This window comes from Fringilla coelebs, assembly GCF_963513975.1.
Source record: "Fringilla coelebs genome assembly, chromosome: 1".
NCBI lineage: Eukaryota > Metazoa > Chordata > Aves > Passeriformes > Fringillidae > Fringilla > Fringilla coelebs.
The window spans coordinates 88,161,492-88,279,757 of NC_140028.1; the positions used below are offsets into that span (position 1 = coordinate 88,161,492).

The 118,266-nt window shown below is 45.0% G+C and overlaps 4 protein-coding genes across 6 annotated transcripts; 2 read left to right on the plus strand and 2 right to left on the minus strand.

The window, feature by feature from the left end:
• Nucleotides 1-17,836: 17,836 nt before the first annotated feature.
• Nucleotides 17,837-36,516, minus strand: TFAP2A (transcription factor AP-2 alpha; the record flags this gene model as incomplete). 3 transcript variants are annotated; one of them, XM_084224338.1, is made up of 8 exons in its annotated part: nucleotides 17,837-18,125; nucleotides 19,714-19,855; nucleotides 22,167-22,285; nucleotides 23,227-23,458; nucleotides 25,114-25,165; nucleotides 28,080-28,514; nucleotides 29,794-29,820; nucleotides 33,299-33,358. In XM_084224338.1, 8 exons carry the CDS (start codon nucleotides 33,347-33,349, stop codon nucleotides 17,837-17,839), a joined length of 1,347 nt encoding a protein of 448 aa, XP_084080464.1. The 3 variants fall into 3 exon arrangements, with proteins under 3 accessions (XP_084080464.1, XP_084080463.1, XP_084080462.1); XM_084224337.1 differs by lacking the exons at nucleotides 29,794-29,820; nucleotides 33,299-33,358 and adding an exon at nucleotides 36,484-36,516; XM_084224336.1 differs by lacking the exon at nucleotides 29,794-29,820 and having other exon boundaries at nucleotides 33,299-33,349.
• Nucleotides 36,517-48,057: 11,541 nt separating this feature from the next.
• Nucleotides 48,058-77,627, plus strand: GCNT2 (glucosaminyl (N-acetyl) transferase 2 (I blood group); the record flags this gene model as incomplete). Its single annotated transcript, XM_084206582.1, is given in 8 exon segments — nucleotides 48,058-48,152; nucleotides 59,046-59,205; nucleotides 59,209-59,403; nucleotides 59,405-59,485; nucleotides 59,489-59,536; nucleotides 59,538-59,558; nucleotides 59,562-59,716; nucleotides 77,327-77,627. Coding segments are annotated over 8 exon segments (1,056 nt in total).
• A 79-nt stretch (nucleotides 77,628-77,706) lies between these two features.
• LOC311158141 (transmembrane protein 14C-like) lies at nucleotides 77,707-81,335 on the plus strand. The gene is made up of 4 exons (XM_084213325.1): nucleotides 77,707-77,893; nucleotides 78,203-78,304; nucleotides 80,235-80,319; nucleotides 80,548-81,335. Exons 1-4 carry the CDS (start codon nucleotides 77,818-77,820, stop codon nucleotides 80,603-80,605), a joined length of 321 nt encoding a protein of 106 aa, XP_084069451.1. The 5' UTR covers nucleotides 77,707-77,817; the 3' UTR covers nucleotides 80,606-81,335.
• Nucleotides 81,336-85,087: 3,752 nt separating this feature from the next.
• On the minus strand, nucleotides 85,088-108,059 carry MAK (male germ cell associated kinase; the record flags this gene model as incomplete). Its single annotated transcript, XM_084213482.1, has 14 exons — nucleotides 85,088-85,242; nucleotides 87,934-88,062; nucleotides 89,629-89,703; nucleotides 91,545-91,676; nucleotides 93,572-93,702; nucleotides 94,221-94,411; nucleotides 95,389-95,709; nucleotides 97,466-97,633; nucleotides 101,885-102,056; nucleotides 102,145-102,277; nucleotides 104,050-104,129; nucleotides 105,163-105,284; nucleotides 106,218-106,272; nucleotides 107,959-108,059. 14 exons carry the CDS (start codon nucleotides 108,057-108,059, stop codon nucleotides 85,088-85,090), a joined length of 1,965 nt encoding a protein of 654 aa, XP_084069608.1.
• Nucleotides 108,060-118,266: the final 10,207 nt, after the last annotated feature.

A 118,266-nucleotide genomic window follows, 5' to 3' on the forward strand; every position in this document is an offset into this window, starting at 1 on the left:
CATGTAGATGTCCCATCTGAAGGATCCAGTTTTCCATATGGCTGTATTAAATGCTCCCCTGACAAATGTAAACTTGAAAGGCACAGACCTAGAGAACCCTTTCTGTCTTTATTTTCTAACTTATTCTTAGAAACAGGCCAGATAGTATTTTTAGTAAAATTTTCACCTGCTTCCAAGTCAGTTATGCTGATCTTAAGATAAGGACATAGATACAAAGCACACAGGGATCAGATTTTTAAAGCACTGAACCACCTGAAAGTGCAGAGAGACACCTAGCTGTTTCCCATTGCTCTCAGTGCAGAAGAACTGGGCACAGCCCAGAAAATGTAATCCTGGTATCTCTACACTGGGAAAAATGTGAAGAACAAACAGTAGATTGTAGAAGGGACACAGTGCCTTTCATTACTCTCAAGTTATCAGCATCTTGCAAGTCATATTTTGCAGCTTAACCCGCAGCAGACAGCCACGTCAACATTGGGGATAAACTAAGCACAGGAGCCTGTGCTAATCAGTTACAATCAATTATATTCCCTAGACAGACAACAAAAGCACAGTACTTGTGGACTGTGTTACAATCCCACCTCCTCCTACCTATTCCCTATGACAGAAGCAGTAGAAAAGAGTGTAATTTCCCCAGGTCCCAGTCTGGTTCCTAGTCTCCCCACCACCATTGCCTGCATCCTCATCAAGAGATGAACCTGCAGCCGAACTGAAAATACACCCATGCAGAACATGCCATGAGTGTTCCCACTAATAAAAGTGAAATGTTGACAAATTTGGGCCCTATATGTTGTCAGTGTTTATTCTCATGGCTTAGCTAATTACTCTGTATAACACTGGTTTAAAAATTTACGCTTTCCAGTGAGTAATGTACAAACCAAGACTCACATGAGGATAAATTTTTTTACCAAAAAAAAAAAAAAAGCAGCTTCAGAATTATGCTGGCAATGGAATTGCAACCAGCATGACAATTAGACACAATGTTAATCAGATATGAGCAATATGAACCAGATTATTTTATTAGCCTGAGAAAGATGGTCAAGCTTCTTCCAGCTTTCATTTACCATATCCTTTAAGGTGATTGATGATGATGATGATGATGATGATGATGATGATGATGATGATGATGATTTTATTGTTAGAATAAAATTTCTCCTTTTGTTTTCTTATTGAGAATCCAACTCACTATACAACAGGGTGGTTACTTAAGTCCATCTCTCAAGGAATTGCTGCTCTCTCTGCTGCTGCTGAAGCACTGAATTGCTTTGATTTTCAAATCCATCTGTCTCTTGCTACTTTTAATATACTCATCCTGATGAGAACTGCGCTCTACCACCACAGCGAGCCTCACGCAAAGGGGACTAAGGAAACACTCCTCAGCTCCTCCAAAATCAGTGCTTTAGGCTGTGAGCTTCACTGACGTCCAGTCTTCAGAAGACAGGCAGAGCACTGTGGACATGCTCATAGTTTTCTACTCAGCTCCTAAATCCCTTGGGCACCCTACCACAAAGAAACCTACCACAGTGTTAGGGCTGCCTCCAGCACAAGGATGTTGTCAGCCCTGTCTGAAGCAGGACTTCTTCCCTTGCCAGATAGCTTCCATCAGCTCTGTGCAGGAGCCTTCAGGTTCCAGAGGGATGCAGTGCAGTGCCCATTCCAGGGAGTGTGAGGGGAGCACCCCTGCAATGCCAAATGTGGTTCAGCTCACGTGGGTGCACAAGCCAAAGACCACTATGGGATTAAGTATCATAAACTAACACCTGCAGGTATGAAAATGAGCTACGGTATCCCTCCCTGTCGTGTCCTGTCAGTGTTCCCTGCAAGGGCAGTGGGATTGCTCTCCAGGTGTTCACTGAAAACAGCACATAAATGTTTCAAACACCACTTCATAGGTGTCACTCCAAAGCCATAAAGAAAACAGAAGGCAGAGAGCCTGAGCACAAACCCCTAAATAACAAACATTATTCTCCCCTCTGTAGGATTTTACAGGCTGAGGAGCAATGTTAGCTGAAACCTTCATTTTACAGCTTTTTCTCAAAAACTCAGCATCTCAAAAACCAGCCTCAGAAGTATTAGTGATGTTGCCTGAAGAAGACCTCTTGGATTTAGAGGCAATAATTAATCTTTAACTCCAGTAAGGCAGCTGTGCTGCAGGGTTAGTAGGAGTCACCGTGTTGGTAAATGATGATTGCACCACACACACAGCCCTGAGTGAGTACCCTGCAGTTATGGGGAAAGGTTTCCTGGGCCACTCACAAAGGCCCTCAGGTTAGGAAGGTCTTGCCAGGCAAGCTGGAAAGACCCTCCTACTCTGTGCAAGACAGAATTTAAGGCAGAGTCTCCTGTGCAGATGAAGCCTCTGAGGACAAGACATAGACAGGACCTAAGAAAGAAGGATCCATCAGGTCACCCCTGTCTTGCTGGCAGCAAGAGTCAGGGCTGCTCTCTGCTCTGTCTTTATACATCAAATTCAATACCTCAAGTAACTCTGAATTGGTCCATTTGACCAGCTGAGGAGGCATAAACATCTGAGTTAGGTGTATTTTGCTCCCTGTGGGTGCCATGGGATGAGAGCAGCACTGCTCCCGGCTCTGTTTCCATTTCCACTGCAATTATGTCCCTTCTCTGGAGTGGGAGTACCATCCACAGGTCTCAACAGTTTTGGCTGAAGGAATCACTTGCCTTGCTGGTGCAGCCCAAGATGCCTGTAGGCACCAAGAAAGTCTCAGACAAAAGGAGAGTGGCAACACTGTGACCCCTTCACTAGAGACCTATCTTCCTCACACCTGGCCAAGTCTGGCTCCTCTGGAAACAAAATAAGCAAGCATTGAAAGAGACTAGCTTTCACACGAGCCAAGGAAAAGACTGTTTGCCTACTGTTACATCTAAGTAACATCAGCCAAGCACCAATACCCGAAAACAGCTCTGTGGATATTTGTAAGGGGCCAGATCACAAAGTCTTGAAGTCATTTATTAGTCATAGCTTCAAGGGCTTCATCAGACCTCTGTCATACAGTAGGCTATGCTCTATATTGAGCCCAATCACTTGCATTAGACTCAGTCACCTCTCCTTTATGGACATCCACACTTCTGCCAAAACACAGGGGGGAGTAGGACCAGTTGTCTCTCAGTAACTTACTCACATGGTAAATCGCCTGCCTGTGCCTTATCTTGCATTTGAATTTGTCTGGCTCCGGTTTCTGGCCTGCTGTTTTGGAGAAGATCCCTTCTCTTCAAGGTATTTTCTCCCCAGGAAGGAATTGTCATGCAGGGCACTTGTTGCTCACCACAGGATTCCCCTCCCAGTTGGCAGGCACCATCCCCAAAGGCAGAAGCCAGAGTCATAGAATCTGACACTAAGTAAATACCCCGGCTCCATTTGAATGGAAGGACAGTCCAAGTGGCCTCAAAAAAAAAAAAAAAATCCACAAAACCCCCTTGTGGGGCTCTGCTGTATTTGTTTTAGTCCGCCTTTGCTGCCTAGGGGAAGGGGAAAGGAGAGGATAAATGTCCCTTAGCCCTTTTCTCCACGCCCTTTCAGCCCTGGTTGAGTGCATGTGTCCCACTCACCCCTCACTGGCTTTCAGCTCCCCTGGAGCTGAAGAGTGAATAAGACCTCTAGGACATTGTCTCTAAGCTGATAATTGCAGCCTCTTCACTGGCACAAGGCGTCTCTCATGCCATTTTGACCCAAACTATGTCTTTTTTCTGTATATTTTTAATTAGACTCAAGAATGCAGAAAACCCAGCGTGAGATCCTTTCATTCCCCTTTGTTTAATATCTGTTATTATGACATTAAGTGTAGGGTTTTGTTGTGGTGGGGAGTGAAAAATCCCCCTCGGTTCTGCTGCTGTAGCCATGGGTTCGTGTACATTAAAGTGGTCATTTTCGGATTAGTCCTTGCCTTCCCTTTGATGCATGTGGAACGCTGAGCCAGTTAGTTGGAGAAGGCATTTTGCCTCTTTTGTTGCCCTTCCTCACAACCAACGGCAGGGAGAGGACGAAAGCCCCCTGGCTCTCTTTAACCAGAAAGGAATTTCCAAAGGGTTTAAAGCTTTAGTTGCCACTTCTGTCTGGGGTTGCCTGACGAAAAAATAGAGCGGGTTTGCTTCTAAACAGAGCAGGCGACGAGGAGCCTCGTATTTGCTGCTGTTGTTGTCATCAGCGCTTGTGTGCCTGTTAACTGGGAATTTGGGAGTCCCGAGGGCAGAACCGACACTGAACAACGGCACAACTCAAACTTTTCTCTGGGATAAACCTTTTAAGTGGTGGGAACCAGAATTTTGCAGTAAAGTTGGGGTTTTTTCCTCTTCTCACTTCTTTTTTTCCTTTTTTTTTTTTTTAATTACTCTTCTTTTTGGTTTGGCAGTTAATGGGAAGCAGAACAAAGATTTGATTGAACAAATGCTAGATTTCAAGTACACTTTACATTACTCAGGCAGCCCTATGATTTCTATCCATTTACTTAAGACCTACGCTCTGCACGGCTATTTTTGTGGGATGTCTGATATTTTCTTCCTAGGAGGGAGCATTCTTGAGCCTTCAGCTCTTCCCACTTTAACCATTCATATCATTACAACTAATCCTAAGGGCTCTTGATTAAAATAAAACTGAGTCAATTGAAAAATGGTTAATTACCAAAAAAAAAAAAAAGGGAAATACACACTCAGAACTTTATTGCTGCCTTGGACCTCATCCCAAATATTCGTGTGAAAGTCGGGCAAACAGGGGGAGAGGGACTAGAAGGTCGGGGTGGGGGGAGGAAGTGTTTATGTCAACACGGCTCCCTGATGGAATAATGCACTGCAACGTGAAGTCAGAGCCGCGGGGCATGTGAAGTCACAGCTTCTCCAGGTGACAGGTGCTGCAGCAGTTCAGATGCGAGGCAGCCGCCCCTGCTCCCCTCCCGCCCTCGCCCCGGGCATCGGGAACCGGGGAGCAGGGGCTTCCCCTCCAAACGCAGCTCCTCCGCTTGCCATACGGATGGGGAAAAGGGGCTCATAAAATATTCCTGACCCACCAGAATAATTTTTGCCTTGAGAAACCTTCTTCCTTGTTTTGGGTGTTTTTTTTTTTTTAGACCCTAATACGTGCCTAATCAGCAAGATATGTTTTAATTTAAAAGCCAGTAGACTGCAGCTGAACTGCACTACCGAAATCCGATGTAAGGATAATTTGGAGTATTCGAAACCGCTGAGTCAGCGGCGGAGCCCATCTCCATGGCTAGAATATTGTTTTTAACTCCCGCTGCTGTGTTTCACTTACTGTTATACCGATTGTATCGTGTAATTATTGTTTGTTTTCCAAAAATGTAATTACTTTTTTTTTCTTTGTTTCCTTTGCGACGTTAAATCTGCCAAATGCCAGACTAAGGCAGCTCCAGAAAATAAAAAAAAAATTAAAGCTACTGAAAGAGGAGGGGGGAGTCTCTTTCTCTCTCTGTAGCCGAACATTTTACCTCTCGGGGACCTTCTTCCATCGACTATTTAGAAAAGATAGCGGCACGTGTAAAACCCCAGCCCGGTTTGAGGAAGACATCGGCTCCAGGGCAGTCCCACGCGTTCCTCGGGTGTTTTTCCCTCCCGGCCGCGGGCGCAGGATGCGGCCGCTTTGCGCAGCGCGATCTGCCTGGGGGTTAATAGCAATGATACCAATAATAACGATAATAACATAAAGCTGTGGAGGTGACTCCAGCCTGGCGCTGGGGCCAAGCTGCACAACGGGACCAGGAGGCCCAGAGCCAGGGGGTGGTCTGGGGTAGCCAGAGGAGTCCCCTGCGTGCCCGCCTACCCTCTCCGCAGACTCGGAGGTCTGGCCGCCGGCGGTCTCCGTCCCCAGGCGGGAGCTGCCGGGGATGCTGCCCCGCAGCCGGGGAAGCGGATCCCGGCACCGGCCGTTCGGTGGCAAGTTTGGCCCTGGGGCCGAAAAGAGGATGGAGGATGCTGACCTCCCGCTGAAACGTCGCGTTGCTCTTCCCGGGGCAACTTTAAAGGCTCAGCCCGGAGCGGGTGAAAGTGGGGGCAGCCCGGGCGGAGCGGGCTGGCGTGCCAAAATGCGGGCGCGCTTCAGCTCTCACCGTGCCGCATGTGTGCAGGCCAGAGCCGGAGGAGTCAAATGATCAGACCAGCGTTCAGCAACGCGCCAGGAAGGGTTACTCGACCTTCCCTCCTCTTTAATGTTGGTTTCGGCAAGAGTGACACCGTGTAATATCGACTCCCCCGATAAATTATACCTGCGTTAGTCAAAACGGTGCAGAAGGGTCAGATCCCCCACACGCCAGCAAACCTTCTCCTGGCTTTCCCGGCACGTCCCCCCGAGCAAGAGCTTGCGGGCAGCACCGAGGAGGGACCGGGCAGCTGAAGACACTTCGCACCAGCGTCAGACATTGCTGCCGGGCTGGTTCTGGAAAGAGGATGGATGGGAAGGGTGGGAAACCTCGCCCTTGCCTTGCCTGTGTAGGAGGATCAGCCGCCTAACTCCTGTCCTCAGGAGCGGGGCCCTGGGGTTTCTCAGCGCGGAGAAACACATAGTCCCTCAAACCGCAGATTTTATTTCTGGCAAACAATGCTCCCCCAGCCAGCGTTTGTGTGCGAGACAAGTAATTGTGCTCCCTTGCTTAAATAAATCATTGATGGGTGAAATTACACATGCTCACTTAAAATGTAATGTGATTAAGAGATTATGGGATCGCAGTTAATATGTTGCCTCACAGCTTCTGGACCCAATTCCTGACACCAGAAATCCATCAGCCACAACTGTCCCTCCTTGCGGGGAGGCAGCTCCTCCTGCCACCGGCAGCCGTGAGGTCTTGGCTGGGAGGGGGGACCGGGGGTCTCCCGCCTCTGCTCCCCGCAGGGGGCCGGAGAAGGTGAGAGGGAGCGTCAGGTTTGCGTTCAAATGAATAATAACTTCTTGCTGTTGTTGTCTGGGGGGAGGAGAGAAAAAAAAAAAAGTTAAATGGAAAGGCAGGAGACGGGGGGTGGGGGGGAAACGAAGGGCTGGGGCTTCGCCTGCAAGCTTATTACCTCTCATCTGAAAGCTGCTCCATTTCCTCACACATCGGGTAAGTCCTTTATCATGAGGTGGCACAAGCCCTGCCGGGGGCTATTGGTCGCCCCGAGGAAGGAGCCGGGATGGCAAGCGGGATCCTATCATCAGGCTGCATAATAACCCGGGGCTCGCCACAGCTGCGCTGTGACCCTTTGTGATGGAGCTGATAGCGCTCCCGTGAAATAATGTCCTCCTTTTGGGTGTGAAATCACCATGTTTATTAATTGAGCTAGACATGAGGGTTACCTTTTTCTTTCCAAGCCATGAAAATTTGTGATTCAGGGCAAATGGTTCCCCCTTCCCCCCCAAGTTGTGTTGCCAAGGGGTTGAGAGAGAAGGGCCAGCTGGGGAGAAGAGCTAGCTTGGAGGGTCGAGAGGGACTGAGCTTTACGGCAAGTTCAGAGTAGATTCGTGCACAGAAACCCCACACCTCGCTCAACCGCAAAAGCAGCCCCCCACTCCGGGCAAGCACCGCGGGCAAATACCGAACTCATTCCCAAAGGATGGAAGCCGGGGTGAGGAGGGATGCGCACGGCGCAGCCTACCCTGGCCGTCCCGCGTGGGGATGCGCGGCGCCCCACGCCGCGGTTACGGCGCATCCCCACGCACGCACTTTAGGAGGTGCGTCGTGCCGAAAGAGTACGGCGTCACTCTCCACACGCACTTTTCTTCTTTTTCTTTTTTTTTTTTTTTTTGCTTTGCAATTAGGCTTATAACGAGCTTATTGCAGTATGTGCTTCTGGGCCAATAATACTTGTATCTAAACGAATTAAAGCCGACCTTTTAAAATATCTGAAATATAAACACGCCTTTTTTTTTTTTTTTTTTTTTTTTCCCTCTCCCCCCCTCCTTTCCTACTCTGGTTTAACAATTTAACGTTTGACTTTCTGGGCTGGAACATGCAACCTTTCACCAGAGCACGGAGAGAGAGAGGGAGGGGGAAAGTAGCAAAAACCTGCGAATGAGGCGGAGGGACTGGCTTTGCCCGAGCATCCGCGACACGCTTCCAGGTAGGCAGCTACCCCCACCCTCCCCCGCCTCCCGGGGCCACTTTTATTCTCCCCTCACTCCCCCACTTCCTCATCCTCCTCCGGTGGGCAAGGGGCGGCAGGCAGGGAGCGAGCCGGTTGCCGCCCGGGAGCCGGGGTGACAACCTCTGCCCTGCTGGGTGGGGGTCGGGACCCACGCGGGGACAACCAGCTCCGGAGGAGGGCTGCGGAGGAATGGGAAGCGCTTCTCCCTGCGCGCCGGGCAGCCGCGCGATCTTCAGCCGAGCGCTGCCTGCCGGGGGGCGGGCGCAGCTGCGTGGGGCCGGACACGAGCCTCCCACTGGAGGCAGCGGCACTCCCGCCCGCCTGGCGCTTCCCGGCCGAGGTGGGGCTGCGCTGCGAGGCTGAGGCAGAGCCCCCAAAATAACTCGGTAACGAGTGTGTGCGGTAATGCCCTCTACGCCCATCGCACAGGAACTGAAGGAGCCTGTTTCCCGTGAAAGCCCACCCTCGCACAATCTCAGCGAGTTTTTTCCGATCAATAGGAAATGTAAACCTTTTTCTTTTGTTTTTTTTTTCCCAGGGCAAACCCGAATATGCTAATTTTAATATTTTTATTTTATTTTTTTTAACTGTGTAATCAGAATTATCCTGGGATTATTTTTTTTTCCGCTGAATGACATTACAAAGAATTTTGTTAAAGAAAGCCAGACTAATTGCTGCCAGAAGAGTCTTTTCATAGAAAAGTCTGGTTTTCATAAGGCAGTTTCTGTGGATATTGCGGTTAAATACAGACGTAGTGGAATAGTGGAAAGGGGATTTTAATTTTTTTTTAAATAGATAAAGGCGATTTTTCTCAGCAGCAGGAAAGATCCACGCTTTAGTAAAAAAACTATTCAGGGATTCGTGGGGCACACACTGAGAGGAGCAAACGCCGGCACACTCCCGAGCGACCGCGTGTTTGCCGGGCGGCTCTGCCCCCGCCGCAGCTCCGTGGGGCTCTCGGTCCCGGCCCGCCCCGGGTGTCGCGGCACAGCCCCCGCAGCTCTCGGGGCAGTTTCGGCCGGGCCGGGGCTCTGCGGGCTCCCTCGGAGCGCAGGGTGGGGAGGACGGACGGCAGGGTGTGAAATGCGGCCAGCCCGTCGGTGGCCCGACTCCCCGTTCTCTTGTGAAAGTCTCGGTCCTCACCTGCGGCGAACCCAACAGCGCACCCGAAACCCCCCTGTCCCCGCCCCCCAGGAGCAGCAAGGCAGCCTTAGGGAGCCCAGCGGCCTTCCCGGGAAAGGTGGGCCCGGGGTGATGGAGGGGGCTGCCCTCCATCAGCCATCCCAGACAGCTAAGAAAAAACAAGAAGGACCTGAAGAGTCCCACAAGGATGTAAAGATCGCGCACATTTTTCTCTCCTTTTTTTTTAAGCTTTTCTTTCCTCTTTAATTTTCAATTTCCCTCGGTTAAATATTCTGCCTTACTGTTCTTTTACTCCCTCAGCTAAGGGGTCCCAGGTAGAATTTTTAAGCCCCTTCGCAACATCAGAAATAGGACAGGACTCCCTGGTCTGAAGGAGAAGAGAGCCAAAACAAAAAAGTAAAAGACGGAGCCTTTCCCTGCAGCAGGGCAGAGCCTGCCGCACCGTGCCCCTCCTGGGTCCCGAGCCGGCGGGGACGGCAGGACCATCCCTGCTCCTTTTCCGTGCCCAGCCGCTCTTTCCCGCCGGTTTGGGGCTGGCTTCGCCGGGTGAAAGGGGAAAATCGGGATGGAGGCAGATTTCTACAAAAGTCTCCCATTCCGCTGATCACAGAGAGTCGCGGGAGTTTTCCAGCCGCTAATTCTCAGCCCTTCCCCTATCACCAGCAGCACAGCCATCGAGAGGTGGGGGTTCCACACACCTCTTCATAACCCAATGCTTCGCCGTAACAGGGAGCAGAGCAGAGCTCAACCGCCGCGCGGGATGGCTTCCCTTTTTTTTTTTTTTTTTTTAAATCTATTTTATCCTTTTTCTTTTTTTTTTCCCCCCCACAACAACAGCAACAACAGCATCATACTTTAACGCCTTTGCGGACAGAGCAACTTCAGCCCGGTACTGCTCGGCCGCCCTTTTGTTCCCGGCGGAGAGACTCGGTCTGGCTCGGCTCGGCCCGCCGGGGCTGCGGGGAGCACGGTCCTCCCCTCCCTCCTCTCGCCGGAGCGGGGACGTGATAAAAGGAGACAGGGCTCTGAAAGGATTTGATTGAAATGGCGTGTGCCAAGCTGATGGGAGCCAGCGAGGGACAAAGCGCCGAGGAGCCATGGACACTCGAGCAATTATTCCTCCACGCTGAAGGTGGATTAGTGCAATGGAAAGAAGCATATGTTCGGCCTGGGGCGACACTCCCCCTGGCTGGGTTTAGAGAATGAGAGCAGAGAAAGAGGCTGAACCTGGAATATCAACTATCCGGGAGACAGCCCACCCCACCCCCTCTTATCCCAGCCTCTCCAAAAGTCTCGGGGATGGAGACAGAAATATACACACCCATAAAGATAATAGATAGATACAAACGAACAGGCAAACACCCAAAAATACAGATGAACACACACCTCTAGGTACAGCCACATGTGCACACGGTGCTGGCACACTGGCTCTGCACTGATAGGCAGGAGCAAGCGGCGCCCTAGGTGAAAAACCTCCCCGGGTACGACAATGCGAACAAATTAACAGTTGGCCTCTAAGAAGGTCATAGCAGCAGCCAGTTCTGCTGGACGCTCCAGTTTCCCCAGACCTTTCCCAGGAAACTTTCCCAAAGCAGCTGCAGCAAGGAATGGGTGATCTTCATACCCCCTACCAAGGCCTTGTCCAGGCCCACCTGGAAACACAAAGCAGAACATCAATTGCACCTTTTCCATCTGATTTTCTTCTGAGCCACAGCCACCTCCTGTTTTCTTTCTCTTTCCCTAGGTCCCTGCGAAGCCCCATCCTTTCCAGCAGGATAGCTGCAAGCTCTCCCAGGGCACGAGGATGGGAAGAAGCCCCAGCAGCCAGCCTGTCAGCCCCTATCCCAATCATCAGCATGCCAGGATGCTCATCAAGGCTCCGTGGCAATGGGACACCCATCAGCTGCTATCCTAGATCTTCTACACCCATACACAGGCTCCAAAACTCAGGCAGGCATGGCAGGAGCACACTTTTAGCACTAATAAAGTGCAGCTCATTAGGACTGATGAGAAAAAAGAGCACTGAGGCCAGGCACAGCTCCTGCTTTCCTCCCAGTGCTGCCCCACTGGCCATCCCTGGCCTGGGCACACCAGCACATGCTGCAGTGTTGGGCATCTCCCCAACTGTTGTCCAAAGCCATCCCAGGGTTTGCAGGGCAGAGAGATAAACTCCACCACATGAGAGGAGGAGACAGGACAAGCACAGGGAACAGCATCCAGCAGCAAAATAGAGGGCAAGGAGAACAAGCTGGAAGGAAGGACGCCTGCCAGTAAACTTTAATGGGAAGAAGAAAGAGGGAAGAAAAGGGAATTGCAACTCTTCCCTTCTCCTGGAAGCCCCAAAAATGCTCTGCTCTGCAACAAGAAATGTGCCCCAAATATTTCACATCGCTGCTTCTTTACCCTTAGCTTTGGGAATCAGAATGGATCAGACACAGAGAGGAGGGGGCCAGCTCTGCCCAAAGAAGTGCTGAAGCAGGAAGTTCTACAGGAGGAACAAGCCAGTAGGAACATAACCAAAAACACTGTAGAGGAGCAACATACATCCCTCAACCTGGGAGTGTAACTGCACAGCTCACACCCCCACAAGGAAACAACTCTCCATTCAGAACTCCCGTATCTGCTTTTAGTCAAGTATTACAAATAGAATTAACCATACCACAGGCAACAACAGCAGTGGGGCTTGAGAGCATCTCTGGACAGAAAAGGTCTTCATGTAGATGCAGTAAATCTCCTATAGAAAATAGGGTATGTGTGCATGTGCACACAACATGCTCAAGGAACAACACGGTGAAATGGCTTGCACTTCACACCTGACAGTCCTCCACCTTCCTGCTGAACACAAGACAATTTTTTCCTCACCTAGGCTATGCTTCCCCAGTTTACCCTCCTTGCCCTGGTTTGCAGATCTGCTGTGCAAATAAGCTCTGTGACTACAAAATAGGACTATAACCATGGAGCTTGGAGTAACCTCAGGGCCCTGGTTTTGAGAGGGAGGAACTCATGGGGAAACCACAGGCTCTGGGTGCCAGGATGTGCCTTGCAAAATCAGAGCCTGAAAGAAAAGTGCCACAGGGAACCAGCAGGTCCCTCCTACACTACCAGAAAGCTCTCAATAGTCTTACCCTGATTTCCACACTACATTCACTCAGTGAAGATGCTGTAACTGCTCTGTTGGTATGATAAAAATTTTGGGCCACCAAAGTTAAACTCAGCATCAGAGAGACACGACTGCAGTTGTTGTAAGGGAATAAAATACCACAGATTTGTCACCTTCATATCTACAGCACCAGAAAAGAGTAACAGAAATATTTACTGCCGTCATCAGCTATATATCTGTTTACCCTGCCTGAAATATCAGCTGTTTCATTCACCCAAGAAAGCCTAGAAACTTTAACTAGAAGAAGAAAAACAAGGCTATTTTGCTATTCTGAAGCCAGTAAGGCTTTGCTAGTGATGGGTCATAAAATACTTTCACTTTTCCTCTGTTTCTAAAAGCTTGCTTTAAACTACTTCTTTTTGGGAGTCTGGAGTTACTAAACTAAATACTGCAAATAGAGAGGCTGCAGCCTATGCAGAATAAATGATTTAAGAACTGGGCTTGGCTGATTTATTTTTTTCCTCTGTACTGGAGATAAAAAGAAGGAACACATTCTAGTAAACCCTACTCATTTTCACAGCCATTCTTGCACCTGTAACTCAAATAATGAAGCCATTTGTTATTTATATTGCACTTTCCCCTCCATTCTAGATTTCTAACGATCTGACCCTGCTTTATGGCCCTGACAAAGCCTGAAACCGGTGTGGACTTCCAATAATTGAACGATATAAGGAAAAATCTTTAACTGGAATGAAGCAGATGTTAGCTTCATGCAGTTCCCTAACTTGATTATTCTTTGGCCACGTTAGACAAGCATTAGTGATTGATAATGATGCTAATTAACCCCTTTCCTTTCCAAAACAGTAAACCAACGCCAGCAGGATTCTGCAAACAACACACACAAAGTGTATACTAGTATCTGTTCAAAGTGGATCAGGGACACAACTTCATTGCCTGGCACTTGACAAAAATCTTTTCCTGCTGACACCAAGCTGGCTCCAAATTCTCTCTAGGAGTTAACAGCTCCAGCGGCTTGCAGGGCAGGGAGCAGACACATGGCTCTTTCATGCAGAAAAGGTGCACAGGACAAAAACGAAGGCGCCATTTATTTTTTTATACTCCCAACCTTTCACGTTTGATTATGGAGCCAGTTTAAATCACTGTGCCCTCACTAGCTGAGATGGACTTCATGCTGATCCCTGTCAGAAGGGCACAAGTTATTTTAGCTACACTTTCCTAACATGAGGGCTGAGGCTCTGGGAATCCGGTTTGGGCTGAGATACTCATGTACCAAGGAGGGAAAGGGAAGGGCACATTGTGGAATTTAAATGGGAGGTAGAAGACAAGCAAACAAACAAGGAGCTGATCTGATTATGCAGTCGAATTTATCATGGACAATAAAGAAATTGCCTTTAAATGTAAGGGTTTGGATAAATGAATACTCCTAGCCAGTGAATAAAATGTATTCAATTAACTAAAAACCTTGTGCACTTCTGAACTGAAGTGGAATCGACTGTAATTGATTTATTTGAAACCAGAGGTTAAGGACTGAATTAGCTAAGTACAACTGGGTATTTCAAGCCACTGACTTCTCAAATGTCAAATCTCTTCTATTTTAAATATTATTTCAGCTGCGGGGCATTGCTGTCCTGATGGCTGTTCCACCAGTTAAATCTCAAATTATATTAATATTTGATTTTTGGAGGGTGGGGTAAAATACGGTACAAAGAGGAGGGCTGTCCTTGTTCACGGTGAAAGAGCACCAAGCTGTATTTTGGTTCACATGTAGGAATTAGCTCAGCGTGGCAGCAACGCTCTAAACATTCAGCCACCACTCACCCCCTCTTCAACCAATCTGGGGCGGGGGGGGGAAAATAACAACAGATTTTTGTTTAGTGTATAAAAGCATGACCTAGAATTTCACTGCTGCACCTCGATCACAACGTTAAAAATGCATCCAAAGAACGCTGAAGTAATTAGCACGTTTTAGTAACTGCAAACTGGTCACAGCAGAAGAGGCTGAACCGAACCTAGTCTGATTTCCATTATCATCTGTAAAATCCTTCCTTAGAAATAATGGAAATAAAGAAATCTATGCAAGGTCATTTCATTTCTGGTTTTTGGTGGCTTGCTAATCCAGCAGCAGAATACCTAATATGCGCTCTCCTACCATGAAGTAGCTAATTATATGTTTAAAACATTATTTATTATGACCTTATAATGTTCTAGCATAAGACTGCTTTATACATTGACCAGTATAAAACGATTATATTGGGTACAGGTTTCAAAAAGTAACAAGCATCTGTAAATCCAGATATGAATGAATGGTATTTAATAAGATTGTTTTCGTTTAAAAATGAGTATTTATGTGTTGCTGTAGAAAGAGCAGCAATGTATTGCTGTTTATGAATGCTATTGTGCCTGAGGTTAGGATCCCACACACAATCTGAGATGCAGCCAAGAAAAACAGCCCTGATAGACAATGCTTCACTTCACCTGCTACAGTACTGTGCATTTCATTTATGTCAAGAATATGTACAGTTAGGGTTCATTCACCTCATTATTTTGTTACATCTACTTTACGGTTAACCAGTCTCTCTTGGAAATAATAAATAACTGTTTTTAAAACAATTGCAGCTTTGCATTCAAAAGATCCACTTTCAATTTATAGAAAAAAATATTCACCATTTTTATAAACTAGCTGGCTCACGAAAATAGAATTTAGACTCCACCAACTCTCTTTCTGCTTGGCAAGATTGATTTTACACTGCCTTCCATAAGTAGATTACCAAAGCAAAATGAAACATCTTGGGCTTTATCTAATGCTTTGCTTCACCAGCTCTACCAAACGTCAAAATATATGAGTAAATGTTAATTCTCTGTGCAGCTTTATTGTAAATACCTCCCTTCTAACCTCCTCAATTTCTGCCTGCGTGAAAAGGGGTAAAAAGAGAGAGAGGGAGTCAGGAAGGGAAGGAAAGAGAAAAAGCAGTCTCCACTACTAGAATACCATCAACACTTCAAGGAGATTCTCTCTTTAAAATGCCTTTACATTCTAAACTCCATTAAGTCTCCCTTCCTATGATATAACATAATCCAGCCTGATCCTGACTTCACCTACCCCCCGGGCCAAAGAAAATAGATTCAAAATCTGAATTTTCACATGTTTTTATAGACCATCTTCAAGACATACACTCCATTTTTTTAAAGCGAACTTCCCTGTTTCACAACTGGTTTCCACAAGAAGAAACTCAAGATAAAAATTTCAGTCCCTTACAAACTGACACAGCCATCTCAAAATGTCAGTCTGTGCGTTCCACTAAAACACGAACCATCAATCAGAAATAATCTGTCTCCTGCAAGATTTCACTAAAGTTCACAACCGTGAGATGATTTTGTTGGCATCAACTACGGAGCTTTTCTTTTTTTCTTGAGGGGGAGGGAGCACCCAGCTCTGATTTATCAGTATAAATTTTTTTTCATAGCAATATTTTTCAGTATTTTCTCAGTAATGATTCTTTTAAAAATGTCCTTCTTGAGATGTGTTTTTTAATCTCTGCTCTCCGTTAGGACAAGTACATGTACAAAATTTTATAGGCTTATAAATCTGTATGCTGTATGTAAACATAAATAAAAACCTAGAGGTCAACATAAATAAAATAAAACTTTTATTTTTTAAATAAAATTATGTTTTGGTTAAAGAAAAGATAGTGTGTCATTTTTGTTAGTAGTACAGACAATTTTTTATCCAAAAGAATACATTGTGCTTTATTGTGTCATTTGTCTGAATACAGACTCAGTGGAATATCTAAATGATACCCTGCTCTGAACTCCAAGTTGAAAGTAAGTTTTTATTATACTTGAGGGAAACAATGGGTTCAGCTGCTTATTGCAAGGAGCAATTGTCAAGGGAGAGTTAAACTCAATTACTGTAACCATACTGAATAAAAAATACTGCCAAGAACAAAAATACGCCTGGGTAAAGACAGCTACTGAATAAAAAAATCGACATAAAGCGTATCAAATATTTATTTATCTGGGCAACAAAGGACTATGATACATTGATAGGCATGGAAACTACTGCCGGCACAACTCAATACAACACAACTATAACTGCTTCCAATATGGCCAGTGGAAATACAGGATACCAGGTGGTCCCGAATGTTTGAAGTTCTTTGGGAAAAAAAAAAAAAGAAAAAAGAAAAAAAGATAAAAACAAAAAAAAGGGAGAAAAAAAAAGAGAGGGGAAAAAAAAAAAGGAAAGTAAAGCTAAATCTTGTTTTAAAAGACAGTATTAATTTATTGCTCTGTTGGTGCTTTCAGGAGAAGAACAGTGGATGAAAATAACTTTTGTCATTTTCCACAACACATAAGGGTTGTAAAACCACTAACATGTTTAAAAACCTTGCCAGGGTCCAACATCACTTTATTTTATCTTCAATGAGAAACTAAATGTCATACTAATTATATATAAAAATTAATGGTTTTTTATTTTTTCAGCTGCTTCATTGTCGCTTTTAACATGCTACAATAGGGCTAAAAATGATGAATCCCAGAGAAAAACCCCCAAAAAACCTCTGATATCTAAATAAGTACCATGAACCACATGATGAACTAAGAGGGGAAGATTTAAAACCCACTAAACAAGAGGTAAACGAGATCACCAGATAAATAAAAAAGGCTTAAAACAGACTCACCATATTTACAATTCCCATTAAATTACACATAAATAAATATATACATACATGAACACTGATTCCCTTATATAATAACCGTGAATCGTGTTGCAATAGAAAGTTCAAGTTGGTCGCTTTACCTTGGACAGGAAAAAGTTCTACAACTGAAGATATGACATGGAACCGCTTGTGTTTTGTGTTCAAGTTTATTCACAATACTGATAAAATGTCATCAGTCCTCTTTGCCTTTTGTCTGTCTGCTGTTGCTGTTGTACTTTTTCACTTTTTTTTTTCATTTTTAGTATGGCTACAATCTTAACTGAAGTTTATGTAAGGGAAGGTGGTGATTCAGTCCGGTGAAGCTCATAGAATTTTTAAGTATTATTTATTTCTTTTTGTTTGGTTTTTTTTTTTATTTTTTTAATATATTTTTAGAAAAAAAAGTCCTTTTCTTTTTTGTTTTATTTTTTGTTTTTGTTTTTTTCTCCTTTTGTTTTATTTAAAAAAAAGTTCACAAACTCAAGACAGAACTTTTTTTCTTTGCTGGCTCCGTCCCCCTGTTCTGTTCTCTTAGGCTCCAAACTGGGGTAAAACGATGGTGGCAGTGGGAAGAGGGAGGAATTTAAGCAGGAGCAAATGGAAATGTGGATGCTGGGAAGGGGTGTGGAGAGAGGGCAGAGCAGTCCTGCAGAGTCAGAGAACAGGACTGGCAGAAGGACGCTCATTCTGTTGCTGTAGCCTGGGGTGCTGGGTGCCGGGGAGAGGGAGGAGGGAGATGAATGGATCGATGGGCTATGAGGGGGAAGGGAGAGGAGCGTGTGTGTGGGGATCCTCACTTTCGGTGCTTCTCCTCTTTGTCGCCGCTTTTGGTGCTGTTGTCTGTGTGGCTGTTGGGGTTGTTGCTGAGGTACATTTTGTCCATGGCCTTGAGTGCCTCGGTGAGATAGTTCTGCAGGGCGGTGACGGCAGCACACACTGCCGGGCTCCCAAAGCCGTGCGAGATGAGGTTGAAGTGGGTCAGGCAGCTCTGGATGCCCGGCTCCAAAATGGGGTTGGGCCGTGAGTTCCCCAGGGGAGATCGGTCCTGAGCCAGCAGGTCGGTGAACTCTTTACAGATCTGTCTGTAGCACAAATGGAGCAGAGAGACAGAGGGAGGGAGGGAGGGAAGGGAGGGAGGGAAGGGAGGAAAGGGAAGAGAGAGGGAGAGAAATGAACCATCACTGGCAGCAGCAAAGCCCGTGCATTCTCCCTGCTAAATTGCACAAGCCCCTGGATCAAGGGGGCTCCTGCTCTCTCCTTTCCTTTCTCACTCTCCTTTCTCCCTCTCCTCTCTATGCATCCTTCCCCAGTTCTCACACTTCCCCATCATGCACAAGCCTCTTCCCTTCACCTTGCGTGCACACACGACAGCACACCACACATCACACCCCAGCCCCATCCACCACACCAGCAGGCAACAGGAACATGGAAACACATGCCTCTTGCCTGAACCACTCTCCGTACCTCAGCCCCCAACACTCTGCACAAACACACATCCCTGTCCAGATGGGATTTGGAGCACAGACACAGTTTAAAGTTCCTGAGCAGGCTTAATAGACAGGCTATGATATCCAAAGGTAAGCTAAGGGATTTATCCATATCTTAGAAGATTTCTTTTTTGGGGAGAACCAGAGAGGCCCATATGGGCCTCTTCCTTCACAAGGCTAAAACACACACCTGTGTGTCAGGAAGAATGAGTGAGAGCAAAGCTGGCAACTGAGGATTTAAATTAGGGTATTCTGAAACATTTATATTTGTAAATCTCTACCTCCAAATCCAAAGGGACCTTTCCACAGAGGGGAAGGCTGACGCTAAACAGTGCCTGGAAATTTCCTTCCAGGGAGGTGAGAAGGGAGGATACAAGGGCATGGTGCAGAAGATAGTTTATATCACCCACTCACTGCACAAATGGTTGGAGAAATAACACACCTTACAGCAAGAGAGCTCAGAGGTGTGTTGAAACAGTTTGTATTCTAAAACCTGCGTTAATGTCTTCCAGCCATAAAGCAGCTCCCATCTCCTGCTTGTATCCTCTGGCACTGTGCCCTTTGGTGACACCTCGGTTGGTAATTAAGGGCTACTGAACAACCCTTTTAATTTCCAGCAAACATACCAAAAATATAATTTTCTTTTCACACACCACCTGGAAGTCTAGGCAGCCCCACCAACGATAAACTCTGCTAGCATTTTAACTGTGTAAATATTGTCATTTAAAATATATTTTTAATATCCCTGTATTAGCTAAGTAACAGAGCTGCTTAGGCAGGAAGAACCATTCCCGATTTTAATGAACTGAAATCAGTTAAACATGCCAGTTTTATTTTACTGTCAATGGGAAGACTTCCCCTTCTACTTAAATTGATAAGCTAAGTGAATAGGCCCAGAAGATGTTTTGCTTTGAAGAATTACTGCTTTTTCTGTAACTAAACATCCACTCTCAATTTGCACAATTCACATTCAAGGTAATCAGCGCAAACAGATTTGGAGGAAACTAAGCTGGTCTGTAGAGCTCTCCTATACCAGGAGGGCCAAAACACACCCTCACAACCTACAAAGCCATCAACCACTGGTTATGCAGCAAACAAATATCTTCACAAATAAAAGGCCCGAACTAGAGTTTGTCCCCCTCCCTTATTTCTAAGCAGCATGCCAGAAAGTTAAATGTCTTACTTTGTAGCTAGAAGCATGTTTTTTCTTGTGACTTGCTCGTTTGGATCGGAATGTTGTCGGTTGAGAAATTCAGCTACTGCTTTGGCAGGAAATTCTGTCTCACAAACGTACCCAAAATCTCTAGCTAGATGTACTGCTTCTCCTGAATAGGGAGGCACGGGTGGGGATGGAAAGAAAGACAGCTCATCAGTACACATCGAACAGAGGCAAAAATCCATTTGAAAAAACTAAAAAAAAACCCCATTACATTCTATTTGGGCTTTTCTTCTCAAAAGCTTGGACATTTTTTCTTTGAAAAAGTTAGGGCCAGAAATGTTAATTGTATCTTATCTTGCAGTTTTCATTGCTTCAGTTGAAAGTAATGCAAATGAGTATTTTCATAACAATTGTTACAAGTGAAATCTCACATAAGAATTTTTAAAAGTTCACATTGACTAAGAGATACTTTTAGACAGACAGGCTCCATCCACCTAGAATGTGTGCTTCGATTTACATCTCCATACCTATAGAGAGCCATTTATGTACATTTTATTCACAGCTATTTACTCTGAAAATGTGTTTGCCTCAGCCACATTTCTATATTCTTTTGCAATGCATCAATGATTAATATTGATCATAATTACTCCTAGAGCTCTTCTAAATAAAATGCATTAAACAGCTAAGTGTTTAAAATTTAACTTGATCGCATATAATTATATGTTCACCCCCAAACGATTAACCATGAGAATTTTAGGGTCATTCCACCGAGTCTGTCTGTTTTGTTGATTTTCAAATCTTTGGTTTTAATTTCCTGAACCAGTTGGTTTTTACTGCAGGGCTTCCTGCCATTAGCTCTAGCTCCGGAAGAACGCATGCGCCAATTAGAGCTTCAAAGCCTCAGTCCAGTGAGCTTGTTTCCATAAAATGGAGCGGATCATAAACAATAACAGTACTCTAGAAACTGCCTCATCGCTATGGGACTCGAAGCCTCAGCAATGTTTATACCATCATCTCCCCAGAATTAGCCACCATCACTAAGTTATCTGAAGATCAGGCCTTTGGTTTTGTTTTTTTAAAAAATCATTCTTTTCAAACCCACGGTAGGTGAAAGCCAAACAGAACAATGGATTACCATAAAACCTTCTCCATATTCATTAACATCACAAATAATGTTAAGCATCTACCAAATGTAGACTTTTTACAAGTTTTCCCCTCGTGATTTTTTTACCACAGCGTATCAATGCAATTGCAAAGCCTTTTCAGAAACACGAAGACGCGGTAATTTTCACGCAGTATAAATATAGTTTGTTCACTAATCCTGATGTTTAAAAAAATGACACCTGGCATCATCGCACAGCGCGTCTTTCCCCGTCTCTTTGAACATTAAACATTTCTCACAGAATGCAAAGCGACAAAAAAACAAATTCCCGCCTACACAACCAAACTTAAGCTGAACCTAGACAGCTCAGGCTGAGTTTAAAAGCACTTTACAAACTGAACCAGTCTAAAATGCAGCCGAACTCGATAGTAAGGGGAAGGGAGAGGGGTCTATCTGCAGACCTCAGACACACTTTGTGTCAGCCAGTGTGACACAGGTACTGCTTCAAAACTAAATGACTGCAAATTCTTGAGCTTCCCACCTCCCCGTACAGACAGCATAGGACATCCCAAGGCATTAAAGCAAGTTGCACCTTTTCCAGCCAAAGCAGAGGACAATGATACAGCCAAGGGAACATGTGTTCTGAAAATGAGAACCAAAAGGGAGTGGGGGCTGGCAGTGGTGCAACTTAGAGGCTTTCGGGACACCATTAATTCATGGCTGAGGTCAAGGATTCCCAAATTAATTCAGGAAGTAATGGTCACGCATTTCTCAAATGCAGATGTCAGAAAAGTTAAATGATTTACTGTTATGTGGCTGCAGGCTGGGAGGGAAAACAAACTTAAAGTAGCTGCAGCTCCTGACATTTAAAATTGCTTGATTGTCCACCTGTGGCAGAAGAACAGCAGTGAAGTATTAGAGGTTCTGCTGCCTCTAACTTTCAACTCGATACTCATGGGTCTCTTATGGGGCTCATAAGCCCACAATCCCCCTTCACAGGGATCCTTCCTGTGCTGCTCCCAATGAGATCTGCTTACTCCACAGAGGGATTACTCATTTGAATGAGTGAGCAAGATGGGGCCCCGAAAATATCTAGCTTGGAAACTTATAAGCAAATAAATAATAGAACGCTTTGCTGAGTCTGCAGGACTCGCACAAACCCGTTTCAGGTTATGACAAAAAGCAGAGGCACACAATTAACCTGATCTTTTTTTAAGACACAGAAAATAACGCCCTTCCAAATGCCAGTGAGAAGCACCAACTCTGGGAAAGGAGAAAGAAAACCCGAATGACCCAACAGCAAATCTTCTCCCATCTGGCAAAAGCAACAGGCACATTTTCCAAACAAGCCCTCCCAGCTCTTTGAGTCACTTACCCTCCACGAGCGATGTGAGCAAGGTAACGTTAGCAGCTTTACGCCTCCCGGCTGGCAGGTTTAGTCCTATTTTGTCCAGTTTCTCCCTCAGCGATCTCCCTCCGTTTTTAGACTTCGCCCTGCTCCACACAGAAAGGCGTTGAGAAATGGGGCTTGTGGGAACACCTGCTCCTACTTTGGCTCCTGCCCACACACATGCCCCCAACACCTCCTTTTCCAGGGAAGGGAATTAAATGTTTAGGCCCAAGGGATGGGATACATGGCTGTGGGAGATTCAAGACCAGCTGTTGCTGAAAGCTCAATCCCGCATATAGGGATGATGCTTTGGATCCCACCTAGAGAACAGTGGCCCTCACTAAGGTCTAGATCAGCCCCAGAGCTGATGCGGAGCTCTGAGGTATCTCCCTGAGATCCCGAGGTGCCATGGACACGGGGGCAGCTTCTGCCCAGGTGTGAAGGGAGGGGGCCAATTTGCAGGCCAGCAGCCCCAGAGCATCACTGCCCTCAGGCCAAACTCTATGTGGCCCATCTGTGGCAGCAGAGCTGGGCTAAGCGAGGCTACAGAGATGGGAGCTGCCTTAATTAATCCTGGATGGTATTCCCTGCCCAGGCACTGCCTAATTGCCTGGGTTAGGCCACCACGGGGTGGGAGCCCATGGCAAGGTGCCCGCCACTAAGCCGGTCCTGGGTGTGTGTATGTGTATACGTGTGTGTGTGTGTGAGCCCGTGGGGGTGTTCATGGCCACGAGAGGGACAGGGACACGCAGGGGCCCCCCCGGCGGGGCTCCGGGGGCCGCGCAAGGCCGCGCGTTGCCATGGCGACAGCGCCCGGGCCCCCTCCCGCCGCCCGGCCGCGCTGCCCCGCCAGCCGCGCGCGCCACGCCCCCTAGCGGCGGCCGCCGCACTCCCCCCGCGCCGCCGCCCCGCGTGGGCGCTCGTCCTCCGCCTTCCCTGCCTCCATCCATCCATCCATCCATCCCTCCCTCCCTCCCTGCCTGGCTCCCGCCCGCCCGCACGGCACGGCCCGGCATCCCGCCTCCCGCGTCCCCCCGCCCCTCACCTCCGGAGCACTCCGCCCAGCAGGGAGGCGTTGAGGCACTCGGGCGGCGACAGGCGTCTCTGCACTTCCGCCACCGTGACCTTGTACTTGGAGGTGGAGCTGAGCAGCGAGAGGCGGCCCGGCACCGAGCAGAAGACCTCGTTGGGGTTCACCACCCCGCCGAAGAGCGCGTCCTTGTTGATGGGGATGGAGGAGACGGCGTTGTTGTTAGACTTGGAGAGGGACACGGGGCCTGCAGGGAGGGAGGAGCAGGGAGGTGAGGGTGAGGAGCGGGCGGGGAGCCGGGGAGGGAGGGGGAAGCAGCCGAGCCGCTCTCTGCGGCCAGCCCCGGCCCCGCACCGCCTGCGGGGCAGCGGGGACTCAGCGGGGGCACCCCTCCCCTTTCTGGTCGGGAGGCGCAGGGAGAGAGCCGGACATCCCTCGACCCGCAGCGGGGAAACTGAAAAGACCCCGCAGCGGGCTCCGCAGCTCCCGTCGGGCGCCGAGGCCGCCGGGTGCCGCACGCCGGTACCGCCGTGTCGGGCGGGCAGTGCCCGGGCAGCGGCGCAGGATGTGGGGCAAGCCCGAGGCCCCGCCAGCTCACAAATTAAGACGTGGAAAACCCATAACGCTGCCGAGGACCGGCACCCCAAAATACAGCTCGGTCCCTGCCCGGCGGCGGCCGGCGGGGAGCTGCCGGGCCGTGCCGCCGTTCGGTGCCTCGGGTCCCGGCCGCCTTCCCTTTCTCCTCTGCCTTAGCCCGCTCCGCTTGGCGGGCGCAATCCAACCAAGCGGGGGGCTCTCTCCGTTTTGGATAGATCACTTGTGACATTAATAGCTCTGGGAAGGCTAATAGATACAACAGGAGTTAAACGAACTCTTGAGATTACTAATAAAAGAGCCAATTATCATGTCGACTTGGAAAGAGCATCTCTTAAGATTTATCCCTTGCACATCTAATTTGACGTGACAAAGGCTTTACAGGCGGGGGGTGGGGGGGGTATGAAACTTCAGGTTCGCTGGCTGTACAGCAATTAGGGTTAGAGAGGAGAGTGCCTCTGCTCAGCACCTCTCTCCTGTGGTGGCCTGGGTACCCAAATTCCAGGTGGCCACGCAGCCATAGCACCCCTCAGAGCAGGCAGGAACTAGCTGCGCCTTCCACCCTGCCAGTTTTACTCCAACAGCGTTCTCACTACACAGCATCCAAACACAAAACCCATCACTTTCCACCGAGAACCTGCTTTGCAAAATGCCCTGTGCCACCTTTCTCAATCCTCCGATTGGCCAAGGAACGACGGGAAATGAAAATCGAGTGAAAATTTGCAATAAATATTTAGCACGATTTGGGTACCAGCTTCCAAGCAATTCAATTCCAAGTGAAGCAAGCGCACAAAGCCAACGAAAACCAAACCACCCTAACCACCGACCGACACCAGTTTCCAGAAACTCTCCCCTTGTTCTCCACCAGTCCACCTCATCACCGGCGTGATTTAAATAAGAAAACCCGAAGGAGGGGGAACAACGATTTCACATTCACAGCTCCAGTTTACCAACAACGATTCAAGCCCTGCGCTCAGCCAGATGCATGGGGCAAACCATGAAACCCAATTGTTCGCTAATGCACGAAAAGACCGGCTCGGATTTTCTAGATCATCTGCTAACATTTCTCCTCGTTAACAACAATAATAATTAAAATACCCGGCAAAAGTGGCCATTTAAGAGGGCGGATTTCAACCCACATCGCCCGTTTTTCTTTGCTTCCAACCTTTCTCGGCCAACAGTACATGCCAGAGGAAGGAGCCCGGGGCCGGGGGCTGGAGGGGAGAGGGGGGAGGCCGGGTAAGTCCTCCCAGCGAGCAGTCCCCAGCCTGTGACGACATGTTTGGTATGCGCAAGGAAACAGCTTACCTTTCTTAATTACAGTTTGATCTGGGATGTTAATACCGGGGTCTTCTACGTGCTGCAACAAAAGGAACAGGCAGGGATGTCAGTGCACAACCACAACAAAAGGCAGGGAGGGCCGAGGTGGGATGGGGTGAAGGAGAAGTTTTGTGCTCCCCCCCATTCCTGGGCACGGTGTGGGGAGGGAAACAACAGATCCTGCACGGAAAGGGGTGGGGGAGGAGAAGGGAGGAAGGAGATTTTGGGAGAGGTTTCCTTTATCGAGAGGAATCCTGCATCCCTCCCAGCTCTTCCCCCGATCCCCAAGAAAAAATATAATAAATCACTCACACCCCCGGGGCCCGAGTGGCCTTAAGCTTCTGAGGGCTCCCTCCTCCCGTCCCTTCTCTCCTCCCCGGGAAGCGGCCCCGGCCCGGCCCAACCCTTCCTCGGGGCCGCTGCGCCCGCGCCCGCTCCCTCTCCCGCGCCCGCGGGAGGGAAAGCACAAAGGAGCGCGGAGCGGCGCGGGGCCGGGGGCCCACGCACCCCGGGCTCCCCCACTATTGTCCCCTCGCAGGTTCCGCGGTCGCGGCTACAGCTGGGGTTCGCGCGGCGGAGTCACGACGTGATTAGAAAGTCAAATGAAATCATGTTTTCTAATTCCAAAAACTGACAGGCAATATAATGTCTGGCTGTGTTTACAAATTAACACCAGTGCTGCTGAGATAGAAGATTTCGCAATCGTTACAAAACCCAGGCATTACCATTTAAAAAACTATTACTTCCTTCTCTAGTCTTTGTCCAACAATAATACTGATTCTAACATTTTCCATTCTGTCTTGGATTTATGCTCCTGTTAATTGTGCCTGATCTCAATGATTCCGGGTGGATGGTACTAAGTTGCTTTATTACAGGTTTTATTATACTCAATGCTCTCATTTGTAACTTGCCTAAAGTGCTTCTGGATTTAAGTATAATTAAATTGAGAAATGTTCAGAAATGACTACTGCTGCAGTTCTTGTGTTTTAACTATATGGGGAAATATGATCCCTTTATGCATGCACCCTAAACCCATAAAGTAAATGTAGTGTGGCATAATACTTTTATTTGTGTTATTTCTACACATATTCCGTACAGGGAGGACTGTTAAGTTTAAAATCCCACAGAGATATTTACGATTAAATAATTTTCACCGTCTACTTGACTTTCTTAAATATTTAGCAGTCGTTTTTATTAAAGGTTAACTGTTGCAGCAACGGAAAAATTCCAAAATTATCCTCCCAACTCAGATTTCTGTAACGGATTTTTTTTTTTAAACCAGATAAAATACACCTAAAAGATGAACCCTCTTGTTTTATACTCTCCTTCATGAAGCCTGCTGATTCAGCCTCACAGAGAAAAAAAAAATGGCTAGACTGGCTCAAGGATTTAAACCAGATGGCATTTGGTTTTCACGAAGTATAGCAATGCTATTAATTCATAGATCTGAAGAGGAGGCTTCCTGAATCAGCCCACTGCCATGGAGCACAACTGAGGAGATGGAGAATTCAAGAGAACATTTTAGGTCATGTTTTCCTACAGCAATCAGGGGCTTGCAGTCAACAAATTAGTTTATTCATACGATTGCCTCCATGTTATTTTATATCAAGTTTAAAGAGTCGACCTGCATTTAACAGATCCAAATTGCTTACTAAATCCTCCACTTTGGAAAACGTATGCGTTTATTGCAAAACTGCTAAACACAACCAGCAATTTTCTGTGGCTAATTTAGCCAGATGAGGGCTGTAATAAATTCACTATTTTCTCTGAGTATAATTTACAAAAGATTTCAAAATGACCCCCAAAAATAGGTAAGTTCATCTGAATATTATCCTTGCAACACGAAACTGTACTCATTAAACTGTCAGCGAATATATTGTTGTAATATTTGATCCTGTAATTTGGGATGGCATTTCGGCAAAAATCACATCCAGATACCACAGTTCCCTCCTCCTCTTTCCTCCTGCAAGTCGAGCAGCTTCAGTCCCTCAGCATGAGCTCTGTGGGCTTTAATAAATTTATTGCCATGTTCTAATTCCATTTTCAGGGAGAAACCCAGAAAGATGAACTTTGATCACGACCTATCATGTTGCATAAGGCCACTTTCCTAACTGAACAATAGCCCTGGCTTGCTTTGTAAGTAGCCTGTGCACTAATGTCATGCTTAATTAGAAATCATTTTTAAAGTCTGTACTCATCGATAATAGAATTAGGTTCCCCCAAATAATGCGTCCTCCAGTAGGCTCCCAACATTTGATTTAATATAGGGTGTAGCAGGTCTGACTCAAATTCGATAACCTATAGGTAATGATTTATGAGGTCATCCCTTTGCACCGCTACTAAAAGAAGGCGGCAGCATTTTAGTATACCTCTTCCCTGATTTGTCAATTAATTCCTTTAGAGAAGAGGATCTGCCCATACCCTCGTATAACTTTGGATGTGGTTATTCCATATGCCAATCCTGTAATCATGGGAAACCAATTTTTCCTTCTTAGGCCACTTTCACCCACTTCCCCCCCACCCCCCCCTTTACATTCGTGAGATCTCGTTAAATGTCCTCACAGGCATTTCAGACTCGTGTCTTTCCCAAGGCAGTAAGAAATCCCCAAATGCACGGCCCTGTGGTGATATTATATATTCTTCCAATCGTAACAGCTTATTGTCATTGAGAAGGAAAGATATTGTTAACGATGACAGTAATTTGATTTATTTATATTTTAGTGGGCAAGTTAGCGGGGAGACGTCGCTCAGGGACGAGCTGCGAGAACCTTTTGTTCTAGGTGGGGGCTTCATTTTCCCCGGGGGACGGGGAGGGGGGGAGTTCTCTTCTTCCCTTCCTCTTTTTTTTTTATTTTGAGGGGATGGGGGGCGGGGGGTTCCCCTCGCTCCCTCCCTCTCCCCCCGACGTTGAGCTCCCGCGGTAAGAGGGACGAGTGGGCGACCCCTTGGCTTACCGGCACGTCCTCGATGGCGTGGGGGATGGAGTGGAGGGGCAGGTCGGCCAGCCCCGAGCCCAGCCCGTGCGGGGCGTGCAGCAGGTCGTCGTGCCGCCGGTAGTCCCTGCGCGGGTCGAGCCCCGAGAGCTGGTGGGGCAAACCCCGGTGCGTGTGCAGCAGCCCCGTCTCCTGGCTCTGCCTCTGTCCCGGCCATCCTGGGTGCTGGGGCTGTGGCTGGGCATGGAGGGGGTTGAGGCTGTACGGGTCGTTCACGTGGGAGTAGGGGTCCTGAGACTGGGGGTAGATGGGCTGGTAAGGGGGGGGGAAGTAAGGGGGCTGGAAGTCGGCGTTGGGGGTGTGGGAGAGCGGTGGGGCGCTGGTGTAGGGAGACTGACCCACGGTCCCCAACTGGGGTAACCGGGCTGTCCCGTTGCTGGTACTGTCGTGGCGCTCCTGAGATGGGGAGCGGGAGCGGGAGGGAGGGGGGTTGGGGGGGAGGGTTGGGGGGTGGAGGGTGCAGAGGAGGGGGAGGAGGGGGAGGGGAAAGGAGAAAAGAAAAACAAAGATAATATCAAACTGATTTTCCTCAAAATCGCCTTGAAAATTTCATCTATAGGGCAATGAGGGGCAAATCATCGTCTCCGAGGCGGAGAAAAGCAGATGTGGAGATCTCTCTGCCTCGGATTTCCCTTCCCAAATAATTAAGAGGCAGTCTCGATTTTTAGAAAACCAATAATAAAGGCAATAATGATAACAGCCATAATAGCAATAATTACAACACGACAGGTTATAATAATTAATAAAACATTGCGGCGATACAGCGTGGATTCACAACAGATCGTGCCCCGGCATTTCAAGAGCAGGTATTTCCCACAAATGAAAAGAACGGTTCACAAGCGAGCATTATTGAAATAATAATTCTGCCACAACCCAAAATCCTTCCTCTGGCCCTTAACAGAACCGAGATAAATACTGTCGCTGACATTACCGATCGCGTCCCAAAAAAACCCTGGAAAATCCAAGCCCACTGCCATTTTGTTACCAGAAAACGCCGAAATAGCCTTCAAACAAACCGCTAGTTCCCCCTTAGAGTTTAAGAAATGTTTCGGGGAGAACACACTGCCATGGTCCCCCACCTCCGGGGAGAGCCGAACCCCGGGCTCGCCAGCGTGCGATTAGGGAACGGAGCGGGCAGCGGCGGCCCGGCCGCCGAGAAAGCGGAGGAATGCGGCAGGCGGCCGGGGGAAGCGCCGCCGCCCCGACGGGCGAGCGGCACCGAAATGAGTCCGGGCGCTTCGGCACGGCTCTGCCGGCTCTGGAGACCGGGCAGAGGAGCTCACATGAACGTCTGGGGCAAAAGGAATGGCCTCCACGGAGGAGGATTCGAAGGAAAGAACCACGGTCCCGAAACAGAGAAACAAGAAAGCGAAAATACTACGTTTGCAGGTGGCAAGGTTAAGGAATCGAAGCGGTAAGGTCCAAGCAAAGCCTTTTGCCGTTCGCTCGAAGCAGACCAAAGGAAAAAAAAAAAAGGGGGGGGGGGGGGAGGGAAAAAAAGAAAAATAAAGAGAGAAAGGGCAAAACGTAAACCACCGAATTTATAAAAATGAAGGGAAGGAAAAAAAGCCCTCTCCGGAAAGCTGGGTGTGAAACCCCCACTGCCACCGCCGACAACAATAGCAACACCCAGCGCGCACCGAACCCCCTCCGAGAGAAACGTGAAGCAACTCACCATAGCCGAAAAACTGTGCACTAACATCTGCGAAGAGTCGGGGGTTACAAGTCAAGGCAGAAAAAAATAACAAAAAGGCAGAGGAAAGGGACCGGCGAAGCGCGCAGCCCCCGGCGGAGCCCCGCGGGTGCGGGCGCGGCGCGGGCGCGGAGGGAACGCGGCCGGAGCCCGGCGCTAGGCGCGAGCGGCAGGACCGGGGCGCCGGGGCTGCTCCTGCACCGCGGGCGCGCCACGATAATCCATCAGAACTTGCACCGATCTCTGCTGCCCTTCATCGGGTGTTCCCAAGGCGAGCTCTCTATCCTGGCGCGGTGTGAGGAGTCAAAGTTGGTTGCTTTTTCTTTTTTTTTTTTTTTTGTTTTGTTTTGGTTTGGTTTTTTTGTTGTTTGTTTGGCGCTTTTTTTCCCCTTTTTTTTTAGCGTGTGTGTGTTTGTTTCTTAATCCTTTTTTTTTGCTCTGACTCTTTCTTTTCTCCTTAGACTTAGCTGCTGCTTCACTTGAGCTCCTAATAACAGATCTGCTGCCTTCCTGGAGACTCCTAATAGCAGATATTCATGACTATTAATATTACACGAACACTTAATAAGGGAAGAATGGCTGGAAATCGAGCGTGAAGCGAGAAGGCAACTCAAGGCAGAGCCTGTTCTAAATGACGTCCATTGAATGAAGAATCAGTGTATCTAATCAGAGATGGGGGAGAGGGAGAGGGAGAGAGAGACAAAAAGGGAGAGAGAGGGAGCGGGAGAGAGAGAGGGGGCACATGCTGCTGCGTCTGACGAATCACAGGAAAGGGGCAACATTTTAAAAGGTTGCAGGGCATGCAAAAGTGAAAGAGAAAGAGATCCGGAGAGAGGGAGAGGGTGGGTGGGAGCTAGGAGGGGGGTGCAGAAAGAGGGGGGGCGGGGAGGGAGTGGGAGAGACGGGCAGAAGGAGAGAGGGGAGGGGGCGCGGGATCCCCCCCCTCATCCTTCCTCACCTTCGCTTCGCTTCCCTTCCCTTCCCCCCGGCTGCCGCCTCCCCATGTCCCCAGCCCCGCAGTCCTTCGCGGGCGCACCTCGGGCTGCGGCTGCTGCGCGTAGCCGGCCTCAAAGCCCAGGGAGAAGAGCGGCTGCTCGCTTCCCGCTTGGTTCTTGCTGCCCTCGGCCGCACCGCCGCCGCCTTTGCGCGGGGTGGGCTCCGCGGGACCGCCCGCCGCCGCCCCGTCCATGCCTCGACGGCGCCCCGCCGAGGGGCTCCCCTCGCCGCTGCCCCCGCGGCGGCCGCCCCGCGCCGCCGAGCAGGCTCGCCTCCGTGCCCCACGTCCCGGAAACCGGCTGGGAAAGTTTTTTTGGGTGTCTCCCCCTCTGGGTGTCAGCCCTCCTCCTCCTCCTCCTCTTCCTCCGGTTGGAGCCCAGCGCAGAGACCAGCGGGCGCCCGGGGCGGGGGGGGCTGGGGAGCCCAAGGAGCATCCGCCGGGCTCCCCGCGGCCCCCCTCTCGGAGGATCCGGGAAGAGACGGAGGAAAAAGGCAGGAGGCAGCAAGGCGGGGAGGGAAGGAGGGCGGGGGGGGGAGCGGGAGCCGGGAAAGAGGCAAGGCGAGCGCTTCTCCCGGCCCAGACAAGCCGGGGCTCCGGCGTAACCCGTCGGACTGGCTGTGCAACTCCCAAACAACTCCCTTAAAACAGGCACCGCTCCGCTCGCCGCCGCCGCTGCCCCGCCGCAGCCGCCGCGCCGCCGGCGCCCGGCCCCACGCTCCGCCCGCCCGCCCCGACCCCCCGGCGCTCTGGCCGCCCCGGGCTCTGAGCGCGGCTGCCCGGGCTTTTATGCTTTTTTTCTGGGTTTATCTTTGGTTTTGTTTCTTTCTTTTTTTTTTTTTTTTTTTTCCTTTAATTCCTTTTAGTTTCTTTTTTTTTTTTTCTTTTTAATTTTAAGGCAGGTTCTACCCCTGGCGGGGGACAGCCACCCTCTTTCCCATCCTATCTTAAAAGTGTTCTCGCACCCGCTCCCGAGGTAAACACGGAGAGCCAACCCCACAAGTACGCACACAATCCGGCCGGTTCGTGGAGCGGCTGCTGCTCCCTCCGTGTTTGGTAACACCTCGGTGCGAAGTCCCATTAACGCAAGGCAACAAAAGCCATTTGCGATGAAATCCACACGCTCGCACGTGTGCAAACTGGAAGACCGGTCCTGAGGGGAGGGAGGGGGAAGAGGCACGCTTTCCACCCGAAATGCAGCTGAGGAGTATGTGTCTTTTTTTCCGGGTTGAAAAAAAAATTCAAAATCCAAAACACCAAAAAACCCCAACTCAGCCAACTAAAAAAATTAATTAAAAAAACATTACACAACCCACAAACCCCAACACCTCATTCACAGAAATCAAGCACCGACCAACGAGTGGATCTAAAACTCAGCTCCCGCATCGGGAGACAGCTTCATCCCAAACTCCTGGATCAGGGATTAGATCACCAAATCACTTAGTCGGCGCTGAGCCTGCCGAGTCCTCGGTCCCTTTCCTAAACTACAGCATCGCCCAAAACAGCGTCAGGGTCGGATGGGAGAGTGCCCCCTTCGACCCAAAGATGCATGTCGGCAAGGCTCCGCCGAGGCTGAGGGGATCTTCCCGCGTGGGTCACGACCAAATAACAGCGTTCACTTGCAAAGTAGAGTCTTTTATTGCGCGGTTTGAACCCTCTGCACAGGCAACTTTTTCGAAACGGGTGACAATAGTATTCGTTGGTTTGAGACTAGGCATGGGTCCTGGGCATGGCTCTTCTTTTTCCTCTTCTTTTCCTTTTTGTCAGATTAAAAGACACTCGCCTCTTTGTAAAAATATGGATGCACATACAGGCACAGAGAGAAATGCACGCACAATCTGTGCTGAATGGCTCCAAAACCGAATGAGGTGGATTTTATTTATTTTTTCCCAAGCGGTTAAATTACTGTCTCAAACCCGTGAGAATGTGGCCCTGAAAATTAGGAGGCTGGGGGAACACCGCTCCCAAAACCCGTGATTTCATTTAGGCAGCTGACCCCTGTAAATTTGTGCAGCTCGGTATAATGAACCCGCAGATATATCGAAAAGGCTGCATTTAAGCGTCGGTCCTGAGCCAATTTATTTGGATGCCTCGGGTACCTAGAGTGCAAGAATAATTCTCTTCCCTTTGTCTCTTGGCCCTCTCATTCATTCATCTGTCCATTCATTCAGCCAGCCGCCTATCCATCCATCCATCCATATGGATGAGTGTAGCATCCTACAAGAGCCTTATCTACGGAAGATCTACCTATAGACCAGGCTGCTTCTGGATCCTGTTTGCCTTTCCTCATACACTTCCGACAAAGCCGTGTTTCCACAAGCCCCGAAGTTCCTGGGGAAGGACCCCAGCCCCTCTCCGGCTGCAGGACCGCAAGGAAGCCTGACGACGGAGCAGAAGTTTTCCTAAACGAAATTGAGAGACGGAGGGATGCTGAAGGCTCCCGCTTGTAGCTGCGGGGCCGGGGCTCTGCCCGGGCCCGGGGGAAGCGCTTACCTCACATTCCTCATACTTGATATTATCCGTCAGTTTCCAAAGCATTTTCATGGATTGGCGTGAGAGAGAGGATTTGGTTCTCCCTGCCTTGCCTCTCCCTACGGTGGCGGTGCCGGGCGGCGTGGGGAGCGCGGCTGGCGGAGGCACGGCAGCGCTCCCGTCCGCGCTCGGAGATCTCCCTCTAATGGTGGAAACTTTTCCCTTTTCCAGCTCTTTACCCACAGTCTAATCGCCTCATTAGCATATCAACAACAGCCCAATTGCTCGCCAGCACAACAACCTGCAGCGATGGACACAGGTAGAAGGGACCAACGAGCAAGAAAAAAAAAAATTAACCACAAAAAAATTATTTCTTCGACTTGCCGAGCCCCGGCGCGGGGGGGGACAGCGGGCCCTGCCTGTCTGCCCGCGGGCCGCTGCTAGCCCCCGTGGCTCTGCCTGCCAGCGGGGAGGAAAATGGCCAGTGAAATCAAAGAGGCTCCCGTCCGATCCGCAGAAAGTTTGGAGCTAGCCATGAAGCCACCCCATGGGATTTATCTCTCCCCTTACCCACTTTTTTTTCTTTTTTTTCTTTTTTTCTTTTTTTACACTGAGGTTAAAGGAAGCAAAGCGAGGAGAAACGAGACTCGTGTCCTGCTCGAATGAGGTTATTGTCTGCGGAGGCTTCTGTTGCCCTCTGGATTTGGTCTTTTTTTTTTTTTTTTTTTTTTTTTTTTGGTGGATATTTTAAAAGCTTCTTTGCTTCGCAAACTACTTTTTTTTTTTTTTGTTTGTTTGTTCTTCTCGGCTCTGTTGGCTATTGGTCTTCAAAAAAAAACACCACCCAAACAAATCCAACATTATCTCCCAAATAGAAGTGGGCGAGCGGTAAATTGACTGTAGCAGGAGCCAAAGTCTTTTGCAAGCACTTGAGCAAAAGGACAAAACAATGACCACAATAAAACTTTGGTACTTTCTTAGGTGGAGCGCTTCGTTTGCTTAACAATGTGTCGCTAAGGGATCGCTCAGGCTGCCCTCCCGGGGGGCTTGCTTCTCCACCCTTCTCCTCTTTTATTTCCCCGGGTGCCCAGCCTTGATACATCCACCGCAAGGCATCGTTTTTCCCGTTTTTCTTCTTTTTTTTTTTTTTTTCTCATCTCTGGGTGATCCCTCGCTTCACCGAAGGGCAAGGCATTCCCTCTCCGCGGGGCTGGCGTGTCGGGCCTGGCGCAGCTCGCCACTCCAGCCGTGTCCCCAGGCGTCCCCAGGAGCCGGGCATCCCCACGGCTGCCTGTGCACCTGGCTGCCCTGCTGCTCACCGAAACTTCCTTTTGCCGACGGCAAAACCTGCCTCGTCGGCCTGGAAGACCCTCCCGGGGCCACCCTCCCCCCCGCCCTCGACGTCGGAGGAAAATTTACTGCCTCTAGGAGCAAATGGCCCCTGCGCTCCGATGGGGAGCCGCAGTGGGCCCTCGGGGTTCCGGCCCACGTGTCGCCACGCCGGGAAGGGTGGCAAAGCCCCCGGGCTCCCGGGACTGCTCCTGCACACACACAAACATCCATGTCCCCTAAACGGATTTTTTTTTTTCTTTCCCCTTCCCCCCTCCTCCACCATACTCCCACCCCCGATGCTCTTTTTCACCAGCGCTTTTGTCTACCACTGGCAGGAGAGTAAATTGTTGTTTTTACTCCCATTGAGGTTCAAATGGAGCTGGCAGATTAAGCCTAGTTAATGCCCCGGGGGGGTGCTGGAGATGAGAAAAAGAGGAGGCAAGGGGGTTGACGAAGGGGCCCATGGCCCCTTAGCGCCGTCCTGTCTGAACCGGGGCGGTCGGGAAAGCCTCCCACCCGGGACAGCCTCCCAGCTGCGGCTGCTCGGGACTCCCGTGGGCCAAATGCCTGACCCTTTTGGCCTTCTCTCCCCGGGCCGCTGGAGCGCAGGGCTGCGAGGGGAGGGGGCTGTTTTCCCCGAGAGATCCGCACGGGGCAGCGGGAGGCGATTCCCGCGGCCCGGCCCCTCCGGCCGCAGAGCCGGGGAGAAGGGGCGAGGAAGGCCGGGGTGTAAGGAAAAGTCAGGAATAGATTTCAAGGCAGATAACCCGTAAATACGATTGCGCAAGAATTGATTTCAGTGAAAGAAAAGGAAAATCTTCTTTTGATCGCTTTTTTGCACCGGTCTGATAAAAAGATGTTAGCTGATGTAAAAATAATTTAAATAACTCGTTTACTTATTTTGCTCCCTCACCTTTATTTTTTTGTTTGTTTGGGTTTTTTTGGTTTTTTTTTTTTAAGATGACTTGCTGCTACCCTCAAGAAATAAAAAAAAAAAAAAAATAAATAAAATAAGAAAAGACTTAGTCGAGAGATTCTGAAAGTGGGGAGCAGAAAAAGAAACCAGGCTCCCATATGGAACCGATCTGTCCTGGGGAAGAAATAAATTCTTAAAACGTCCTTTTCTCTTAGAAAATCCCGTATACTTGAACAGGACGGTGCATCTTCCCTTTCATTAGTCGGCACACTGAGGTCATCCGGCCCGAGCGGACGGGCATCAGGGCGCCCCAGGGTTTTACAAGTCTCCCGGTTCGTGAGCCTCCGTAACTCCACACGTGTAGCCTCGCCCGTGGTGCGTGCGGGTCCCCTCGGGGCCGTGGGGCCGGCCGAGGCCCCGGCGGGCCGCGTGTTCCCCGCCTGGCCCCCGGCGCACCTACTACCGGGTGGGACCCGGCAGCGTTATTTTTCCATGGGACAGGCTGGGGTTGGAGCTCGTAGAGAGGTCTTAGCTCCCGCGGCACGTCCCCGGTGCGCTCCGGGTCACGCCGCGGCTGCGGGCCCTGCCCCGCGTGGGGTCCCGCCGCGTCCCGCGGGCAGCCCCAGGGCTCCGCGGCGGGCCGGCCGCCGCTGGCCCCGGGCACAGGGACGCCGAGCGGGCACACGCCGCCCTCGGCCGGCCCACGCTGCCGGGGTCGTGTCACCCGCGGCGGCGGCGGCGGAGCAGCCCTCGCCCCTGTCGACCCCAGTCCGCCGCTCTCTACCTGTTGCAGTCGGGCCTCACGAGTGGCCGCGGGTGGCTCCAGCACCGAGGGCCGCAAAACGCCCAACCCCAGCGTCAGGCTCGCCCCCAACTCCCTCCGGGCCCGTCACCTTTCTCGCCCTGCCTCCCGTCCCAAAGTAACAATAAACCCCCCCAGGGCAGAGGGTCACCTTACCTGCCAGTCCCCCATCTTGGCAAGGATAGACATCCTGGCTGCGGGCTCCGAGTCCCCAGGTCCCTGCTGGTCATGGACTGCGAGGGCAAGCCACTCGCCTGGGACGCCTGTGGGTAAATCCTCCCCTTACCTGAGCCGGGACTCTCTCACCTGGCCATAAAGAGCTGGGTGCTCCCTGCCCGCGCCTGCGCGCTGCCTCCGCGCTGCCTGCGCGCTGCCCCCCGCCACCGCGCTCCCACCGCGCCCGCCCGGCCCCGCCGCTCCCGGGGCACCGGCCGCGCTGCCCCCCGGGGGGCTCCCGAGCGTGCCCCGGGCGTCCTGCAGCCGCTGGACCCCTGCCCGCTTCGCCACCGTGTCGCGCCCCGGCGCTCCCCCAGCCGCGGGCAGAGGGCAGCTCTGTCCGCCCGGGTGTCCGCCCGCGGCCGGGGCGGGGGCGGGCGAGCCCCCCAGGCTTCACCTTCTCCCGGGGGGCCGGTGGAAGGTTATCTCCGGGGCAAGTTGTCAAGGACTACATGGACGTAGTAGTATTAGTAGTAGTAATAATAATAATAATAATAATAATAACAACAACAACAACAACATCAGTAGCCCAGAAAGGCAAAGCACCGAGATGGCTGACAAGCCCAGATGGGGGACGGAAGCACTGCAAATTGCCTGGGGAGTTTAGGGAGAAACAAAGACATCTCCCCAGTGCAGACAGCTTTTCCAGCCCCTGGTGCGGGGGCCAGGAGGGGGCGGGCGGCAGCAGCCGGCGCACTAGGCTGGCCGGGGTCTGTCCCGCCGGGCTGCGCGGGAGCGGCGTGTGCTGAGGGACGCTGCGTTTCCCCGGGGGAAGCTGGCCTGCGACAGCCTGTGGCCCTTGGGCCTCCCCGCGTTCGTACCCCTTGTCCCCGCCCACGTTTTGCTGCTTTTTTTTTCCCTCGGGGATTCAAGTGCCGAAGTGCCCTGGAAGCTGGCCAGTGTCGCGCAGCCCTGATTTCACACCCCTAAAAAGCGAGGGAACACGGACTCTGCCTCATTCCTAGGGGCAGGGCACTGGGGGCGTGGGGAGAAGCAGTACTCCAGCTACAGGATTTTGGGGAGGGATGCAAACAACTTCCACTTCGCAGTTGCACAGCAAGCCCTTTCACATTTCAGAGACAGGTGAATGGGGCATCGTGTCCCAGGTATGGGACAATTTGAGGCTTCCTGGATGTCGGGGCGCATTGTCACCCACCAGTGAGGCTGTGTTGGGTTGGGGCCTGGACTGACTCCAGTCTCCAGTAGCAGGAAGGCGATCACACCCCCTCACCCCACTATTAGGGCTATGTTATAAGGACCCTGCAGAGGGGAGCTTCTGCCCAGTCTCCAAGCAGGTGGTAAGAGGGAAGCGAGCGCTGGCACCCGCAGCCATTGGATCCCTGGGGAACGCCGGCGTCGCGGGCAGCCGAATCGTCGGCTCCTGCGGGGCTTCGCTTCTCATCCACGGCCCCAGCGAGCCGGGGTCGGCGGAGACCGGGCACCCTCGGCGGGGATCGGCGGGGACCGGCGGGGCGGCTCCTGCGCGTCGGCGGGGCGGGGCGCGGTCAATGGGCCGTGCGAGGCGCGCTTCGCACCGCCGCTCCCAGCGCCGGCCCGCGGTGTACAGTTAGCGTCAAATTACAGCAATTAACCGGGCACCGGAATTTAATTACACAGCCCTGCCCCTTTCCCACCCCCCTCGGTCCTGGGGAAGACTCCTGCTCGGGGACGACGCGGAGCAAAGACGGCCCCGTGCTAAACGGGAAAGGGATGAGAAAGATGCGCAGAGATTTCGAGGCTCCGGAACCCTGCCGCGTCTCCTTTCCCCGCTTGCTGCTAGCCCTGCCCCCTCGAGTCCTCTCCAGGAGGCGGCAATTTTGGCCCCGTAACGATTACTTAAAATGCCAGCTTTTATTACTATTTTGCCAAAAGGGGTGTGGAATGAATTCGATTTAAAAGTTGGCCTTCTGCGAAACGTTCCCAGTTAACTTGGGTGCCACACTTCTCCCGGTAGGATATTTCCTTTCTGCCCAACTCCAGCGTTCCCCACACGGGGTTAAATCTCCGGGCTCAGGACCCACAGCTCGAGTCTGCCCCGCGGGACTTGGCAGCGAGGCGGCCCGAGCACAGCCGGCCGGCGGGGCGTGAGCCAGGCTTTCGGGACTGTGGGCAGTCCTGATTCTCGCAGGGCTCATCCGTCCTCTTTTTTTTTAGCCTAGGGGAAGAGGGCATGGGCTGGGCGAGCAGCAGAGCCCGATCTTGTGGGGCGCTCCTTTTCCCCTCCCTGGGGCATTTGGTGACCGCACTTCGGGGGTGAATTCGACTTCCCTGGCCCGAGCGTTTAGAGGACACCTTTCCCTCGCAGCCTTGAGGGCACACCCGGTCCGCGTAGGGGACAGGAATCGCCGCACCCTGAGCTACTGTCATCCCTGAAGTGCCAGCTCTGTCTCGCCCTGCCTCCCTGTGCAAAAGGAAGCTGAAGCTGAGGCACCTCCTCTCCTCAGACAAAACTGTCTTCTAGCGCAAAGGCATGTCCTCGCTCCTCTGTGTCGCACCGTCTGGTTCACCGCTCGGTAGTGATTTTGGCAGGTGGCTCCGAGGGAGTCATCGCGGAGCTCTGTGCGCCCTGAATTATTTCCGATGGACGCGCCGGATCCCTCCCCGTGTGTCACAGCGCGGGCAGCGCACGGGGCAAAATCCTACCTGCTTCCCTTTCCCTCCACCGGCAGCTTTCTTATGGCTATAAACCCCGCCACGAATCTCTTCCCAACGAGAAATTAGGGAAGAGATGGTCCTGGGGGTCATTCACCTTCCCGGCGTCGAGGTTCCCCAGCCGGTCTGAGTTACCGAGCTCACCCCTGAGTGTCCCCACCAGCCCGGCTCCCAGATGCCGGACGGGTCTTTCCTACTCCCTCCTGCCCGGTCTGCCGGCCCGCAAGGCAAGCCGCAAGATCATTTAGATAAATCCGGCTACTGATTCTCTGCGGGGAGTTTAGGCTTGGTTATTCTTCTCACTGTTGCTTTCCACTGTTGCTTTTCCAGTTCTCCCTGCCCCAGTGCTGCCCGGCTGAGGAGAAGTTCAACGCGGCTGATTTCCCCCGGCTCACTGACACATAAATAGCTGTTGTTTTTTTTTCCTTTCTCTAAAGTAATTTTTGGCAGTGGCCGGCCTGCGCCCGTGGGGGCACTTGCAGCTCGGGCCGGCAGAGGCGGCGTTCCGCTCCGCTCCGTCCGGGACAGGGACACACGCCCCGCGGAGGACGCGCGGCTGCGGCCGGGAGCGGGGTGGGCTCGCTCCCCGGAGGGGTCGGGAAAAGGCACCCTCCGCCCCGTCCTCTGTCCAGGCTGAACTGCCGGAGCCGGTATTTTAGGAAGGAGAAAGGAGAGATTCAGGTTGGTATAGGTCCACCTCGGCTTTTACGAGCTGTGGGGAAGCGCGATGGCCGCTGTCCCCGGGATGAGGGCTGCCTTCACCGTGCGCACAGGGTGTCCTCCCGGGCTCTCCTTACAGCAAGAGGGGGGCACGAAGAAAGAGACAAAACACGGCAGGACATAGAAACACCCCAAACACCGCAAACCCTACAAAACAAAGCCAAAAACGAGAGGGGAAAAAAAAATACAGATACTCCCCGCCCTTTTTCACTCGCACTTTGCGGTCCAACACGATTCAATTACTTTTGGGAGGCCAGTGCTGGAGAAGGGGAGGTGCTGTGTCTCGGATGTTAGCGGAGAGGTTTTTCCTCTGTTGATTTGGGGGTTTGTGTCTTGTTTTTATGCCCTGCTGTGGGGGAGACGGGTCCCCGAGCACAGCAGTCTCAGCCCTGCGGCCAGCGGATCCGGGAGAGCCCTTCCGAAGAGCGGCTTGGGATGTTGCAAAGGAGAGTAAAGAAAGGATAAGAGAAGAAATCCGTATGTGACCGCGTTGTCCACTGTGCTGTCTCCCTGCTATTCAGCCTAGTAGAGTTTGGGTTTTTTCCAAGCCCGCTTCCCACAGGAGAGAAGCTCACCGAGTGCAACAGGTCGCTTCAGTTGCTCCGAGGACCTCACGAAACCAAGTGCCCCTTCCCTGTCCTTCCTCCTCCGGCTCCCCGCGTCGCAACTTTGCTCTGGGATACGCTTTGAAGGGGATGCGGGACGTCCCGCTTGGACAAGACGCGGAACCATCGCCCCTGCGCAGCCTCTGCAGAGGGGCAGGAGGAGAAGGATGAGGATGCTGTGTCCCTGAGATACGGCACTGTGGTACTTTTCCGCGCGTCTCTGCCATTCCCCCTCACACCCCACAGCCCCTTCTGTCCCCGGCCCAGCCTCTGTCCCCGGCCCGGTGTGTGAATCCCCAGAGCGTTATCAGGAGGCTGATCAGTTTGGAAATCAGCAAATAAATACTTCAAAATGCATACAAATAGCAACTTATTTCAATGCCAAATGACGGTGTGGGAGAGGTGTTTGAGTGCAATTTTTGGAAGCGAGTTGAAAACTTTTTTTGGAGGAGGGAGAAAAAGAGAAGTTTTTTCCGAGGAGCACGTGGGTCTCACCTGCTCCTTTAATATTTATTTGCTAAACTAACTACACTTACCCAACTAAACAAGCAAAACCGGCAAGTGATCAGGAGTTAATACTGAGCACACACTGCGGTGCCAGTGCAATTCAGCTACCGACGACTGGCCGGTGTTTGCATGAGCAACCACATGGTACAAATTCCCATCCTCTGGACCTCGTAGGGAAAAGTAACCGGTACATTCTGCTTCACCAGATACCTTTCTCAACCTAGGCCCTTAGGGGTTAGCTACTGTCATCACCATGTCCAGAAAACCAGGTCCTAAAAAGATTATCCCTATGAGTAAAGCGTCGGTGGGGTAAAAACTCCAGGCTTCGTCTTTTTTTGGATTCCCCAGGGAGTAATTGTATGGTCTCAAGTACAAATGTGGTGAGGTTTGGCTGTTCGTTTGTTTTTTTTTTTTTTTTAACCCTCTTGCAAAGCACAATAAATTCATGATAGAGATACCGAGCACTTTTATCTTTAGAAAAATTAATCTATCCACTAGATGCAGGTCATCATATTATTATTTGTTCACTCCAACTTGGATGCTTTCTTCTGTTGTACATTTCATTTTCTAAACAGAAAAACCCACCCAGTTTTAAGAAAAAAAATTACATTTGCAGCTTGGATATAAAATTGGAGTATTTTCTGGGCAATTCTGGCTGCTCACATGTCCTTCAAAAAGCTTTTGCATTTGAAACACAGGCAACTATTTTGCCAACAACCTCATAGCTGCAGTAGACTGCAGTTTTACTGATCATGCCACCCCTAAATAATTGCAAATAAGTTCTATTTTACATTTATTTTCAATTTTTCATCAATAACATTGTCAGATGAAATTCAGAAAAGGATAGGCTGCTTAAGGTCCTTCAACACATCATGTTTGATGAAAGGGTTCTTGCTAATTAAAAATTTTCTAGGAAGGGCTGCTTTTCTCTAGCCAAAGCTTTACTGCCTTTGCTACCCCCTTGCCCTAAAATCCACTGATGCAACTGCACATATCCTGAGTACAAAACACAGTTACACTCCAGCATTAAGTCTCCACATGGGGAGTTTTGCTTGGATTAAGATTTCGAAACTGAGCCCATAATAAGATATGCTATAAAACCTCAAACAACCCTCCTCCCCCAGGGATATTTATCTTACACATTTAATTGCCCAGTAAAATAAATTCTGTATGTGTACACTTATATGGGAAGGATTTTGATCTGGTAATTTCAGTGTATCTTCTGATCTGTAGCAGCTTAGAATGACATCCTTGAAAACTGTGGAGAAGCAGAAACTGTGCCCTGCTAAATAACGCCTATTCAGCTGCTAAATATTTACACATAGGCAGGAATGAGCTTTCCTTGTAATGCTATCTCTTAACTCTATATTAGCATTCAAGAAGAAAAACAAGTGCTAGTCATTTAAGCATAGGCCAAATCCCTGCTTCTGCTAAAGCAAATAACAGAGCTCCACTGACTTGCATGGAGCAGAATGGGGCTCCTTGGTGTTACCTCCGTGTCATATTAGCACAGTCGTTTTTGTAATGACTTCCCTCTTACAGCTGTGTAATAAGCTTCAACAAACCCTCGAGATGTGCAGTGTTATTAGTTTATCTGCTTTACAGATAAGTAAACTGATGCAAGGGGAAGATAAGGAATTTCCCCAAGGTCTTGCAGCTGGTTTGCTTGAGATCAAGGGAAGGAAAGGAAACCAAGGAGAGGGACGGAACTAACCACCAGAACATGTCCCATAGCCAGGAAAGCTATATGAAGAGGAGGAGCAGGCAACTGGAAACTCCACAAAACAGGCCATTTCCAGTCTGATAGCTGGAAATCAGCTACTCTACTACTCTTTGGTGGCTAAGCTTGGGCACTCACATTTGAAACTCTCAGCTTCTCCAATGACACTTTGGTGTTGCATCCATCCTGGCATGACATGATATAATGGAAGTGGAATTTCATTTTCAGTGCACTGAATAAAACACCCTAATAAGACGTGTTTAGAAAACAAAGCCTGGTATTTCCCACAGCAGAGTTTTAATAAAATCTGCTTTGATATTTCTATGCTAACATTGGAACTGCTGTCTGCAAGGCATATATTTTAAAGTGTCAAATAATTACAATAAGACATTACTGGAAAATGACTGTTGGAGGCTCTGACATCCAAAGCAAAATTATTCTGCACAAAAAAAAAAATCTCTTAAATGATTTTTTTTTTTAACAAGAAACTTCCAGAGCTCTAGTGTTTAATCTAGCCCAGCTTGTCTGCAGCTGCAATACATTTAGCCTTTAACATTAGCTCTAGCCATTGTCCTAGGACATGTCTACACCCCACGACACTTTATGGTATTAAAAGAATTGCTGTGTGGCTACAGCAACTTGTCACTAAGATATATCACTCAGTGGAGAGCAAGACAAAACCAAGCCACTGAACAACATGGCTTTTTTTCTTTTCCCATGGCAGCTTATGCTATGGTTATAGTTTGCTTGGCTCAGTTGGGTTTATGTGTTGCTTCATACCAAAATGTCCTGCCTGCCTGAGAACTGTGGAGTAAAACTTCTGGAGGTGAGTGAAAGAGCAGGCTGTGCACTGGATAATCTGGTGTAATCGTTCCACATAGCCATTGGAGGAATACCAACCCGCTACATGGACAATCTCATTGCAGTCAGGGCTGATGAAACAGCTCTTGCACCAGCCTCCTCCCTCTGTCAAAGGGAAAAGAGGGCGGGTTGGAGGTTATGGCTGACGAGCACCCACATTACAGCTGTCCCGGGATTTTCACCTTGGTGTCCATTCCAGCAGCTGCAGGCACCACCATGCCAGGTCCAAATGACCAGACAGAGGTTTAGGTCATCCACACCCAGGAACACAAGCATTTGGACCCTGGACAAACAAACTTTTTATTCTCTGAAACGCTGGTATTACTACACTGCTACAACGGCAGTTTTCCAAATTCATCTGGGAACTTTGTCCAGAACAAATTTGAGGCCGTGCTTGCAAGTGCCGTGCAAGAAGGACGAAGAGATGCGCCAGCCTCCCACGGGAATCAGACCCTCCCCGCCACACCGGGACACATCCCATCTCTCCGCAGGACAGCCCTGGGAGAGGCACAGAGTTCCTAGCAGCCAGCAGCCTGTTTACACCGCGCAAGTGGCAGCGATTGCGAAGCCCCAGCGCGTTTGCAAGTGAAATCAGCCTTGAGCTGATGAGCTGCTCCCTTAACGCTGCTCTCTCCGGAGCGGGAGTGAAGCCCTCCGACCGCACCGGCTGAGGAGCCTGCCAGAGAAGCGATAAAGGAAAAAGGCTAAAGCTTGGGTTTCTTTTCCTAAGACTCTGGCGCCCCTGTGTGTCTTCTTTTCGGGAAATTCAGCTGAAGAACAACCCCAAGGTTTTCTCCCTTTAACTCAGCACCAGAAACACTGCACTCGAAACTAGGAGAGCTCTGCCAATGTTACTCAGTGGTCTGACTCTAATTTGAGCTGTGTCATTTCCACTCCTTACCTCTCCTCCTTTAGGTACTGGAGGATTGTTGGAATTGTCTTCTTTGGCAACTTTATCCAAAAGGACTAATGTCCTTAGAGCACCACTTCCTGGAGTCAGGACATTTATCATTCACTTTTCTACATCCCTTTATCTCCCAGTATGTCCGAGATCCAGACTGGAAAGAGCCTTAAAGACACAGGATTAAAAAAAAAAAAAAAAAGTATATGATGTATCTGAAGCTATCGAACTGTCAGATTTACAAACTAGATGGGCAATACATGCAAAATGCTTGTCTATATCTCTGCATCAGGGTTGCACTACAATCAATTTTTGTTCTAAGGTGAAGGCAGAGGCAGAGGAAATTTGACACAGAAATTTAGGAAAATCCTAAGATGAACTGTAAATATTTTTTTTTTCTGTGAGGTAGCTGTCATTCAATATCTTCAAAATAACTGTGACACAGAGGAATGAAGTGAATGGCCTAAGGGTAAAGGGATGTGGCAGGCAGCTGGACATAGAGGAAGGAAATCCAGCCAGCCTGAGTTCTGGCAAGATTTACTCTGTTGGAGGTCCTGGTACAAATGGGCTCTGCAGAAATGAGTCTCATAAGTCTTTGTCCCCTTTCCTGCCTTCCAGCTGTCAGTCTTTATTTCAAAACAAGTAAGAGATGGGCACGTCTGAGGGGTGTGGTGTTTATTTGGGGCTATTTAGAAAACATAAAAACACACACTCTGCAAAGTGTCACTGGAAAAAATATGGCATGCAAACACAGGCAGGCTATCACTTGCCCCAGAGTCAGCATCACCTGCTTCACACTCAACCTGGCTAACCTGGAAAAGGCCCTCCTTTCCTGACACCCGTGCCTGCCTTTAGACAGATGGCCCCAGCTGTAGGCAATGTAGATGTAGGCCTACCCTGCCTATATTTATGGGTGGGTGGTTACCCTGCCTTCATTTCCCACCTGGAGAGCTTATTACTCCTTTCACCAGCTCTTCCACCGTAGCCTTCATTGTCAGAGGTAAATCTGCTCCCTAAGGCAACCACACCAGGGAAAATTATCCCAAAAGATTTCTCCCACCTGCTTCCCTCCCTCATTTCTTTTTTTTTGTTTCTACCCTTCCTTCATGCATTATCAAGTTGCCCCACCAAAGTTTTTGGTAAGGCACCCTGCTGAATTCAGGTAGCCAGCCTAAAAATAACCCTGAAGAAAAAATTAAGGCATTTCTTAATTCAGGGGACTTGTCCTGTGTTAGGACTTAGGTCATCTACCTTGATGCCCGTTCCCCTGCTAGATATTGGTATGCCTTAGCTGGTCTTGCATGCTGTGGGCTGCATTTCAAAACCTAAGAACAAGCTGCTATTTAATCTTCTTTTAGACCCGTTAAGGAACTCGAGCTTTGCTAACAGTCTAGTCCCTATGTGGAACCTTCCCAAGAGTAAAAGCCTTTCCCTGTGTTCCTGGGAATCCTGCTCCTGGCAACACAACCAGTGGGGTGATACTCCTTTGCTTACCTCAATTTTCTGCTCTCTCCTCACAGAGAAAAAGTGGTGCTCCTTTATTTTGCGAGGCCAGCGGCGTTGGTCACAAAAGCTGCTGGGTGAGTGTGAGGTCAAACTCACCCTGGGATCATAGGGAATTGATTTGCAGTGCAGGAAAAGAGTTTCTATGTTTTCCCCCATGACAGGGCCCATTGAGTAGGGGCGATATCCCACTTGTGAGGGAGCACAGCACAAACGCCGCTCCTAAGGGCTGTAAGCCCCAAATGCCTGCACTAATGGGCAGCACCCAATGTGTTCGTTTGACCAGGTTTACAGGCTGTTGATTGTGCATAAGAATTTAGAGCACGAACAAAAAATTGTCCCATAAATGGACTGGCTGCGTTTTAAACTAAATTAGTCCCACAGTGAATGGCCTCCTCAACTGTATTACAGCATGACCGAGCCTGCACTGGGGATTGAAAGGGATTCATGTGGCTGGCTAAGAGTAATGTTATTAAAATTATTATTGGGGGCTGGACCAGCCCCAATAGGAATGCATTTATTCAGGACCTTTGAGCTACAATTATGTGTGACAGAAGAAACCTAACTATGATGGTATTTGGGCCTTTATGGCTAAGTAACTCACAAGCAGACAGGGCTTAGGGCTCTGACAGACGGGTTGTGGTGAAGCTTGCTGTACTGGTTGAAGATGTTCCCATCTCCAGCCACTCACTCCAATAAAAAAGCTGGCACAAGGGAATTGGTTCCTCAGCCTCAGCTGCTCTTGGTAGGATCTCGGCACCTCAGGCTGTGGTTTCACACCACGGAGACTTTAATGACAATAGCAGCCTTAAGGGATTCACACCCTCTTCCTCAGACTCTTGACGACTTTTTGTCGACCTGCTGGACTGATTCAGTTTGTTACAGGAAAAGAAAAAGAAAAAAGAAGGAAGCATTACTGTTCCCTCCAAATTTAAGCAGACCAAGGCCTGAAAACACTTACAGTCTGCTCCAATCTCTCCAGTCAGCTGAAGGCATAGGATGGGAACAGTCACCAAGTTGGAAAACGGGGCCTTACCTTAAACTGCTGCTGAGGATGATTTTTTTTCCTGCCTCCCTTTCATTCCTCTGCCCGGAAAGTGATTTGCTTGCCGCCTCTTGGAGGACGAGAGTGCTAGTCCTGACAGGCAATCTCTCCTGGCCGGACTGTGCCCTGCAAGCAAGGAGACAGAAGGCATGTATGGTATTGGAATGGAAGCAGCGTGGACAGCAGTGTTTGGAACAGCACGAAATTTTGCTGATGTTTTCATCTCCGAGTTCGTCCCAGCCGGTTTACACGCGGCAGGAAAAAACTACCCCTTTGTAATGGGTGACTACCTGCAATTTATTGGAACAGAGCTGTTGCTAAACACATGGAGTAGCGATGTATTAACACATTGTAAAAGGCTGTTTGATCACCATGGGATTCCAGATGAGCTAACAACAGAAAATAAGCCATGATTCACAAATGACTCATTTCAGCATTTCTCTTTGATGCAGCAGTTCAAGCAAGCCCTGTCTATGCACATTCAAATGAGTTCACTGAATAGTCATTGAGCCCAGCCATGCCGTGCTGGCAAAGTCTTTTTTTTTTTTTTTTAAGTGTAAGTAGAGTTTTAAAGTATAAAAATTGGGCAATTTCTAGCAAGCCGCGCCAATGCATGACTCCCGTCCCTCCTGCCGACATCCCCTTCCGAAGCTTAAAAACTCGTCATCAAACATTGGTTTTCCGTGATTCGAGCCCTCCAAGTGCGGGGCGCCTCAGAAATCACACCCCGTGGTGCCGGCATCTCCTTTCAGGGTGAAAATTACACACAGGGTGTGCCGTCCCAGCGGGACGCTCTTCCCAGGGGCTCGCCACGGCAGTGCCCGCTCCTGCCTTGCCTCGTCCGTCCGCTGCGATCCTTTATCCAGCATTGCCATCCAGCGGCACCGGCGACAAACGACAGCGCAGCTTGCGGATGGGAGCGGGGACCTTCTGCGCTTCAAGCGCTCTATCCGGCGGGGATGAGGCTTGGCAGGCTGGCCCGCACTCGGGCAGCAACCGGATGGCTGGATGGAACAAGTCCGTCATTTATTGCCAGCCGGCTGTAACCGGGATGTCGCGGAGAAGGCGGCGAGCATCACCTAGGCAGGGAACGGAGTACTGACCGAAAGGTACCCGGCCCCTTTCAGGGAAAGCCTGCCAGTGGATCCTGCTTTTATTTGAAGTTTTCTGTTGTGCTCTGGTTTGGTTTTGGTTTTGGCTTTTTTCCACCCCTGGTGTAAATTCACAGAGCTTTAACAGTCAGCAGTCTGCTTTAGTGCTCCCCTATGGATTGCAGAACCGAGTAGATTTTAAACAGTCACTCTAATGCACATATCTAGTCATATTTCTTTTTCTTTTCTCTGAGATGTTGCTAGCCAGGTTGCTCCCCAAATCCTCAAGCATTACATAACAGACACGGAAGACTACTTGTAAAAATTATCTGCAAAAGTATGGGATCATTCTTTTCCCAAGAAGGCTTGTAGTATTCATATTGACCTAGGCTTTGGAACACACCTATCACCCAGCCACTCTTCGGGGCACAGCCAGGTGCCATTTCTTGCTGCCCAGAGAGAAATCCTCTGAATCAGAAGGATTGCAAAGGACCAAAGCTTAACCCAAAGGAGACATTGACACCCATTTTTCACTACTATTTGAAATGCAAAAAAAAATGAAAACCAACTGCTTGTGTGTAAATTATAACATTTATCATCAGTCCTGGCAAAATGGGGAGGTGCAAGATGACTGGAGGTTAGTCAATGAAAAGCTCATCCCCAAGAAGGGTTGGAAGGAGGATCAGAGGAAATACAGGCCTGTCAGCCTCCTGTCCTTGGTGCTGGGAAAGGTTATGGAACAGACCATCTTGGGTGCAATCACATGGCACACACAGGACAATCAGGGAATCAGGCCTAGCTAGCATGGGTTTATGAAAGGCAGGTCCAGCTCGACCAACCTGATCTCCTTTTATGACCAGGTGATCTGCCTGGTGGATGAGGGAAAGGTCGTGGGTGTTATCTACCTGGACTTCTATGGCACAATTCTGCACAAGCTGGCAGCCCACAGCTTGCTTAGGGGCACTCTCTGTCTGGATGGTCACCCACGGTAGCGGTGGATGGTGCCACATCCCCTTGATGGCCTGTCACTAGCAGGGTTTCCCCCAGCTCACTGCTGGGGACAGTTCTGGTTAATATCTTTATCCACGACCTGGAGGAGGGGGTTGAGTGTGCCCTCAGTAAATTCATGGATGACACTTAGTTTAGCAGCAGAGTTGATCTGCTGAAAGGCAGGGAGGCTTTGCAGAAGATCTGGACAGGCTGGACTGAAGGGTCAAGGCCAATGAAATGAAGTTCAACAGGACCCTCAGGTGCCAGGTCTTGCACTTTGGCCACAGCCCCACGCAGCTCTACAGGATGGGGAACAGAAGGGGCTGGAAAGCTGCTCACCAGAAAAGGACCTGGGGATGCAGATCAACAGTGCCTGAGCATGAGCCAGTGTGTGCCCAGGTGGCCAGGAGGGCCAGTGGCATCCTGGCCTGTATCAGGGACAGTGTGGCCAGCAGGATCAGGGCAGTGATTGTCCTGCAGGACTCGGCACTGGTGAGGCCACACCTGGAATCCTGTGTTCAGTTGTGGGCCCTTCACCACAAGGAAGACACTGAGGAGCTGGAGCTTGTCCAGACAAGGGCAGTGGAGATCAGGGAGTTGCATGAGGAGCAGCTGAGGGATCTGGGGATGCTTAACCTGGGGAAAAGGAGCGCCTGGCGTGACTCTATCACTCTTTACAACTACATGAAAGGAGGCTGCAGTCAAGTGGAGGTTGACCTCTTCTCCCAGTAAATAAGTGACAGCTCAAAAAGAAATGACCTTAACTTAGATAGGGTAGGTTCAGGCTAAACATCAGGAAGAATTTTTCTCCTAAAGAGATGGTAAAGCATTGGAATAGGCAGCCCAGGGAAGTGGTGGAATCACCATCCCTAAAGTGTTCAAGAACTGACTGGATGTGGCACTTAGGGCTATGGTTTAGTTGGCAGGGTAGTGTTTGGTCAAAGGTTGGACTCAATCATCTTGGAGGTCTTTTCCAACCTATCCTTTGAATATTTAATTCCATGGTAAGTAGTTGCACAAGAGGAGTCAAAAAGACTGTTTACTTTTTACAAAAGCTGGGTAAAAGGGACAGCACAGAGCAAGTTCAAATGCAACTGCCAGCCCAGCATCACAAGGCAGGTCCTGCTGCCACAGCAGAGCTTATCACCACGGATCAGAAGGTGCTGGTTGGTGAACACGAGGGGCAGACTGCTCGGGGACACTGAGGTGGCCTGCAACAGATTTGCCACAGGAGCTGATAAAACCCCCAGGTGTCTATGCAACTGAAACCAGGGTGGACTATGGGATACTCAAGACCAGGCAGCCAGCAGGCAGAGGACCACACTTCTGGTGTTCCTGTGAAAGCAGTCAGGTCCCAGAAGAAACTGAGAACAAGCAGAAGCTTCAGCTAGCTCCCCAGAAGGCTATGTATTTATCCATGTTGATGGGGTAAGAGCAGGACTGGCTGGAGGAAAAGAGAGTAAGAACCCACCTTTGCAAGAGAAAGGTAAGGCAGGGGGGCATCGACAGGCATGATGTGCTTTAAGACTCAATCAAATAGGATGTAAAACACCACAAATTTCATTCTGTACACACAGCAGCATCACCAGAGCTTAGTCCCTGAGCAGGTTGGATATTAAATTGATCAAACTGGTAATGAAAGTGGGAATTGTTCCATCTCAGCTGACACAAGGCAGGTGACCTTATTAAAAAATATGCCAGTGTATTTAATGGGGTAGGGCAGTTTCTTGGGGAATTCATGATTAATGTGGCTATAACTCTGGAGATCCCATAGCTAATGCCCCTGGAAAAAGTCTTACTTCCGCTATAAGATGGCCCAGCTGAAATTCTTAGTATGGTACTGTATGAATACGGGCACATAAATCCACCACTGTTTTCTGTCAGAGACACCAGGTTGCTCCAGAACTGCTGTATTGATAAGAGGACACAATGGCTCATGCTGGACACAGCAATCTGGGTGTGTAAGAAACCTCAGAGCCTGCTGAGGGTGCCATGTATCTCTGTGGTCTGTTCAGGCTGACCACCTGGAGCAACTCAGACTCCCACACTCTTTAGTCACAACAGAAGCCACCATCCAAGGCACTGGGCTGATGTAATGTCCTGAGCAAGACCTGACCTGGAGAAATCTCAGAAGCTGCTGACAACCAACAGCCTGGAGCAGGGCAGTTTGCAGCTGAGCTCTGTGCGTGCCTGAAAAGGGTCTGAGAGTGAGAAAAGCAATCGTTTGTGCATCCCTGAGATGGAGCAGGAACTCAGGAGAGTCATAACATGGCAGACCGGTATTGTGTCCCCAGCAGGTGCTGAGGCCTTTGGAAGAGCAAAGGAGATGTGCAAGCAAATGTGGCACTTTTCCTGATACCCTTCCCAGATACATCCATTTGTAGACCAGCATCTTCTGAGAAGGACATAACTGCCTTGTATCCAAAATTGGTTCTCGGTCATGACCTTGCCCAGATGTGTAACAGAGCCCACAGAGATGGAATAAGCAGGGGCTTAGGGATAAAGCTGCCTGTTTTCTTCTGATTGCTGTAGGTACAGGGAAAAGTGTACATTCTTTGCAAATAAAAAGTAGTATAGCAAAACTTAAACCTAAATAAAGGCTTGAGGTTCAGCCCAAGGAGCATTCTCAGTGTGAGCAACAGCCAAGAAGCTGTAAGTAGTTCCCAAACAGAAATTGAGCTGAACTGGAAGAAAAGAAACAAGCACTTGCAGAATTTTGACTGCAGAGTACAATTGTAATTCAAAGCAGGATCCAGACATGCTGCAAAAGAAAGGTTCCAGAAAGCACCGTGAAACAACCTGTCTCAGGACAGAAAACAGATGTGAGGAGGCCAGCTGCCAGGTGTGTATAGTAACTGGGCAATCCAGTAAGAAAACGTTGGCCTGGGAGAAGCTGTTTAGCAGGAAAGGACCAGACAAGACAAGGCTGCTGCAGGAGCTGAGGAATGCGATGTTGCGCAAGGCAGGAGATTTCCAGCAGTTTTCTGGCCTCTTTGCCCCTTTATAACTGTCTTGGCAACTTTCCAGTGACCCAGTACGGGAAGACAAGGTTGTCCCGGCTTCACTAATGCTATCAGGGTCTGTCTTCAGCCCCATGGGGAATGGTGATTGCAGCCACTCCCCTTCCCGTAAGACAGCCGTAAAAGCTTTTTGTGTATGCAGTTGAACAAGGGACCAAAATATAAACGTGAGCCCCCACCCTAAGCAAAAGCAAACACGAAGGTGCTTGGCAATTTGAAACACTCAGGAGTGCAGTTCCAGGCTTTTGCTGAGCAGTTTTGGGTGTGCGCTCATCAACAGCTCCAGAAGATAACCAGGAAAAAGATGTGGGGATGATGTGAAAACTTGATAGAGCCTAAAGCAGGGCTCCTTCTAAAAAGGGTGATACAGGCTTCCATACGTCTGTGGATAGCAAAGACGGGGGAAAAGATCCCCTGTCTTCACATGAGAACTGTGGTAACTTTTAGTGCAAGTGTGGGGCTCACGCAGCGTGAGGCGGAGGGCTCAGCAGCACAGGCTGCTTTGCCCAGACTCCTGGTTATACAGCGAGGAGACCCTGGCACACAGTAAAGCCTCCAAAGGGAAAACAAGGCAACAGAAGTGGAAAATCTTACGCTAAATCTTAAGAAAAAACTTTGGGCCACAAATGGTAATGTTTCCCCTGGTGGGAAGAAAACTGCGGCTGTGCAGCCCTGGTCAACTTCCTTCCCTGACAGCCAGGGTTTGCACTTCTGCCAGTGGGCTCTCATTGCCCACAGAGAACCTGGCAGGCTCCAACAGTGAAGGATGCCTAACATCATCTCCTCAGCAGACTTGCAATGAAGTGTGATGGGGGTGCTTTCAATCCTAAAGCCCTTTGGGAGATTCCAGAGCCCCAAAAGCCAGGTGGCACCGCACAGATGCTGATGGTGAGGAGAAAAATGCTTTTCCAAGGCAAGTCCTGGCTTGGTTCTACCTAAACTTACTGAAAAATCCCTCCTAAGTAGGAAGACATTAAGGACAGCAGACACCTACTACAGCCCTCTGAAAAAGAATCCTGATAATTCAGTGAGGGGAAAAGAATGGAACAGTTATCAAGCTAATTTGTGTTACCATGAGAAAATATATGAGATGTGAAAGAGCTGTCAATAGGTAAATTGTTAGACTTAGCATTTATGAAATGATTTTTCTTTATGCTTACGATAAATCACAAATATCACAAATGTTTTTTTCTCCATGAATGGTCCAGGGCTATCCCGATTTTAACCAAACTGCAATGTTAACAGCAATTAGCAGAGATCATGAGCGTATTTCTAAACGATGACAAACTCCTCTTGTTGTCTTTGCCGAGTGTAACAGGGTCCCCAGCCCAGCTACAACTAAGTTACAGTACTGTAATTTAGACCATCAGAGGAAAGAAAGCTGGAAAAGACCTAGAAAATTACCAGGTCTGAACCAGTATGACCTGTAAAACTGCTGAAAAAGCTACTACTAACCTGCCAATGAAAACCAGCATCAGGAAAATTCCAGCCTCTCCAGACAATCTAATCCACATTTAACTGTTTATCACTACAAAGCTTCCATCATGTCTGATCTTCACCTCTTCTGATGCTATCTAAGATGATTAGTTCTTGTCCTATGCACAGAGAACAGAGAGAATCAGCTACTCCCTTCCCGTTTGAACCAGAATTTGCTTCTGGTTTACCTTTTTTACATATTTGAAGACTTCCTGCCCCCCCCTTTTTTTTCCCTAATGCCATAATAAACATATATATATTTCAGTCATTCTTGACAGTAGGTGTTTTCTAGATCCCCATGAGTTCTCTGCTCATGTTTTACCTGACAACAAGTTATATTGTCAGAATAAAGAGCATGATAATGCTACATGTTTAGCAGAGGCATTAAAAATAATAACAGTGATCTGATCCATATATCTGTTCTCTCTGACACAGCCAGTCACCTGTACCAGCACCCAGGGCTGTGGTACAGGGCTGTCAGGCTTGCTTGGCAGAGCAGGTGACTCCCAACCTGCAAATTGAGTTGCTTTACTCCTCTGGCTGCTAACACACCTGCATCGGGGAGCAGCCCCTTGGCCATGCAGACACTGCCCTGCAGGGACACTGCAGGCTGCAGGGACACTGCCCTGCCCTGACACCTCTCTGAGGGTCTAACATCATCTGCCTCACTTCACACGCCGAGGGCAACACCTTGGGTTCATGCTCATAAAGCTAGCAAGTGCCCAAATGTTTGCAAAACCCATTGCAAGCTGCCTTTGGACACTCCTCCGGGGCCAATGGTAGCTGCACATGTACAATTGTACTTGACTGTACACAAATGTGGATTTTAATCTGCAGGGAGAAAACAGATCCCTATCCATGCCTTGGCTACACCAGTGCCAGCTGTAAAATCTAGTCATATTTACAGAAGAAAGCCAGCTTCACTGCCACAGCCTGCCTGTCCTCTATTAGGAGGTGTTTAATTATGTCTTGCTTTCCCTGTGCAGGAGGATAAATGAGCAGGGAAGAGGATGCCGTGCTGTTGCTCCTGAGCAGGTGATGAGGAGTAGTTTGCACAGAGGTGAGTACGTGTCCCTGTTGGAAATTAATTGGAGGAGGGAGCTGTCGAGTGCTCTGCTTTGGAGCACCAGTAAGTCTGATTTGCAAAATGTGCTCTGCTAAGAGGCTAGGAGCTTACCTATTCCCAAAACCTTCGTACTGAAAGTCTGCTGCAAATGCAGGCAAGCAGCAAAGCTCCTGCAGGGTAGGAGGCTCTGTGTCTGGAGCTCAAGAAGGCAGCAAGACAAAGGCGGATGAGATGGATGCATTGTCCGGCCCCTGCTGTTTGTGCAGACAGATGTGCTCACTGACTGTGTGCAATTAGATTACTGGATGGCTTTGCTGGACCATGTGAGCTGAGCCAGCACTTGCCTCAACGTGTCATTCCATCTCTCCTCCCGTTTGCTGCCTGTGCTGCTGCGTTGTGACTGTCCGGTGTTAGCGCGCCCGCCTGGGAACTCCTGCTTCAGGTAGGTTTGAATTTTCTTCTCTTTCGACAGTCAGATTGTCAGATTATGGCTGCTTGGGAAGTGCAGGAATGGCAGGGACTGCTATGAGCAAGGAAAAAGGGAAGGCAGGGGAGTGATAGGAATAAATTTTGACTGCTTTTGTGCTCAGAGTCTGATTTTGCCTCCCCTGTGCTGACGGCTTCCAGCCTTCCAGCTCAGAGAGGGCATGTGAGGAAGCCACGTGGTAGAGAAGACCCCTATCAGGCAGGACTGCTCCAAGGGGAGAGTTTTAGAGAGACCATACACACTGTAGGACATCCCAAACAGACACAAGACCAAAACAGTTTAATCTCATTCAGTTGAGAAGGTGTGAGGGATGAAGAGATCCTTTACTTGGGCACAGAACAGCAATCTGTGGCTACGTGCACTTCCAAACCAGAAAAACCACACAGAGCAAAAATTGTTTGCTCCCTACAGGCTCACTGTGAATTTAACAGTGGTGTCAGCTCAAACTGACAGCTTTGCATGAGAGGCCCAGGAAAAGGAACATCATCCTACAGATGGTTTTTTCTTCATAACAGAATAAAAAATGCCAAGTGACTCCAAATAAACATGAAATGCATCACATTTGTCTCTACTGACTGAGGCCAAACAGGAACTCAAAACCAATGTGCAAAACCTGGGCATCTTGCTTTTTAATTAGCTAACAAATTAGCTGAAACCAATTACCTATATTTGTAAAGGCCAGGAGCAGTTTGCTGAGTACTAACCCTATTTTTAAGATAATATCCTCATTGTCTGGAAAGGTCTATTCCCATTCATCCACATGGAAGACATTTCAATCCTCAATCCTACTGGGCAGAATGTTTCCATTACAGGAGCCACACCAAAAACTCCTCTCAGGCTAAAAGAAAATTGCTTCAATGCAGGTCCAGGGAACAACAGAAAGGAGTGGCACTGCAAATCTCAGTCAGCAGCAGTTTTAGTTTTGCCAGAGCAGAACCCTTTTACACAGCCTTTTTGTTAAATTACATGGTAAATTCGATCAGCTATTATTTTTTTTGTCCCATAACTCTGTTCTTGTACCCAGAATATGCAGAGGTCCAATACAATGTACAACAGAAGAAGCCAGGACCCTCATGATGTTTCCTCACGCCTTGCTGATGATAGGTGCCATAATATGGTTCAGATGTACATCTAGATTTGGCTGCTCCTGCATCTGAACATTGGATGAGTCTGTAGATCAACAACACCAACACCTGAAAAATACTTTTTCTATTGAGGTGGCTCATGTGACTTATACATTATTTTTTGGTATGTTTGACTGGCTTTCTTTGGTTTTTTTTTTTTTTTTTGTTTGGTTTTTTAGTTTGTGTGTTGGCTTTTTTTTTTCTGGGGTGGGGACGGTTGTTTGGTTTGGTGATTATTGCCTATAATTGAAGCATAGGTCTATTTCACACAGAGCAGCACAAGGCAGAACTAAAAAAGAAACCCAAAAAAGTCCCTCAAAACCCCAAAGGTTTTGACAGCTTGATTTCCCACAACTGTCATTTACATGTGTGTTTTCAGGTATCTAAATATTAACAGTGCCAGAGAATCAAGGCACTGGGATTAAGAAGTAGCACCAAGCATGCAGCCTTCTTTTCCCCAAGGCTGTTGGTACCAAAGGTTCACAATGACTCTGGATTTCTGCAAAGGTGTTGCAGCAATGTCTGTGCAAGAAAAAAAAAAACCCAAACCAACAACAAAACACACCAAGGAAAAATGAAATCTTGCATTGCCCTCCTGTGCAGAGCAGACTCATCTCATTTTCTGCATGTAGCTTTACTTGTTTCATAATGACCATGCTAGTAATGCAGGCTTCAACAACTGAGAATCTCCTTTCATATATAGATACATAAAATGTATATATTTTGAAATCCTAGAGGCTTTCCTAGCTGTGTAGCAGATTACATTGTTTTAGCAGATGACTGCCGTTTTCAAAGATCTGACAATTTCCAGGACATCCAAATGCCTTGAAAGATCTCAGCCTTTGTACTTCAGAAAAGCTACCTGTACTCTCTGCCCCTAGCTGAGACCCCTCTCAGTGAAACCTTGACTCCTGCAGGAATGCTGGCATCTTTCCCCCTGCTTTTCTCCTCCACACCCTTCTGACTCCAGCTGGATGGAGATCTTGTGTTCAGACTATGGCAGGAGGGGAGAAATGCTGTTGCAGGCGGCTGACCCAGTGAGGAGCTGGGAAGGCTATGAACTCCACATCAGTGGAATGCACAGAGGACAGCAAGAGGCTGCTGGCCTCATAGTCACCAGCTGTCATGGCAATTTGCCTTCCTGAGGTGTCAGACGGGGGAGTGATGTTTGTTCCTGGGTATAACTCAGTGCAACAATCAAATTAGGAAGGAGCTGGAAGCACTCTGGGCATGTCTGTGCTCCCTGGGACAGCATTCACCCATGGCTGAGCTGGGACATGTTTTCCCCTCACTGTGGTGTTTGCTGTGCTTTTCTTTGCTACACTTGGGTAGTGGTCTCAGCTCAGGATCTGTGCACCTTCAACAAGCTGTACTGTTGGCCTGCAGCAGCATTTCTCCCTCTGTAGCACATTGCACTGCCCACTCAGAACATTTACTGGCAAGATCTCAGATCAACTGGTTTTGCCTCAGCATTGCTTCACATTGGAGCAAGAGAATATGATGTTGAGAAAAGTTTGCATGCCCTAAACATGCTGTGTCATGGCAGGAGACCCACATGAACACACTCTCAGCTGGAACCAAGAGACTTATCAAGGATTTTACTTTAGTCACATCTGTGTCAAGCTCTCATTGCATAAACATGTTATACCAGATGCATTCACAGTTCTTAGAAATACAAATGTCTCATCAGAAAGCCTAGGGTTAATTTAAATTGTTTAAATAGCAGGTTTTGCTAGCCTAGTTCCTTGTGATAGATGTAAGCCTGGAACTCATCACAAGTCATCCATGACTCTTAGCAGAAACTGTTTGTCAGATTTCAAATGTGCAAATGAAAATATTGCTGAAAAAAATGGATGGCTGTGACATAATTTGACACAGGAGCAAAAATTCTCCTGCTTCTTATATGTGAGTGTTGGTGGCCTCACATGAGAAATGAAGAATAGTGAAGACAGAAATACAGAGATAGAGGATGGATGAGTGGTTCTTCTTCATCCTGTGCTGTTTGGCTGGGAAGTGGCATGTATTGAACTGGGTTTCTGATTGTTGCTTTCTAGAAATTGTATTTATCTGGGATATCAAGGAGCAGAACGGTCACAATAGCTTACATATATGCTTGATCTAGTACTGTAATTGTCACTGAGACATTAGTATTTATTTCACTGAGAATTACTATTTATTTCATGTTACAAGTCTTTCACAATTCAGAAGCACCCCAATGTGTCAGTAATGACTGACATTGTGATGACATTTGGGTGGTTAAAAAAAAATCCTTCAAGTAAAAAAAAAGAATAGCATGAGATAAACATGATGTTTCCCTGTCATAGGCTACATGCACAGAAATTTTAACAGCTATATGATACATGCAGGGAGAGTGGGGAGGGAGCAGTTAAGAACATACCCATACATTGAATTTGGGGACACTGAAATATGTGCCAGCTTGCTCACTGGCAAGACAGTAATTATGCAATATGTCTGTTTAGTCTTCAGGGTGCTGTGGAGCAGCTTCCATCTGCAAATTGTTCTTCACTTACGCTGCTCCTACATCAGTGATGACTGTGCAACTATTAATATTGAAAGTAAGGGCAGCAGCTGCATGCTCTGCATCAGATGGATCCACGAGTCCTCCAGCAGGAAGCAAGTGCAGCTATCAAAAGCTGTTGGTGGTGTCTGATGCTGTATTTCAAGAGAGACATTTTCTGAGGAGCAATGAATTGCTCCTCTGTGCAACACACAGATATTGCCTTTTTGCTGCTCTGAGTCACAGTGTCTCACTTCCATTTGCTTTCCATGCTGTTAATTTGCAAGCACAAAAGCCTCTTTGGAGGCTGAACTTCTCAGCAAGCTCGATTTTAGCAGAAGCCTGTAAAGCACTTGTTGAGGACAAGGCGTCCTTCTGAAGGACAATACCATTCAGAGAACCCAGCTGCACAGGGTATGTCACACAGAAGCACCACATCACCTGCGCCCTCGCAGCCGAGGAGGCCACCTGCGCCCTTGCCTATGTCATGACATTGCACAAAGAGTTTGAGATCTTCAAGCTTTTCTTCAGGGAGCTGTTCATGCTCCAGAATGTCTACTGTGTTCGTGTGGACACCATCCAAGGAGCCATTTCCCTTCCAGCAAGCAGTGCAGCTTTCTCAGCACCTCCCTCGTTTCCTGGGCAAGAGGGTGCTCTAGGGCAGCACCTCCCACCTGCGGGCTGACCTCCACTGCATGAGAGACCTGCTTGGCCTTGGCTGAGCCCTGGTGATACCTACCCAACACCTGTGGTCAGGACCTCTCCTTGAAGCACAGCAGGGAGATCATCCAGCTGCTGAAGGGTCTTGGGGGCAAGGACATGGCACCCAGGGTGCTGCCACCTCCCCACGTCACCACCTGCACCAAATATGTGCACAGGGAGCCATTGTACTCTTCCTTTTCTTTCGTGCTGTGGACATTTGTGTGCAAATGTCCATCGGGCCATCTGTTCTGGCTCTGTGTCCACGGCCATCACCTGGCTCTTTGAGGGGTTCCTGCTGCAGGACCAGTGTGTTCTCCATCTGCTGGCATGGCCTGAGGACACCAACAGCCCTGAGGGGCACTTCTGGGGGATGCTCTGCAGGATCCCAGGTGAGCATGGTTTCTTCTACTTGTTTCTTCAGTAGATACACACATTTGTGCTTGTTTCACATGTGGACAAAGCTGGAGGGGGACTTCTTACAAGAGTTTGCAGTGACAGGATGTGAGGAACGGCCTTAAATTTAAAAAGGGTGGGTTTGGATTACACGTAAGGAAGAAATTGTTTGCTGTGGTGGTGATGTGGCAAAGGAACAGGCTGCCCAGAGAAGTGTGAATGGCTCATCCCTGGCAGTGTTCAAGGCCAGGCTGGATGGGGCTTTGAGGAACCTAGTCTAGTGGAAAGTGTCCCTGCCTGTGGAAAGGGGTTTGGAACTACAAAATCTTTAAGATCTTTTTCCAGCCCAAACCATATTTCATAGGTGCACATGCACGTACAGAAAGCATTATCTGAAGTTGATATTGATGAAATCAAAAATCTAGATGAAAAATTGAATTGTTGTATAATGTTGATCTATCAAATAATCTTACTGATCCTTTTTGAGCATTGAGGGAAAGGTGACTGTGCTGTCCAGAATGTGCACTACTGTTCTATGTCTGAGCAGAAAGATGCCTGGGGATCTAAGTCCAAACAGAAATCCTTGGACATTTCAGTTGATTCACCTGTAAAATCTGAGATGATGAAAAGAGAAGATTAAAATATGCAATCTATGTAAGCACTGTAGTGAAGAAATTTTGTACAAGATGTTCATTTTGGTGTGGGAAATTCTATTTTTCAGCAAATTGAAGTCAGTTCCTCCCAGAAAATCTGAATTCTGGCTGGGGTCAACTTCTAGTCTTCACATGCTTTCCTATGGGACCACACACATCAGCTGTCCCAAATCAATTGCAAAAAACCCACGTAACTCATAACTACTGCCTAAACTTTATTGTACAGTCTCAAGAATTTACGCAGAGAAGCAGAATAAGAACCAGTATTTTCATCTTTACTGTGACTATTTCCTATTGCTTTCACTTTGTTTATATGACTGGGGAAAGGGTTGGAAGGTGAACAGGATTTCACCCTCGTGCATGCTGGTTTTAGAAGCGCCTGGTAGCGCCTCCCGACTGCCTAGAGCTTCCCAGCAGCCCAAAGCATGGATACGAGGAATGGAAGCCCAGGTAAATTTTTTCTCTTGTCTTTTTCTTTCTCTTCACCTCTTCCCTACTGTGAGTTGGGAAATAAACATAGGGAGCAGTAACAGAGGCAGAACATGTTTATTTTAACTTTCGAATTATCACTTAACTTTATGAGCATAGTGCATGCTCTTTTGGTAACTGTATTTTACAACTGGCCTGCACAAATAGCACAAGCGACTTCTGATTGAGATATTTATAGAATAATTATGAGCATCTATTATTTGTAGCTAGATCACTTTTCCAGGAAGCTGGTTGCTGTGATCTCATTACAGTCTATTGTCTCAGAAGCCATAAACCTGGGACCAGATATGTTCTCCACAGTCAGAAAGCTTTAGGTGGTTGGCATTTGTGGTACTGCACTGTGTAGCTCACACAGCCTGAATATTTCATTGTTATTTCCATTATAACCACTGTATGTTTTCCAGTATGGGCATAACATTTTTTTGTGATTGTTCTTTTTGTGCCTGAAAGATGTAACATTTCCACAGCACATATGTTTATTTTCCTCTTCCTTTTTTTCCTTGCCATCACATTAGATTGCCTGTCCAAAAGAGGCCATGTGGCTCTGACAGATATCCTCAGAGGTAGTGGTTGCACAGGATTTTGAACCCAAACTCACAAGGATAACACTCAGTCAGACACTCACCTGAATGTATCCAAGTCAGATCCAAGAGTGCTGGGCAATTCTGGAGTGATAAGTCGTCCCTCTCAGTGTGTGGGATGTTAGCCTGGGACTCAGTTCCAGGCTATAACGAAAAACTCCTGTCCAAGTTTGACCAAGCCACTTATTTTAAGTTTCCAGGTACATCACAGGGAGATAGTGATTTCAGGACGTGGCCCAGCTGTTAGAACAAAAAGTTGCATGCCTCCAGGCAAGCAAAGGAGCCCTTTAAGGACCAGTTTGGATGGATAGCATACCATGAAAGAGCTAAACCAAACAGTTATTTGCAGTATCAGTATCAGCCATGATAATCTCGGTTCAGATAAAAGATAAAACAAGACTTGCCCACAAATCTTAAAATAGCATGCTTGTTGCCCAGAGTCATGTAATGAAGACCAAGACTTTTTCTTACCCCCTTAAAGGCTAAAGACTTTCAATCCTATTCAGCTGGTTTTCAAATAACAGCCTTAACTTATCTTTGGTCTTTATCTCAGGCTGCTTATCTTGCACATGACTCCTGCATGACAGAAAATTCTTGAAAGTCACCTTTCAGATAAGAAAGAGAAGCATGGGGGAATTAAGAGAAAGTATTTCCAAGGTATGTAGGTCTGAAATGGCCCTTAATGACTTTCCCCAGGACTCTGGAGAAGCAGGCACCACCACAGTGCAGGTCAGTGGCGACATCCCAGGCCAGCAGTGTTACCGCTGGGACACCGTTCCTCTCTCTGCTCATATAAAACAGAAAGTGGGTTCTGGCCGCCGTGGGAGAGGTGTGCATCACCAGGCCATGCTATTGAGCCCCCTTACTTCTTCCAAGCCAAATTCCTGCCCTCACTTTCACGAAATATAGTCACAGCATATGAACTATTTGGGACACAGGCAGTCTCCGTGCAAACAGTCCCTCAGGGTATGCAGGGGTCTGTCCACTGACACACATTTCTGCCGGTCACCAGCAATTTACACCTTGCTCAAGTGGGAAAATAAAGGTCACAAGAAGTAATAGGAGCACTTCTCATTCGGAGACACCAGCATGCTTTTACAAGGGAGATCAGTGCTTTTATTTTCCATTCACAGAAGCAGGCAGAAAAGGGTGAAATGATATTCCAGTGTCTTAAAGCAGACCATGGGCAAAGCCAGCCCTGGTACAGTGACACCTAACTCCCGGTAAGGCACTGGACCAAACTGCTTTCCAGAACTGGTCCACCTCTGGAATGACAGAAGGCGGTTGTACTGTCACCTCTGCTCTCTTTGCTAAGGGTGAGTGTGCACAAGATGCCTGAGCACCAGGAGCTCTTTGTTACCCTTTCTGGAGTCCCTCTTAACAACTTCTTGGCAAGTTAGCCGCTGTCCTCTCTGCACTGCTGGAAAGACACCAGAACTGCTACTGCAGCCTGGGAAACATATCAGAGGAGCTGTCTGCTACCTGCTTTAATAGGATGTGTGCAACAGCTGCTGCTGCTGTGGGGACCAGTTTCCCAATGTTCTCCTTTCCTGTTGCTTTCCTTCCCTGATGACAATGTTATAAATAAGAAGCTTGACTAGGCCAATATGCAAGCTGCAATCAATTTATTAATTAATATGGTAAAGTAAGAGCAAAACAGCACTGGGTACAGGGGAGGCAGTTTTTCCTCCAACTGCACACCAATATTTGGGGCTTACAGGTATTTATAGGGGTACTCATAAGCTTTCTCAGCAGTTTCTATTCCAATTGTTTTACTCATCAGCAGTTTCTATTTCCAATTTTTACATCACAATTCTAGACACTATTGTGATTTAGTTCTTCTTCAGGATGCATCCCAAAATGGAGGATCCCCAGATGGTGGTGGTAGTTTCCGAGATGTTGGTCCAGTTTCCGCAAGAATAAAGACGAATCCCATCTGGTGAAGTCCAGCTCCCCAGATGTGGATCCACCTTTTTAATTACAATGACTATAAATCTCATAACAGTAATGTCCAGCTTCCCTTGGTTGAAATTATAAATCCTTGAGATGATGTTCATCTTCCTTTCTCAAGCTGTTTTTCTCTGTTTTGTTAAGGCGTGAGATAAGCATGTTTCCTTTATATATATTCCAAAGCTATAGTTTCAAGGATACAAGCGATATTCTAAAATTATACTTCAAAAGGTTGTTATTGCAGCACTCTTTAAGGCCTGACTACAAGCAAAAAGCAACATGCTTAACGCTTTAATTCAAATGCTCCTAAATCAATCAAGGTTAATTGCAAACAAAAGCTAGGTTCAAAGGCCTTCTTCCATGCTTTACTTTCCTAGTTATTATTACAATTCGCAGCTGCCCCATGGTTGGTGTCCACACATATCGCAATCACAAATACACACATTGCCTGTCTGTACCTGACACGAAACACAGCTTTGTATTTCACAACAAGTATAAGAGACAACAGGGTCTGGCACTCATCCATGATCTTTGTTCCCATTACCACAAAAAACCCCAAAAAAACCTGCATGAGAACATTCACACCCAGGCATTGATTTTCCCATCTTCCCCTAAGCCCAGCATCAATAACTTCATCCCGCTACTCGCATCTCCTCGGATGCACTTACTGCAGGAGGTGTGGGAACACACTAAGCTACCGTGGCATCACAGAGGTTCAGTGAGCATTGCCAATGGAAATATAAGAGCGGCTAAATGCTCAGCAATCCCCTCAGGCTGAGAGCTGCAAGAGAAAGTTTGCCTGTAACTACTGGCCAGCACAGCAATCGCCCATTCACTCCCTTCCCTGTGCGAGCGTCCAGCTCTGTCCTGGCTACTGAACAAGGCTGCTCGCCCATCCTGACATGCTGGAGCAGCCCTTCCCAGCTTACAGGCAAGAAAAGACACTAATGTGTGCTTCCTCTCTTTTCCCCAAAATGTGGGGTGTCTGTCCCAGGGAAAGGGAGTGGGAAAGGAGCACCGTGTCACAGCTGCCCTTGTGCCAGCTCAAAAGGGATATGGGGTACACAGGAGTGTTATAGATGGGTAATGAGATGATTTGCTCTCGCAATTAAGGGATAACTATTGTGTGAATATTAAGGAAACCTTTCGAGATGTACAGTTATGTTATTGTAGTTTAGATGCCCTCTGTTCTCCCCATGGTTCCCTTTGCCCCCACCCCGCCCCGTATTGTTGCCATCAGACAGCCGGGGTTGTCCAGGACAGGTAAAGAGAAGGGGGGCACATGTGTCCCTTGCATGGGGCAGCTGGGAATGGCAAAGCTTGGTGCTTAGGGGGGGCAGCATGGCAACACCTGATCTCCAATCCAGTCACAAGAAAGCAGTTTCCACGGATAAATGGCAAAGAACAGCTGACTGACAGACTTTGGGAGGGGCCAGGGCTGGCTGATGCAACCCCCAGGGCTATAAAAGACTGAGCATCCATCTTGAAGATGAGCTGGCCATGTGGTATCCATGAAGGCAGTTCCCAGCGCTGTGAATTTTTCCTTATGCAGTCCTTTTGTTGTATTTTTGTTAAGGTTTAATAAACCTTTTTAAATTTTCAAAGTGAGCAGTTGTTTCTCACAGCATGCTGTCACTGCCCGCTGCAAACGTGACCAACTTTTGCATCAGTGTGAATGGGAGGTAGTCGATTACTAGAGCAGGGAGCCCACAGTGTCCTGTGCAAGGCCACAAGCCCAGACCACTCATGATCTGAAGGGGTAGGTCACATTAACACAGGACTGCTTTCCATCAGATAGAGACATCTGAGTACATGAGCAGCCTAAACCTGCAATCTTTCAGTGTATTTTTTGTTGCTGCTAATCTGACATCAAAATTGGGAATCAATGAAACATGATGTTGCATTCTAGCTTGTGCTTACTTTTCCTAGGATTCACACAGCTGTGTGCCAGCAACAATTCCAAGTGGCTTTGACACAGTTGCTTGTTGTGTCTGTCTAAACTCCAAGAATCATACTCAAGTCAGCTCTCTCCAGGCAGGAAGAAGGTTGCTAATACAGCCATAAATTTGATCTATTGTTGCAAAGGAATGAAAATGGTGGATAATTCTGTTTGTGGGTGGAGTGTTAAACCACTCCTAGACTTTGAAAGTATATCTGCATCATCCAGTTCCTCACTTGGGACCTGAATGGTATACAGAAAAATAAGGAAAATGGCTACAGATATGTCTCCAGTAGCGGCAGTAGGATCACAGGGGAGATGGGCGTTGTCCTTCACTGCAGTTTTTCTGATGCAGTAGCCTTACTTCCCAAATAGAGCTGTTAGCTGTCAAAGAACAACTCATTCACACGCCTTGGGTGTGAGTATGAGATGAAAGAGAAATACCAGAAGATTCTGAGTAGCACTACTAGTATATTAATCTACCATGTTAGCCATTTCCTTATTTTTAAGTTTTTATGTGGCCTGTTGCTTGAACAGACAGACCTGCGGGTTTTTTCAGACGCTTTAGCTTGCACTGAACTTTTCACCACAGCAACTTAATAATTCAAGGTCATTTTGGTACCTCTCCATCCCACTGTCATTTGTAGATGGGCTCTTGGAAAACAACCTTCCCTGAAACACACACGTCATTCTAATATACACTAATGTGGCTCTGTTCTGCCTGGTATAATTGTTCATTTTCCTTAGCTTAGTCCCCACCCTTCAAAAGTCAGACAGACAGAGACACACAGGTTTTTTAAATATGATTCCAGACAGTGATGCTGGTAGAATGAGCCATGCTCTAGAAAAAAAGGTATTTTGTACCTATGTCTTCATCATTACTCATATAACTAATCCTCATTCTTTTGTTCCTATTCTCCATTATTTTAATGAGACTTCCTGATTGAGCAAGAACTTCTCATAGGAATAAAGTATTAAAAAATTAGGGATTTTCCTGTGACTGTTTTTGAGTTTCATGCCCACAAAGTTGTTGTAATCTCACCATCAGAACCTTCCTCTTTTGAAAAACCTGCTCAGGGGAAAGTGTTGCAACACCGTTGCAGCAATCACAAAAACACCTTAATTGTAGAAATTCTGAAAAATTACTCTAGTCCTCTAGCCCCCATGCAGATATTATGGTTCCCCTGAGAAGATATAACTTAAAGCAGGCTTTGGTCTGGTCACTGGAATTTAAGTACTGCAAAGGAATAATCCTTTTTTAACAACCAACTGTTTGCTTCTCACTGAAATAGCACTTAGTGATGATGGGATAAGGATGGATATGTCTTCAGTAAGGCTTGTTGGAAAAGCACAGCTACTAAATGGGCTTGTGCTCCCTCACTTGGCTCTCCTTTACCTTTTCAACTATCAGGCATTGGTGTAAGAGGCTTCAAAGAACACAGCTCCTTGAAGAGCAGAATTAGATGAGAGTAATTTAAGGAAGATTTGTTTTTCTCTCTAAACAACAACATCAGGTAATGTCTGTGATGCATGTAAGTAACGAAACTTCAGTCCAGCAGTAACAGAGACTTTTCTTGATATTCCCAGATGCTGAGTTGCCAACAGCCCTTGGTTTTTTTAGGGGGAAGATTCAACCAGACCACTTGAGCCTATCCCCCTATCCCCTCCTTTCACCTATGAGCAAATTCTTCTGACCACATCTAAAGCTGTGTTGCATACAGCTGGGATGTGTGTTGAAATACAAGCCCTGATGCCAGCACACAGCCAGGGTGGAAATTGGCAGAACCATGCCTAAATGGGTGCTGGGGTGGGCACTGGCAGCTCCTGCAGAGCAGTTCCCCTGTTGTCTGTCCTTGGCACCCAGCATGTCCCCACAAGTCCAGCTCACTCCCACTGGGAGAAATGTTTCCTGAACTGCCCTCTAGAATTCAGCTCCTCAATACCAGGACTGCAACACTCCCATATACACTAGAATTAGTTTGTGGGTCAAAAACAGCACAGAAAAGCTTCCTCCAAAACATATCAGAGGAAGCTACTAGAACTGAGACTTTTTCTTATTATCCATCAGATGTTTAAACACAGGAGGTGCAGATTAGACTTATAACTGTCAGCTGCCTAACAGCTCAAGAAGATGACAGGTATTGCCTTAAATCAGAACACTTTGTTTTAAATAAATTTCTTGCTTTTTTTCTGAGTTTCAATTTTTTCTTTCCAGTTTCTGAGGTCTGCTTTGAAGCTCAACAATCTTGAGTTTATTTTAGTTAAACTTTCACCCTGCCACACGCACACTTTTGCTTTTTTATACCCCACTGAAATGAAAATTACTGGTGGCAAAATATGAAATTGAGCCTTTGTACATATTTAAGGAGGGGTGTTGGTCTTCTTTTTCCTCCATTGTTGCAAACTCATCTTGAAAGAAAACCTTTTTTTCTGAGGACTGCCCCCCCATCTTTAGCAGCTACCTCCCTTCCCTGGTCAGGTGAGATAACTTGTCTTTCCGGGCAAACAAGAAAACAGACAAACCAGAATTCCAGAGCAAATCATTCTTGCATGCCACCTTATGCACCTGGTCAGACAAATTCCTGTTGCTGTTCAGGGTTAAGAGGTGACCCTTTCCATCCTACCCACAACTGCTCATCAGCTTCTCTCCATCTTCCTAAACACTGGATTGAGGCTGGATTGTGGATGGTGGGGAGACTGCTCTTCCCTGTAGTGGGAGGTGGCTCATGGCATTGGTTTCAGGAGCAGGATCATGCAGGAGCTGCTGGCCAGTGCAGGGGTGTGCCAAGGCTGGCAGTGTGGGCACTGTGATGGAGGTGGGTGAAGGGGCTGCTGGTGGCCACCGAGGTGCTGCTGGTCACTGCTGTGCTGCTGAGGCACACTGGGGGTGAGTGGGGGCTCTCTGAAGGCCACGGGGCTGGAGTGGGCACGTGGCACGCTGCTGGCAAGGCAGGCACCCTGCCTGAGGGGCAGGCAGCACTGGGACACAGGCCTGCCAAATGTGTCTTGCAGCCCACCTATATGTGACCCATCTCAAGCCCTACATGTTTCCCAAGCATAAATATATGGCTCCAGTGTCCAGCAAAAGTTACTGTGGATTTCAGTCATGTCTTGCAGAATAATATTGCCAAGGATGGCAACAGTTCAGCAGATTTCTAAAGAGCAAACTCCTGTGCATCAGCTTGTGAAGTGCAGGAGAAAAGCTCGGATCAGTTAGTGACATAGAATTGTAAAGAAATTGCCCCTTTGCCTAGAGAGAAATGCTGAAGGGGAAGCACAGGCTGTTTCAGGGGGCTGGTGGAGATTAGCCTGTTGCTAGAGAGGTTTGACCCTGGAATCACATGTATGGCACTTGGAAGGTCAAGGCAAATCAGGCAGCATTTTATGCTGCAAGATTTCCAGCCTAGTGTTGGTTTAAGTGTGCATGTTACAGAAATGGGGGTGCAGTGGCTCATGGGTAAGCTGCCTGTGTTTGTTTTCATCATCTGTGGTGGTGATGCAAGAAGGAAAGGGAAGATGCAAGGTGGCCTCTTGGAATCAGCACATGCAGAACAGCTCACACTGGAATTGTAATGGCAAAAAAGCTGAAGGGAAGGGCTTAGAGGGGATGTTGCCTTTGGGGTTGTGTTGTCTTTGTCCTGTGATAGAGGTCCAGCTCTGAAGGAATGCTTTTCCTTCCTCCAAACATCCACCACTAAGAAAAGGCACGAAATTAAAGGCAACAGAGGGGCTGACCCATCTCTCTTGTGGCTCTCTCCACACCTGAACAGTGCAATGCTGCTGGTGGCTGTTCTTAAGACCTGGTGGCAGCAAACTTGTTTCCAGAGCAGTGCTCAGTATTGCTGCCCACGAGGTGGCTTTTTCCTGTTCCTGGTTTTCAAGGACAAAACTCTGCTAACCATGATGGAATGGGAGAAAAGAGGTGAACAAAAGTAGAGTGAGCAGCTCATGACAAAATTTATTTCAACTTTCATAAGCAGCACCACTTCTCAGACAAACTGTTTTTTTAAGAACAGTACCTCAGGAAATTTCTGAGTCTGAAATCAGTCATTCAAGCAACTATTTAAAGAAAACCATGATAATTTTTTTTTCCCATATTGAGCTACACTTTACCCTACTTTTTAATTAACTTACAAAGATGCCTTATTTCCTCAATTTGGGAGTTGGTGAATAATGTGAAGTCAGTAGTTTTGTATTCCTGGAAGGCAGTGCCTTCCAGTATTTTTGTGGATGTCCTGGGGTCATTCCTGTTTTGTCAGATATCTTTCTGCTTTGCCATTGTATCAGCATTTTTCAAAACTTCCCACAAACTACAATGATTGCCATCTGTTATGAACTGATTTTTAATTGGGATGGTAATGCATATCCCAGGCTATTTAAAGCATTTATTCCCTGCCATCACTGTCTCTTTTTCTCTTTCATAAAGTGTTATCTTTACCTTAATGCTTTCTGTGAGAAAGTAATATTTTTCTGAATTTTCCCCAGGACAAAACCACACTTTTTGGCATGTTGCTTTATTTGGTAAACGCAATATACAGAAGGGGAGAAATAAAGCTGTTAAGTTCTGGTTATAGCTGACACACACTGCTGTTTATGGCAAAGTGCTATGGTAGTTCTGCAGTTGGATCATACAGCCTTTCTTGCATTTGTTTTAAGTCTGAGTCAGTTTTTGGGGCATGGCCCTTGGTACGAGTGACATTCCTCGGGGGTTGGTATTGGGACTGGCACTGTTTAACATCTCTGTCAGTGACACGGACAGTGGGATTGGGTGCACCCTCAGCAAGTTTGCTGGTGACACCAAGCTGCATGGCACAGTCAGCATGCTGGAGGGAAGGGATGGCATCCAGAGGGATCTGGACAGGCTGGAGAGGGGGCCTGTGTGAACCACATGAAATTCAACAAGGCCAAGTGCAAGGTCTTCCATGTGCGTTAGGGCAACCCCAAGGACAAACACAGGCTGGGGGAAAACGGTTTGAGAGCAGCCCTGAGGAGAAGGACTTGGTTGTGTTGGTTGCTCAGCATGACCCAGCAGTGTGTGCCTGCAGCCCAGAAAGCCAAATGTATCCTGGGCTGCATCCAAAGCAGCATGGCCAGCAGGCTGGGAGAGGTGGTACTTCTCTCTACTCTACCCTCACAAGAAGCTGCTGGGAGTGCTGCATTCAGCTCTGGGTCCCCCAACATGAGAAGGACATGGACCTGCTGGAGCAAGGCCAGAGGAGGACTATAATGATGATCAAAGTTTGGAGCACCTCTCCTATGAAGACAGGCTGAGAGAGCTGGGGTTGTTCAGCCTGGAGAAAAGAAGGCTCTCAGCTGACCTTTCCAGTACCTAAAGAGAGCCTGTAAGAGAGCTGGAGAGGGACCTTTTACAGGGGCATGTAAAAGATAAGACATGGGGGAATGGATTTACACCATAAGAGGATGGTTTTAGATTGGATATATGGAAGAAATTCTTTACTGTGAGGTGGTGAGGCACTGGACAGGTTGTCCAGAGGAGCTGTGGATGCCCCATCCCTGGGAGTGTTCAAGACCAGGTTGGATGGGACTTTGAAAAACCTGGTAGAAGGTATTTTTAGAGACAAGTAGAAGGTGATAGTTAGTGACAAGCAGAGGATAAACTCTAACCTGTTTATATCCTGAATAGGTCCTGTGATCTGCCTAAATCTGTATCTATTATTATATATCATCATAGGCTATAATTGAGTTTCAATAACTCCTTTCAATTATATCATACTTGAATTTGTTCTGTTAGTCTCTTTCCACAAACAAACAAACAAACACCAAAGCAAAAATCCAGTACTTACCACTAAATTAATGTGTTAGTGACCCAGCGTTCAAATAGCACTTGGAGGGCAGTGCTGGTTGGGAAGATTACGTGAATGATCATGTGCAGTATCATGCTGAGGCTGCTGCAGAAGAGGGATTTTATTTCTCAAATGAAACCTTTAGGTCTTTTGTGTTGACATCTTGTCTGTGCCATGAAAGCTGCTCTCAGCAAAGAAACTTGACAACCATGTTAGCAGCCAGGCATCTGTTGATGTGTATTCCAAAGCATTTTACCCCAGCTCTGTGGAGAAAGGTCTCAGAGAGTGCACATAAACCTGAACATAAAGCTCTTAAAAGGACTAACTATTTGATTTTCTGTTACCTAGCTTCAGAAGTCCCAGGATCCATAGCCAGCACATGATGGGGAGGTGAAAGTGGTGAAGTGGATTGGTATGGAAGAGAGCCATGGAGGTTGTCATGGTAATGTGTACATTCTTTTCCATTTTTTCTTCCTGTGCTAGCAACAAATATTTGATTTCAAGAATCATTAATCCATTAATCCATAGTTATGTGTATTGATGAGAAAAATAAATTGAGAATTTCAGTCAGCTTCAATGACAGCAATTTCACATCAACACAACTATATTGAAACCAGTGAAAATACACAAATAGCACCCAGAATTAGTTTGTGGAAAATCTAGTGTAAGTAAGAGTATTGGTTTCTCTTCACTGACAGAGGAAATTCAGCTGGTGTTTTCAGGTGACAACACCCCAGCCTACAACGTCACTAAAAGCAGTCAAGAGAATAGAAGTAGCAATCTTAATTTCTGCTGTGTCAGAGCATAAACTCATGAGACAGGATTTTCATGGATGTTTTGTAAATGCAAATGTTTTGTAAATGCAACTTTGGTTGGGTTGTTTCACACTGCCTGCAAATCACTTAACACTTGGAGGCCAAAGTATGAGAGACCCAAAAGTAGACACCAGGGCAAAGCTGCTCTCGCAGCTGCAGGAGCTTTCCATTTTTGTCATTTTTAATGGGATATATTCTAGCTCCAACTTTTGTCTTGCTACCCTGTCATTGATATTTTTTTCTACAAAAATAGCCATGGATTCTTGGCACTTTTTTGCATCTAAAAGACAAGTGCAATGAATCACAATAAGCAAGATCTTAAACACAGGAATACAACTTCTGGCTATACATATAGATATCAGTATATTCTGTCAAATATACTGATATTTACTACAGAAAATAACGAAGACTACTGGAAATGGAATAAAGACACTGCATTTCCCAGATCATACCTGTTCTTTAAATATCTGTTGGGACAAGGTTTGTAATAGCAAACAGGATCTTTTACTAGATCATGTGCCTGGTTAGAAAAATCAGATAGGGACTGAGGCACAGGAGTCCATGTCTGAAAAACAGGGGCTTGCATATTTGTCCTACTTGGCCGACTAACTTAACGGGAAAAAAAATTAAAAAGAATTATTTACAGATTGCAGATTTTGGTTCATCAGTGTCCTTAGACTGTCCTGTGTAAGGACAGAGAGGGAGAGATGGAAAGTGGGGAAGATAAGTACTTTCAGGACTGAAAAAGCAGTCACCAAGCTTAGGCAATAACGTAGTGTTTCTGTTTTGTATCTTGATGTGGCATAAGACTTCTTCCCAAGTGTGTTCAGTTTCTTGGCATACAGTGGTTTGTGCAAGCACAGCCTTGGGTTCGGCAGATCACAGTCCCATTTTAATTCCACAGTAACAGCCACTAGAGGGAAGTCTTCTAACGTCTGAGCACATTTTCCCTTTAAACTCTTCGTAAAGTACACATCATCTCAACCGACCAAGAGATAAAAAAAAAATTAATAAATTTGGGCTTGAGAATATTTTAGTGTGGCAAGCAGAAGACAAAAGTCATGGGTATCAGTCATCATGTCTTAAAAAACAAAGCAAGGAAGCAAACCTATGGATCCTCTAGCTGTTGTGGATGTATTCACATGGCATGTTAGCAGCACTGTTGAGTGACCCAGTCAGCTGCACAAAAGCAGTAAAAATGGGGATGCCTGAATCTAGGGAAACTGTGTGCTGCTCTCCCGCCTTTCTTCTGAGCAAGCAGGGATGGCCCAAAGAATAACTCTTGAATAACAGCAGTTTACCACCAACTTTATGAAAACATTGCTAATTTCAGGGTCGTTTAACAAACTGGATTGCAAACTGCAGCAGTTCTGTAACAGGAACACAAGACATTTAGATGTCCTGGAGGGTGGCTGATAACCTGCAGGGAAGGTTCTGAACAGACAGGATCTGCCTCAGTCAGCTTATTCTGCTTTCAGAGCTGTCAACACCTAATGATGCAGATTCCGGCAGAGAGGCACCAAAAGTTTACCTTCAGAGAAGAAATTCTGTTTAGTATTTTGAAGAGGGGGGAAGAGAGCTTTGCTATCTTGCTGTCATAGAGGAAGCTGAAGAGAGAAGTATTGCAGAGTGAGTAATTCTTTCAAAGAGGGAGTTTTAGGAAGGTCTAGAGACTTAAGAACTTAAGAGAGGTCTGGGACCAGCCCATCCCCTCCTTGGTGTAATAAACAATATCTCCCAAACTGAAAAATCCCAAATAAAATAAAGCTGTTCTCACCATTTTGTGTGAGTATTTAAAGTAGCCCAGAGTACAAACAACATCTCATTTCGTTGTTCAGACTCCAGAAGTGAATAGCAAAATGTCAGCAGCAGAAGCAATGAGCTTGGGAGTTTGAAATTGATGGATATAATGGCAGATAGCACTCTGAACCTGAAGAAATACAGATATTTTATGGGTAAACAAATACATTATGGGTTATATTACCTATTCAGGTAAGAATCCAGAAAAACATCACAGATTTCTGTCCATATGTTATTTAAGGTTATTTTTAAAAATTTTGTTTTGTTTTGTTTTCATGAATGCTAATCCAGATTATGCTTTTCTGTAAGTAAATTCATCTTTTTTCATGGTGTGACTGATTTTTGCAACACCTGCTTCATCTTCGGTCTTTCTTTCTTTTTTTTTTTTTTTGGTAGAAAGAACAATAAAGATATTCACTGTACAAGAGACAAAACAATGATTTGTGGTAGCCAAACTGAAGAAGTGCATTGAAACCAGTGAGAGCTTACCATACTGGTGTTGATTCGAAATAGCAGTAAAAGACAGGGAAAGATGAAAAACTGGAGGGGAAAAACTGGAGATGAAAAACTAGGAAGGATATTAAGGAAGATTAGACTCCCCTGCACAACAGTGACAGCACTGATTCAGTTCAGCAGCTGTGGTGCACCTCCACAGAGAGAGCTTGGGCTCCTGTATCTGTACATCCTTTGTCTTGTATAAATATGGCAGAGCAAAAGAAAACCAAACAAAAGCCAAAACCCAAACACAACAAAAAACCAAAACCGCCCCCCAGATGTTTACCAAAGAATCCAACTTCACTTTAGTAATTAAAGGAATGTGTATGTAGAATCATAGTATTATAGAATGGTTTAGGTAGGAAGGGACCCCAAAGATGATCTAGTTCCAACATCCCTGCCATGGGCAGGACTTTCATTCATTAGATAAGGCCCCCACCTTGCGTGATCTGGAACACTTCCAGAGGCACCCACAGATGCAGAACAAAAATCCAAGCACACTTTAGTGAGCTTACAGTCTCGTTTGGTTTTCTCTCTTGCATATCCCATTCCTCTGTTGGCTGTTTCAATTCCTCTGCCTTATCCTTCAAACCTTGTCTCACATAATTTGTGAGTACACAGCTACCACAAACCCATTATTTTGAAACCCACAAATGCAAGGCTGAAGCATTGGCGCCCATGAATAAATCACAGCGTAGCCACAAGAGGCATAAAACTGAAGTAGTCAGTAGGATTGTCTGCTCACTGGCTTCTGAGTCAGTCTCTGGTTTCTAATTCAGTTAAAGCATCAAAGATTCTGATTTATGTGAGCTGTGAGGTCAGCAGTGACATCAGCAGCACCAAACAATGAGAGAAAGTGCTGCAAACACAATGAAGGATGGTCTCAAAATAATGATAAGGTGTTACATTGTGATGTGCAGGCATAGATCAACACCCTCAACTTTCACCAGGAAGCTGCCTGTGATCATACAAACATCTAATTAACAGCTTGACATAATGCTTAAAAAAAGGTTTACTGGCATTACTCCAAAGCAGAGGGGCACTTTTGATGACCCTCTGCAAATCATTCTCAATGGATTTAAACAAAGACCAATTTTTATTGCTTCAGATTCACAGTACCACCCTCTAGCTATGGCTTTGTTTTCCATCTCCATCCTCTCACACTCTAGGAATCCAGGGAAGATTCAGACCTTTGGTAACAGAGGGTCATCCAAGAAGAGGTCTTAGCCTAGCAAATCCTGCTGTCTCATGGCTGGTGAGTGCCAGCACGGTGGGGGTTTGCTATGTGGACATGAAGGCTCACTAAGAATGTAAGAATGTTTAACAATTGGCTGGTGTGTGAATGTCATTCTTGTGAGGGGCATCTGAAGAGGCTGGAAACAGGCATTAGAAATAGGCCTAGAAACAGGCCCTTAAGGCAAAACAATGGCATTAAGTAGGTAACACCAAACCTTTCTACCTGATTTGATTAGGTGCTTAAACTAAAATGGAGAGAGCAGCACCTGTGGACTGATTCACATGGGAAGTGAGAGATATAACTAGCAAATAAACAGGGGGTCAAGTACCAATTATAGAAAAGTTATGTTACCAATGAATGATTCTGCATTAGTTTGTTAAAATGTATAAATAGTGCAATCAGTTTGTTAAAATGTATACATAATGTAAAGTATTGATGATAAGTGAGCAGACCAAGCTCTCTACTTTGTGCAAACTGGAATGAAAGATGGTAACACCCGTCTCAGTGAGTGAATTGGCACAGGGCACCAGTTAGCAAGCCTGCCTTCAGGACAAAGGCCTGCATCCAGTGCCGTGCTGGGCAGGCTGCTCCATGTGGTGCTGGGGGTTGTGCCCTGTAGCACCACCAACCACAACACCACCATGTGTGTGGCGTCCTCAGCAGAGCTGCCAAGGAATCCAGATGCCTTCTTTTGACATCTGGATTGGGCTTCCAGGGCAAGGTTGGCTTCTGAGAGGAGGCACCAGGACCAACCCTCATGTTGGGCACAGTAAGCCAGCTCCAGGACAGACCCGCGGCTGGCAAAGGCCGAACTCATGACAACAGTGGTGGCACCTCTGTGATAAGGTATTTAAGAAGTGTAAAGAACTTACTGCACAACAGCATCACCAGCTGGAGAGAGGAATGAGAACCTTTTGTGAGGAACAGCCCTGCAGACAGGAAGGTCAGTGAAGAAGGAGGACAGGAGGTGTTCCAGGTGCAGGAGCAAAGGCCGAACTCATGAGAACAGTGGTGGCACTTCTGTGATAAGGTATTTAAGAAGTGGAAAGAACTTACTGCACAACAGCATCACCAGCTGGAGAGAGGAACGAGAACCTTTTGGGTAATAACAATTTGGACAATTTGGATTGGGACAATATGAGACAATAAAAACAAAGAGTTACAGATATCCAGGTACCTTTTTCTGGGCAAAACAAGCCTGAAAAAGGACCCACGTTAACAGAGGATTAACCCTTAAAAACAATAGCTGGTTGCATATTCATACACCTCATACATGATGCATAAATTCCATTCAAACAAAGGATTCTGTCTGGTCAGCATCAACTTCTTCCTCTTAATCCTAACGGTGTCTTCATGGCTGAGCAAGGCGGCAAGAAGTTCGTTTCTTCTGCTAAGAGAGCAATAACTTCTCTTTCTCTGAAACATTTAGGTGTCCTGTGGCTGCTATCTCGCTGCGAGTCCTTTCTTTAAAAAATGTATCTTACATAGCATAGCTCCTATTTTAACATTATGTTATAACCTCAAACTAACTTAACACACTACTAAAAAAATTAATACACCATAACTTTCTAACATAACACATATAATACTCATTTTAATATTTGCGAAAAGCCAATCATAAAATACGCATTTTTCACAGACCCCACGCTAGGGCACGGCACGAGTGCGAGGAGGGAGCAGCAGCGCAGGAGCGGCGCTATGGACCGACCGCAACCTCCACTTCTCACCTCTGGCAGTGCGGGGTGATGGCGAGCCTGGGAAGAAAAGGGGAGGTGAGCGTTTTCTGCTTCATTTCTGACCTGGAAAAGTCGGAAAACTGCGTTACTGATGGGCAGTCAATCAAGCAAATCCTCCCGGGACCGAGACAGCACCGCCACTGCGCCGCCGCCACCGCGGGCCCTCCCCGGGCACCGTTCCGGGGCGGGGCGGGAGCTCCGTGAGGCGGCCCCGGGGTAGGGCGGGACGGGGCGGGGCGGGGCGGGAGCTCTGTGAGGCGGCCCCGGGGCGGGGCGGGAGCTCCGTGAGGCGGCCCCGGGGCGGGGCGGGAGCTGTGAGAGGCGGCCCCGGGAGGGCGGCCCAAGGTCGGCGCTGCGCTGCGCTGCTGTGCGCGGTTTCCGCGGCTGCCCGCAGATGGAGTACGACTGGCTGGGATTCGGCTACGCGGCGCTGGTGGCGGCGGGCGGTGTCGTGGGTTACGCCAAGGCAGGTGGGTGCTGGTGGCCGTGGCCGTCCGTGTCCCGGTCGTGCTTGCAGGCAGCCCCCGCTCAGCTCCCTTCCGCCCCGCCCCGCTCCGCTCCGGGGCCGCTGCCGGCGGTGACACCGCAAGTCCCGCTCGGTCCTTGCTGCCACCAAACAAGTGCAACGAAACGGTGCTCGCGGGGGTGTGTTAAAAAACCTCCCCAAGCCCCTCATCCTAATGCTGTGTTTAGATTGGTTTTGTGGATTTACTAGTACGGGAAAGTGCGGGCTGGCTCTGCGCGTGTTCTTCCGCTGACTGCTTTATTTTTTATTCAAGGCAGCGTCCCGTCTCTAGCTGCCGGTCTTCTGTTCGGCGGCTTAGCGGGACTAGGCGCGTACCAGCAGTCCAAAGATCCAAAGAATGTGTGGCTTTCCCTCGGTAAGTTTGCTCGGCAGCCGAGTACTCGGTGTTACTGGTAGCGGTGGGAACAGTAAGCTTTTTTTTCCCTAGCATGTTTCAGCCGCTCTGTGCCGTTGTACCTCTACAAATGTTGTATGTGGTGGCAGGACCCCCTGCCCGCAGCCAGGAGGTATTTGTGTGAGAGCACAATACCTGGGTCGCACACCTGGATTGTCCAGTGTGAATCCAGAGTTTGTGAGAAATACTTGTCTCCTTTGCCAGATTAGATAATGTGTTACACCAACACATTAGGTGCAGGAAACATACATGGAAAATTTTTGGTTGTGAAGCAGCGTTTTTAGCCTGTGGTGGTGGAATAAGCACTATTTTTGCAACAGTGACAGCAGTGTGGCAGGTGGTATGTGGCCTTAGGGAACCCTGGTTTGCACAAGCATCTCAGAGGAGCAGTACATGTTCTAATGCATCATACACTCTGGAAGAAACAGTATGTTGAAGAAAAGAGGCAGTGATCTATTCTGATTGTTTTCAGTAGAGCTTACAAGAAGTTGTGGGTGTTAAGCTTGCAGTTAACTCTTCAGGGGAAGGAGAAAGATGAAATCACTGTGGAAAGTATTATGAAGCACTCAGGTGAACTCAGGGAGTTCCTTAGCTGCAAGAGTGTAATATCTGGTTAAACCACTATCAGGAACTGATTGTGCCTTTAGGCACTAGGGTATCCTAGATGAGTTCTTGGGGATCCTGCTAGTTCTGTAACTACTCCCTAGTGTTACTAGTGTTATGATAGTTTAGCTTTACAGTGATTTAACACTATTTTAAACCAGTAGGACTAATGTGCTGAAAGGCTCTGTGAAGCCATTGTAGAGGACCAACTTTGTCAATAAGGAATGAAACGTAAAATGCAGCTCAATGTAAAGCACAATTTCCATTTGTGAACTGTCCTTCCACTCTGGCATGCTATGGGAGTGGCTGTGCATCTCTGGCACAGGTTTTTAGGCAGTGTCATGGAAGAGGGGCGAGCAGTTTTTGTATATCCTGATGTAGTGCCTGGAGTGTTTTCAAATAGACCTCTAGAAAGCAGTGCTGTGTCACAGTCTAGTACAGCTCTCCCTCCCTCCCTCTTCAGCCCTCCTTGCAATGTGCAGCTGTGGCTCCTGCAGAGCTGTAAGTTGGTCCCAGTACATCAAGGGTAGAAATGCAGAAATGGAACCTTGACAGAATATCTCTAGAATACTTTTTACCCTGTCAGATGCAAACAAACTTGAGCCTTTGGAAAAAGGTATACGTCACTTTCACCTGCCTTTCTTCTTCAAAGAAACAATTGCCCTGTAAATTTCATGTGAATGTTGATGGGATTCCTTTTCTACATTTAGAGATAAAATAATTTGCAGTAATGTCTAAGATGTCAATTGCTCTTTCAGTTTGATCCTTTGGATTGCTTTCTGGTTTCTAATCATATTTTCAAGTGGGGTTGTTTTCTTTCCAGTTGTAGTATTTACTGCCACTTTCCAGTTCAGAATGTCCCAGAGAAATGGGAAGTATAAATAATATTTACCTCCCACATAGTGAATACTGTCAACATCCCAGCTTTCTGGCAGTTTTAAGCCTGCCTGTGTTTGAGGGAATTCAATCATTCTTTTGCAAGTAAGGGTTGAGGGAGAGCTAGTGACCTGTTCAGAGGATTAGAGTTTGTGGGTGATCAGACCATGGTCTTAAGCCTGGTGAGATCTCCTTGCTTCTGGTGACCAGTGAAGCATGCTTACCAAAGCTGCTGAGAAGCTTGTAATGACAGCTTTGATGCTGAAGAAAATCAAATTGTTTATTCCCAGAGGGAGGCATTCCTGTCTGTCCATGTAGGTCTGTTTGGTTGGTGCTGCTCAGTGTCTGAGTGTGGCAATGCTGCACTGGCATTTCTGTGTCAAATGGTTCTGACTGGGCTTCTTTTCAACAGTGGCATCTGGCACCTTGTCTACTGTTATGGGAATGAGATTTTACAACTCCAAAAAGGCAATGCCCGGGATAATTGCTGGTGCCAGGTAACCACCTGTCCTTTGTTCTTGTCTGTGTTATTGAATATACATTTTATTTAGTGTATTTGTGGATTATATTGTTTTAAAAATGTAACATAGTAAGTTCTGTGAAAAATGAAATCTTGTGGTGGTGTTCAGCTAAATGAAATTATGTCAATGTTTTCTTCCTTCTTGTTTTTTATGGGATTTTTGCCTCCTCCTCCCTCTTTTTATAACAACTATTTTGTTCCACAGTTTACTGATGGTTGGACGGATTGGATTGCAGATGATGGAAAAACCTATTAAGCCATAAATCTGCATCAAGTGACTTGAAGACACATGACTGAGAAGCCCAAAAATGCAACTGCCTAAATGTGCTGTACATAAGTGGAAAAGGCACTGCCACCTGTGCATTGTATTTTTCATATCCTATAATGCACGTGGGTTGTGTTTTTAAAGGACCGACATAGAGAGCCCTTGTCATGGGATTTGTCTTAACATTTTCTGCACTGAAAGCAAGCAAGAAAATACGAGTGTAGCATTATTTTAACTTCTGGTCCTGAAACTTAGTGCCAGCAAAGACCTCCTGGCCCTTGCATTCAGACAGTTGCAGGATTGAAACTTAAATGCATCTGACTTGTCCTTCCAAAATCGTGTGTACCTCTAAAAGCAGGGGAGAGGAGTTGCCGATTTGTCACCAGTAATTAACAGAATAAATGTGTTTATGATGTTCCATCTCCCTTTTTATCCATTCAGAGTGTTTGTCAGTCAGGGAGTTTGTTCTCCCAGCACTGTGTGTTAGAACCTGGTCCCACAAAACACAACCACGGAGCCAGCTGTCGAGGCTCTGCTGTAATGCAATAAATGCATACCCATGCCTTGCAATCACTTGTAAGCTCAGCTGTATGTCATTCATTTCACTTTTACAGATTACTACTCATAAATCAAAAATATGCTTTATTAGGTAATGCTGAATTGTAGGCACAGCTTAATTAAAAACTTATTTCAAATAAACTAAGAAATTATTATTGCAAACTTTTGTGTTCTACATAGCTTATTTTGTCTCTAATTGTTCATCTGGATTGATACAGTTTGGTGCCTTTCCTGCAGGGTGTGAGGATATATTTGTAAGCATGAATTGTGTAAGTATCTATTGTATCCCTGAATCTAGTAATTTGTAAATATAAAAATCTGAACTGGGAGGGAGGTGGAGAGCACAAAAACATACAGACTACATATTCAGACAAGTATTATATTGACTTTTTTTAGTTTGAGTTTTGGGTTTTGGTTGTTTGTTTTGGGTTTTTGTTTGTTTGGTTTTTGTTTTTGTTTATTTTTTGTTTTGTTTTTTGAGAGGATAATCAAGATTTAGAAAATACTATATGAAAGTTTATTTAAAGACTGAAGGGCTTATTTGATCAGTCTTTGTCCTCAGCTGATTCCCTTAATGCTTGAAATCATTCTAAATATAAACCTCCCATAGAAAAATATCCTGGAAGATACAAATCATTGGTAATGTATCCCTTTTCTGGTCACATTTAATTTATGTCCCTTTTTGCACAGATCCTGAGCTTCGATTTCTTCAACCTTTTTTCTTTGGTGCCTGGTACTGAGAGAGATGGAAGCAAGAGGGCTGGTGCATTAGATTGGTAAGACCCTGAAGTTGCTCAGAATTCTCTGAGTATCAGGGTAGCACCTTGGCAGGAGGGTCACATCCTGTTGTTTTCCTTCCCTCCTCGCTTGTCCCAGCAGAACAGGCAGGGCAGTGACCTTGTGCTGCGTGAGCAGGAGGCACAGAGCTGGGCCAGTGGCCACAGCCAGGCTCTGCCAGCAGGGGGTGGCTTGCCAGGCAAGTCACAGAGATGAGGCAGGGCTGAGATCAAGCCAGGATGCCAGGTCAGTCTGACTGGGTTCCAGATCTGCAGGGACGTGGCCAGGAATGGGTGCACCTCCAGCAAGTGTCTCAGCAGCCTGGTCCCAGGCCAGACAGCTTGGGTCAGAGCTGGCTTGAGCACAGACAGATCTGGATGGGGAACTGTGCTCAGAGCATCTCCTTTGAGCCCTTATTTATCACCCTGCAGAGCTCAGCTTCAGGTGTTCATCTGTATTTACATTTCTCTCCTACCTCCCTGCATAGAAATAAGGGGTGTGCAGGACAGCAGATGGCTTGTTAATATGTCACCCTTTTAAGTGCCTAATTCCAGCCCAGGACCCAGCACTGGTAGGCAGGTGTCCCCATGTCTTTGTTCTAATTTGAAAAAGTAAGCCGGACATTAGTATTTTAGACACTTCTCCTTTATGGGGAGGTTTTTTTGCCTCTTCATATTACTGTTGAAGCAGTTTTCTCCTGTAGGAGTAGGATGCAAACATAAATGCATCTCCTGCAATAAATTGAGATGACCCAGCAGTTTTGTAATTGTATAATGCTGGTCTCAAGCCAGGTAACTTACCAGAATAAAGACAATAGAAAGCAGAAAACTGGACAGGTATGTGTGTTGGGAAACTTTTGTACTTTAGATCAAAGTGTGAAAACCCTTGCTGCTGTTTCCTGAGCTTTGGAAAGCAATGGGTTGAATTGAGAACTGCTGGTAGAAGTCCTTTAGAACTTGTGGTAGAATGCTCATGCTCAGGATAAATAGCAATAATACAGGCAAGGGGACAAGAGAAAAACTTTAGCCTTACATACGTTTTATCCCTTTGAAATTTTATTAGCAGATAATAATTTTTTTAGGCATTTCTGCACTAGCAGTCCAAAGTTACCAATGGATCAGAGTTAAATGACTGTACAAAGCCTGTTAGCCTCTTCTTGCTGTTTGCAACAAGAATTATTCAATACTTCTCATGCTTTGCTTGTGGACAAGTAAAGACTGATCTGGTTATGTCAAAGTCCTTTCAAGGTTCATTAGCATGTGACAAGGACAGCATGTTTCTTCTAACCATAAACAGTTGCTGTTTATTTTTCTGCTCTAAGGTGACTGACTCACAGACACGAGAGCTATTGGCACATTATTAGTTAATTCCTTGATGAGGCTGTGATTTTAACTGTCACTGGTATCTTGTATAAGAGAAGAGTGATTAATTTAGTTTTTGAATTATAAAATCATAGCTTTTATGGCTGTTACAAACTATCTGGGGGTATCTTTCATTGCCATAGCAAGTTACAGATATGTGCTACAGTTAAATTAAGATGCATTTAAGTAGCATAGGGACATCTCTTAGTACTAAGGGAATGGCAAATACTTAGTCCTAGACCAGTGGCAATTGAATTAAACTCGCTAGTGCATTACTAACCAGACTGCCCTATCCTTGCATAGCTCTGACAGTGTTAAAAAAAGTAGCATTTTCTCTAGGTGCAGTTTTCCTAAGAAAATATTTGACTTTTTGGTACAACTGTTTTAGATTAAATTGCTTTCCAGGAAGTTAATGAAACACATATATTATGACACACTGGGTCAACAAAAGGAGTTTAAATTTTAATATTCATTTATAAAAGCCATACAAATAAATTATTTTTTTTAAATGCTTGAAGTCATCATTAACAACTTTACATCTTTAAAGAGCATACTCAGTTTTTACTTTAAAAGGGCAAGTTTAATGTTACTATAAGGTCTAAAGCATTTATTCTAAATGCACTTGTTAACAGAAGTACGCCAGCTCAACATCCTAATAAAAAATTCACTGTACATTGCAAAATCCTTTGGGCAATATTATTATAAAAGTTAGCATAAAAGCTGGGGAAAGTACTGAATGAGCATATAAACACAGACATACTGAATTATTAAAGTTTTGTGTGTGTTTTCAGGTACCAAAGTTGGCCTTTAAGATCTAAAGCAGAAAGCAATGTCTTTGAGGAACAGACCACTAGTCTTCCTCACGTAGCCTATTCAAACTGTAGTTTAGTCTAATCACCCAATAAAGAATGTAGGAACATGAGTTTAGTGATAATTTAGGCATTTTTGGCTAATTCATCCTTAAAATGACTGACAGACTGCAGTGATTTAGGCTCCTTAAAGGTCACTGTGACATGCCCTTGACAGGACAGAGATAAATCTCTACACATGTTTGACCAAAAATGGCTACAAGTTAATTAAAACAGCAGAATCTGATTGTTGGGCTTCACTTCACAGCTTGGTAAATAGTATTCAGTACTTGTTTAGCTATTTTCCAATATTGCTGTATCATTCAACAGCCCTCTATCAGCCAGATTTCTAGACCTTCCTTGTGTAATATCTATCAGTGGATTGCCTATGTCCTATTACAAGGGTTTCAGTTCTCATTGCTACATGAATATTTGTATCTTACAGACCTGAGTAACTCTTTGTTACAAGTGAGTTCTGAAATCTTTGCAGGAGACTGATATTCTTCACAGTCACCTCTGTGCTTTCACTCCTGTCTTCCTGCTAAGGAACCAGCCGAACAGCTGGAAGCCTGGTGCTGCTCTGCTTCAGCCCTTCTTTGTGCTGCCTGTGTGCTTCAAGCACATCCCAGCAGCAGATGTTGCACTGGATGAACAACCCTAACCCTAGTTGTTCTAAAGAGTATGAGAATAGGAGATCTATCTGTAGAAAACATTGGGTGAAATCTGCATCTCAGTTTTGGCAATATGTGTTGTACAATACTTCATTGCACCCTACTTTACAGCCAGTATTTTACATGGTGTTATATGTGCTATACAAATAATAGAACACAAGGTCTTTTTTTCTTCTTTACTGTTGCATAGTCTTAGGAAAAGCTGGAGCAAATAGGCTTTTCAGGTTCTCACAGAGCATGTAATATCCCCACAGGATGGTATTTTCTATCTGTTTCCTCCATATTTGGCCACCCAGTCTGTTCTCCCATGCACTCGCTGAAGTGTTGGGGGGCGAGTAAAGATGCTCATGTTTTTTGCTGCTGCATTGAAAGTAGGACCTGGTAATGGAGGACGAGCAGCTTTGTTTTTCCAGGAATAATCTGAAAGGAATAAGAACTCAGAATTAATTATGACTAAAAAGGTATTTTACTCGTCTACAGAGAAAAGAATGAGTGCTTACAGAGGACTTATGGTCCTCAAGGATACTAATGTAGCAGGATGCTTTGGTCTCCTATATGTCATAAAATATCCTGAGCTGGAAGGGACCCACTAAGATTATAGAGTCCAGCTCCTAGCCCAACACAGGACAACCCCAAGAATCACACCATGTACCTGAGACCATGCTGTCTGTGCTTGTTTTCAGATAAGATAATTTTTTCCAATAGTTTGTGTGTATTATTCTCGCCTACTGAAAGCTGTTTTTGCAGCAATCCCTCAAGAAAACGCTGAAAATGAAATTCAGTGGAAAAGCTGATGCAAATGCCTGCAACTCTGTATCTCCTATTACCAAACTGCTACAGTATGAAAGTGCTCTTCCTTCTATTTCAAATATTTAAAAAAACATTTCATCATAACATTGATAAACTGATTAAGGTTCAAACAACTTAGCCTGAAGGACAGCTTCTGGAGACCTTCTTGTTCCTTTTGAGATTTCACGTCTTTTATTCCCCTCTTGCTTAGCTCAGAACTCCTGGTGTACTTGGTGGCAAGTCTTCTTTGCTCCATTTCCCATTTCTCCATTGGTTTCATAGGATTTATTCCAAGTTTGAAGGCTTTCTTTCTCTCATAATATTGGCACCCACCTGATCTCAGGCACTAGCAGTAGCACACTGCTGTATTCCTGGCCTTCCTATTCAGATTTCCCCTTTCGAAATTTCAGGTAGTGGCTACTTCAAGTTTCATGTGATTAAAGTAATTGCTCTGCTGCAGGGGTTGAGATTTTTTCATGTTCATGATCAATTCAACCATTTTCCCAAGTCTTTAAAATGAGCCAGCCATTTAAAATGACCCCTTTTATCCAGACTCCTGCTATACCTTATCCTTGTTTCCTTAGCATTCCTAAGGTAGTTCCTGACCCTTCCATTCCTACTTTTGTATTTTAATCTTACTATGTACTGATATGCTTTAAAACAAAAAGTAACATTTAAATGGATTGGTTTTTTTGGTGCCTAGGTATCATTCTGTTTCTTAGAGAATACCACCTGGTTTTGGTAGTGTTTTTCAGCAGTGGATTGAACCTGTTAAGGAACAGGTGAGGACCAAGACATTTAAAAAGGGGGAACATCCAGGAGCTGAAATCTGGGGTCAGGTCTCCACCTCTAAAAACTGTTTCTTTTTATTGTAGACTGGTATTCCCTATCTTTCATCAGCAAGTATGATTTCAGTCTACACTATCTTGGCAATAAAGGCCACTTTTCCTGGTATATTCTTCAGAAAAACTGATCTTGTATACTATATTAAATTATTTTAATTATGGCATAAAAAAATTAACAGAAAAATTAAAAGAGCAAAAAACAATTGAGAGCATAACTTCTTACATTTTGGATAATATAAAGCAAAGAGTCACCAAAGATGATGTTAATGTTCAAGTACTGACATCTAGGAGATAAAATCTGCCATTTGCTTTGTCCTTATCTCTCTTCCCATACAACTCTGAAGACTTCAAGGTAAGTATGAGTGGTTTAAGTGACAGGATTCTTGTTCTTCTCCAGGACATGGAAGAATATCTTTATTGACCTCCATCTGCCAGCCTGACTTCTATACACATATTCCATTTCTAATTACAGATTAACAGTAAATTTTATTTCTTTTGGAACACCACGTGCGATTCTTTTTTTTTTTTTTCACTATTCACTGCAGTCTAGAGAAAATTGCAGATTTTGTCTTCCTCTGAACCTCCTGATCCATGCATTGTGACAAATCAACTCTCGCAGTTTTGTTTCAGCAGTGGATCAATAAGAAAATGAAGTGCAGCTCCAGCCTTTCTTGGTGGATTTCTGATTAAGTCAGACACAGAGCATGCATACATCTAAGCATGTTTTATTTATATACATATATATGTGTGTGCCATCTCCTTCCTTCCCTCCTGCTCCAGTTCTCTGAAGCCACTTGCAAGTTCTTAAGGAGAAGAGGTAACTCAAAGGAGCATGTCAGCAGAAAGAAAACATTATTAAGCAGAACTGTATGAAATTGGTCTGCCAGGGACCCTTTGGTTAAGCAATTCACCATTGGTTTAGGGCCTTGCTATTTCCTCTGAGTAACCAGAGAAGTGGACTGCTGGGTGTGGACAACAGCTCTAAATCCTCACTCACAAACTTTCTCCTGCATCCTGAGCACTGCTGTTCATCTTCTCTGCATCAGAAACATGGCAATGAAGAATGTGCTCAGAATGTCACCAACGCTGCAGAGGATCCAAGGTAACAGTTACATTCAGAAGTGATTTCACTTTGTTTTTAACAAATGAATGTTGAAAACATGACCCTTTACTATAGAGGTGTGGATTTACATGTTTTTACAATTCTGCTTAGTCCATCGACACTGGTTGAAATATTTTTTGCACCTTTTGTAAGTATTTTCTCTCTGATGTAACAAATATTAGTAGCAGTAGTTTCTCTAACCATCAGGACAGGATCTAGGCACCTACATGCAGTTCACCTGTATTAAGAATTTATGCCCTACAATTTTATTTACAAAACATGAGGAAAACCAAGGGCTAATAAATCCCTTAGGAAGCATGGAAAATGAACATTCCTCTTTGTCTTGGATATGAGTAGTAAAAGAATATTTCTTACCCGATACAGGTGCACCAAGAGGTGCTAGCTGTATCCGTTGTCCAGCTGATCCAACTTCTTTTTTATGGAAGGAAGAGGTGTGTAGTCCCAATGGGTTGTAAGCACCACTACTTACAAAGCCAGGATTTCCTGTTGACATTGCAGAATTTTAGAATTTTCAGCTGCATTCAGAAAACTCTACCTACTTTATATACTCGTTTCAAATGATATTTGCAGTACTACAAGAGTGCCAAGTGTAAGTATTCTTTAAAAACTCCCTAGTGCTTGTCCCTTGAAAAACATTCTTTCATTGAATCCCTTCTTTGCTTGGTATATTAGCTGGACCCTTTTCAGCACTAGCAGACAGAAATTCAGCAGGAATAAAGACAAAGAGCAGGATGAACATTTCATTGGTGCTTCCACTAAATGTAAGACCACACAGAAAGGTTTACACTGAGTTGCAGAGAAATGCAGGATTTTACCTTTTGTTTACATCTACTTGCTTTACCAGAAGCTGATTTGATTAGTGCTCAGTATTAGTCTTGTGCTCAATATGTTTGGCCTCAATCTATTGAAAATAATGGAATCCAACATCTCTTGTGGAAAGTGGTGCACCACTTGAAGTTGACTTTGACAGCTCCCCCAGTTAAAGGCCTGCTATAAAAGTCAGACCCAATTATCCTCTCTCTTTAACCCTGGTTATCATTCTGTTTGTGCCTAGTTTTGGTCCATATCTTTCTTTAAACCAGCATTACCCTGGGAAGGCTGACATAACTCTCCTTATTGGGAAGCAAAGAAGCATTGTGCATGTACACACAAAATTAGTTCTGAAATTAGTGTCCAGTGGAAGAGCAATCTGTTATAATACTTACTCCCTGCTCCTAGAAAATCCCTTACTGTCTTCATGTCTGTCATCAATTGGGACAATGTTAAGACTCTGCTGGCACAATGTACAGAGAGAAATGCTTTTCTTTAGTGGTAAGATTCTGTGTTCAGTAGTATTAAGTTTATTTTGACCTTTATCATGTGTGAGCATATTCATCACATTTTCAGCATCACAGCTTCAGCAGTAGTTACAGTAAAACACAGTTTCTGCTTTGCCAGTTTTTCTGTCTCCTAAATCTTTGGCCTTTGGGCAATCCCATAATGTTCCTCTTCACACAAACACTCTCAGATCTCTGTGATAATTTCAGAGCAGTGGAACTATAAGGCACAAAGTAGGCAGCCCGGAATCCTGAGTTTCCTCCCTTTTACTCTAAGGTAACTCCACCAAAACCTGTGCAAGCACAGCACTGTAAGATCAGTGTAACAAGCAGAGAACCCAAATGCAGGAAAAGGTACAAGTCCTGAGTGCTGTCAGGGACAAGCCATCCCTGAGGGGAGATGCACGTTCTGCATTAGGATCACTTCCTCACCATTATCCAGTGACCTGCTGTGGGTTATGATTAGGGTAATAAAATATTATCTGCCTTTTAAAGCACAGTAAGTCCCAAGAATCCAGAAGAAGCCTTTACATCACTTCTATAAATGCCTCCCATGCAAAACCACCACATTGCCATAATGAAGAAAGCAAAGTTTGACAAAACAGATTGCAACTAAAAATGGCAGGATACAATCATCAGGAACCTTCATTATAAGTGCAGGTTTTTTTACAAGAAACTGTAAAACATAAATAGGAAATGTACAAAGAACCAGGCTATAATTGCTACAATTTACCTTTTGGATCTTCTAATTTTTCATTCAACCTTTCTTTGCATGACAGTTTTTCAATAGGTATAATTATGTTCTCATCTGTAGACAAGGAAAATTAAAGGAAGAAAAAGATAGAAAGGGAAAACTTCAGAAGAAGGGTATGAAGAACCAATTTAGGTCATGTAAAAGAAATGGGGAAGGAAAAAAGCAAGCAAGAATGAATATCTGACACATAAGTAAGTAAAATGTCGTATCCTTGTTTTCTTGAGCAGAAAATGTTACTCCAAGATGTTACTTTACAAGGTCCATTCTAATTATGGACTAACAATATGATTTTCCAATAATGCAATTACATTCCATTTACAATTTTAAGGACTTGGTCATATCTTCAAAGTTGACTGATCATAAACTTACAATCCTTCATAAATAAAGCATTTGTAACTATTTGCTCATCTTTTTTTGCCTTATAGCAATCTTGTGGCTGATGAAAAAAAAAAGCTCACTTAGATAAACTATACATAGTATTTAAACACATCAGTGTCAACTTTCAGATTGTCAATGTGAAAAGAGAAAAGATATAGTTTACATGTATTGTACTTCTGTGATCCATCTATTCTGCTTCCATGTGTTTCATATATGTCTTAAATGTTGCTGTCTCCCCAGTATGGGAAACATCACATGCAATTTAAGATACTGATGGAAATACCAAAAAATAATCAGTTTTAGTGCTTTACTTCTTTAAATTCTTGGTAGTAAGACAAATGCAGAATTTCTACCATTAGCATTCATCCTAATTTTATCTTCACTGCAGTTCAGTAGGTAGATGTCTAGCCTAATCATGAAAACTTTTGGAAGCAGCTATTTGCTTTTCTGTGCCTGATTCCTTTGCAAGATTATTTATAAATCATTTACTTCTAAGGCACATGGGTACTCTATTTCAGAAAATAAAAAAGATATACAAGATGATACAGAAAACCTCTTTTATTCCACAAAAAAATTCTGGTAGGTGCTGTTGTTTCTCCACTTTCTAAAATTTTGCACATTAATTCAAATTAAAAACTTCAGCTTGCCTGACTTTCAGAGGGGAAAATTCGGTTTGTTGATACTGCAGAATGGCTACCAAAGTTCTATCAGAAAGGGGTGCAGCATCTGCATGTAAACAAACCTTCTGAAGTTCTTGCTGTAAAAGCACGTAAAGCTGGGTGGTTACTGGCACTGAAGTATTTGGAGAGTGACTCGTGCTAGCTGGACAATGGCTGCAGAGTTGTTAACCAGGTAACCTCCCATAACAGGAACAGTGTACCTGAGTTATAGGGCTTTGTGGTGAGAAGACAGATTTCAGTCCACATTCTGATGATTTCCTCACTGAAATCTTAGATCAAGTGTTTACTAGTGTTGGACTTCACTCTATAGAATGCTGATAATAGTGTTCTTCACAAAACACAGTCACACTGGAAGTTCCAGAAGAAATAAGGGGACTTTTCTTGCAGCAAAGGATTTAGGACAAGGGCAGTAAATTGATAAAAGACATGTCTAGAATATTAGGCAGCACTTTTATTACATGAGCACACCACCCACTGTTATGTTTTCATGGGTGAGACTGCTGTTTTATAGTGTTCCATGGCATAGGGAGCAGGCAGTAATGAGGCCAAACTACTTGCTTAAAAACAGTAAAATAATGGTCTCAGTGGATTATATACAGAATTTATCCTGACAGAAGTTTATAAATAGGGGCTGGTCTGTACCTTCTTAATGTTTGAAAGCAAAACACATCCTACCACATATGAAAAAGTTGGTTTTTAAGAGTCTTTCACTAAAACAAGAGAAAAAAAAAGACCCTAGAACTTAAGCTTAACTGCAGAAGTTAAACCAGATGGTCTTAACTAAGTTAATTAAAGTATGAGGAGATATAACGTGACCATCTTCAATTACACTTTTACCTGTAGTATTTCTGCTGTAAGTCACTCCTCCCCCAGCATTTCCTAGTGATTTAGCAAACAATTGGTTGTTCCAGGTTCCATGTGATGCTTCTTTATTGACTGCTGCTAAAGAGACGTTCTTCGGGTTTACGCCTTAGAAAACAAATGACGGAAAATGTTATAAATACCAAATTTCAAACTTGATTCAACCAATAAATGACATTTCTAGAACAGAAAACCAACACTGAATCATTTGTCTTATAAAGCAAAATACCATTAATGTAAATTAATGATGTCCATTGATTAGATTTTTAAGCTGAACCATAAAAACCAGTGACATTAATTTAAGAACAATTCTCTTCATGCTATCAAGAGAACTTTTAAAAGACTTTTTGCTATAGGTACTTGGTTTCTGTAAAACCATAATCTCATAATTGATATTTTTGTCTGTCAAAAAAGGAACACACAAATTAAAAACTGGGGCTCCCAAGGCTGAAAATAAACCATTTCTTCAAGGGTTAAGTTAAAAAGTAGGACAAAGGTTCTTCTTCATGTTACAAGCATTACAAGAGTTAATAGGATTACAACACATGAAGGCAGCTCCCAGATCTAGTGGTTGCACAACTAAAGTAATATGGATAAATAATAACTATGTTCCTTGGACCTATTATTCCCTTAAATGTTGAAATTAATTATTTTTTACATCTATGCCTTTCTCATTGAAAACCATGGAGAGATTAGAATTGTGCTTAATAGAAGGTAAGAAATACAGATGACTTCCATTTGGGTTACCTTTAGATAGGGAAGTTCGTTGCTCTTTATATTTTTCTTTTTCTTTTGGACTTAAACTGTTGATTCTCTGAGCATCCTATTTAACATTCTAGAACTGAAGTCATCACTGCCCTAATGAGTTCCTGACAAATTATTCATATCTTGTATCAAAACAACTTGCCTGACAATGGGGAATTCCTCTGTGAGCCACCTAAATTCTCAAACGTGGATTACAGAAGTCATGATATGATTACTGTAATTGTACAAACCACCATGATAACAAAAGACACCCAGACACCAAAAAAATAATTTGACTATAGAATATATTCAGAATAATAACTAAAGGAAACATTCTCTTTGTTTTCTCCTTTCTATTCTCATTCCCAGTAATTAAATGATATCATGTTGTTTTTTTGACAAAGATCACCCAGATTTAGACTAAGATATCTATTTCTAAAGAAAGATGACTGCCTTGAGGAAAGGAAGTGAGTGTGTGAATTCCTACCAGTGCCAAGAGATGGATATTTCTAAACACTTTGTACAAGGAAGGGGGCAGTGTTTATCAAAACTTGTACGTTCAGAAAACCCCAAACATCCTGACACTGCAAAACTGGTAAATATGCACTATATAAAATCATAGAATCATAGATGGTTTGGGTTGAAAGACACCTTAAAGATCATCTGGTTCTGATTGCCCTGCCATGGGCAGGGACACCTTCCACTAGACCAGGTTGTTCAATGTTCCATCAAACTTGGCCTTGAACACTGCCAGGGACGAGGCATCCACAAGTTCTCTGGACAATCTGTCCAGTGCCTCATGACTCTCACAGTAAAGAATTTCTTTTGTATATCTTTTCTAAATTGCCCCTCTTTTCCATTTAAATCCATTACTCCTAGTCCTATCACTACAATCCCGATGAAAAACATGTACGTAGTTGCTTTAGTCCTCACATACACCTGCTTATAGATTAACTAGGATATATTCCTAGTAATAGAAGAGATGTTGGATTTATATTACTGAGGATTTTTTTTATGTTACAGGTCATAAGAGGGCCTGTATAGCATACAAGCAGCGTTGAGGTCCTGCCATGTTTATATAGCCAGGAATTGCTGCATCAGTTGTTATATCTTCTGGGAAAGGCATTTAATCCAAAACATGAAAATTTAGTTTGGTTAAGAAAAATAAAATTATCCAGTAAGAAATCTAAAGCTTAAAAGTATTGTATGTAGATTGTGCACAGCTTGTATTTTCCATATGTATTGACTTTTAACCTTACCAGGCAGATATCTTGACTGGCTTATATAATAATCTTTTGCTGATGTATTTGATCTCTCAGAATCATTTCTCATCAGAATCTTGTTTTCCCCTCCTGGCTGGATACAGCGTGAAGCTTTTGGTTCTGGCACACTGAAAAATCAAAATTTTCAAACCATGTGACCAACAACTCCAGCTCAGAATACCACAAACTGACCTTAGCCTGAAGAATACAGTGCTCTTTAATTATCCTACTTTTCTCAGTAGAGTCTGTTTCCACAAAGTAAAAGTCAAACCTAACATCTCGCGAGAGCCTGACCTGGGATTTGAAGAAAGAAATGTATCCAAGACTATGGAATAAAAGCAACTGTGGCCAAATGGCAGAACATAGTACCATTTAACTGACAAAGGAAGTAATGTTAATATGTCAAATTTTAGTAAAACAGTTTCTTAAATACACAACATACACTGAAAAAAAATTTGATTCTGTTTGGATGTTACTGGCACTGTAACAACATAACATCCAAAGCTGATCTACTCATGCAATTCTTGGCATTCTCACAGAATTTTGGTGACTTGAATTTTAATAGACTTGTCTTAATATGTCTATAAATCTACTTCTGGACACTGTTTACTACAAGAAAATGTGATTTTATAATTGCAGGACCTACCTAAAAAGAAATTCCTTGTTTTTCTTTTCTTTTAAGGGTGCAATGCTAGGCTTCTTTGAAGATGACATTCCAAATTCAGGGTCATCCAAGTCATCCCAGCTATCCACAGCCTTTACCAAAGTCTGACCCCACCGTCTTCTGCAGTTTTTAGGACCTAGTACACCATTCAGAGGGCCACTAGCTGCTTGTTTCTATTTTAAATAAAAAAAATTAAAATAATTTAAAAACCCACTTTAATTCAATTCTAAAATTTTGTAATTTGTATCTAGTATAACTCCTGACTACTGCTTACAGACTTTATTGTTCCCTGTGTGTTGTACTTGTTTTGGTCATAGTCTCATTATGACGTTAAGTACAAAACATAATACTGCCAGTATGTATTTGAAGTGTAGTTGTTTTGGACTGTCATCATTGAATTGCTCAAGTCTACCTGAACTAGTTTGCAAACCTCTGTTTGCAAACCCAGTTCAGTGCTCAACCACTATTTCTGGCATCTTGCTGAACTGATGCTCTGAACAGTGGTAGGTAAGCTGTCAAGAAACAGATCACAATGGTGCAGAACACTGCTATGCCCCCAAAGTAAATACAGCAAATAAAAGAAACTTTTCTTTAACATTCTGTTCCAATGAAATTACTAAGTTTTAAAACTGTCCTTCTACCTATCATTTGCTTTCCAGTATTCTCTGAATACCATTCATTTTTAACATACAAAAATGAGTTCAGTGAGTACAAGTAGAAAGCAAAATGGAAGCAACAAACCAAAGTTTACTACTAAGCTCTCTAAAAATCATAATTGCTAAATTCTTACAAGGTTAAGAGCTGGATGAACCTTTTTGGGTATTTTCCTGCATGAGGCAAGTGAAGTTCTCCCTTTCCACTTCACTGTTGTGAATTGTTTCTCAAAGGTCAATAAGTAACAGCTGTTCCAACTCCATTGCTGCATAAACACGTCACTGAGGGCTATTATAATGAACATTGTGTTACATGCAATCTATTCTTCTGACTTGCTATAAAATTTTAATAAGCAGACAGTTATATCCTCACTTATTCCCTAGTTATCTATCTGTATCTCCTCTAATAAAACATGATAATTTTCAGGGGATCACCTGGCTGAACATACGATGAACTTTTAATAAAACCATCTATGTAGTTATTGAAGACAACTTACAGGCGATGAGTTTTTATTGATAATTGGAAAAAGTGGTTGTGACTGTGGCGGCTGCTGCTGCTGCTTTGGTACTTGCTGGTTAGCTGTATTTTGAGGCAACTGAATTTGCTGGAGAGGCTGGTGGTTAACCTTTGGCAAGAGCTGTGGCTGTGTTTTGTCAGATAAATCAGGTGAAGACAGAGGTTCTGGCTTAGCTTCCAGTTTAGGTAAAGATGGCTTTGGCTCTGTTGGCTGAACTGGTTTAACGGGAGTCTGCTTCTCCAGATACTGTGGGGGAGGTCCTAAAATTTGGCCAACTTGAAAGTAAGGGTGCTTCAAAGCCTGCAGAAGAAGATATAATGCATTAATTTTAACTTCAAAAAGTTGACTTTAGTAACCTCATCAAGGATCTAAGCAGGTTACTGAAACATTTGAGCAAGCTTTACAGAACAGACGGAAGATGGATGGGTAATGAGATCATATGTAAAGTGTATACCAAGAACTGGCAGTTCTGTATTTCAAACTCTTACATAACTTAGTAAGTCTGATCCACTTGTACATATAACAGCAGTCATATCCTTTTGTTCCCTTCTTTATTGCTAGGTGGACTCTGTATTTTGAGGTGCATTATACATTTAACACCATTCTGTATTTATGCAGTAACAAATTTCTGTGTTAAAAAATGTAGTTCTCACTACTTTTAGCACAGGCTTTATTTACATGTCTCCACTGCTGACTGTGTTTTGGCAACTCAGTGAAGAGCTTGAGTTTTTTTAAGTAAAAACAAAACAAAACCACCAACAACAAAAGCCCCAGAAGTGAGATGGTTGCCATGTATGGGTTCTACAATTAGAGGATGTTAATGAGCAAGGTTTCTCCCCCATTTTTCTTATCACCAGCTTTTGCTTTTCTTTAAAATACATTCACCGTGCCAGCTGTGCCTTCATGGTGTTTATTAAAAAAATATAGTGTCTGTCTTAAGGCAGATGTTCATTTGATCATTTCCTCTGACCTTTCCATGTCCTCTGCTAGATGCAGAGCATGGAAACACCTTAGTAACACACCTCCTGCTATATCAAAACAACTCACTCCGTTAATCCTTCTGGGTAGGATCCTACTCTTTGTTAGTTCTCAAATGCATATTTTGCCTCAGCTGCATTCAAGAACAGCTGCCTTTGAACCCAGTGCCATGTATATGCATTAAACTCTTCCTTTTGCCTGTGGATTACACAACTGATGCAGCTGCTTCCTTGGTAACTCACCTGGGTAAAAGCTGGTTATCTGCTTTTATAAAGCATCTAGAGTATTTTGTGTAGAGGTACATAGTACTGGACTACAGATAGATCTCCATCACTGTACAATAGACTTGCTTTATAAAGTGGAGAGGAATGGTTGCTTTATTTGGTACCATCTGCTTAACTGCTTCTGAATCACTTACAGCACATCCACCTAGAGTAACTTGCAATATGTCCTTTCTTTCTCAATTGTATTCCTCTTTTATATGTTCTAAATAGGATTACATTAGGTATGAATAATAAAAAAAATCCACAGAATGTAACCATATTTGGTCCTTGAAATATGTGTTTTGAAAATTGGAGAAAAATTGTGACCTTTTTGACCTATTGGCATGCTCTTCACAAAGCTACTTCTTTATCACTTCTACAATTTACATTCCAAGTAAAAATAAGTCTTAGCTCTTCCATACTGCATTCCATCTGTGGCTTCACAAAAAGCAAAGTTTTCAAACTTTTCGGTACTTCCCTTTGTGTAGATGGGGAGGAAAACAAAAGTGGCAAAGTGATGACAGACACAATTGAAACATTTGCTCCTCAGCTATTTCTCTGTCCTGTACAGAGAGAATTTTAAGATATGCAGTACAGAAGACAATATTGCAGAAATAACTGAAGAGTTTCTGATGTCTGCTGAGCGAGGTTTAGAACTTTCTCTTCTCACCACTTACTCATTCCCATCAAAGTGTTCAAAATGAGGAGACATTTGTGGTCATCACTATTATGACAATCAATTTGTCTCTGTATCTACAATTTTTTAAAAATGCAAGAAAATTCAGTCTTATACTTAATCATTCACGTGCTCAGACCTGACTTGCTGTAGGTCTCTTCTTTGGATTCCAGTTCAGCATATCACTCATAAGCTGTATTGCTTCATTGCTTGCATTTGGGATGAGAGTTTTTAGGCTTATAGGGACACATTGTGGGAAACGGAAATTCATTGCAGAAGCAAGGTGGTATCCTTCTGTCCAGTCACTCTGTTTCAAAGGAAAGAAAAATCAGCACCAAAAAAGAACAAAGAGGTATTTAGATATACTTTAAGGCAGCTTGAGTCATGCTTGGTTTGTATGGTTCCTTCCTATACAGCTGAAAACAAGCATTCCTGTTTTCCATGACAATTATTCCAGCACTAGGGAACACAGCATCGGTCGCCAATGGCAGTCCTCCTGAGGTCTCCTGTAGCTACAGGTGGAACCATCACCATGAATAACACACTTGGACATATTCTATCTGAAGGTGACCAGAGTGCAGCAGTACCAGGAATGCCCATCTGCCACAGAAATGAGCCCAGCAGCTGACTTCAACATGCCCTCTTTATGGAAATAGCAGAGGCAAGACCCCTCCATTCACCATGACACAGTTATATAACCATGATGCCTACACAATACAGCACTGATCCCACCATTATGACAACCAATGATTAAGTTACAAGCAGACAGTATTGCAACAGTAAAAAACCATGATCACCAGATAAACACTTTTTAAAAACGTTCCTAACTTTGTAAAGTAAACCTTTAAGTCCTTCATTGCTTGATAACTGCATTCTTGGATTACAGAGCTACAGGCTTATCAAAGACCTCAACAGACCATTTACTCCACACCCTTGTCCCTTCCTGACAGGTGTTAAATCTCAAAAAGCTTCCAATTTCTGGCAACCCACAGTCAGACTACACAGATTACTCCAGAGAGTAATCTCCTCATGATTAGGAAAAAGGAGGTTTCTCATACAAAAATAAATGACCATTGTTGAGTGTCCTGTCATCCATGGATACCAAGAAGGACTATCTGATTCTTCCCTCTAGAGTGGCCTTTTTATACATTGGAAGGTGTATTTCTTTTCCTTTCTTCCAGTCTGTTTGTACAAACCAAGAAACCCAAATAATTCCCAAGGTCTAGGCTTTTTGAGTTTTATTTCCTCTCTAGACTCTTGATTTTTTTCTCTTGAAAACTCTAAACTGGATATAATATAGCAAGAGAAACAGAAAGATTAGTTCACATGTTAATGGGCAATACTCCTTTTTCTACAAACTGGTATGGTATTTGTCTTTAGACATACAATACTCTAAATAGCTCCTATGGCCTCTCCTACAGATGTGTTAGGTGGATGGTTATCCACAGCTACTGATGTAGCTGATTATTCCTGCCAAGGTACAACATTCTGTGTACTACTGAAAAAAATTCTTTAAAGCTACATCTCTAATTCTGTACATAAAAAAACCCCTTCTAAATTCCAGTCTTCTTTTCTAACATAATTCTTCTCCACCTGCCATCTACTACGTTAAGCAGCAAAATCTACTCCACCAGACAGTGGACAATACAATTAAAAAAAATTCATTAGAGGCAGAACCACTCAAGTTCTATTCAATGAATCTTCTGAATAATAGGCAGTGAAGCTTACTGTCTGGGCAACTCTTTCCAAACAGGTATGCTCTTATCATGCAATTTGTATAGAAATATGCTGCTGAGAATGTTAGGAAGGACAGCATCAGAAACCTTACTGAAGACAAGGTGTGACATTTGTGCTCTTCCTCTATCCACCACGCTTATTGCACTGCTACAGGGCAAATTGGACTGATTTGACACAACTTGGTCTTAAGGTACCATGATAGCCATTACTCATCTTTTTATGTACAGCAGTTTTAGCTCTGTTAGCACAGTCCATGGTAATGAAAAAACTCAAATATAATTATAAACCACATCTGCTTAAAACAAGTCTCAAGATTTCAAGTGACCTCCTCTTTCATCTCAGAGAACAGTTTGTTCTTTTAAATCAATGGAGAAAAACTTCCCTCCTTCACTGCATTGCCCTTCTTTATTGAGTTTGGTGGCATTCTGTCTGCTAGAAATAAAGGAACAGTTTAAAACAAAGTACCAAGGGCTGTATGTTGAACTGATGAAGCATAGGGATAAGATGAAAACAGGACAAGAGCAAAATGAAAAATACATTTCTATTTATTAAAAAAAAATTCATTTGCAATAATTTAAAGTGCCATTGCCAACCTTCAGCTAATGAAAATGCATTTCATTAATCTCTGCTATTGAGGTTGTCATCATTTTTTTCATTAAATTCACATAGTACAAGTGTACCACCACTGCCAATACTTGAATGGTGCAATTTAATTTATTTATAAAATAAATAAATCAACTTAATTTATAAAACAAAACAAAATAGTTGCCTGCCACTATTTAAAACACACAGATTCACCGAAGTCATTGGTATGTGATGGACTTAAGCACAGGAAGGTAAACTGGAATGAAGATAGCTTCTGGGCATAATTCCTGTAATTCATTATTGCAGGACAACAGAATAAATGAATATGTCTGAAAAAAAATCATATTTGTAAAACTATCTGCAAAATCAGACTATTAAAATAACTACTTATATTTTTCAGAATGTAACAAGTACCTGTAGCAATTGCATTATTTGTTGTGGTAATTCCTATCATACTATTTAAGTACTCCTTTTACACATCAATCTTCTTGAAGGATGCCCTAGCATTATTGTAAGGAGAGAAAATTTCTGGGTCTGCCCAGCAGATGACAGGGGCACAAAGTAATTAATTATAGTTTCCTGATTCTAGAGGGCTGACTTACCATGTCCATAACTCTTAGGGTCTTTAAGAGAGGCTACAATTTTTTCTGGAATATTCAGCTGGTAATGGTCCCTGCTTTCCCAAGCACTAAGCTTTCTAGTCAGGGAATGACAGACTCTAAATGGGCAGGATTTGCTTCTGTTACCTCCTTGTAAGGTTAGAGAAAAAATACAGCAAACAGCCCAATGCTGCTGTGCTACTGCACACAGTGAAAACCTCTCTGATCTCCCTGCACTTCAGAGGTTGTTTATGCTGTAGATTGGAAATGTTCCAGAAGCCAGCATGGTGCTGTCTTTCAGTCTTCATATACATGAAAATGTTCCTCTTACTATCCTAGATTTGCGGTCTGCTTAACAAAGTTCACATCTGCATTTGAAAACTCAACTCTCAAAATACTGCTCCTATTTGCACCTTATTCCTGAGGCACAACTGTGTCATGGGAAGCACTGTTTTACACATCATACCAATTTTCACTGCGTCCTCCTGACTCAATTTTCACTTCCACAACGTATCATCTATAACTCTCCACCTGACCTTTTCCTCTTTGCTCTGTCATGAGTTTGCACCTGTTTTTCCGAATGTTCTCTTGGATGTTTTCCCACCACTTCAAGCTCTGCATGTTCCTAGCTAAGCTTAATCTATTTCTGTTTTAAGTTTTCTGTCCCATACTTCTCCATTGATAGCAGCTCCTTTACTGGACAAGAGTTATACTGTATTTTATATAGGTAGAACACAAATGAAACTGATGTATCTCTCTCCACCCTTAGGTTGTTCAGATATAGGTGGACTGTCTTTGGTCAGTTATTCCACCAAGTTCTATTTGCACCCATAAAATACTGATATGTATCTGCCATTTCTTACTTTACTCTACGAAAATATTTAATAGCATATGGTCTTTTTCCAGTTCATTCAAAATTTTGAAGGCAACCTTATTATTTACTTGCATATTCTTCCATCCATTTAGTAAAACAACTTTTAAACTGATTATAATTTCATCCATTTTTATATGCACTACCCAAACTTTCCTTGTAATTTTAAATAGTATTTAGTTCATCCAGAAAATAAGTGAAAAGAATTGCTTCCTCTCTAAAATACTGCACATTTTCTCTCAATTACTTCTTATTGCTAATAATATTTATGAGACATCTGTGTTTGAGATGAAATGTTTCTTTTATACTTTAAAAATAAGAAAAGCATAATTTGTCTTATTTATGGTTAACTTTTACAAGCTCCAAATTCTGTGTGCCAGCACAGAAGAATTATACATTTGGTAAGGGAAAGCAAATTGGCTCTGGTAAATTAAATCCTAGGAGATTTCTGATTTGCTTTCCATTATGAATAGCTTTAAATAACTAAATTAAGTAATTCTATCTGGCTTTCATCAGAGGAGAACAAGGCTTCACATAATAGTATGATATACAACAGATGCTAATATTCAACAAAAGACTCGCATTACATGCCTTAATGGAAGCTGCAAAGAAATACAGTTAGTTGAGCAAACACTAAGTCTGCAGGAAACTTATTGAAACAATAATTCAATATGTATGTTCTGAAAGATAACACTGAATATTTTGCAATAATTTGATCTAATTTTTTTTTTGGTAATAAAATTATGTGATGTTTTTTAAGCCTTACCTTCTTTGGAGTCCCTAGGACCTGGCAAATTTTGAAGATTTCATCTACTTCGCTTGTGCCTGGGAACAGAGGTCTGAGTGTGTATAACTCAGCCATTATGCTGCCAACTGCCCATATATCAATAGGTGAGCTATAGACAGAAGATCTCAGCAAAACTTCAGGAGCACGGTACCTGTGAGGATGGAGGGAAATAAATAAGTTAGAATGGCCATAGGAGGGTAATTAGTTAAGCTAATGCATTAAATTCTTGATATACTTACCACCTGGTAGAAACATAATCTGTGTAAGGTGGCTGAGATCTTAGTTCTCTAGCCAGCCCAAAATCTGCAATTTTCACAAGTTCTGGTCCACTACAGAGAAGATTTTCAGGCTTCATATCCCTATGAAAAAATCCTGTAGAAGACCAAACAGAAAAGAATTGCAAATTATCACAGAATCACTTCTTAAGTAGCAATTTCTAATAGGAGTAATGCAGTATTTACTTTGGGATGCTTTGGAATATTATAGTGGTTTTCAGTCTATTTTCTTTCTTTTTTTTAATTCAACATAAAATAATTGGAACCCTACCCCAACAAATGCACACATTTTCCCTCCAGTGATTATTACACCAAGTGTTCTTAAATTAACAAATGTAAACTGTCATTGGCACACTAAGGAAAATGAATTGGCTGGCAGCAACATCAAGTAAAAAACCAGTTTCAGAATGAAATCTTTTGCAGAAACTACAACTGCTTTGTCAGTTTTGGATAATGGAAAATGGAGCATCTGACACACTTACTTGATTCATAAAATTGCTTTAATGATTTTTAGCTAGTTATTTATCATTGTGACAACAATTTGGAGATACAGACATTTACAGGATATCCAAATCCTGCTCAGAAGTGCTAATATTAGTAATGCAGGCACATAAAACTTCTTCAATGGTTGGCTTGAGGACCTCTATACCTGGGCAGTGGTTAAGTCACTAAGCAAATTAATTCTGCTGTTTAACTGGAACACATAATTTGTTATGTTAACCATTAATTTGATTGAAATCCACTTGCCAGAATAAAGCACTGAATTTCTGCATGCATAAATTGAAAAAAACTGTAAGAAATTGGCTGAAATTATTATGGGAAATGTAAACGTTCAAATTTATCATACCTGGTATTCCCTTATACACTTATGGTCAAATCAAGATATTAATATTGTAATTTAAAATTGGAAGTTTTTCTTAAAATCTATTTTTCTAATTTATTTCACAGAGAAATGGTGTAGGAAAAGAGGATGCTAACAAACAGTATATGATCCTGATTAGAAGGACAAGAAAATGTCAATTTCTGGGTATTTGACAATACTGAATAAAACTAATTATTCATTTAATTCACCAACAGGCCTTTTCAGGGTACATTGAAAACAAATCAAACCTTACTAGGAACACTGTTTCTTATTTTATTTTCAGTTAATGTTTTATTGTCTTTGGAAAGTTTTAAGGATACCACTGTGATGTGAAGAAGAACTACAAAATCAAAAAGTAGAGCATGAGAGTAAATTACTACCTTTTTAAATGCAATACAGTTCACAGACAGATATTAAATATGAGCTTTAGGAGTTTTGCAAACACTGTGAAACTTTTTATTCTTGTGAGCACACCTCACCTTTTATTTAGACTGTGCCTGTAATTCCTAGAAACATCCCACTTACTAAAATATTTAAATCCAGGCTGTATTTGATAAGGATACTCTTTGAATTTCTTAGTGAACAAGTTATTTTAGTATTTTTTAATATGTAGAGTATCACGTTAGTTATAGTATCTCAACACAAGACTATTGATGTATTAATGCTTCTCAGTTAGATCTTTTTGAGGATGTAGAAGTGATTAGCACAGCACAGCATACAAGTTTCTTCAGTTTGTTTATTCATCTGCTAACTAAGGTAGAAAACACTACTGCACAGTGTATGAACAACATCCAGTGCTTTCCGAGAGAGAGGAAAATCCAGTTATAGGAAAACAAACAGTAACTTCAGGCAAAGTTTAAAACTGCACCACACTTGAAACAGGTAACCATGATTTGATCAGAGATGATTAATAGCCCTTGCCAGGTTATTTTAATAATATCATTTCTGTGCATGATATTATTTTCTAAAAAAAGTGCTATGCAGTTAAACTCTAGTAGGAAACCTACCGTGTTTGTGGATGAAAGCCAGCCCTTGCAATATTTGATACATCATGTTTCTGATGACTGACTCAGGGAAAAACTTGTTTCTGTGAAGAAATGGGGTAAAAAACATACATAATTAAGAAAAGTAATGTGCCTTCAGAACACATGTGTTTCTTTATTTTGTCTAACACATCATGAACACCTGAAAACAGACCCATCAAGTCAGAGAGATACAACTCTCATTACAAAACTCTATTGGGCCTTAATCTCAACCACTTTAAGTGCAGCAGCAGAATTTCTTTGTTGAGACATTCATAGTGGTATCTCTGTAGAAGCTGGCTGGCCAGCAGCGTGCCTGACAGGTGAGTGTGGAATGCACAGTGCTGTAGCAAGGCAGAGATTGCACAGTGCAGCACTGGCAGGTGCATTACCCAGTGGTGCCCTTAAGGGAGCCCTGCTAAGAGCAATTCTGCTCAGCTGCAGAGTAACATTGTGCTCATGTCACCAGCAGCTACCTCAGGATGTCAACTCAAGAGCTTGGCACATGGGGAGATACAGTGCATGACAAAGTCTGAAAGAAAACCACACTAAAGGCAAAACAATTCATCAAAAGAAAATGTTATTGAAAAGGCAGGTCCTACTCCAAAGACCACCTTGCAAGCCTTACTATGTACTGTCTGTCCAAGACTGCAACATTAGAGTTAGCCTATATTAGGCCATTCTTACAAAGATGCATCCATGTACCATCCCCACCTTAAGTCAAACCCATGAGCAAAAGTAGCATGAACAGCATTCACCCAATCCTTCATACATTAAAATGAAGGCTAATGAAGAAAAAACCCAAAACACAACTGTTTGGAATTTCTCTCATGGCTCTACACAAAGGCATGCCAACTCTCCTGTTAACAAACGATCCAACTTGTTTCCAGAAGCATTACAATATGCAGTGTTGTAACAGAGCAATGCAGAAATCTACCCTCAAATAATCTGGTGCAGCAACTCCTGTTCACATCAACGGGGCTACAAGAAGAGCCAAAACCAGACATCCTAAAGTGTTCTTCAAAGCAGTATGAGAATCATTAAATAAAGCATAATAGCACACTCCTTTTCTGAAAAGGGAAAGGAAAAAAGACATACCTATCCTTCATTAGCTGATAGAGATTTTCCTTCATGTACTCAAATACAAAATAAAGGTTGTCATTTTCTCGTATGACTTCCTTCAATTTTATTACATTGGCATGGTTTAGCTTCTTCAGAGACTGCAACAGAGCAAAATACAGCTTCAGATAACCCCCCAGTGACCTTGATTCCTTACCAGAGCGAAATTTTTAACATCTAAGTTTCTAGCACAGAATCCACACAACATATTCATATGACACCCCATTATTTATCTTGTAATCTGCTCTAGAGAAGAACAACCCAGAAGTTTGAATAAATCTCAAATTAAAAGCAACAACTATATTAATAGTAGTTTAAACCTATTTCTAGGGATTACCTCAGAGCTGGAGTAAAGATTAGCACAAAAACCTAATTCCCTACAACAAAAGACAAATCTGAAGCTGTAAGAGCTCTAGCTCACTGTACTGAATAAGAAAACCTGCATATTTTTCCCCTTCTTTTTGGCATGAAACTTTCATGAAGGATTCTCCTACAGACTCTCATTTTGGACATACTGATTTGTATGAAGTCTCCAATAAGTTAAATCAAAAGCCCTTTAGTAGGGAGTTTTGTATATACAGAAAATCAGACACCCAAAGCATGGAATTATTTGGCATTTATGCCCAGGTTTTCAAGTGTTATTCTATCACTTGGCTAGCAAAAACTCCCAGTGCTTTCTACAGATGCCCCAAACACAAGATACATGGAATGGACACACAGTTAGAAATCTGGAAGTAAAATGGAAGAGGAGGATGGTAAACCACAGAAATACACACATCCAAAATCAATTTATTTTCCTTTCTCAAAGATAAGAGGCTTGGCTATGAGACATGGCCACTGCTTGAGAATAGTGGAGTATTTCAAAAATCAGCAGGACCTCTCAGAGTGCCAGCACCCCACAGTTTTGTGAAACCTGTCAGCATTTAAGGAGTTCACAGAGTTTGGCCTTGCTTGGACAAACGGTAGCTGCCCTTTTCCTTCATGCAAGCCTAACCAGATACCTATTTTTAAATGTGGCATGTTCACCACTTTACCTTGACTTCTCTCAAATTCATACATTCATCCCATGAATAGAACTTTCTTTTCATTCTGAAATAAAGTCCAAGATAGAGTATTTTCAGTGAACAGTACAGAATGCTTTTAGAATTAGAAAATCGAAATTATATTTTCCAAGACTAGCATTACCTATGTTTTGAACTCAATTTAAAACATTCTAGCATACCCATGAGCAATATACTTAAAAACAAAGTCAATGCTTAGAATTGCTAAAAATTTACAATGATTAATCATCAATTACTGAAACTGAAAAATCTTTAGAAGAGTACAGCCAGAGACCATGTTACTCCAAAGTAAAAGGGACATAAAACACACCTTTGTATCACTTGAATTGTGCTTTTAATCATAAAGTAAGCAACAATGACACTGCAGATAAGACATGGAAAATCACATCATTATGCATAAGTTGCATATTCTACGAAAACAAAAAAAAAATTAATTTTTGAAATCAGCAAAATATCTGGACTGCTTTCTATTATAATTAAGCATCTTACTTGATTGGTAATTTTAAAAATCTGTTTCAAGATATTAATTTCAAAAAAAGGTTTCATATTTTTCAAGCAACATCATAGCCTCTAAACCAATTGTTAGACATAACAGTGTAATAGCTTTATTTTTAAGTCCTGCATAAATCCAAATGTGGACATTTGGTGTTGCTCATATCTTGGGATGAAGTTGTGAATGTCATTGTTGTGTTTTGGTCAAGTTTTAGCACCTAAAGTGGAGGGATTTAAACCCATAATTTTAATTTAAAATAAAAGTATCTTCAAGCAAAACTGTACCCTCTCAAGTCCCAAACTTCAAAATCATGCAACAGAATTCCAAATCCTGAAATCACAAAATGAACCACCTCCCACAAAATGTTGTTCCTTTTGCTAAAAATAATGAAAATAATTAATTGGAGACTCTTTCTTTAGCTTCAGTAACAGTACCAGCAAGATATGGTGAAACATGAAATTCTCAGAAATTCTTATAGAAAAAGTCAGTCAATTATATTACAATTATCTTACTACAGCAGATCCATAAATGAGAGGAAAAAGTCTGAGCAAGTCACAATTTCTGGTATTTCAACTTACACTTTATATCCAGTTTGCAATTCTCTAGGAATACAAGGGGAATTCCCCCACACCTTGAGTACAATTTTTCTTGTTTCGTAATCATCTTTTAAGGCAAATGTCACAATACTCTTGATTACACAGAACACAAGTTTATTAGAGCCAGGGAGACAGCCTTTATTTACCTGACCAGATTGTTACTGTTGTTTATCACTGTAGCAACACCTGAAACTTAATGCAGTACTTACAAAGACTGGGGGGCTGGGATGGAATTTCAAATCTACCTGTTAAAATCGCTATTCCTGCAACTCATATAAATAAACTCCCTAATTAATCCCATTCACTTTTGCTTCTCCTTTGGTGCTGGCCTAACAACATATTTAGAAGGAAGCATGTTCAAACTGAACAAAAGCAGCAATGAATTTTACAAGCCAAAGTAAACCAGTAAATTAAACTGATGTGTCTCTCTATTGATCAGTTACCAGAAATCTGACTCACAATCACCTTGTTAAACATCTTAATTAAAATAAAATAATTTTGTTATGCTAATTTCCTCTAAAAAGGCGACTTTTTTCAATTCTACACAAATGGAAGACGACAACAAAGTCAAAAGTGAAAATCCAAGATTTTGCAAGCACCTTTACTGAATTGAGATGCTACATACCTTTTGATAGCCACAAGTTCTCCTGACTCATTGCTCTTCCCCATCAACACACTGCCATAGGTGCCATCACCCAGTTGTTTCATAATTGTGTAACGATTCATTTTTTTTATGACTCAGACAGCCAAAAGCTTATGAAATGGTAAATATATTCTGTTTTATTAAAGGGTTCTGTGCTCGTTGATTTTCTCAAGAGAAATCTTCTTCCAGACTGCTTTATGTTGGTGAATGTTTCTCATAACTCAGCAGGATATTCACCGCTCCCTTCCAAACTATAGCTGCTTTGAGATCCGGTTATGAAGAACGGGAGACAGAAGAACATGGTCATCCTCACACAGATCCCTAAAAAAAAAAACCAAAACAAAGACTAGGTAGCTTTACAGGTAGTTTTAGAAACGAAACACTCTACTACTTGTATCAAAAAACAGCACTCTCCAGAACCATATGTGCTTTTTAAATGGACATAAATGCAGTTAGCTTCTTTAAATTTTTCAAACCACAGAAGGTGCCTACTGTACAATTAGGGTTGGAGCAAACAGAAACTGGAGAGTCGAGGTTACGGTCATAATTCCCTAGAACCAGCAAAGTGTTTCTAAAGCTGGTGTATTCTGATAGAAGCCCTTACTCTGAATTTATAGACAGCAGCAGCTTCCTGAACTATTACAAAGGCACGGTTGAAGTTCTGGAAAACATAAGGACAAAAATTTTGGACAGGGTGCCACGGCAAACTTAGAGTCTGAACACTGCGTTTTGGATTGGTAATGCAAGCAGGCTTCCTATGCGTAAAAGTTAGTGAGGAAAGGAGGTGGAGCAGCAAGACAACCACTGCATTTTTCACCCACATAAACTGATTTGTTATAAATGGACATCTTGCTCAGAAGTTCACATAATTCTTAGGCACGGTAATGGCTGAAGAGTTAAGGTTATTCTTCAGTTTTACAAGGCTTGCAGAGAGAAGCATAGAGGTTACATGCACTGGTATGAATGATTAAATCTGAACTGTCATTTGGAAAAGAATCCATATTGAATAATGCTGAATCCCCATATTTGAATCCATACAAATATTATTTTGAATCTCAATCCAAGTTTGAATCTGAACCCCAGCTTCCATTACACACAATACTATCTCTCACCAGTGCTTCAGATAAAGGCTAGTTGCCTGATGTTAAACACACAAACTCAGAAGAGTCACTCATTTATGCAGGACTAGGAAAAACTAACAACCTCTCATTGTACCATTTACTCCCTGTAACCCAAATGCTAAAACACAAACAAACATTTACCTTTTGCCTCTGCTGTCTGAAAATACAAAATAAAACTCAAATCAATGGGAAAACACCATCAGTCTACCTTTATAAGAGATTGAGAACTTAGCATGCAGCTCTCTAGTCCTTATCCTTATACCAAAATTAGCTACAGTCTGGTCTGTTCAAACAGATTAAGAACTCTGATTCAGCTGATAACAAGACTCAGGCTTGAGATTTACAGGCCTGGCAAAATAACAATAAAGTTGGCCTCTCAAGGAGTGTGAAATATACATTCTCAAGCAGACCAGCCTGCTGTGTAAATGAAACAGCTGCCGGGACAATAGACCAATGTCTCTAAGTTGTTCTTAGCTGAAATGCTGCTTCCTTGAAGTTATAACACAGTATTACTCCCTCTTGCTTCTGTAAGCAGGAAAGAATCTCACATCACCTGTCAAGATGCCAATGACCTAGTGGACATCTCAATTTATAATCTTTGCACCAAGCAACCTTTATTTTGTCAGGGAAAGTTACAGAGAAGATTTTTTTTCTACACCCATCTACACCTCCCCTCCCCTAAAGCCACAGCTGTAGTGAAATAAGGTTTCTGGTTAATAGCGTATTCTGAAACAAAGCTAAAAATCAGATAAAAGTAACATAGGCATTTTAAATTATGATGAGATTTTCAATTGGACTTTCATATATTTAAGCAAACTTTTTCTCAGAGCTCAGCTTTATATCTTATTCCCCACAATGCCTGCATGTACTCTAGTCTTTAATACCATCAATAATGCCTTTTTACAACAAGGTTATTTGTTGACTCTGGTAATAAGCAGATGATCAAGTGTATTTATTCCAAGTTAAGATACATTCTGCATACACATCTTGCAAGTTGTCAATAGTTAGCTCTAGGTATATATTAAAAAAACAAACCAACACAAAAACCTTGAGGGTATCCTTATACCCCTTTTACAACACAGCCTCACATCTAAAGCATCAGCAATTATAATCAGTGTATGCATTTTGTGTATAGGTGTAGACAGGTGTACCATGTGAAATGAATTGTAGCAAGTTTTGTGTGCTTGTGCTTCTCGGCTTCAACAAATATCACTGAGCATTGTTTAAGGTATGCTTTTTGTGAGGGGATTTAGCAATATCTGCTACAGATGGCCCTACCTTGAACTTCTGGAGTTACATTAACAAGTTGGAGAATTTGCATGCATTTCATGCCCAAGTTTTTGCTCTCTAACAAAGTGCAACAAAAACAGTGTGAAAAAAACTTGTATTTGCAATAAACAGAACAAGATCTAGACACAACCTCAAGTTTTGACCTTTAAATCCTCTAATTTTCGTGCCTAAATCCTATCAGCTTTCCAAGTAATTTTCATTGGATTATATATTAATCACATGCTTTTACAATTATTCCTTTTGTCCTAATATTTTGGCATGTGCAATCAAAATAACCTCACATAAATTGTTCCTTCCCTCCAGAAATTCCATATAATACAACACAGACCCAATTATTCATTTTGTCTGTTCTACAATATATTTTATTGCTTTACTCCTTTTCTGCTGTATACTTAAATTTTAGGGTACGAAAACACCTGACCAAGTAAAGTACAGAAAAGCTGGTGCATTCCTTCAATGATCAAGTGGAAATGTCAAATCCACTCCATGGAAATGCACAAAACAAGGTGTGAAAACCACATACCCTGATAACAATGTCTGTGTACCATCACACCCACCCCACACTGACATGTGCTGGAATTACAGAGCATGATGACTGGAACACAAATGGCCCAGAGATTCACAGTTCATTACAACAGACTTCTGCAGACTTTGTAATTTTCACCACTCATACCCAGCTCAGGTGTGCAATTTTTTCCTCAGTGGTATCACTGTATTTTCTTTTTTAAATCTGCAGTTCAGTTTTGTCTTTTGTACCAACCTGAGGAAAAGCAAGGGCCCAGTCTAGCTTTTCTGGTTAAAACATGCCTTTGGAGTGGCCTTTTCCATAATAATGCTGATATGATATTATTTCTTCAGAGGTGCAAAGCTCTAAAATTTAAAATTGTCATAATAGGTACCAAACAGACAAGAGAAATCCTAGTCTAAACAACAGCTTGTTGTTACTCTTAATGACATACTGGATATAATCTCTTTACACAGGATTAAGGAAAGATTAAAGCCAGGGACAAATAGAGGACAAAATAAAATAGCTTGACAGAATCTACAATTTGTGTAAATTTAGCAAACCTGAACAAGTACTAAAGAATTGAAACAAATCATCACTTTTACTGTATTACTGGTGTCTTAAGCACTAGCAGCAATTTTATATTATTTTAGCTGTCTGGATTACATTTCAAAATGTAATGAATAGCAACAAATCACCTACATTTCTTATATATAAATACTAGGCTTTACCAAGAGTTCTGCAATTGCATCCTAAACAAACTACTCTCAAATAATTAGAAACTATGATATATGACCCAATAAGACTTCCCACCCAGAGAAGCAAAACACCCACAATCAAATTTTACCAACCTGTTTACAGCAACTGATGAAATCACCAAAAAGGTCTGTTGGCACAGTACTGTTCTCAATGAGCAGAACTGGCAGTATTGCACAGCACAGAATGTATGCTGATACTGATCTTAAAAGTAAAAAAAAACCAAAAAACCAAAACCAAATCTAACCACAAAAAACCAAACAAATTTTACTACAAGAACCTTCTTAGTAGTCAATGCATATTACTAAAGCTGCCAGTAATCAGGTCCCATGACAGGTGGATCCAGTTCTTGAGATTAACCTCAAAAATCCATTACTCTAATCAAATACCAGCAGTTATTTAAAAACAGGACACTCAGCTGCAAGAAAGAAGTCAGTAACATTGACAAGAAATACTGGTGCTTTGAAATAGACTGCCTTAATTTTTTTTAAACTGCCTTAATTTTTTTTTAAACTCCCTTAAAAATCTAATATATTGATCCACTTGTGTGTATCAGGCATTCAGGACGGGATCAAATTAAGAACTCCAGTTTGCTCTAAGTATTTTCCCCTGTTTTGTTCCAAACTAGCTTTGGTTTCAAAGCAAAATTATTCACACCAACTTTTTCAGCAGATTACCACCATGCCAGCAAGGCTACCACTTCCTACCCACAGGAAGCCCCTTCCCACCATGCAGTACAGCAAGTTTCAGGATAACAGTCGTTTCAGTGCTGCTGCAACTGCAAGTCTCTAGTTTTGGGCAGCATCCAGAAGGAATATGAACCACTCATCTTTCAGCATCTGCACCACTGTAAGTTTCAATAAAACACAGAATCGTTATGGTTGGAAGAGACCTCTGGAGATCATCTAATCCAAACCCCCTGCCAAGGCAGGGTGACCTAGAGCAGGTGACACAGGAACACATTCAGGTGGGTTTGGAATGTCTCCAGAGAGCGACACTCCACATCCTCCCCGGGCAGCCTGTTCCAGTGCTCTGCCACCCTCAATGTAAAAAGGCTCTTCCTCATGTTGAGCTGGAACTTCCCGTGTTTCAGTTTATGGCCATTGCTCCTCATCCTGTCTCCAAGCACCACTGAAAAGACTCTGGCACCATCCTCTTGGCGCTTGCCTCTGAGACAATTATACGCACTAATGAGATCCCCTCTCCGTCTTGAGAATGGAAACAAATGCTTGTTTCCACTTCAGTTCCACCTGGTGACATCCAGCCGCCTCCCGGGTGCGCGCCAGTTCCCTCCTCAGCGCACTCAGCGCCAAGGGGAGCGCGGCGCCCCTGCCGCTCACTCAGGCTGTGAAACTCGGCACCGCCCGGCCTGCCACTTTCACCCCGCTCCTCCTAAATAAAGCTGCACCTCCTCTCATTAACCGCGGACCTCTCAGGCCGCCAAGGCCCGGCTCTGCCCCACCGAAGCCGAAGCAGGCAGGGTCTCTGTCCCCGCAGGCTCCGCACCCACGCGGTGCTCCCGCTCCCGCAGCCCAGCGCTGCAGCGGGGCAGCTCTCCCACACGCGAGTTCCCCGCACAGCGACCCCAGCCCCCGGCAGCGCGCTGGGGGCCGGCAGCAGCCCTCCCCTTCAGGAGCGGAGCTCTGAGCGCTCCCGCTCCAGCCCAGACGCGCACCTCTCCGTGCTGGGAGAGCCCCAGCGAGGCCCAGCCCCCGGCGCACGGGCGCTCACCAGCCCGGCCCGAGGGGGCACGCCGCCGTCCCCGCCGCCCCTCACTCACCGCGGCGCTGCGGGCGGAACCAGCTCGATGCCGCCGAGCCCCCGGCCCGCCCGCCGCCTCCCTCGGCCGGGCCGCTCTGCCCCGTCACCGGGGCGACGGGCGCGGGGCCGGGCCCGGGCTGGGGCGGGCCCCGCCGCCGGCACCGCCCTCCCGGCGGCGGGCACGGCTGCCAGGGAGTCGCCGGTGGAGCGGAGGAGCCGGGAGGCGGGGGAGAAACAGCTCTGCGGGGAGCGGGGACAGCGCCCTGCTGGAAAGGGAGTGCTGCGCAACGGGAGCTGAGCCCGGCGGCGAGAGCCGCGTCACAGTTCCCTGAAGGTGGCCCCATGATACGCGAGATCGTCTTTGGACAGTCCTTATTATAATTACTGCTAGTAGTAATTATATACTGAATATATATTTGGTGCTCTGGTAAGACCCCGCATGCAGTGTTGCATCCTGCTCTGGAGTCCCCAGCGCACGAAGGACAGGGAGCTGCTGGAGCCAGTCCAGAGCTGGATGCGCTGTGATGCTCAGAGGGCTGGAGCACGTCTCCTATGAACCCAGGCTGAGAGAGCTGGAGCTGTTAACCTGGAGAAGAGAAGGCTCCAGGCTGACCTTAGAGCAGCCTTCTGCTACCTAAAGGGAGCTTTCAGGAGAGATGGTTAGAGATAATTTACAAGAGCATGGACAAAAGGAAACGGCTTCAAATGAAAAGAGATTAGATATTAGGAAAAAAAATCTTTTCTGTGATGCTGGTGAGGCACTGGACAGGTTGCCCAGGGAAGTTGTGGATGCCACACCCCTGGAGGTGTTCAAAGCCAGGCTGAATGGGACTCTGAGCATCCTGGTTTAGTGGAAGGCAAGGGGGTTGGAAGTTGGAATTAGACGATCTTCAAGGTGCTCTTCCAATCCAAACCAATCTATGATCTTATGAAATAAAGCTACCAGCTAAACCATAGTGTACTTAGGATTTGTACAGAAATTCTCACCTGTATCATTCACAGCTGTAGTGAAACCTGAGGGATTTTCCCCCTAGCGTTTTTAAAAATTATTTTATTGTAAGCAATTTATTAAAATGCAAATTGCTAATACTAATGCAGGGGAGAAACTTTGAGTGCTCTATGCATTCTAAAATATATGTATCTACATTACAAAAATAATAATGAACTTTCTCCTTGGTCCTTTGTAATCTTACATTTCTCCAGGGTGTAAAGAAGGAACAGTTAATAAAAATGGCATATTTAGCATCTGATCCAGAGGTGCTTTAGGCAGGGAAGTCTCATTTTAAGCTTCAATTCTCAACATTAGCTTGAGCTTTCTATATTTTAATGTTTTTGAGAGTGATGGACAAGAAAAGGAGATAATTTCAACACAATAACTACTAGAAGCACCATGGAGGGGAAGGCAGAAAATTGTTTGAGAAATTCAGATTCCTATCTGCTTTGCCACGCTGGCAGCTCAGGCTTGCTGAGCAAAAATGGGAAGCTGTCTTCATTTAACCTTTTTTTTCTCTCCCCTCCATGTTCCTCATTAATTGGCATGGTAACTTTGTGATGGTTTAAGAACTGTTGACAGATTAATTGATTGTACCTCAAGTCAACTGGGTGGAACATGGGGCTATGGGAATCGGTTTTCTGGAATTCAAAGGATTTGACCACTTGCACATAGCTTGCTGAAATGAAAGTACAAGAAAACAACATTATATTTTCTGAAACAAAATATGCCTGTTTCCTTTACTGAAATAAAACATCAGAGGTGACTGCCAGGTAAAATAAAGTTCAAAGGTGAGACTTGGACGTGAGAAGGAAGAAAGTACCCTAACCCACACAGCAGAATTCAGACAGAGATTCAGCAGGAGCTGACTGTACGTAGCAAAGAGTTTAACCATGTATTAACCTCTAAAGATGTGTTTGATCACTACTACATGGATACATCCCTACCTTAAATATGTGAAAACACCACTCCACTGTCAGTGGAAATGATACAGCAGTTACCCTGTGATGTCCCCTCCCTGTCCTTGTGTCCTTTCCTCTCTTTACAGTTTAGCGCTGTCCCGTGACTGTCCTTTCCCAGGGATGGGCTCTGTCCTCTTCCTCTGGTGCTGCCACTCAGTTTCATAAAATCAGAGAATAGTTTGGTCTGGAATGAACCTTAAAAATCATCTGGTTCCAACCTCCCTGCCATGGTCATGGAAACCTTCCACTAGACCAGAAGTCTCAGAGCCTCATTCAAACTTGGCCTTGTACACTTCCAGGGCATCCATAGCTTTTCTAGGCAACCTGTTCCAGTGCCTCACCACCCTCAACAGTAAAGAATTTCTGCCTAATATCGAATCTAAACCCACCCTGTCTCAGTGTACTGCCACTCCTCCTTATCCTATCCCTACATGCCCATGTATAAAGTCCTTCTCCATCTCTCTTGCACGCCCCCATTAGGTACTGGAAGGATGCTACAAGGTCAGCCCAGAACCCTTTTTTTCTCCGGGCTGAACAACCCCAGCTCTCTCAGCCTGTCTTCATAGGGGGGCTGCTCCAGCCCTCTGAGCATTTTCATGGCCTCCCCTGGACCTGCTACAACAGGTCCCCTGTCCTTCTTATGTTGGGGGGGCCAGAGCTGGATGCAGCACTGCAGGTGGGTTTTCATCACATCAGGGCAGAGGGAAGTACCACCTCTCCCAGCCTGCTGGCCACGCTGCTTTGGATGCAGCCCAGGATACATTTGGCTTTCTGGGCTGCAGGCACACACTGCTGGGTCATGCTGAGCAACCAACACAACCAAGTCCTTCTCCTCAGGGCTGCTCTCAAACCGTTTTCCCCCAGCCTGTGTTTGTCCTTGGGGTTGCCCTAACGCACATGGAAGACATTGCAGTTGACCTTGTTGAACTCCATGAGGTTTGTACAGTCCCATCTCTCCAGCCTGTCCAGGTCCCTCTGGATGCCATCCCTTCCCATCAGTGTGCTGACTGCACCACACAGCTTGGTGTCACCATCAGCCATGCTGAGAGTACATACAATCCCACTGTTCACGTTGCTGAACAAGGTGAAAATGTTCTTGGTTGCCTGTGGGGCATTTCCAGTCTAATTACAGTCACTTATAAGAGATCTGGCATAAGCAAGGGGCTGATTTTTAAATAATTTCTGTATTAGTTTTGCACAAGAGAAACGTTCAAGTCTAAATTCTGTTACCAGGACCTCCTGTCAGTTGTTGGTACTTTTTGTAATGGTCCCCAATGTTTCACACACATGAAAGCAGAAAGGCTGTAGACAGGACTTGCCAGTGTTTGAGCCATGCTGCAGCATGGTGTGGAGTTGCAGTACAAGCACTGCAAGCCAGTCACTTAACACTTCATTTTGTCATAAAGACAGGAGGGAGATGCTGTCCTGTGCTCTTGCTATGAACCAGGAAGCTGAAGGAAAAGCAACAGGATGGAACAAAGAGACCCGGGATGTTTGTGAGCCCTGCTAAAGGACCTCTGAGAACATCCTTATGCACCTGCTTCCCTGCTTATTTTACAAAACAACACATGCAGACCCACTGAGTAATTTTCTGTTGAAAGGACCTCCTTTGGTTGTGGTTCTTGAAGGTGTTGATGCTATGCTCAAGTGCCAGCCAAAATACCTGAAACTGCCTTCTCCCAAATGCCATCACAAGTACCAGCATGCATGTTGAAGCTTATAGGGATTGTGTAAACTTCATTTTTCTGTTTGTTTGAATAAGGTTGAGCCAAACTAGCAATGTTTCCCTGTGATACTTACTTGCACCTGTACCATCCCATTGATCTTTGTGTCTCATGTGGACTCTTGCGAGCCTGGAGAGGTGCTGTGCTGAAATGCACTCTCCATTTTGCACAATCCCAGGTGTATCACTACAGAAACACTATGTGGTTCACCTTCCCTTTACTCATGAGTGACAGCCAGGTACTTAAACTTTAGGCAGTTGGAACACTAAAGGCAGTAATCCAGGCATGGGATAATCATTGTACATCACTCTCGTTATTTCTCAGGAAGAGGGATTTTAACTGGCCTGGACTGATTTTTCACTCTGTGTTTTTGGAGAAACCACTCCAGCACTAAATGCCTCAGCTGTCCCCTTTTTGTCTGCATGTGACTTCTACTGATAAGGGTGGGAATGACATGAATTTTCCTAAAATGCATCCCTAGAGCTGCGCTGTGCATCCTGCTAAATGATCTCTCAGGAAATATGCTCTACTTTGGTGAAAGCTGTCTCAGTTGTTTTAGATAGATTTCCGCCCAAAATACTAAGAAAAACCCCAGCAATCTAGAAGAAATCACAGAAAATCCCCAGGAAGGAAGAAGTCTCAAATCTGTTACACTGCTGGTTTCCACTGATGCAACTCAGAGAAAAGCTTGTCTCTGCCTTTAAGGTGATAGATTGTATCCCCAAATGAAGAGATCAACTGCTTCAGGCTCAATAAGGCCCAAACAGCCATGTTCCTGCATGCCTTGTTTACAGCATTAGCACATTTGGAAAGCTCAGAGACAACCTGGTTCCAGAAGAGGAGCAAGGGCCAAGCAGATTGCTCAGATTCACAGGAGTTCTTTAGCAGGACTGGGTGGATACAGGTGATGGTGGAGCAGGACAGTTTGCAGGGTCTGTTTGTGCCCCCTGAGGTGTGACCATGAAGTGATGCCCACAGGTATTTGCATGTCAGGTGTGTGACACATGCTTACATTGGGTACATGAGTGAAAAACATAGTCACAGGACCTCTTGTCTCTGGGAGGCATCCATGAAACACTTGGGCTTTTTTTGCCATTCTGGGGCTGCTGTTTTGGTACAAATGGCATCCTCAGCATGGGGACAGGTGATGCTTTACCCCAATAGGGCCCTTGTAACCCAT

Coding starts and splice junctions, on each gene's coding strand:
- LOC311158141 (XM_084213325.1), top strand. CDS start 77,818: ATGGAGTACGACTGGCTGGGATTCGGCTACGCGGCGCTGGTGGCGGCG. Junction 77,894..78,202: donor CGTGGGTTACGCCAAGGCAG/GTGGGTGCTGGT, acceptor TTTTTATTCAAG/GCAGCGTCCCGTCTCTAGCT. Junction 80,320..80,547: donor GGGATAATTGCTGGTGCCAG/GTAACCACCTGT, acceptor TTTGTTCCACAG/TTTACTGATGGTTGGACGGA.